The sequence below is a fragment of the Mus caroli genome, unplaced genomic scaffold (assembly GCF_978045245.1).
Source record: "Mus caroli unplaced genomic scaffold, Mus_caroli_1 scaffold_5, whole genome shotgun sequence".
Taxonomy (NCBI): domain Eukaryota; kingdom Metazoa; phylum Chordata; class Mammalia; order Rodentia; family Muridae; genus Mus; species Mus caroli.
In genome coordinates this window covers 29,668,177-29,812,355 of record NW_028227260.1, presented here as the reverse complement: position 1 = coordinate 29,812,355, position 144,179 = coordinate 29,668,177, and the positions used below count along the sequence as shown (strand labels likewise).

The 144,179-nt window shown below is 44.0% G+C and overlaps 1 protein-coding gene and 1 pseudogene across 4 annotated transcripts; one reads left to right on the top strand and one right to left on the bottom strand.

Moving 5' to 3' along the window:
• Positions 1-30,710: 30,710 nt before the first annotated feature.
• On the top strand, positions 30,711-123,440 carry Frmpd3 (FERM and PDZ domain containing 3). 4 transcript variants are annotated; one of them, XM_021154008.2, is made up of 15 exons: positions 30,711-30,981; positions 50,239-50,393; positions 53,766-53,868; positions 56,826-56,871; positions 72,210-72,314; positions 76,660-76,767; positions 79,481-79,612; positions 81,933-82,052; positions 86,967-87,103; positions 87,415-87,541; positions 89,994-90,083; positions 92,476-92,655; positions 107,147-107,291; positions 116,029-116,850; positions 119,546-123,440. In XM_021154008.2, exons 2-15 carry the CDS (start codon positions 50,246-50,248, stop codon positions 122,611-122,613), a joined length of 5,331 nt encoding a protein of 1,776 aa, XP_021009667.1. In that variant the 5' UTR covers positions 30,711-30,981; positions 50,239-50,245; the 3' UTR covers positions 122,614-123,440. The 4 variants fall into 4 exon arrangements, with proteins under 4 accessions (XP_021009667.1, XP_085694130.1, XP_085694128.1 ...); XM_085838002.1 differs by lacking the exon at positions 30,711-30,981 and adding an exon at positions 41,936-43,159; XM_085838003.1 differs by lacking the exons at positions 30,711-30,981; positions 50,239-50,393 and having other exon boundaries at positions 53,779-53,827.
• Positions 123,441-134,924: 11,484 nt separating this feature from the next.
• On the bottom strand, positions 134,925-135,881 carry LOC147004515 (large ribosomal subunit protein eL8 pseudogene; annotated as a pseudogene).
• Between the last annotated feature and the right edge of the window lie 8,298 nt (positions 135,882-144,179).

Below are 144,179 nucleotides of genomic sequence, written 5' to 3'. Positions count from 1 at the left end.
CAGGTTCTCCATTGACCCGGCCTTTGTATGCTCTGAAACCAAAGATGACAGGGTGTAAGCCAGTCATTCTTCAACAGCTCCGTCTCCTGAGCTCCAATATGGAGGAGGATAACAGTGATGTGCTGTAGTTTGAGCTATTCCACGCAAATGAAGAGGCCTTCACCAAGACTATGCTCTGCTCCCCAAATCATGTACCCCCACAGAGGGTCCAGATTGTTCTTAGTTCTTCTGGAGGCACATGGTTTGAAGAGCAGAGCACAAGACTGGATTTTCATTCCTGCTCACCATCTTGGCCAGATTGGACCGCCTCATCCTGCTGCTGTCCAGATTCCCCAGGATTCTCACTCAGCCTGGGATCTTCTACCCTTGGATCCTCCTCGCCGGTTTACCCCAGCCACACCCCATCTTAGAAGCTTCTTGTTATTCTGGTTAAAAAAAAATGTGCTAACCATTTGTCAGAATTCAGATTCTGACTGGCATGTCCACTGTTTGCTGTGCCCTGCCCTCCACACAGCTATCTACTGTATAAAAGAGAACACATCCTTAGACTCTGCTGGTAGGGCCCAAATATAGGACTCTCTGTGGAGCCCCCTCCTCTTGCTTCTTGCTTGCCTGTCTGAATAAAGGGTGGCACTGCTTTTCACTGCAAAAATATGTAGATATCAGGTGGCAGATGGCAAAGAGTGACAGTGGCTAGAGACGGTCACCTAGAGAGCTTAATTGTGCCCATTTAGCACTGTGCTAAGACTCCCCTGCACTGCAGGTGAAGAACTGGATCAAGCTGGTGAGTTATGAGTGGTATAAAGGTGGCTGAGGAAGCAGGTGGTTCCTTGAGATCAGTATATCCCCTTCTGGCTATACTCAAAGGCTCTGTCCACCCCACCTTCCAGACACAACAGCCTTCCAATGAGCTGCTTGTACTGTCCCCATGGGCTGAAGATTATGCTGCTAAATGGACCTGAAGCCACCTGCCCAGTAGAGTCAATCTAGAGGAGAAAGGAGCCTTGGGATAAGATCAGCACTGGCTCAGTCAGTGGGGAGATCACAAGGGGGAAGCCAGTCTTCCTAGAAATCTGCACTGGGAAAGGGAGGCCAACAATGGCTTCTCCTCTTCTTCCTCAGATTCCTCCTCCTGCTCTTCCACCACCTCCTCCACCTCTTCCTCATATTAACCAATTCAAAGGAGGGCTATCAAAAACCTTGAAGAAATAAGAATATGAATGGAACACAAAGAATTCTTTCAGATCCCAGAGCCAGAAAGAGGCAGACAATGGAAGAAGAGGTGCAGAAATCCAGCAGCACCCGCCATCAATCTTCAACCTTGACAAGTGGCATCAGTCCTAGGGTGGGGAAGAGGAGCTCTAGTGGGAGCAAATCTCCTGACCAGTAGGGAGCAAGGAAAAAAGAGACCAACAGGAAACAGACCAAGCACTATTCTGCAGTGTCCACAAGCAGTCAGAGAAATCAGGAAATGACATTCTTCAAGGAATGTCTAGACCAGGGCAATCCAACTCCAGATAGATCTAAGACAGGTGGGGATCTTTGGAAAGTCTAAGAACAGTATCTACTGCCACTCAGAATTAGGGTTTCCAGCAGCATCCTCTAACAGTGCAGATAACCTCCGAGATTGGGTATGAACTCCCAATGATCTAATAAGAAGACCAAGGATCTCTTCAGGAAAAGACAGAACTGTTAACTGGTAGGGTACACATTGACTCCCAATACTTAGAGACATAGGCAGATGACTCTCTCTGAGTTCCAGGCCAGCCTGGTCTACAGAGTGCTTTTCAGAGCTATGCAGATAAACCTTGTCTTGAAAAAAAAAAACTGAGAGGGAGAGAGACAGAGACAAAGAAAGGGACAGAGACAGAGAGAAATTCTGCTTCTTCGCCATTAGAAATGTCTACCTCTCAGTTCTTCTAAAGTCTATGGAAAGAACTACACACCTGACAAGAATATTAGTTGAGTCAGATTAACCAAGAAATTTGGTGAGCAGGAAGCAAAGGGATGGTGGTCAGGAGTGAAGGAGCCTCTGGTGCATAGAGTGAGCATGGGTTCCTCTGCTAGGAAGGACACTCCGCAGAAGCTTTGCTTGCTTAGGATTTGGGGGTCTCTTCAGAGGCCCCAACATAGTTGGGATTTCCTTCTGGGGAAGTGGAATGAAGATTGGGAGGTGACTCAGGCCAAAGAGAAATTTCCCAATGAAGCTTCTCTCAGCTACAAAGAGAAGGATCCCACATCAAATCAAATGTTTCAGGCCTGTTCAGATACAATAGTTAAGTTTGTTCAACCACATTAGAAAATATGCAGGTTTCTTCTCTGGTTTAATTGGTTTGCTAGGTTTTCAAACACAACTAGGGGACGGCAGAAAGGTTCGATGGGGGCAGGATGCAGGAGAGATGGCTCAGCTGCTAAGAGCACTGACTGCTGTTTCAGAGGACCAGGGTTTAGTTTCCAGCACCCACATAGCAACTCACAACTGACTGTAACTCTGGTTGGAGAAGATCTGACACCCTCACACAGACATTAATCCAGGCAAAACACCAATGCACATAAAATAAATAGTAAAATTAAAAAAAAATTTAAAAAAGAAAGGTTTGATGGGTAAAGATGCTGCAAAAGCCTGACTACCTTCAGTCCTCAGACCCAAAGAGGAAGGATTCTTGCCCAGCATATTCAAAGTTCTAGGTTCAATACCCAGCACCACCAAAATAAAGAAAATTAAGTAAAACTTTCAAGATAATCAAGGAAGATGAGACAAAAAGACATGGCAGGACTACTGCACACACGAACTCACAACAGCTGTGGTTGCATCCACAAGAAGAAGTCTGAAATCTACCATGGATGGAAGCAAGGCTCACCAAGGTGAAGAGCTATTGGTGGCTCGTGGATGCTGGAGGAGGAATAGACAGTTCATCTAGGATGTGACCTTTGGTAGGTTAACAATACTCTTGCAGATGGATGGTCCTTCATCCATACACATACAATTGGACTCAATGCATTAAAAATGGAGGGAAGAGAGGGAAGGATAGAAATGATGTAAATAAATTCTTAAAAAGGAAAACATCACAAAGGGCTCATGACTGAATGGGGAAATGGGAAATTGAGGGAGATGTGGATGGACAGGACAGGAAGAAAAGATGGGAGTGAAATGATGAACCACATATCAACATCCAATGTGGGGCAAGACACACTATGGCAACCTCTTCGCCTTTGCTGCCTCCTGTGACACACCATGGTAAAGCTGTGAGAACCCATTGAGAATTCTACTGAGGGAAACATGAAGACCAAGGAGCAAAATGGCCACCATCACCAGCCCGGTTCCTTTAAGAACATTCTTTCAAATTATGTTTTAAAGGAGTACATGAAATTGAGAGACATGTGGTGGGGTGGGTTCTGGTAGGAATTGGCAGTGAAGGAGTTGAGGTGAGTTGGATGAAAACACATTGTATACATGTATGAAGCTCTCAAAGAGTAAATAAAAATACATTTAAGATCCTTTAAATCTTTTTGTTTATTATAAAAAAGATTCTGGGAACCAGTGAGCTATCTAGTGGCCATCTCAATGGCTCAGTGGTTAAAGTGCTTGTTTCCTAGGCCTGGTGACCTGAGCTTGGTCCCTGTGTCCTACATTAAGGTAAAAGAGAGCATATACCACATAGTTGTCCCCTGACCCCTAAAAGAGCACCACAGCACATGTACAGACATACATTATGTACATAGATGTACAATGATAAGCAAATAAATAGTTTTTAAAAAGAAAGGTATCTGTGAAGTTCTAAAATGGGTCAACAAAATTAACAGGCTTCACTCTTCTATGGATTCCAGTCTACTTGACTCATACTTGTGGCCCTGAGCAAGTTATCCTGGGAAAGAGAGCTGTGGCAACCCTGTCCCTTCCGGTTGCCTTAAGCCAGACTTATTTTATCTTCCTTAAGCCAAGCAATTGCCCCAGTAGAGGGACAGGAGTGGAGGAAGGCATGGACACAGGGGCAAGACAATTGTTCCTCTTTGGTTCTAGCTCAGTGAATGGCTTCCCACAGCAGAGCACTCATTTGTCACATTTAGCTTCAGGAGGTGAGACAGGATGATCCATCCCTCAGGCCTGGGCCTATAAAAACTAGGGAATTGGCATCTGCAATCTGCCATTCTCTGCTTTTGCCTTCTCTGGTTGCAGCTAAACTGCTGCTAAAATGCTGACTCCTGCCTTGCTGGTGATGGAGTGAGCTTTTAACTGGTAGCTTGGCCTGTGAAGCTTACGTTACTCAGAGAAGCATAAAATGCTAGGGAAGGGGAGGGGGCAACAAGATGAACAGGATCTGTCCAAGTGATGGGGAAGGCACTATGAATGGGTGTAAAGAGGCCCAGGAAGCTAGACCTTTCCTGGATACCATTTCCAGTAATGTCATAAAAATGAGCTTAAGGTGTTCTAGTCATTTCTCAGACATTGAGTTTAGGCACTGTGAAGAGTGGGGAAGTCCAATTCCATCCAGGTAGACCGTGGACAAGCAGGTGTGTTTTGAAGAGTCCAGGGATAGTGTCTTTGTCACCTTTGAGGACTTGAAGTTGCTGGATTTCCCAGTACCCTCCTTAAGCTGTCTGCTTAGCCCAACAATAGTGGGAGGACTTCTTTGAGGACTGTCCCAGGTTCCTCTGATCACAAAGATATTTGAAAAACCATTGCCTTGTGCGATGGCTAATCTTGGTTGTCAACTTGATGATCCCTAGAATCACCTAACACCCAAGCTGCTGGGCAGTACTGTAAGGACTTTAGTTAAACAGATTATTTGAAGCAGGAAGACTCACTCAAATCTGGGCCACACCTTCTGGTGGTAGCCTACATCAAAGGCCGTGGAATAAGGAAACTTTTCTACCTGCTTACCCTCATTCTTGCTGGCAAATTGTTCTGTCATGTTGCTTAAATCCAACGTCTTCAGGGTCTCAAACATACACTCATACATATATAGACATATACACGTGCCACACAGAGGGATGAAGAGAGAAAGGCAGAGGGAGAAAGGGAGAGGGAATCTCCAGCACAAATAATAGGAAACGGGAAAGAGTGATGTCCATCATGGGGTGAATCATACTAAACTGAGCCAAGGGTTGGCATCGCTCAGGCAGGGAGGAAAAACTGGACAGCTAAGGGGGAAGTCCTAGATGGAAGACACCAGTTAGCCCTCCCTGAAGCTAGGCATTAAGATTTATTCAAGACCTCTGTCCTGAGTGTTCCCAGGGAGGATTTCTATTCTCCTTATCCGTAATGATAACTGCTGGCTGCAAGAGCCTGCTTCCAGCATGGTACTATACCTTGACTATCAGTCAGAAGCATCCCTAGAGTTTTTAAGACTGTCAATACCCTCTTAAAAGCGCAGGCAACACCCCAGATCAGTCATATCTGAGTCTCTGAGGAGAGGCCCTAGGGGACATTGCTAGGTTGTAAACACTTCCCCGGGCTAATGCTAATGTCCAGCCAGAGTTTAAGAGATGTGACTTTGAATGATTTACCTGTTACATGTTTTCCATGCCCACCAATATGTGGAGGTTTACTGTCTTCCTTAACTCCACCCAAATAACCATTTCCCCTAGGACTGGATATAGAAAGAAGGCCTTGGGAAGACAGAATGGTTTGTTTTACAGCAGGGCAAACAACCGCATTAAAGTTTAGAATCTTGGGCCTAAGAAATCCCTTGGCCATTTATTTAGTTGGGTTCTAGCTACCCATTTTGTTCCTCAGTTCTCCTTCCCCTCCTCTCTCCTTCTTTCCCCTCTCTCTTTCTTTTTCTCTTTCTCCTCCTCCATCCTCTCCTCTTCCTCTTCTTCCACCACTACCTTCTCTTTCTTCTCCCCCAGCCTCAAGTCTCCCCTCCACACCCAGTGTTCCTTCACAGGATCTTTAAGCTCTCTCTCTCTGCCTGTCCCTGTCTCATGCCTATCCAATCAGCTTTCCCTAAAGACAGTCCCAGTACCCTCCCTCAAAAGGATCCCCATCTGGCAGGATGATTGAAAGTTCACTCCAGATAACACGTCGTTTTGATATACAAGGACCGCCCCAAATGGTCTCCATTGTCTCTGGAAATCATCAGAGAGGCATGCTCATCATTCTCAGACAGAGAATCAGGGCCCAAGTCTTGCAAGGGAGTCCTCAAAACCAGAAAAGCATTTGCAGACTGACATGACTTCTCCAAGCACAGAGGAAAAGCATCCTTATTTCATGACCTAAGAGATGGGAAAGGGCGAGAATGAACAAGGGAAGTGGGGAAGAATGAGAAGACTGTGACCAAAAAATACTTTGTGATGAAAATGTGACATTTTATATAGTAGACATTCATTGTGCACTGCCATGTTCTAGCCTCTGGGCTGTGAATTTGGGCCCCTATTTCACAAATGTCATTTCATTTCATCTTCACAATGGTAGGACTGTGTTTCACAGCTGGGAAAACTGATACCTCCTATTAGGTTCCAGCATGAGAAATCAAACCCAGTACCCTAGTATCTTTCAAACCATACCGCTTCCTGAGGTCAAGTACCAAAGGGGTCATTGTCATCTTGTCATCATGTTAGCTGTCAAAGCCTGCCTTTGTGCTAAAACTCCCTTAATAACAATAAATAGTGATGGTAATAGCACTTGATAGTTATTTTAACCTTGTTATCTGCCAGGCACTACCCTAAACCTTCATATGGCTCGGGGACAGATACTATTCTTAACTGTGTCTTATTTAATTTTACTGTTTCAGATTTTTTTTTAGACAGATTCTGTCTGTGTATTACAGGTTACACTTGAACTCACTAAATAGCCCAGGCTGGTCTCAAACTTAGGATTTTCCTGCCTCAGTTGCCCAAGTGCTAAAATTAAAGGTATGTGTCACCACACTCTGACTCTTAGTCCACTTCAGAGAAGAGGAAATGGAGGTTTATATAGGCCAATTTATCCACGACCTCATAGCCAGGCAATACAAGAGCTATGACACGACCTTTGTCTGACTCTAGAACCTTATGTCGTATGCCAAACTGCATTTCTCCCTTTTTATGCTTTACTAGCAGTATCTGCCTACCATTGACTTCTGATCACTAGAAATGTCTCAAACCCATCTGCTAACTAGGGTAACGGCTAGGGAAGCAGACAACTGTAGATGTGAATAGATATGGCCTCCTGATGAACCAAGACTATTTCCATCTGGCAGCCATTGCCATAAGAATAGGGAGTATGCTCAGAGAGGGCCTCTGGGCCAATCAATTTGTATAAAAGCCCTTTGGAAAAAAATACAGTAGCTAGGACCTGTAGGTGTAAGCCTGGTAAACAAAATGACTCTGTATTTTCTTCCTGGGCATTTGATTTAGTTTGACTCTGTGAGTACAAACTATCTTCATGACAATGGCTAGATGCCCCACCCATTAGCATCTCTTAGTGGGGCCTCCTTCCTCCTCACCCGAATTCACCAGAATCCCTTACCTCCTGTCTAGTTTCAATGTTATTTGTTCAATGTCTCATTTTTCTCTTTTTGAAAATACCAGCTCCGTTCCACTGTAAATCTCATTATTTTCCCTCCTTTTTTTATTTCAGCTCAAGCCACATTAAGGCTGAAAAGTGCTTTGAAAAGTAGTGAGTATGGCGGGCTGGTAAATAGAGTTTGGGGCTATTTTTCTTTGATTGGGTTTTGTAAACCATGGGTAATTCACAGTCCTGGCATACCTTTGTTTTCACCTAGCTATTAGGTAACTACAGGTTGGGTTTGTGACCATGACCCCAAATGTACAGTTCGTGGGTGCGGTGGGGGGGGGAATGAAAAGTCACTCTAGGTGAAGTAGTATTAGCTTGATTAGCATTTCCCAAATTGACTTCTATGGTATTCCACCTGTGAGGGATTAATAGGGACAACAGGGAGAAAAGGGTTCCTGGGTACAAATGACTTTGATAAGTACTGAGTTAGATAAGCTAAGTTTTACTACAGGATTTTGCCAAGCTTTTAATATACTAATGAGCATCATGAATCTCCAAAAGGACATTTAGAGGTTTTCCAGCTGAAGTCTGGTCCGAGGACTGGCAGAATAGGCCTCACCTGGGAGCTTGTTAGACTTGCAGGATCTTAAGCCTTCGTTCCATACTTTCCCAGCCAGAACTGGCATTGTGACAAGATCATCAGGGGAGTTGTCTGTGTATTAAATTCTGAGTGGCGCCAATTTAGAGTGCATAGAATTTCTCAAACCTTCATTGTCCATAGGACCCCTTTATACTCCCTCTTCTGGAACATTCTTCAGAGAAATACCAAGACTAGAAAGTACTTCATAGGTATTTTTTTTTCCTAAAGGAACAGGAGCTAACACCACGTTTATAAATTGGGGCACTGGTTGGTTGTACAGCACCCAAAGATTCGCTTTAGAGTACCTTCACTGCCTCTGAATCTTGTGTCACCAGAAAGTCTTTCCATACCCCCTTGTTCCCAATTAACTCATTTCCCGGGGCATTTTTAAGCAGTGCCATGGCTGTACTTCTTGGTCTGTTCTCTGGCCCAGATCACCTTGTTCGTTTCTTAAACCCAGCAGCTTCTCCTGGGTACCCAAGCTCGGAATCAGAGCATCTAAAGAATGTTCCATGATCCCCTGCTGTAAATCATTACAAAGACAATTTTCTCCGAAGCTAGGCAACTTTTTAGTCTGGTGTGTTCTGTTCAGTTAAGCTGTCGTTGTTTTTCTTTTAGGCCTTTAAGCTATTGTGCCAAACATCAAAATAACACTAGCTACTTTGTATTCAGATCTTGCAACTCATTTGGGGGCATTGTTAATATTTTATAAGAAAGTGCTCCTTTTTTCCATTCATATTTGTGATTTTTCAAGTGTGTTGCTCTGTTGCATTCATAAACACGATTTTTATTAAATCTTGGGGCCCCGTTTTTTGTTTTGTTTTGTTTTGTTTTTCTTTCCTCCCTCAGAGGAGAAAAAAAAATCTCGTTATATGTTAAAAGTTAAAAGAAAAATAAGCTTTGGTTTGTGAAAATTGGTTTTGCAAGAAAGATGTCCAGGATGCAAGTCTTCTGTATCATGAGGATCATTTATGCCTGGACTTTCGTTCAGATACAGGCAAAGCTCTCAGAAATGTTTCTTTGAAGGATGTCACAAGTGTCTTCGCTTCAGCCACTTTCTGCTGCTGGCCAGGATTGTGTGTTTAGAGACTGGGTGGACTAGGTAAAATGACGAGAAGGATGGCACTTAGAGATATTTGAACTTGAGGAACACTGGCAACCCCTAGGGGTGCCCAATGTAGGGTGAAGAGTATTTCTGGCCTTTTCCATACTCCCACTGACTGACCTGTCTCATATTCCCATTCAAGCAGAAACAAGAGTGTAAAAGAGACTAGACAATGGAAACGCCTCATCGTGCAGGAGGTCTGAGGCTTCATTTAAGTCTCTCACTCAGTCAATGATACATTAAGTGCCATGATCCAGGATCTCATTCTTTAAAAGGGAGATGCAAACTCACCTGAAAGAGGTAATCATGCATGGCAATAGTTCCTAGCCCTCCTATGTATTAACATCAGGACACATACCATAAGAGTGGATTGTTCTACTGGGATTGTTTTCTGTCTACTGATAATCCACAGTTGGTATTGTATCTTAGTTAGGGTTTTACTGCTGTGAACAGACACCATGACCAAAGCAACTCTAATAAGGACAGCATTTACTTGGGACTGGCTTACAGGTTCAGAGGATCAGCCCATTATCATTAAGGCAGAAGCATGAGAGCATCCAGGTAGGCATGGTACAGGAAGAGCTGAGAGTTCTACATCTTCATCTGAAGGCTGCTATCTTAAGACTGGCTTCCAAGCATCTAGGACTAGGGTATTAAACCCATGCCCACAGTAACACACCTATTCCAACAAGGTCACACACTCCCTTAGCTGAGCATATACAAACCATCACATTCCACTCCCTGGCCCCCATAGACTTGTTCAAACATATGAGTCTATAGGGGGGATACCTAAACATAGCATAATGCAAAATACATTTAGTCTGACTTCAAAAGTCCTCATAGTCTATATTAATCTCAACAATGTTAAAATTCCAAAGTTCAAAGTCTCTTCTGAGATTCATCCAATCACTTAACTGTAATCCCCAAAGCAAGACAGAAAACTAGCTGGGCAAACTCCAAACTCTGTATCTCCATGTCTGATGTCAAAGTGATCTTCAGATCTTCCACTCCTTTTTCATCTTTGTTGTTTGCAACAAAAACTTCTTTCTCCTGAACTGGTTCCACTCCCTGTTAGCAGCTTTCCTCATCAGATAGCCCACAGCTCTGGCATCTTGAATATCTTGGGGTCTCCAAGACTTCAATGTAACAGCTTTTTGTTTCAATCTGGGATCCAAACATGAACTTCTGGGCTCTCTCAAAGTCACTTCTCCAGCTCTATCCTCTATAGCACTCTAAGCTCAAGTTGATCCACTCCATTGACATTGCTGTTCTTGGAGATCATCCCATGATACTGGTATCTCCAATATGCTGGAGTCTTCCATTGCAACTAGGCTTCACCAATAGCCTCTCATAGACTCTCTTCATGGTTTTAAGTCTCTAATCCTTTTCATGACCCCTTCAGTTCTGGGCCATCAACTGCAACTGAGGCTGCCACTTCACCAATGGCTTTCCCTGGCCTCCCACAGTCCCAAGCCTCAGCTGCTATTCAGGAACCCTTCATGCTTTCAAAATCAATATCACTAGGGTGACTCTGACACATTATCAAGTACAGCCGCAGCATGAGGTACAACCTTGTCTATCTCAGGAACACAGCTTCTTTGTGCTCTCAAAAGCACTTCCCAGAAGATTTCACCTCATTGTTGTTGGTCATTTCTTTTTTTTTTTTCTTTTTTTTTTTTTTTTTTCAGAGACAGGGTTTCTCTGTATAGCCCTGGAACTCACTTTGTAGACCAGGCTGGCCTCGAACTCAGAAATCCGCCTGCCTCTGCCTCCCGAGTTCTGGGATTAAAGGCATGCGCCACCACACCTGGCTGTTGGTCATTCTTAATCACCACTAATTTCTTAGCTCCAGCTAACCAGCATCAATTGTCCCAGTAGTCCCTTCTATTCTGGACTCTCAAGCCAGAGCTACGTGACCAAAACTGCCAACTTCTGAGGCTTGCTGGGGCTGGAACACGGCCCCCTTGTTCTATTACGTTATCATCAGCTTTCTGTTTTCCAACTCCTTCACTGCCTAAGCTTGGCTGACCTGAAACTTGCTCTGTAGACTGACTTTGAACTCAGAGATCTGCATGCCTATCTCCTAAACACTAGGATTAGAGGTGTGGTCCACCAAGCCTGGCTTTAAGTTTTTCTTCACCTAGAACTTGCTCTAGGCTGGCCTTAAACTCAGAGATCTGCTTGTCTTTGCCTCCTGAGATTAAAGGCTTGTACTACTATGCCTAGACCTAAACTTAGCTGGGTAGGATCTTGTCCCTTAATTCAATTTAATATCCTTGAACACAGGATTCAGCTCCATTTCACTTCCTGGTGCCCCTTTAATGCTCAAACCATACATTTTATATTTTTCCTTTCTCAGCTTGCTACACTTGTTTAAAATGCTCTTCAGGAGACTTAACCAGAAAACAAAGTCTATGATGGGCATCACCAAGGCTTCCTTTGTCAATGCAATTAATCTGAGTATCTTCAACTTAGCCTCAGGCAGACTCTTCAGACAAGGGCAAAAAGTAGCCGCATTCTTCACCAAAATACCACAAAACAGTCTCTAGGCCACATATTGACATTCTCCACTGAAACCTCTTAGGCCAGGTCCACTCAATTCAAACCTCTCAGTAACAAAGTTTTCCATATTCCTACTAGGACAGACCATTAAGCCCCATTTAAAGCATTCCACTGCCTTCCAAATCCAAAGTCCCCAAATCCACATTCTTCTAAACAAAAATATGGTCAGGCCTATAACAGCAATACCCCAGTCCCTGGTACCCACTTCTGTCTTAGGGTTTTCATTGCTGTGCACAGACACTATGATCAAGAACTCTTATCATACTCTTCTTATCTCAACATTTACTTGGGGCTGGCTTACAGGTTCAGAGGTTCAGTCCATTATCATCAAGGTGGGAGCATGGCAGCATCCAGGCAGGCATGGTATAGGAGGAACTGAGCAATCTACATCTGCATCTGAAGGCTGCTAGCAGAATACTGACTTCCAGGCAGATAGAATGAGGGTCTTAAAGCCCACACCCAGAGTGCCATGCCATCTCCAACAAGGCCACACCTACTCCAACAGGGCCACACCTCCTAATAGTGCCACACCCTGGGTCAAGCATATACAAACCATCACATATGGATTAAGACTTTTCCCCTGCTAGAAATCCAAAACTTGCAAGTAACCAAGGTCACACTGATTGAAATCTGTCATTCGTTGCTCGGTATGAGTAAATACTAGTGGTTGCTTGCTCTCTTGGGTCCTTTCTGTATGCTGTACACTGTCCTCGGCACTGTCTTTCTCCATTATCCCTTTCTACGTTATCATCCAATCCTCAGAATGTCTTATCATCTCTACGTACAGATAAGAAAACCAAGGCTCAGAAAAGAAGAGACCTGTACAGGCTAATAAGAGGCAGTACCTGGGAGCAAGCCCCAATCTGTAGAACTCTCAAGTTGTATACTCTTTACTCCTTGGGCTGGAGGATCACAAAAATCACTAGGTCTAAAAGGAGGAACCAGAGCCTTAGAGATGACTGGGCACTTAGGTTTGCCTTATCATTTAACCTAGGGCTAGCCCTGAAAGTAATTGAGACTACAGTAACTTGGGTAGCCCACCTAAAGAATTACCAACAGAGCTAATTCCTTAAATCTATCTCTATTCCCTGCCATCCAGCCATGCCCGTCTTCACGATGCTTGCTTCCACTAGACATGCTCTACCCAGACCTTCGCACATGTGGCTCCGTATGCTTATAGCACTGCCCCATCTCTTCCTGCAGCACTTTGCTCAGTTGTTGCCTTCTCAGTGGTATCTTTTCTGACCATCTTATTTAAATAGCAACTACCTATCCCCAAACCTGTACTCTTTCTCTTGCTTTGTACCCCCTCTCCCACAAAGACTGATTTTCAAAGCTAGCATAGAATTTTACCTACACATGTGTTTATTGTCTGTGTCTTCTCACTAGAATGCAAGCTATACAAGGGCAGGGCTTTTAAAAAAAAAAAAAAAACTCTTTTATTCAGTGTAGTATCCTGAGGGTCTAGCACTACCTCTGGTATGTTGTAGAATCTCGATAAATATTTGTATGATGAATGATTGAATATGAAGTGAGCTTTCGACACGGTTCTGTGCCTATGCCATATCTACAGAGTCAGTCATGGCCTGGGAGATAAAATGCAGGTGATCAGATAAGAGATGTGCAACTTCACAGGTGAGAAGACACAGTGGAAGAGGATTTTACATATAAATTAACGAAAGCCAAGGATCTATATTCTACTTCCTTTTCACAGCAATTTTACTCTTACTATCTATTGATTGAGAAATGCATAGTGATGATGAATTTAATCTAAATTTGTGGCTGTATTTATTTTTAAACAGTCTAATTGTGTAGTACAGTCTGACTTCAAATTGGCAGTCCTTCTGCCTCAGCCGCCTGAGAGCTGAGATTACAGGTATGTGCTACCACACTGAGATATGTCTTAAAATAAATATAGATTTTGTTCATCATTCTGGCACTGACCTAACGCTTGGAAAACACTGATATGTAATTTGGTACGATGTTTCAGGATAAATGCTTAAGTGTCTGGCATCTCTTGGCCAGGGTTTGACTTCTAGCATTGTCTCTTATTGTCTGTGTGATCTTGAGGAAGTTAATTAAACCTTTGCCTCAATATATGTCCTTATCTTTAGAAGGACGATAGGAAGAGACTCAAGTTCATAGATTTGTTATGAAATTTTAATGAGACACTGCATGTGTAACCCCTATAAAGTGACTGGCATGTAGTAAATGCTTCCCAATTGAAAATTGTCTTTGTCATCATCGACATCATCATTATCATTGGTCGTTATTTGGGACTCCATATACAAAAATTTGCATCCCTCTTGTAGCACCTCCAAGTTCTGAACCTGCAGTTCTAGGAACCAATATAGATGGCACAAAGTATCCCTAACAGTCAAAGAAAATAGGTTGGAGGCTGGGTGTGGTGTCACACACGTGTAACCCTAGCACCTGAAAGGATGAATTAGGAAGATTGCTAGTTCTAGGCCAGTGAGTTCTGGGTCAGCCAGGACTATACAGTTTCTATCAACACCACATTACAAAACATATTTAAGAGTGGGTTAAGCCCTGGCCAGCTAGAGGACCTAAGCATAGTGTGAATAAGGAGGGATATCAGAGCAAGGGATGCTAGCTAGATGTACACATTTAGAAAGGAAGCCAAAGCTACAAGGAGGCCTTCAAGTGCTTTTCTTTTCTTCTTTTTTTGTATTGAATATTTTCTTTATTTACATTTCAAATGTTATCTCCTTTCGCAGTTTCCCTCCCTCCTGGAAACACCCTATCATAGCCTCCCTCCCCCTGCTTCTATGAGGGTGCTCCTCCACACACACACCCACTCCCACCTCCCCACCATCGATTCCCCTACACAGGGGCATCTATCGAGCCTTTATAGGACCAAGGCCCTCTCCTTCCATTGATGCCTGACAAGGCCATCCTCTGCTACACATCCAGCTGGAGCCATGTTTACTCCTTTTTGTTGATGACTTAGAGTCTGGGAGTTCTGGAAGGTCTGGTTGGTTGATATTGTTGCTCTTTCTATGGGGTTGCGAACCCCTTCAACTCCTTCAATCCATTTTCTAACTCATCTATTGGGGACCCCATGCTTAGTCAAATAGTTGGCTACTAACATTGTCCTCTGTATCTGTAAGGCTCTGGCAGGGCCTCTCAGGAAACAGACATATCAGGCTCCTTTCAACACGCACTTGCTGGCATCCACAAAGGTATCTGGATTTGGTGATTGTATATGGGATGGATCCCCAGGTGGGGCAGTCTCTGGATGATCTTTCCTTCAGTCTCTGCTCCACACTTTGTCTCTGTAACTCCTTCCATGAGTATTTTGTTCCCCCTTGTAAGAAAGATCAAAGTATCCACACTTCGGTCTTCCTTCTTGATTTTCATGTGGCTTGTGGGTATTCCAAGCTTCTGGGCTAATATCCACTTATCAGTGAGTGCATAGCATGTGTGTTCTTTTGTGACTGGGTTACCTCACTCAGGATGATATTTTCTAGTTCCACCCATTTGCCTAAGGATTTCCCAAATTCATTGTCTTTAATAGCTGAGTAGTACTCCATTGTGTAAATGTACCACATTTTCTGTATCCATTCCTCTGTTGAGGACATCTGCATTCTTTCCAGCTTCTGGCTATTATAAATAAGGCTGCTATGAACATAGTGGAGCATGTATCCTTATTACATGTTGGAGCATCTTCTGGATATATGTCCAGGAGTGGTATTGCTATGTCCTCAGGTAGTACTATGTCCAGTTTTCTGAGGAACCGCCAAACTGATTTCCAGAGTGGTTGTACCAGCTTTCAATCCCACCAGCAATGGAGTCGTGTTCCTCTCTCTCCACATCCTCACCAGCTTCTGTTGTCACCTGAGTTTTTTTATCTTTGCCATTCTGACTGGTGTGAGGTGGAATCTCAGGGTTGTTTTGATTTGCATGTCCCTGATGACTAAGGATGTTGAACATTTCTTTAGGTGCTTCTCGGCCTTTCGATATTCCTCAGTTGAGAATTCTTTGTTTAGCTCTGTACCCCATTTTAATAGGGTTATTTGGTTCTCTGCAGTCTAACTTCTTGAGTTCTTTTTATATATTTATAACCCTCTATTGAATATAGGATGGCAAAGATATTTTCCCAATCTGTTGGTGGCCTTTTTGTCTTATTGACAGTGTCCTTTGCTTTACAGAAGCTTTGCAATTTTATGAGGTCCCATTTCTCAATTCTTGATTTTACAGCACAAGCCATAGCTGTTCAGGAATTTTCCCCCTGTGCCCATGTGTTCAAGGCTCTTCCACACTTTCTCCTCTATAAGTTTCAATGTATCTGGTTTTATGTGGAGGTCCTTGATCCACTTAGACTTGACCTTTGTACTAGGAGATAAGAATGCGTTGATTTGCGTTCTTCTACATGTTGACCGCCAGTTGAACCAGCATCATTTGTTGAAAATGCTGTCTTCTTTCCACTGGATGTTTTTAGCTCCTTTGTCAAAGATCAAGTGACCATAGGTGTGTGGGCTCATTTCTGGGTCTTCAATTCTATTCCATTGATCTACCCTGTCTGTCACTATACCAATAGCATGCAGTTTTTTATCACAATTGCTCTGTAGTACATCTTGAGGTCAAGGATGGTGATTCCCCCAGAGGTTCTTTTATTGTTGAGAATAGTTTTCCATATCCTGGGTTTTTTTTTGTTATTCCAAATAAATTTGCAAATTGCTCTTTCTAACTCTATGAAGAATTGATTTGGAATGTTGATGGGGATTGCATTGAATCTGTAGATTGCTATCGGCAAGATAGTCATTTTTATATTAATCCTGCCAATCAATCCATGAGCATAGGAGATCTTTCCATCTGAGATCTTCTTTAATTTCTTTCTTCTGAGACTTGAAGTTCTTATCATATAGATCTTTCACTTCCTTAGTTAGAGTCACACCAAGGTATTTTATATTATTTGTGACTACTAGGAAGGGTGTCATTTCCCTAATTTCTTTCTCAGCCTGTTTATCCTTTGTACAGAGGAAGGCTACTGATTCATTTGAGTTAATTTTATATCCAGCCACTTTGCTGAAGTTGTTTATCAGTTTTAGGAGTTCTCTGGTAGAATTTTTGGGGTCACTTAAGTATACAATCATATCATCTGAAAATAATGATATTTTGTCTTCTTCTTTTCTAATTTGTATCCCCTTGATCTCCTTTTGTTGTTGAATTTCCACGGTTTCTGTTGTTATGTCTCCCTTTTCAGTTCTGATTTTATTGATTTGGACTGTCTCTATGCACTCTGGTTAGTCTGGCTAAGTGATTATCTATCTTGTTGATTTTCTCAAAGAACCAGCTCCGGTTTGGTTGATTCTTTGTATAGTTCTTTTTGTTTCCACTTGGTTGATTTCAGCCCTAAGTTTTATTATTTCTTGCTGTCTACTCCTCTTGGGTGAATTTGCTTCTTTTTATTCTAGAGCTTTCAGGTGTGCTGTCAAGCTGCTAGTGTGTGCTCTCTTCCAGTTTCTTTTTAGAGGCATCAGAGCTGAGTTTTCATTGTGTCCCATAAGTTCAGGCAGGATGTGCCTTCATTGTCATTAAATTCTAAAAAGGCTTTAATTTCTTTCTTTATTTCTTCCTTGACCAAGTTATCATTGAATAGAGCATTGTTCAATTTCCACATGTATGTGGGCTTTCCATTGTTTTTGTTGTTATTGAAGTCTGTGGTGATCTGGTAGGGTGCATGGGATTATTTCAATCTTCTTGTATCTGTTGAAGCTTGTTTTGTGGTCAGTAATAAGGTCAGTTGTGGAGTAGGTACCATGAGGTGCTGAGAAGAAAGTATATTCTTTTGCTTTAAGATGAAATGTTCTATAAAGAGCTGTTAGATCCATTTGGTTCATAACTTCTGTTAGTTTCACTGTGTCTCTGTTTAGTTTCTGTTTCCACGATCTGTCCATTGCTGAGAGTGATGTGTTAAAGTCTCCCACTATTATTGTGTGGGGTGTGATGTGTACTTTGAGCCTCAGTAAAGTTTCTTTTATTAATGTGGGTACCCTTGCATTTGGAGCATAGATGTTCAGAATTGAGAAATCTTGGTAGATTTTACCTTTGATGAGTATGAAGTGTCCTTCCTTATCCTTTTTAATAACTTTTGGTTGAAAGTCGATTTTATTCGATATTAGAATGGCTACTCCAGCTTGTTTCTTGGGACCATTTGCTTGGAAAATTGTATTCCAACCTTTCTTTGGTGGTGTCTGTCTTTGTCATGGAAATACACTTCCTGTATACAGCAAAATGTTGGGTCCTGTTTATATATCCAGTCTGTTAGTTTATGTTTTTTTATTGGGGAATTGAGTCCATTGTTGTTAAGCGATATTAACGAAAAGTGATTGTTACTCCCTGTTATTTTTGTTGTTAGAGGTAGAATTATGTTTGTGTGCCTATCTTCTTTTGGGTTTGTTGAAAGATTACTTTCTTGCTTTTTCTAGGGTGTAGTTTCTCTCCTTGTGTTGGTATTTTCCATTTATTATCCTTTGTAGGTCTGTATTTGTGGAAAGATATTGTGTAAATTTGATTTTGTTGTGGAATATCCTGTTTTCTCTATCTATGGTAACTGAGAGTTTTGCTGGGTATAGTAGTCTGAACTAGCATTTGTGTTCTCTTAGAGTCTGTATGACATCTGCCCAGGATCTTCTGGCTTTCATAGTCTCTGGTGAGAAGTCTGATGTAATTCCCATAGGTATGCTTTTATATGTTACTTGACCTTTTTCCCTTACTGCGTTTAATACTCTTTCTTTATTTAATGCATTTGGTGTTTTGATTATTATGTGACAGGAGGAATTTCTTTTCTGGTCCAGTCTATTTGGAGTTCTGTAGGCTTCTTGTATGTTCATGGGCATCTCTTTCTTTAGGTTGAAGATATTTACTGGCCCTTTAACCTATTATGCTTAGGTTTGGTCTTCTCATTGTGTTCTGGATTTCCTGGATGTTTGGGGTTAGGAGCATTTTGCATTTTCTTTGACTGTTGTGTCAATGTTTTCTAAAGTATCTTCTGCCCCTGAGATTATCTCTTCTATCTCTTGTATTCTGTTGGTGATTCCTGATCTCTTTCCTAGGTTTTCTAACTCCAGGGTTGTCTCCCTTTGTGATTTCTTTATTATTTCTATTTCCATTTTTAGATCTTGGATAGTTTTGTTCATTTCTTTTGCCTGTCTGATTGTGTTTTCCTCTTTAAGGGCTTCTACATGTTTACCTGTGTTCTCCTGTACTTCTTTAAGGAAGTTATTTATGTCCTTTTTAAAGTCCTCCATCATCATCATGAGAAGTGACTTTAGATCTGAGTCTTGCTTTTCTGGTATGATGGTGTATCCAGGACTTGCTAAGGTGGGAGAATTGGGTTCTGATGATGCCAAGTAACCTTGGTTTCTGTTGCTTATGTTCTTAAGATTGCCTCTCACCATCTGATTATCTCTAGTACTCCCTGCCCTCGATATATCTGACTGGAGTCTGTCCTTTCCATAATCCTGATTGATTCAGAACTCCTCCGAGTTCAGCTGTCTCTGTAATCCTGAGATTCTGGGTTTGTCAGAGTTCCTGGGAGTCAAGCTGCCTCTGAGACCCTGAGATCCTGTTTTGACCAAGTTCCTGGGATCCCTGGATCCAGTGATCCTGTGATCCTTGATGTGCTAGAGCACCTGGGAGTGGATCCTCCTCTGGAGGCTGTGGGACTGGCTGCCGAGTTTGTACCCAAGGTAAACCAGCGCAGGCAGGAAGGAACCTGAGCCATTGGTCGGGTGGAGTTCCTGTGTCCCTGGATCCTGCTGGTCCCAGTTACTCCTGGTGGTGTTAGAACAGGTATTGTGTCCTCCTTACCCCTGATCCTAAGATCCTGGGCATGCTAGAGTGTCTGGAAGTGGAGCCTCCTCTGGGTGCTGGGGGCCATTCCAGTGCTTTTCAAATATAGACCTAGCTAATGGTTGCTGAGGAAGACAGTTACAGATAGTTATCACTGAAGGGCTTTGCTGTAAGTTGCAAGTATCTTATAGCTCTGGAGTGTTAGCTCTTCAACTTTAGTAAGGTTGCTTTGATCTTCACCTTATCTGGCTTTGCACTATAGAAAGAAGTCTTAGTGACAGGCACCCATTACTAGAAGGTTGTTTATGAGTGACCTGGACAGTTTCTCTTCAACATATCTCTGCTCACCTCCTACCCCAAATGAAAACTCAAGAAAGCTTTTGGGAAAAGTCCTGGACTGCTAAGCTGCACAGCTGCAGTTAGTAGTCAATAGGCAGTGATGCTTTCTCCTCTGTCTGTCATTGCTCTGCCCTGAAGAGCTCAAATCATAGGATAGATTAATCAAGGAACCCAGTGAGTCTTGAAGGTTCAAGAGATCCAACAAGAAGGCGGTCCAAGGATGGAGACCCGTAGGGGTATGGAGAAGTGGCCACCCCCTGAAGCTACACATTATTGGATAGGAGCTAGTTCACCCACAGAGATAGCACACAAGCTGTGCTGTAGGCTGATTAATTTGATGAGGGAGTTGAACATATTCTGTGGTTTTTTTTTTCCCTAAGAATGGGCAACAGAGCCAATTAAACCTCACCTTCCTAGGGAAGAAAATGGGAATCCCAGCTTCTGGGTTTATTTTAGGAAACTGATCTTTCTGGGGGAAAAAAAAAAAAAAACACCTTCAGTAGCGCATGGCAGTATGCCACAAAAAGGCTGCTGCTTCTTGACCTTCAGTCCAAACTCCTGCATACATCATGAATTTGTGTCCCTAACCAAGGATCTTAAAGATATCCCTGTCAGTCTTGTGTGGATTCACTGGGGCCCCATCATCATCTCTCCCAAAGCATCAATTCCATTCTCCCTGTCATGCAGTAGACCATTTGTAATTGTCTGGTCCTTTCCTTGGTCTGATAGGGAGTTCTGCTCTGTGGCCTCATTTGCATCCACAAATGCTGACTGGCATCTGTCAGCTTAACACCTCAAGCCAAGGATCTGGAGCAGCAACCGTCAACCTTCTGAGCCAATACTTTGGATACTGAAGAAATGACAGTGTCAAATTGGGGCTAATTTGCATAGGCTTATCAGGTTAATTACTACAATGTCTCCAGGAACTTAAAAATCCTTGAATTCTTATGCAACAAGAATGTTCAAAGTCTGTTGCTATGAAACTTGGAGCGTAAATTACCATGAATACCATTAATCTGTTCACTAGGAGGTTAATTTGCAATTTGTTGGCAAATCACATGTGGGTCTTATAGCAAGAGTGTGGGTGGTGTTTTCCTGCCAACTTGTGGCCCTGCCTGCGTTTTGGTGTGTGAACATGCACCCTGTCACTTTTGTGTGTGCATGCAACCATGTATACACACAGTACTAGGAGCGGTACCTTACGAAACTTATTTCCTGAGACTTCCTACTGTCTCCCAATCTTACTTGGCTCTTCTAACACACCCTGGGTCCTAGAATGCATGCTTTCCAACTTGTAGGGCTTCTGCAGAGAGCATTTCTTGGCCCAGTGCCAGCCATCTTATAGGACATTAGTTCCTCCTGAGACAGAAGCACCAAGGTGTCTGCTGATGCCTCTAAATTATCTGGCTTTTGGGGGAAAATGTACTTTTGATTTAATGGCTCTCAAGTTGTTTTTGTGTGCCCAGAGTGTGCATCTAGGGGAAAAAGGATAGGAAAATTGCATTGTGATTGGTGATGGAGACCAGACTACACTGGAAGATGGGGTAACTGTTGAGCATGGTATCCAACATTATGACTGGTGAGCCAAACTGTGTAAACCTATTCCCCACAAGAGACTGGTGCCTATAACCATTTAAAGAAAATTCTCTCCTGATTTTGAGGTCAAACTGTGGGGTGTGACTGAAGGCGTGTTAGAACTACACTCAGAAGTAGGTGGCATGGAGATTCAAATATGTTTCTGAGAAGAAAGACCTAGAAGGAGACCCTAAAGAGGATGGGAATATGAAATGCCTATTCTTTGATGCTTGAGTGGGAGTGGGAGTGGAATCTTCAGCAAATTCCTAATACTTCAGAGGACACTTTAAAAGGTAGGTGGGAGAAGCATGCATTGTCATCACCATGATGGCTACTCAAAGGGAAAAGGACACGCTAAACATCTGGAAAGGCTCCAAATGGTTTTCTTTACTGACCCTACAAGGAAATCGTAGAACAGAGATTTATGTTAGATGGAAGAACGTGGAATGCTCATAGAGACAGTTAAGAGGACTACTAAGACCCAGAAAAGTGTGACTGCTAAGGTGTCTTCAGCAGTTTTCTTCACCACAATCTCCCCTGCCCATTCAATCAAAAGCCATTTACTGGAGCTAGAGAGATGAGTTAGTAGTTAAGAGAACTGGCTACTCTTCCAAAGGACCTGGGTTCAATTCTCATCCCCCATATGGTGACTCACAACTAGCTTTAACTCCATACCAAGGAACCCAACACCCTCTTTTGGCTTCCAAGAGCATGGGGGTAAAGTGTGCTGTACAAACATGCATGCAGGGAAAACATTCATACACATAAGATAAAATAAGTAAGTTTAAATTTAAAAAAATAAAGTATGGACTGAGCAGAGGTAGTGGTTCATGCCTGCAGTCCCAGCAATAGTGAGGGTGAGGAAGGAGAATGGAGAGTTACAGGCCAGCCTTGGGTACATGTTGAGTTACAGGTCAGTCTGGTCTATATAGTGAAACCCTGTCTTAAAACCTCTCTCTCTCTCTCTCTCTCTCTCTCTCTCTCTCTCTCTCTCTCTCTCTCTCTCTCTCTCCCTGTCCCCCCTCCAAACACACACACACTTCCTGTGTCTGATTCTAGGGATATGATGAGCAAAACAAAGGTCTTGCCCTGCCCTGCCCTCCATGAACACACAATCTAACAGAGACTAGACTTTTAAATTAACTCTGTCTAAGGGAAGATGGGGTTCAGAGACTTTCGCAGGCAAGGTAACTTCCATTAAGTCCAAGAGGTGAAGTTGGAGGTTGCTGGGCAGTGAGCATTCTGAGGGAAGAAATAACAAAAGGAGTGTGAGTATGGGAGGAGTTAAAAACTTAGTGTGATCCCCACTAGAATGGTACCTTCCTCCTAAAGCAGGAAATGTCATTTTGCTCATAAACACCACCCCACATTTCCACAAGTGGTCCTGAAAGAAGATTGTCCCAGAAAAAAGCATCTGTAATACTGTCCTGCTTCTATAACATTGACCCAACACAGAGTCATTGAATACTCAACACCATTATTACATCAAGATGATGGTTGTTTTTTTTGTTTTTGTTTTTGTTTGTTTTTTTTTAACAAAACCATGTGTTAAAGGCTGGAGTGTAGGCTGGGTATGTATGCATCTTAGTGGTGGAACACTTGTGTTGTATGCATGTGTCCCTGAGATCTGTCATATATATATATATATATATATATATATATATATATATATATATATACACTCTTCATAATAACCCCATGGAGTATATACATTAGTAACAGAATTTAATAACAAAATAATAGGTAATGTTATTCCCACTCTACCCATTTCACAGATGATGAACAGGAAGCTGAACTAGTCAGTCAGTCTTAGAAGGTAGAACTCAGCTAGATATCTTCCATTGCTGAGGTTCTGTAGACTCGTCTTTTCTGTCTGGTTCCAGGAAAGCTTCCACGGGCCAAAGGTTGTCTGTAACACCAAGTGCCTACATGAGTGCTACCTCCACCACGGAAACTCTGGACCAGTATGTGACAGGGACACTCAGCTTGTCCTCTCACTGTGTTAAAGAAATAGCAGAGGAGAGAGATGGGATTATAAGCTCAGATGCCCACAGGGCCAAGTCTGAAAGAGTCCCCTCATTAGGGGAAGATCTAATGCAATGGCCAAGAAACTTTTGCTTTCCTTTTTTTTTTTTCTTTTTATTGTTCTTTTAATAAAACTAGCCAGGATTTTAGGTGAAATACTAAATAGAAACTGACATTTCGCCCTATAATGAGGCTACAGAACGCATGTTGGGTACTGGGGTGACCCAGAGAGCGTCTCATGCAACGGGACACCACGACTTAGTTCTATCAAACTGTTATTTGCTGGATGCTGAAAGCACTGGGTCACCAGTTGGATTTTTTCAATTAAAATATTTTTTCTTATTCACTTTCCATCCCACTCACTGTCCCCCTCCTACTTCCCCCACAATCCTTTCCCCTCCCCCTCCCCTTCTCCTCTGAGTGGGTGTAGGCCCCCTGGGTATCCCCCTAACTCTGGTATTTCAAGTCTCTGCTTCCTCTCCCACTGAGGCCAGACAAGGCAGCCCAGGTAGAAGAACATATCCCATGTGTAGGCAACAGCTTTTTGAGACAGCCCCTGCTCCAGTTGTTTGGAACCCACATGAAGGCCAAGCTGCACATCTGCTACGTCTGCTACATATGTTTAAAAGAAGCCAAAATTCTGGATCCTCATGTGTGATCTGATGATTTTTACATTTTAAAATGTTTATTTATTTTGTTGGGGAGAATGATTCTCTCTCTCTCTCTCTCTCTCTCTCTCTCTCTCTCTCTCTCTCTGTGTGTGTGTGTGTGTGTGTGTGTGTGTGCGTGTAGACAGTTTGTAGGAGTTAGTCCTCTCCTTCCATTGTTTAGGTTCCAGGGATCAAACTCAGGTTATCAGGCTTGAGGGAAAGTGATGTTACCTGCTGAGCCATTGCCAGCCCAGTTTTTATATAATAACAATAAAAAGAATATCAAGGGGATGGAGAGGTGGAACAGAAATTACAAGCACATGCTGCTCTTGCATAGGACCCTGGTTCAGTTCCCAGCACTAGCAGTGGCTGCTCACAACTATCTGTAACTCCAGTTCCAGGGAATCCAACACCTTCCTTTGGTCTCTGTGAGCAATGCACACGTATTTTATACAAGCAGACAAGTACACACATGTTGTTTGTTCTGACCTTTCTTGTCATGGGGAGAGAGTGGCGAGAAAGGGAAAAGGAACGTGAAGTTAGATGGTTAGGGAGGTAAGGAGGACCTGGCCCCAGGGGAGGGGGAACTGGGGGAGGGGACAATATGATCAAAATATATTATATGTACATTTTAAATAAATAATTTAAAAGTCATTGAAGATGTGGAGTAAGCCTAACAAAGTGCCCCTGCTTGCCTAGCTGAGTGACCTTGGAACAAAGTAACTGGAGTCTCATTTTCCCAATATGTAAAATAGGTATAAAAGTAATACCTGCTTCAGAAGATAATTATGAGAACAAGCTGAGGTCATGTCACTGGGATACCTGTCACATAGAAGTGATTAATGCATAGTAACTATTTAGATGATTATCATTCCTCAGACTTTCAATCTATAATATGAAGATCAGCTGTTTCTAATTGACTAACAGGGACGACTTTACCCTTCAGCTCCTGATACCCATAGGTTGTAACCCAGGCAATTTAGCTCCTGCTTGCAGACACAACACACTTAGACACCTGGATAGCTCATGCATGGAGAGGGGTGCCTTTACTCTCTGTGCCATGATTTACAAAGTCAGCCCAAGGCTGATGAGGGACTGAAAAGGCCTCAAGAATGGTTTTAGGCAAAATGCATGGGGAGAGTGTGGCCATAATTTATACCCCCTCTACTTTCAGTTCTTACCTGAGATGCCCAAGGTTTTCCAGAAAGCTGTTGGCTGCTAAACCAAATGTCTTCTCTTTCTTTTCTTCTGTTCACTCTTTTCCCCTTCCCGCTGCCCCCTGCCCCTGTCCCCCCACCACACACACACACACACACACACACACTTCATCTCTCCTTTCCTTTCTCTCCTCTCTCTCTTCTTCTCCCAACTTCCTTATTTCAGGCCTTGGCTCTCACCCTGGTTGCACATAGGAATTGCCTGAAGGAGGTTTTCAAAACTACTCACGTAGGGGCCTATTCCACAGAGATTATGTGATCCCACCCCACACAATCATAGTCCAAATTTATAGCTGAATACGTACTTTTCTGAAAACTCTACCTGGCCCTCAGAGAGTAATGCATGGGGTTCTGTTGAAAAGAGCTGGGTTTCTAGGCCCACTTGGTCATTGTACATCATGTTTTCTTGGACACACACACACACACACACACACACACAGAGGCTTTCTTACCTCTCTGAGCTTTGGTCCCCTCAACCTTCCCATAGAAATGGTTTCCTCCGGTGTTTGTGAGGATGCAGTGAATCACTCTCTGCATCATGTATAAGAGCTTGTTTTGCAGAAGCCCAGCCCCCCTCGCCCCGAGAGAGGGCCTGTTATTACAAGGTTAAGAAGGGTGTGGGTGGGGAGGCAACAGAGGCAGCAGGGAGCGGCATTACACATGGAGAAAAGGCCATGCACGTTAACAATGCAGCTCACAAATGAGAGCAAATTAATACTGGGCCCAGGGAGAACAGAACATTCACGCAACAGGGGCAAAGCACCTATTGGGGCTGCTAGGCCTTGACAAGAAGGAAATGGGATCTCAGAGGGAGGAAGGAGAGGAGCCCAGTGAGGGGGATTTCCAGGGCTGGGGAGCTTATCTGGCTGGAAGCAGAAGATAAGGTGTCAGTCTCCAAGGAGGGAAAGATGGAAGGAGGAAAAAGACAGGAGGAGGAATAGCTACCTACCTAGACCTGGGGAGCAAATGGGATAATAACAGACAACTTCACTCATACTTGGTGCTCTGGGGACTCACTAAGGGAATCACCGTTCTAGATTTTGAAAAGAGATGGATAGACACAGACATAGATTACTCTGTTCTACTTACAATTCCTTGTCCATAAGAGCTAATTGTTCTAGCCTAAGTACCAAAGGTACCAAAATAAAGAATTTGAAAAGAAAAAAGAAAAAAAAAAACTTTATGGCTGGGGTCACCACAACACGAGGAACGGTATTAAAGGGTCACAGCATTAGGAAAGTTAAGAACCACTCACTGGTCTAGGGGACACTCAAGCAGGCAGCTACCTCTGGGAACCATAGGAGCCCTGTTGCCTCACTTTGCTTCTAGAGCAAAGGGTACACTAGCTACTGTTCAGTCGCAGTATCAGGTCAGCGTCCAGAGTGTCGACTCTTTGTCTAACTCCTCTGCACACATAATGCTAATATACCTGCTGGCCTGTAACCTTAGAAGAACAACAGGTCCAGTGTCAGAGAGACCTTAAAGTCTATTTATTTAAACAGGAAGGAACCATGGAATCAGCGAATACAGCATTCTCATTTGATGTGTGGGGATATTGAGGCTTAGAAAGGAAAGGTGTAAGGCCACATAGGTTTAATTACTGCCAGGGCTGAGGTGAACAGCAAACTGTCCCTGCTCTCAGCCCAAGGTGTTTTCTCTTTCCTTATTTGCTGTTATCCCAAGTCTTCATTATATTTGAGAGAAAATGCCAGAATATCTTGAGGGCCAGTCTTACACATAGGTAAACATCATGTGATCAAATGTGTCTCTTCAATTGCCTGTCACTGTGTCTGAAATTTTACTATTATGATTCATTCCTTTGGAACTTGAGGCTTTCTGCTCTTTAGGGGTGGGTATAAACAAGGGAGTGGGGAGGGTTATTGACAATCGCTAAGAGACCAACCAACCTGCATTGTAAATTAGAGCCAAGCTATCGGTTTGGATTTGAAGAGAGCAGCAGCAACTGGTCTAGGGAACAAGATACAGGCCAGACAGAGAAGGAGAAGAACCCAGGGCAAGGATCTGAATCAGGGGCTTAGACCACCCACACCCACACCCACGTGAGGCAAAGAGAGAGAATATGATTATAAATGCACCCAAAGCTACCATCAAGTCACAAGCTCAGACACTCAAGAAGCTTTTTAACCAGGACACTATACTGTGCCCCAGGAAGCCGGAATCTCTGCTGGGTGGCCCAGGCTAGGGAGGATGTGAGAGTGAAGGATAACATCAGGCTGTCTGGAGCAGCGGCAGGGGCACTTTATTAAGAGAAGCAGCCTGGGAGAGATGGATGTGACAAGGGAATCTATGAAGACATCGAGAAGAGCCCCAGTCACAAGAGAAATGGGCTCTATGGCTGCCAAGGAAAGCTGGGTGTGGGCCGTGTGGTTCTGTGTCTTCTCTAGGGACCTACTTGCTGCAGGTGCCCTGGCTCAAGGCCAATGTGCTTCTCTTCCTTCTTTCCCTTGGGCTTTCTTTCTAGTTCTTCTAGGGCTGTTCGGGGCAGCTCTGAGTTTAGCTGTGCTTCCTAGGTCCCTGAGACTTTGCTTAGTCCTCTATCAGCTCTAACATTCTTATAGCCGTTCTTGACAATGATGATCTGACTGGAAATGAACCCAGAAGGGAGGAATCTATCAGATTTGTCTAGAAACTGCCCATCAGAAGCCCGTGTTTCCTTAGTGTGTTTCCCTCGGGTAGCAGAGGGTAAAGGGAAGTACTCTGGAAATTTGGGAAATTATCTTGAAGATACAGTTACATAGCAGGCATACGACAGTCAGTCTCTTGTACCCTTGGGTTCTATGTTCTCAGATTTAACCAGCTGTAAATCAAAATATTCTGGAGAATAAAATTATCTTGCTTTTCCAAAAAAAGAAATTCTGAAGAGAATTGTGTTTGTGTTGAATTTTATTCCTTGTCATTAGTCACTAACCAATATGGTATGACAAGTACTTACATAACTTTTACATTGTATTAGATTTTTAAATAATCTAGAGGTAATTTGAAGTATACAAGAGGATGTACATAGATTATCTGCACACGCTGTGCTGTTTTAAATGAGGGGGGGAGCACCCTTATATTTCCGTATCTGTTTGGGATCCTGAAACCTACTCTGTAGATACCAAGAGACAACTGTGTTGTAATGTAGCTTGTAAAGATAGTCAAGGTGGCCCATGGGATGAGCTAAACAAGCAAAAGACTCTCCCAATGTTTCTACTAGTTCCTCTGCAGATCTCCGATGCTTGGGCAGAACCCAGAACCCAGAACCCCAGCTATCAGCAAAAGTAAGTCTTTCCACTCTTGACCACACTTTGCTGTCTAACATGAGCTCCGTGTTTTCTGAACGGAGGTGTCTTGGGGATCTGAAGAGGTTTTGACCCAGACACCTGCAATGCTGGAGTCTCATAATCTCATGAGAGGAGGAGGCTGCTTTAGAGACCCAAAGCCCAGACTGTTCTGCTGGTTCCACTCAATTCCTTAAAACAATCTCCTCAGTTTAATGCCAAGCCATCACTAACCAGTGTGTCATAGGCACCACTGAGGGAAAACACTATTTCACAGAACAGGGGCTGCTTAGATGCTGGCTCACTAGTTCTGGAAAGATGAAATTAAGTACAATCAATCTGGAAGAGTCAGCCAGGATTTCTTTTCAATTTTACCTCCCTGTAGCCCCCTCCCACCTTAGAGACAGACTAATCCCCGACATTTGTCTAATGACTTTATACCTGTCAAAGCTCCTTCATATCTATTACTTCCCTCCAGCATCACAAACACCCCCAGAAAGTAGGACCGGAAGGCATTATTATCCCTGTTTGACCAACAAGAAAACTGAGGTACCAAAGGATACATGACTCATTCAGGGTCACACAGCCGTTTAGTCAAAGAACTGGGACTTTAAATGTTTTCTAACTTCCAGTCTTGTGATCTTTCTGCCTTACAAGGTAGACTCTCCTACAGGACTATGGACGTGTGCTGCTCCTAACACAGTACCCAACACACATAGATGCTAATAAGTATTTGCTGCAAGGAAGGAAGAAACAAGTTCTACAAAGGTTCTTCTTGTTGTTGTTTTGAAAAAATGGTCACACCATGTCGCCCAGGTTGCTCTTGAGTTCCTGGGCACAAGTGATCCTCTATACTCACCTTCCCAGATGTCTGAGACTATAGATAAGGCCAACCACACACAGCTCTACTGATCTTAAGTAATTAAAATAGGATATGAATGCGATGCTATTTGATCACTTTTGACCATGAAAGAAGGAGTTTGAGGTCTTTCCCAATTCACAGATGGCAATGCCAAAGAAAGGCTAGTGTGGCAGCCACAGAGAAGTCAATGGGACTTGATTTCCTAACAAAGCTGCCTTCCACTCATCCTTCACAGAGGAATTGATCCAATGGGCCCTTAACCCAGTAGCAGAGAAGAGTCAGCATCAGTCCCACTACAAGAAGATCCTCCCCAAGATGTCTCTACAAGCTTTTCTTCGGTCCCCCATCAGTGACTCTGAAGTTCTGCTGTGGAGTTACTTGAGAACACTGGCTGCTCTCTCCTTTAGGACCTGAGCACTCTCCCCTTCTTGAGGAACTCCAAGCATAACAACCCAGACTTCAGAGACTCTGAGCTTGTCTCAGAAAAGACCACCTGGATCCAAACCCCCTCCTCCTCCCTTTTCTATCTCCCATGGAGTCGGGAACATACCAGGGATCTATCAAATATTAAGAAATGAGCTGTCTCTGCTAAAGAAGAGTGCCCGGAGTTGCCACTTGTTTTAGTCCAGTTAGAAAAATGGGGGGCCGGGCTGGGGGAGAGAGAGAGAGAGAGAGAGAGATAGAGAGAGAGAGAGGGAGAGGGAGAGGGGGAGGGGGAGAGGGAGGGAGGGAGAGAGGGAGAGGGAGAGGGAGAGGGAGAGGGAGAGGGAGAGGGAGAGGGAGAGGGAGAGGGAGAGGGAGAGGGAGAGGGAGAGGGAGAGGGAGAGGGAGAGGGAGAGGGAGAGGGAGAGGGAGAGGGAGAGGGAGAGGGAGAGACTGGTCTCTAGATGCCACTTTACAGTAATACAAAGCAGCGTTTGTTCCGGGTACCCCCCTAATTTAAGATCCCTGCGGTTTTCTTTCTTGAGCCCACCAGTTCTCCCCCTGATCTCCAGGGGTATTTGTTTTGCTTCCCCAGAGCCTCGGTTTTGTTTTCTGTACAGTGAAAAGGGCGCTGGGATGAGAAAATGCATGCAAAGCACAGTGTCCAGATCTTAATAAGTGCTCAGCCAAGCGGCAGCTGGATTATCCATACACCTCTGTTCCCAGAGGGAGGGGTCCTCCAGGGACACCAGACTGCTCACGAGGTCCAGAATCCAGGTGCAAAAGAGGGGCTGTTTCTCAGCTCCCTGCTTAGTTCATCACCTCAGACTCAGCTCTGGGGCTGAGCCAGTCGCCTCGTTCTTTAAGATTCTGGTCACAGCAGGGGCTGGGTTTCTAAGGCAGGCGTGATCTTTCTCTTCCTACAGACGCCGCTGCTGCCAGTGTCTGCGCTGGGCACAGGCAGGGGCAGTGCGCGGGAGAGACAGAGGGAGGGTTCCTGGCTCCGCAGCCACGCAGACCGGGCCTGGAGAGGGTCCCCGACAGTAAGTACTGTGCCCCAGCAGCCAGGCTAGGGCTTGCTTGGGAAAGGGTCATATAGCTGGGCGTGTGTGGGGTTGTGAGGTCCGCAGAAATTGCTAGGGTCCTCACTGGCACCTCAGAGTGACTTGGGGGGCAGTCTACCACATGCCCCTTCTGGGTGAGTGGCCCTTCCTCGCTCCTTCCCGGGACAGAGGGAGGATGGGGGGGGGGAAGGCAGAGGATTACAGAGTTCGCGCTTCCGGAGGTGTCATTTCTCTCCATCCCCCACCTCGAGCCCCCCAAGAATTCCTTCTAGTTGCCAAGCGGTCCTCGGGTCGGTTCGCGGCGCCACGGACGAGGAAATGGCAAGGCAAGATGCACGCAGGGCAGAGGTTTGGATATTGATGGCAAAGTGGCTGCAGGAGCGGGAAGTTTTCCTGCTGAGGGTGGGGGGCGGGGAGTGAAGACGGTGTAGAGAGGGGAGGAGAGCAGAAAGCTGGAGGAGAGGGAGGGCAGTGCTTCTAGGGGTTGGAACCAAAGCCCCCTGCCAGCAGCCAGATCCTCCAGGATCCCTTCCAGGTGAGAGCTTTTGGGCTCCTGCAGGCAACTGAGTCCAGTGGGAAAAGGTCTGGGCTTCTAGCCTCCCTCCTCAGTTCCCCAGGCATAGTGGCTAGGTTGTGCTCTTTGGCGGTGGGGGAGGTGCACAGGGGATACTGATGCACTGTTGCTTTGTAGGGAGGGGGCAGCTGAGACCTCAGTTTTCTCCAAACACAGCCAGACTGAGAAACATGACCACTGTACCCACCTGGTGGTACATTACTTACAGAAATATCATCCATTAGCAAGTGAGACTGGCAGGAACATTCCTGTCACTATTTTCTCTAGGCTGTGTAAAATTCAGACGGTGTTAGGGCAGACATAACAAGACCAGTATCTCCCCTCTGTTTTTCGACCCTCCACTACAATTGGTCAGGCTTACCTCCCAGTAATAACAAGTCATATGCAATAATAACAATTCTAGCTGTCATTTGCTTGGAGATTGCTATATGCCAGGCACAGCACTAAGCACTTTACATGCAGTATTTTATTCACTCTTCACAAATATCATGGAGGGTAAATACTAATATTATTCATTTTTACAAATGAAGAAATCAAGGCATAGACAGGTGGGTCAAGACTGTGGTCCAACAACTAGTGAGGGGCAGGTCTAAGATGTCAACCCACTCTTTCTTCATACATATCCCCATTGATAACTATTGGAAATATTGGTAACAAGCTGGCTTTAATGGGCTAATAAAAACCAGGTTGATCTCCCTGTGGCAAAACTCATTTTAATTCTGTATTTCTGAAGTCAGGGCCCAGTCCCAAAGAATGTTGAATCAATTTTTCAAATTACCCCCCCCCCACTACAAACTGTGGAGAAAGACAAACAGCGGGTTAGGACACAGCAGATCCTATTGCTGGCTGCCCAATGATAATATTAATTGCTAGTAGATCCTATAAATGAGCAGTTACTTTGCCAGCTCATTTCATGTATTAAATCTTTTCATGGGTACTTTGAAGTGAGTCCTATAATGAGTCTCTCTTTATAGGTAAAGGAATGGGGCTTAAAAGTTCCAACCCACATCCAATAACCCCCAAACCATACCTGTTTTGGACAAATCTAATCATGAAAAGAGCGGTTTGTACTTACCACAGTCCCCAGCCATTTGCCCAGAAATCTCCACTCTCTTTTTCTTTGCTCGCTGCTCCCTTTACACTAAAGATGGAATTGCATAGATTGGTGGAGAGCAGGCTTCCAGGAGAAGACAGTGTTTCAGATGGATTTAGGTTTTGTTGTTGTACTAAGCGCCATGCCTGTAACATCAATAAGTTGTTATGCTTTATAAGTTTTATTAATTAAACAAGTGTCTGGCTTGCTGGCTTGGAGTTGTTAATCCGATGTTATGGCTCTATCTGAGTACCTCTGTTAGGAGTTAATTTAAATATATATATATATATATATATATATATATATATATATTTGCAATGATGGGCAAAACTGACTTTGTACTCCCTACGGAGGGAAGGGGACTTATTTTGAAGCTACAACTTGGGTGGCAGAAGCTGCAGTCCATACATGCATAATAGTATTCTTGTGCCTCCATCCCAGAATGATCCCTGGGAGCTGAAACCTATGTGTAACTAAACCCCTTAGTTAGTTAGTTATAGCTAACCCTTCAATGGGGTCCTTTCATTTCCTATTTTCCCAGCCCATTTGGAGGGATAGCATTTAATAGACCTTCTTCAAAATGTGGACAAAATGGGGTATGTGAGCTCCATGCCTTTAGTGTCTGGACTATGGCTGGATCTTACTAAACCTGCTGGAAGCCAACCTTCCCTGCTGCTCCTATAATAGGGGGCATCCAAGTATAGTTCCAGGGTGGTGCATGAGAAATGCTCTGGTAAACCTGGTGCTTGCAGGGCTCTGGTGCTCATCTCTGTGGTCTCGTGAGAGTACATTGCATCATTTCATAAGGCCACATGAAAGGAGTCAGTGGGGGGATGGTGCTCAAATGAAACTTTTGCTTGAATTTATTCTGTAATTTCATCTAATTGCCGTGGCTTAAATACCCAGAGGTGTCCTTCTTTGCTGACTCTTCCTTACTATTCATTTGCTGTCAAAATTGACATTCCTTTCCTGGAATGTCCTTCTCACCTTCACTACTCTGCAAGGAGAAGGGAGATCTGCTGGGAGATACGTTCTTCTGTGCTCCCACAGCATCTTCTGCTGCCCTCTGTGCAGCCAGGTGACCTGTGGCTTTGTGATTGTTTACATGCCTGCCTCCACATTTGACTGCAATCTCCCTGGAGGAAGAGGCTGGGTACCTAGTAGGTGTACAGTAGATTATTTTGAAGGAATTAGTTAATGCTATTGAAAAGCTGCAGAGGAGAGCCACTGCTTTACAGCAAGGGACTTCGCCATCCTTCCTTTGATAAGAGGGTGGAGCAGAAAGAGAACTTGCATTATTCTTCAAGAAAGCCCCGTCTCTGTGGGGTTTAATCTATCAAAATAAAAGTATACTATAATGCCAAAAAACTGAAGGCTTAGAGAGGGGCCTTTTTGGTTAATAGGTAATTGGGGTACAGTAACCAAAAGTCCTCAGAAATGAGCACTTTTCTTGATCTTTTTTTTTAAGTTGAAAATTCATACACAGTGTTCTGATCAGGGTTTACCCCACCACCACCATCTTTTCCTACATCCTTTCCACCACCCCACATATCCAACTCCACCCTTCTTTCTCTCTTTAGAAAACAAACAGGCAGATAAAAAAAACATAAAATTAACATGTGAAAAAGCACAACACACACACAGACACACACACAAAACCAGAACCCATAATATATATGCAAAAGACCACTGAGATGAAAAAGTTCCCCAACAAAGCAATATAAGACAAAAACAATCTATAAAACCACCATAGAATTTATAATGAGGTTTACCCTTAAGTGTAGTTAATATGTACAATGAGACTCCATTAAAAAATCTTGGTTTTCCTCCTGCTGTCAGTTAGATACCTTCTTGGTTAGGGATGGGGCATGTGTCCATTTCCCCTCTCAGTGCTGAGACCCCATCTGACTTGAACCTGTGCAGGCCCTGTGAGTGCTGCCATAGTCTCTGTGAGTTCATATGCGTATCAGTCCCGCTGTGTCTAGAAGACCTTGTTTTATTGGAGTTCTCCATCCCTCCTGGCTCTTAGAATCTTTCTGCCCCTTTTGCAGGGTTCCCTGAGCCCTGAGGATAGAGATTTGGTGTCCACATTCAATTTAGGACTTACTGTTACAAGGTCTCTTGCTCTCTGAACATTGTCCAGTTGTGTTGTGAATCTCTGTATTTATTTCCACCTATCTCAGGGAGAAGCTTCGCAGATGATGGCTGAGCATGACATTTATCTATGGCTATAGCAGAATGTTATTAGGGGTCACTTTATTGCTGTGTTACCTCAGCAGAACGGTAGTATTTAGTTTTCCCCCAGGTCTATGACCTATCTGATCTCAGGTTCTTGGCCACCGATGCAGTGTGAGGAATGGCTTCCATTTCATGGAGTAGGCCTTAAATCCAATCAGATAGTTAATCCCACCATCTTTGTGCCACTTTTGCAGGCAGGTCACCATTATAGGTCACAGGTTTTATGGCTAGATTTGTGGATACCCTCTCCTCTAGTAGCGCGCAGAGTACCTTCCAATACCATGAACGCTAGTCAGTAAAGGTAAAGGCTCTAGGTGGGCACCAGTTTCAACATCGCTGTGTTCAGTGACTTGTGTAAGTGTTGTCTTCAGCTGGACAGTGGTGGCGCACACCTTTAATCCCAGCACTTGGGAGGCAGAGGCAGGCGGATTTCTGAGGTCAAGGCTAGCCTGGTCTACAGAGTGAGTTCCAGGACAGCCAGGACTACACAGAGAAACCCTGTCTCGAAAAACCAAAAAAAAAAAAAAAAAAAGTGTTGTCTTCAGCAATAGAGCCTTACTGTCTTACCGTCAGTTTGTAGAGAGTAACCAATAGCGTTGGCAATAGCCTAGGTTGTTTGGGGGTTCCCACAGGACCCTCTTTGGCCAATCACTCAAGTAGACGTAATCCATTCCTGGTACTGGAGGTTTCCCTTGATGAAAGATATCTAATTGGGGTACTGCCTCCCCCTTATTTGATAACTCCTTTTATATTTCTCCCCTAGATGCACATATTTTAAGAAACTTCTACTATAGTAGGTTTCTATATGGTCCTCAGATGATCCTTAGCGTTATTTATCCCTCCTTGTATTTGCCCCTACCCTCCTCTTCCTTCCCTTTCCCTATTTTATCTTCCTGTTCCAGTCTGTCTTCTGTCTCTCCATAATTATATAGTCTCTGTTTCCTTTCTAAGGAGATACCTCACTTCCTTCTCTTCCCTTACTCTACGGCTAACCTCTGTATGCATCCTGGCCTCAAGCCTGTTATTTTCTGCCTGTGGCTTTAATTCTTTGGTGGAGAATTCATCAACTTCACTCTTCTTTTCTAACCCCAGTTTGGGAAAGACCTAAAAATTCCTTCTTCTGTCTCAGCAGGAAGATGCAATTAGGCAGAATAAAAGGTGTCTCATTGTCCTGAAACTGTGGTTAACATCTCTGGACACCTCCTGGCAGGCTATAATGAGTTAACCAGGCCCCTGTTCACACGTTTTCCTTTGTCTAGTGGCTTCTTGACCTAATTTCTGCCTTGCATCTGGGGTGAACTGATTGAATAGGCCCAAGATGACACACCAGAAGGAAATAGGGGCTTCTCTCTCACCAAGGTCAGCCTGGTACTTGTTGGTCATGAGTCCTATGATGAAGATACCAAACTCAGACATTTAAGGCAAGGAACTGGATTAGATGTACTTTCTTATCTTCTCAGGAGGTCTCCAAGAGAAGACTGAAGAAGGATCCTGTGCCCCATGCAAAGCCATACATGACAGATGGAATGGAGGAAAATCCTATTCACAGTCGGATTTATCTATACCCTTTTTCTTTCCTGTTAGCCTGTACTTGGGTTCACCTTCATGCCTTCGGCTAAGTAGTTCCTGAATGCTTTGGTCTCTGGACCTGTTCTTCATCCCCTCCCTCTCAACTGGTCCAGGTCTGGCACTTCATCCAGGACACAGCTGCAGTCCTAGCCTTCCCCTCCTGTTTCTGGAAATCAACAGGGGTGCAACAAGAACAAGTCAATGACTTGCACGGTCTTTGCCAACTCTGAGATTGTCCTGGAGTTGACCAAAATCAGAGGCTGGGGGCATTCAAGGCTGGTGGCTCAGGCCATGATGCTTAGCAGTCTCATAAAGAGGAAAGTCTTGGCACAGCCCAACAGCTGAATAAGCCCTCTTTTGGCTTTGCCGAGAGCCCTGTGCAGTCAGTGCCTGCCAACCAGCCACTAGGGAAGTGCTATATGAGTCCTGGGTCTTTGGCTGCTGGAAACAGCTACTTGGGAAGTTCCCAGACCCAGAAACTCCTGGCCACACCTGATCCTCCTGTCTGTCCTCCAAGCTTTGTTTACAGTTCAGCCTTTGACAGACTAAAGGCTAATAGCCAAGAGAAGAGGAAAAACTGGGAGACAAGAGACCCTCTTCTGGCTTAGAATTTTGTGCCAGAGCCCTGTGGTCCAGCCTGGCCCTAGAAAGAGTGTATATTGAGGGGAAGAGTCCAGGCCTGCTGGTCCTTTCCCTGCCACCTCTACCTTTCCTATCATGGCTATGCTCTTCTACTTGCTGAGATTTTCTCTCAGTCCTGTTTGGCTTCCTTGATCTCTTTCACAACAAAAATCCAGCCTCTAGTGACTGGAAAATTGGCCTAAATCAGGAAAGTGTCCGGGCCTTTCCCTCATAATGTTTCCCATTTGTCCCTTACCCATTGCATCTCCATCTGTGAACCAGGTAGGAGCATCATGCTGTCAGTATGGCATAATAGCAATCCTCCTCCCAAAAGAGTTCCATTCTCAGAAGTACTCAATCTGAAGGCTCACATTACCATATGGTTTCTGAGCAAAAGTGGACAGCGTAAGGGTAACAATGAGGGCAGCTGGCACGAATTTAGAGGACAAGGGATTAGAATTGATACCTAGTGGTTGCCTTCTCCAAACCTGTCTTTTTCCCTTCAAGGTCTCCAAGGCCTTTTTGTTCTATTTCTCCTCTGTCTTGTCATCGCCTCTCTCTCTTTCTTGGCTCTGGCAGTCCCCCTTTCCTGTCCAGGGGGACTTTCCTTCCCTTTTTGCTTATCTTTCCCTTCACTCCTTATGTCTTTCTCTCTGGTTCAGTCAATCTGTCTTGGCCTCCTTCAGAGAAATACTTGGTGTCATGGATGAAAGGTGGGGGCTGGAGTGTCCAGGGCACTTTACAATGACATGACAACTTCTTCAAGCCCCCAGGAATATTCTCAGGCGAGTGAGAGCAAAACTGCAAGGCTCTCCCCACTAACTCTGCCACAGCTCAATGGCAGCAGCTTCAGACCTTGTGACCCAGAATGCCATATGGCATCAGCCTCACATCTGGAACAACCCTAACATCTGTCACCAGACTGGCAGGCCCAGCAAGGAGGGTTTAGGAGTGTGTCTGGACCTATTAGACAGCATGTCGGAATCTACTGAATGTGTAGCCCTTGAGGAAAATAGAAGTGGGGGAAGCTGCAGAAAAGGTTCTCTACAGTTTCCTTTCAGAGACACTTTAGGCTTGGTATTGGACAAAATCACTCCAAGCTCCCAAATACTTGTAGAAGAACAGATGACTTTGGTCTCCATGCTTGCCTTTCTGACAGGGGGCAGCATCTGCATCCCACTCCACTGGGGGAGAGCTAGTTTAGACAATCAAAGAACTCAGATACCATCAAGTTTTCCCAAAGATGCTTCTTTACGCTCAACTGAAAAGGGAATTTTGGGGCCATTAAAAACCTAGAAGAAAGGGGGAGCTAACACAAGGAAAGTAACCAACGCAGCCACCCAGAGATACTCAGAAGGGAGAAGGATCATTGACTTTCCTTCCCAACCCACTGCTTCTGGCCATTCTGAAAAGATGATTGCATATCCTTTAAAGAAAATTCCAGCCGGGCGTTGGTGGCGCACGCCTTTAATCCCAGCACTCGGGAGGCAGAGGCAGGCGGATTTCGGAGTTCGAGGCCAGCCTGGTCTACAAAGTGAGTTCCAGGACAGCCAGGGCTATACAGAGAAACCCTGTCTCGAAAAACCAAAAAAGAAAAAAAGAAAAAAAAGAAAATTCCTTCTCTATAAAAGAAAGGACTTGGAGCTCTACTGTCTTGTGTTCTTTCCTGTACTGTAGTCTTAGACCTATTCTTGGACTACATTCTCTACCTACATTGGTCTTTGGCCAGATACATTGAAGAGTGTCTCCTTTGGGTCAGATCCACTGCCATGGCTTAGATATAACACATGTCCCTATCATAGTTAAGGTTTTACTGCTGTAAACAGTAAAACCATAACCATAACCAAGTTACCATAACCAAGGTAACTTTTATAAAGACAATGTTTAATTGGGGCTGGCTTAGAGGTTCAAAGGTTCAGTCCACTATCATTAAGGCAGAAGCATGGTAGCTGAAGGTCAATAGAAGACTGTCTTCCCGGCAGTTAGGACAAGGGTCTTAAAGCCCACTCCCACAGTGACACACTTCTACCAAACAAGGCCAACCTATTCCAACAAGGCCACACTTCCAAATAGTGCTACTCCCTGGGCCAAGAATATTCAAACCACCACATCCCCCAATCATGCATGTGCTGAAGATTTAGTTCCCAACTAGTAGATCTGATTGGATCATAAGGTATCTCATCTAATCAATGCATTAATACCTGATGGATTCATAAATCAATGGTTTAGGAAGAGGTGACAAATAGAAAGGCCTAGTTGGAAGAAGTACATCAGTGGGTGTATGTGCTGCAAAGATGTGTCCTGGTGTCTGTCCCTTCCTCTTTCTCCTTCTTACTTGCCATGAGGAGAGCTGCTTTGTTCTGCTATGTATTATCTACCACAACTCAAGACAGACCTAAAAGCAGCAGGGCTGAGTTTCTAGGAAAGGCCTTTGTAAGGAGGTAATATTTAAGTAAAGACTTAAATGAAGACAATGAAGACAGAGATTCCCATGAAATAATGGAATACCAAATGAACATACAATGAAACCTGCAAAACGATGAGCCAAAAATATGTCTCCCTCTTTAAGTTGATTTTCTCAGGTATCTGTTATAGGTACAAGAGTCTGACCAATACAATTACCAACTATAAATCTGATTTACCCAGGGTGAACTACAGCCAGTAGCCATTTGACAATGAATTCCGTAGAATGGCCAGAGACCTCTAATCTCTGTGCCTCAAAATTACGCCTCCTCATTTATGCATTGGTTCACTTAGAAAACACTAAGCACCAACTCTGTGCCAAACACCATAATAGGTATACTGTTAAACGAAAGAGACCTAGTTCCAACTCATAGGGTATATAGCAAAATAGCAACAGAATGCATAATTACAAATTGTGATGAGTCTCATAAAGGAAATAACGGGTCACAATAATAGAACAGTTTCCAGGAAAGGCCTTTGTTGGAGAGTGATATTTAAGAACAGACATAAAGGATGAAAGATCAGCCATGTGGAAAATAAGGAAAGAGGTTTCCAGGAAAATAGAATACCAAGTATGCTGGCCTTGAGAGGGCAAAAAACTTGGTATGGTGAGAAATTCTAGCTACTGGGGCCAGATTGTAATGGTCAGTAATAAGAATAGCATTGCAGGATCACAAAGGATATAAGAGCTATGGAAAATGAGTTTCAATACTGTTTACCATCAATGGAGAGTGTCTGAAGGGTTTTAAGCAAGGGAAGGACTGGCTCTAGTCTTAACTATTGCAACACCCATAGATGCCAAATTTAGAAGTGATACAGGAAGGCCAATAAGGAGGCAGCTGCAGCAATCCACAGGAGAAGTGATGGTGGCTTGCATCAGTGACAGCCATGGAGATGGAGAGAATTGGACTGATTCTGGATGTGTTTTGAAGTGACAGCTGACAATACTTATTGAGAAATTGGATGTCAAGGATGAAAGAAGAAAGACAGGCTTCAAGAAGGACTCGGTTTTTTCAGCTTGACTCAGTGCCATGTACTAAGATGAAGAATGCTGAATGAGTTTTAGACAGGGAAAAAAAATCAAGAGTTCAGTTTCAGCCATGTTAAGTTTGAGATTCCTGAGAGATATAAAAATAGAAATGTCACTGTCTAAGAGTTTGGGAACTCCTGAAGAAGGGAAAGGAAAATGTAAGTTTGGAGACAATATCTACATGTTGGTTGTACTTAAAGCCAGGGTGCTGAATAGCACCACCTCAGGAAAAAGAAGAGGGAGATGTGAGAAATGCAGGCAGAGAGCCACAGAACCCCGATATATAGTGCTGATGAAAGAAAGAAACCCATAAAAGAGACTGTGGAAAGCAACCAAAAAACTAGAAGGACAAACAGGAGATATTCACAGAAAAAAGCAGGAGAGTATTTCCAGAGGAAGAGAGTTTCCATCTTTATCTATATTTGGAAAGTGGTAAATGTAGACATGATATAAGAGCAGGACTGGGTGATATATATTCACAAAAGACAGAAGAGTCCCTTAAATGAGCAAATGTAGAATGATAGATGTGAAAGCCATAGGATAATTGATCAAAGAGGGGAAATGAGATGAGAAAGTATGTGTAGAAGTTTGTTGCTGGTGGGGTTTTGGACATATTTTTCCTGTGAAAGGGAGCAGGAAAATAGATCAGTAACTTCCAAGAGATTGTGTACTGCGGCGGGGGGGGGGGTAGGTTTGTTTTGTTTTCATAAGGATAGACAGCTTCCATCAGTATGGCAATATGGTTTGGGAAGAAGATATTTTAAGGAAAAGAGTGGATTCCCAAAGGAGTGAAATGCTTGATAAGGTAAGGCAGGTTGGTACCAGAACATAAGTGACAAGGTTTTTGCATTGATGAAGGAAAATACTTATCCTCTACTTTAGCAAGGTAAAGCTGTATACATGTGATGCTCTACACAGTTAGTGGTAGTGAAATGAAAGTAATCTTATCTGGTAACGTCTGCCATTTGAGTCTCATCCATTGAGACATCTTGAAGTCTCAAACTGAACTGATGGGAAGACTGAGAAAAGAAGAGGAGCTATGACATAAGCATATTATAGGGCAAGAACGTAGAGGCCACACATCTGTGAAAATATGTGCCACATTTGAGATCATTGGGTTAACACTGAAAGCCAACTACCCAGCTGTCTAGTTTGTTTGAAGATTCTTCCATCTACTGGAAGAGTATATATGGTTGAGTTCATCAAGGGTGGGGTATTTATCTGGCAATTCTAGGAGAGACAGACAGACAGAGAGAGAGAGAGAGAGAGAGAGAGAGAGAATAGTATACAGTAGAGTGTTAGCACTGAAGTTAGTACAGTAATTGATGTGTAGGTAAGACAATGAAGTAAGTTCAGTGGAGGAAGTTATTTTCAGTGACATCCTCACTACCTTGTAGGCGTTGGATTCACCAACAGGGACATCAAAAGTAGGAGTGGGATAGCTATTATGAAAACAAAACAATGAACAGAAAATAAAGTATTATCTAGAGGGAAGTAGTATATTCATTGTAGGAAACATTATGGCCAATCCTCAAAAAAAAATCAATCACAGAGTTCTCATATCTAGCAATCCTACTTCTCAGTTGAAATTTTCATTGCTATAGCAAATATTTCAGAGAAATAATTTTAAAAGAGGATGGAATTGTTTTGGACCATTGTTTCATAGATTTTAGTGCACAACTGACTGATTCCACTCACCTTCAGCCCATGGCGTAGCAGAGAACCCACAGAGGAAGGTCACAACAAAGGAAAGCTGCCCACACCGTGGCAGCCAGGAAACAAAGACAGAAAAGAGACAAGATGAAATTTCTCCATGGCATTCTACTGACATCTTCATTCATCCAAACCAGGCCCTTCCTTCCATTTTCTACCATCTCCCAGTAAAACCATCACATTATATATCTATCACAAGATCAATACATTGACTGACTCTGATTCCTGGAATCCAATCAGTTTCCAAATAGCAACCAAGCCCTGGAGCCATGAGCTTTTAGGAGAAACTAAAGCATGTGTATAATCCTCCCCAAAAGTGAAATCAAGGCTCCAGCAGATATTTATACATCTGTATTCAGAACAACATCATTTGAAGTAGCCAAATGTTAGGAACAATCTAACTGTCCATCAACAGACAAATAAAATGTGGCACATACATAGAATATTATTGAGTCTTAAAAGGAAGGAGGTGCTGACACAGGCTACAATATGGATGAATCCTGAAGACATTATACTCCCTAAAATATGCCAAACACATACATTTCTGTTTGTGAAGAGGAAAGCATTCTGGAGATGGATGGTTGTGAGGGATGCGAAACAATGTGAGTGATTTTAATGTCACAGAACTAACCATACAAGTCAAAATGGCTAAACTTGCAAATTTCATGTTATGCATATTGTACCAAGATTTCTTTTTTGAAAGACTGGAGGAGGAGATCACATATGATTAGGAACTAAAGTCCTCAGTAACCTTGAGACCTACATAGAAAGTCTGCAGGTGACACTGAAAAGGCTGGAAGGCTCAGAAGATGGGGACATTTGACAAGAAAGAACTAATGGCCTAGACACAACATAGGTAAGTAAAGACAGCCTACCTCCTCTGTAGGCCCAGAAGGATGTGAGATTCAGAGAAAAAAACAAAAAGGAATTTAAAATATAAGCAGCTTCCACTTAAAAAATGAGGAACTAGGAGCTCAGTCAGATCTCTGATGACAAGCAGATACATAAGAAAACATAGCAAACCTCTGTGTTCTTCCTCAGCCTCCTGATTGGAGATAAAGAAGGCCTGGTGGACTCTTCCTTCTATCAGCAGATCCTCCTCACCCCATCCCCATCCCCATCCCCATCCCCATCCCCATCCCCATCCCCATCCCCATCCCCATCCCCATCCCCATCCCCATCCCCACCAGCTGACCAGTCCTAGACATGTTTACCTGAAGTTCACCTTCCTTTGTCAAAGCTAACCAATCCAAAAGGAGGGAAGGGGAGCCATCCAAAGCAGCCAAAATCACTTAAAACTTTCAAGCACCGGGGCAGGGGGGCAGATTTTAGCTTCTCCATCCCCTGCCCACTTCCATGGTACCTGAAGGATGGGTGGGAAAGTGCTAGCCTCAAGGAAGAACAAGGTCTCAGTTTGGAAAGAAGATGGCAGGCAGTTTCCAACGTTTAATGGAGAATACAGGAGACTTTGCTGTTGACTAAGAGCTCCAGAGGTCACAGAGGAAGGGAGAAAGACAGATGGTATTCAACCATGGAGAGGTCAGGCCAGAAAACCCCTCTCAGCCAATGGTTTCACTTTCTGCAGTTTTAGTTCCCTTCATTCAACCCAAGCCCAACACCACTAAATGAAAAATTCCAAAAGTAAACCATTCAAACCTCCAAAATAATTTTTATGATAGTACCACTTTAGCTTCTGTTCTATTGCTATGAAGAGACACTATGAATACGGCAAAGATAATATAAATGATGTAACTGGGGACTTCTTACAGTTTCAGAGGGTGAGTCCATAGCCATCATGGTGGGTAGAATAGCAGCAGGCAGGCAAGCAGGGTGCAGGAGAAACATCTGAGAGTTCTACATCTGTTCTGCAAGTTGGAGGCAGGTGGGGTGGGGGAAGCTGGCAAGTGACACACCTCCTTCAACAAGGTCACACCTCCTATTACAGTCCTGAAAAGAGTTTCACCAACTGGGCAACAAGTATTCAAATATATGAGCCTGTGAGGAGCCATTCTCACTCAAACCACCACAAATATGTTGTTATAGATAGCCTGGTTGTTTTATTTTTTTTCTTGAGTCAGGATTCTCACTGTATACCCAAGGCTGGCCTGAAACTTATGTTTCCACATAAGTGACCACAACTCCTGATCCTATAACCTTAACTGGGATTACAGATGTACATCAATAAAACCATCTTCTCTTTTATTGTTCTTTTTTTTTTAATATTTATTTATTTGTTATATGTAAGTACACTGTAGCTATCTTCAGAAACACCAGAAGAGGGAGTCAGATCTCATTACGGATGGTTGTGAGCCACCATGTGGTTGCTGGGATTTGAACTCAGGACCTTTGGAAGAGAAGTCGAGTGCTCTTACCTGCTGAGCCATCTCACCAGCCCCTCTTTTATTGTTCTTAATCAATTACTGTGCCTCATTTATTCAATTAAACTTTATCATAGGGATGTAGATACAGGAAAATAACCACAATGTTTAGTTTGATATTATCTTTGATTTAAGGTAACACTGGGTGAGAGGGTTGCCTTAGAATATATCCTCTATGAGTAAGAGGAAGTCAGTTCTGTGCCTAGTGTCCCTGATGTCATTTACGGGTATGGTGGCTTCAAAGATGTCTGCTCTTAAAGACAGCACTGAAACAGTTTTTCATTCAACCTGGAAGGAACAGTCCATTGAGTTGACCTCACTACATTTTGAGAATCTGATAGGTCCATAGGTTCTTGCCAAATAATAATAATAATAATAATCATAGAATAACTGGCAGACCTGTTGCAGTTCCACAGGTTCTATGGATCTCTCCTGTCTGTTTTCTTATCTGTAAAATCATCATACTACTGCCTATCTCAAGGGGTTACCTTAAAGATGGAGAGGGATAACATGTGGCTAGACCCTGGAGCAAGGCAAGTCCTCAGTAAACAACTAATACTTTACAGTATCCTTCCTTTTAACATCTAACTTACATGACTCCTGGGCATCTCTAGGATTTGAGCTAATCCTTGGCTGGCCAAATTCTCCAGTAGGGCCAAATATATTTATCCCTATTTTTCTTCTCCTTACCCTTGCCTGTCTCATTTCACGAATGTTTAGAGCTCTCCATATTCATTCCTCAGATAAATCTGATTCAGCCATCTAGAGCTTTGTTTACATAAATTAATGTGTTCCTGATAGATGATAATGGATTTTTTTTTTGCTGATACGATTTTTAGTATTTTTGAAACAAGGTCTCATGTCAACTTGACTGCCTTCTGTAGCAGAGAATGACTTGAACTCTTATTCCTACTTCTTTGTCCCAGATCCTTGGATTATACAAATGGGCCATCACCCCTGGCAACAGTTGTGTTGTAACTGGGACCTTCAATGGTGCCACAAAACAAAGTAAAAACGCCTCAGCTCTCCCACCTGACCGATCCTCATGTTGTCTAAGGATAATGTCCTTGCATCCCAAATTATAGTCAATAGTGGTATCACCCTGGAGGGAGTCAGAATGTCAGATCTAACTACAGAGCTGCTGCCTCAGAATAATTTGGTAATACCCACACATGACCCATGTGCACATTAATATTTGAAGAGCAATACATAGAAGCAGACAGCTGAAATGAGAGACGAGGGCACCTTTGCAAGGGGAAAGACTTCTTCTACACCCAGAGGAGCTATTTCAGAGCTCCAGGGATAGGACTCCCGTTACTGCTACCTGGAGTCCATGGCATCTCATAGGGACCCAGCTGCTTGCCTGCTGTGCTGGATCTTTGGAGCTTCCAGAAGAGTCAGGCTCCAGTTACTGGAATCAGAGGGCTAATTGGCGCCACATGGCTCCAAATCCTGCCAGTTTCAAGGAGAATGACAAGACTCCCCAAGGAGCCAACCAAATGTAAAGAAAAAGGAGCCAAAGGCAAGGAAGGATGGAGAAGTAAAAGTCAATGCCTGGAAATGTAACTGTAACATTTTAGTCCTTGTGCCCCAAAGCATAAAAAGATAGAGCATTCGCTCAGAATCATTTCATTGCCCTGTCAGTTCATCTGTCTTCAGCCTCACCCAGGCTAGCAACAGTTGTTAGCTTGAACTCCAGCTCCTGGTTTCTCTTTGGCCAGTGATGGAGATCAGGTTAGTTCACAGAGGAATCAAGGCATTCAATTGCAGTAAGACTGTCTAATAATTGGACCAGGAAATGGGCTACCTGGCTAATGAAGAAGCAGAGTGCATTATGAGGCTGTCTCTTGAAAAGAAGGGGTGTGACATTGGGTGAAGGTTCATTTTTGGCTCCCTTCCTCTGTTCTTCTGGTCACCCTGAATAATGCTACCCATAATATTGTCACCTCTACATTCATGTCATATACTTAACCTTCTAAGTGCTTCTTGTCTGTGACCATGATCTCATTTCATTCTCCCCAACAACACAGAGTGAACAGGATCAGAGACAGGTTAATTATAATGTATGCTGAACACCCAGGCCTAGCCAAGACGTGACGTGCTACTATTCACAGGGTCTGGGCTGTCTTGCAATGGAAATCCTGGGTGGTCAGGGGTCCCAGAGTCTGACAGCATTAGCTGGTAGTGCTGGGATTTCGGGACCTGCCAAGGAGATTTGGCTCCAGCTGGATCTCGGATGTGCTCAGCTTCTGACAATGTCTGTTCCTTCTACCTTGAGGGCTGGGGGAGGAACAGCCACCTCACCTCTTTGGCAGGACAGATAGCAGCTGTGAGGAGATAATGGATGTGAAAGTACTTTTTCTCAAATGAGGTAATAGGTGTCAATATGCAAAGAAGCACGTGGATCTAAAAGGTTGTTACTATGAGACAGAAGGAAAGCTAGAACTTGTTCTTGGATCACTGAATGGAGAAAGCCGCCTGCCTGATTGTAAGATGAGCAGGTACTTTAGAGACGTTGAGTAGAAAACAGGACAGAATGAAGGTGTTGTGTGTTTGGGAGCAAAGGACGGAAGTAAATAGCAGATGCCAGAAATAAAGCAATGAAGGGCTCATGAGCTCTGGCTGCTTCATAATTTTCTCAAGAGTTACCGTGTTTGGAGAGACCAGAAGCCAAGTTAAATTGCCTAGTTTCCCCAGGAAGGCAGTCATATGGCCTTTAGACAGCCGAGCTCCTCTCATCCATCATTGCTTTCCTTCGGTGACACTCCCAAGTCTCCAGACACTTAGCAAATTTCAGAGGGACTGGGCTGCAGACACTGAAAAATGCAGGCCTCGGGAGGAAAGGAAGACCTTCCATTTGGATTCTAAAATGGCCTCCTGGGTCTGTTAATAGAGGTTTCTGAAGTGACCCAAGAAATGTGGGAAGGCCTAGGCACTGGGAGGCATCAGATACTTGTAGAATTGAGAAGGATCCAGCTAGGGATAGTGAGTTAAGCTCTGGAACAACCCTAACGAGGAATGAAATGTGATTTAAGTTTCACCTGGAGCCGTGACTTTGGTGATGGAGAATAGCTTTGCCCCCTGTGAGAGAAAGAGAGAGCTTGGGTTCCCATCTCTCTCCACACCCTGTCTTTTCCTGGCCAGCCAGGCAGCCAGAAACATCCCCACACCCTCCATGGCACCTTCTCCACCTTTTCCAACTTTTCTCTGATGTATAAGGCTGAGTTAGTTGTCCAGTTCATCATCTGGTCTCAATGACAGGCAAATCTTTGTACACATCAGACCCTTGTCCTTTCTCTTCCAGTTAGACTGGTGAGACTAGTAGCTCTTTAGAACCAGAAACCCTAAGCTCCTCAGTGCCCTCAGGGATGGACTGTCTGAGGAGCTACTCAATAACTACTCATTGACTGACAATTGTAGGTAAGAAGAATAAAGCAAAACATATCACTAAAGGCTTTCAACTCATTGGTTGTTCTGGCTCCAAGAGTGACTGTACTCCATCAGTACTGGTGGTGTGGTACCTCAAGGACCACTGAAAGCTGAAGGGTCCCCAGCTTCAGGAAAAGAAAAGGGGAGAGGAGCTGGATGATTAGCGGTTGGGGTGGGAGGGTGAGTTCAGAACACTACAAAATACTTCCTTGTCATACTTGCAGCCTCTTGGATGCCCACACCAGGGTCTATGCAGCCCTACAGACCACTCTGCCCCCACTTGGTACCCACATTGACAACCGGTTTATGTCATCCCCAGGAAGAGGCTACTTATTGACTTGGAGACTAGATGGCAAGAGACAAAGGCTCATTTGAGCAGCAACCTGAAGGCTGAGGCAAGATGGTAGCCCAAGACAATGTTCTCTGGCTCACTTTAAGTCCAAACGTGTGCCTACCAGCAGAAACAGAAGTCATAAAAGCACCTCCGGTCACACTCTCAAAGAACCCCTGTCCCCCAAAAATACTTATCCAGGACAATAGCCAAACCACCTTCCAGCTGCGTTGTGCCTTTCAGTTAGAAAGCATTCATTTGTCTAACTATGGTAGGAAGAAGTGAGGGAACCAGCTTCTAGATTTACCTTTTAGAGGCTTGCACTATCCTAACATCACTTTCTACCTCCCCAAGGGATAATGGATAGGTCTCCAGGCCATATCAGGTATGGCTAGAGTACATGTGGCTGCATTCCTATCAGCCCCGGTGATAGAGAGAGCTAGCTGCAAGGTCTCTGCTGGACCATCATTTATCTTTTATATGATTGTTCTAAGTCTCACCTCCCCCACAACTAGCAAACACTTACTCTAATTAGTTGATTCCTGACAAACAACCTAGCTGCTTGAACCCACCTGCCACTGAAGTATTTGGAATTCTGAGTCAACAATTGCATCACTCTTATAGTGTCAAAGCCTCCCACATCTTTTACAGACCTTGTACTAGTTTGATTAATTAACTCCTACTCCCCTGTTTTGAAGGACCCTGGATAGACCTTTAATTTTAGAGAATAGATATATTGAGGTAAGGAACCTAGGCTCATCTGCTATGCCTGAAATCCTGAGGATACAGGGAAACCAAATCAAGTTGCTAAGATACTGAGCCTCTTATCTCTGGCCCTCTATCTTCCATCTCTGCCTGATTTGTCCTTCCCCTAGACCATCATTCCCTGTCTTACTAACTCCCTTGTCCCTGGGACCCAGTGTCCCACAAACTCCACTGTCCTTGAACTCACACTCCTTGGGGCTCTTCATCCAAATGCCACACCCAGGCCTATCAGCCTGAAGTATGCTTCATCCTGGCCCGTGGTGTAGGAGCTTTATACAGCTTTCTGTGCAGTGCTAACCTTCAGGAGTTTGAGCTTTAAGCATCAAGAGAACAACCTGGACTCTTCCCCAGGTGTGAGGGAAGTGTTTCCTCTTCCCCAGACTTGGCTGAGTTTCAGAGCTGTCAGCAGCCTCAAGAAGCTCCCCTTCTGGCCCACAGGAGCCATTTTCCAGCTGTCCCATTAAGTGAAATAAGTTGGCATTATATACAATTGTGTAAAGTAATGGTCCTGAACATTAGCACGCTTGTTTATCTATGCCACCTCAATAGCTCCTTTTTATATATTACCTAATAGACATTAAAGTTTAAAATTGCACAAGGACTTCATGAAGATGTTCCTCGTTCTCGAATGACTTCACATTTTCTTTCCCACTTATTCGCCTGCTTCTGTGGCCTGTTCCCTGGGGGGTTAGATTTCTTTAGGGAGTTAATAGCCAATTAAGGTAGGTGATACCACTTAACTTCAGAACAACACATGTGCCAGTCCCAACACCATAGAGAATAAGTGTGACTTGCAATTCCCATGGCACCAGTTTCTCCTGAAGGCAAGTAGCTTCTCCTCCCTAGCTCCCTCTTACTCCAAAAGGATCTACGATGGTAGTCATCGCTTCGGCTTGTCCCAAAGCATGTAGGAAATTAAGCTGTGATTTCCCAGGTATCATAGCCAGAACCATAATTGATGTCCCTCCAAGCTGGTTTTAAAGGCTTAGTTCCCTTTGCATCTTTTTTGCTCCTATCTTCCCCTTCCCCCAGTCATGTGATGCAGGAAGAGAGCGCAAATGATATGGAATGTGTACAGCTGCCAGCAGAGACACTGCGACAAGTGACCATTCACCGAGACCCTATATATGGCTTTGGCTTCGTGGCTGGCAGTGAGAGGCCTGTGGTGGTTCGATCTGTGAGGCCAGGTAGGTGTCCCTCAGAGGGTACTTCCAGCCCCTGGCTTTTATCTCCAATACCTACCTATCTTCCAAGAACGCAGGGCAATCCAAGTTTGTGGGCTTACTGAGTAATTTACCAAGAATAGGTAAAGATTTGCCAGCTAATGACAAACCATTGAGTGACTTGTGGCCTGTGACAAAGACTGCAGTTAAGAGAATTTGGGGAAAACAAAAACAAAAACAAACCGTCCCTTTGCACAGCATATGCATAGGAGAGCTGTCATACTCTGGATGAGAAAGTACCATTCAATTTAATTCAACGAGTATTTATAGAATGCAGACTCTACGTCCAGTAGTGTTGCAGGGAAGCATGACACACAAGAATCCGGGAGCCAGAGAGATGTCTTAGTGCATAAAAGCAGTTGCTGTGCAGGCCTGACGACTTAAGTTTGATCCCTGGAACGCACATAAATGCGGAAGGAAAGAATCAACTCCAAGAAGCTGTTCTCTGATGTGTACACACAGAGAGAGAGGGGGGGGGGATTCTGATCTCCAGGCTGAGATTATCCATGAGAAAGATAAGCCAGTGAAGACAAGAAATAGGATCAAGACCCTGGTGAGCTGGGGAAAGGAGACCAGAACCGACCGTCTCAAGGCCAGGCTGGCAGCAGCAATAGTCCCCACTGATGAAGCATCTCCCATGTTCTTTATTCCCTTTTGTTGAGTTCTCACAGCAAAGTCAGCAAGGTAACACATACTCACTCCCATTTTACAAAGGAGGAAACTGAGGCATAGCAGGATGAGTCACCTCAGAAGCAGCTGGACAAGTGTTTTGCTCAGAGCCTGCCTGAGTAGGTGAGGGCCAGGTTGGGCTCAAAAGGGACCCCAGGGGATAGGGAAAAGGAATGATCACCCTGCCCCCAAGCACAAAGCCCTGCCATCTTGAATGAACTAGAGCCGGAGCGGAGCGTGACTGCGGTTGCATCTCCTGTGCACTGACAGAAGGCAGCTTTATTTTGCCCTTGCTAGGCCTGGGGCTTGAGATGTTTACAATGGTTTCTTACTCAGTCAAAAGGAGCAGCCAGAGTACGAACCGGTCTTACAGAAATTTGATGAATTTCACCATCCTCAAAGGAAAAGGAAAAAAATATTTTTCTGTAAACTCTCTTCAACTGGAGGGCACAAGCCAACAAAATCCAATACAGGAGTTTGTGGATAACCTAAGGCTCCTGAATCAGTCAGGCAGTTTGGCAAGAGAGTTTTTGTCTTCTGATCAGAAATCAAATTTGTCTTGGAAAGAAGGCCCAGGTAAAACTCTACTAGCAATGGACCACCAGGAGCCCCTACTTTAACTTCAAAGTAATCAGAACTGGAAGACTGGAAAAAAGCCCTCCTAGATCCAATCTCTGAAGAAGGGAGAGAAATAAAGTAGACTTCACTTAAGAGCCTGTGATTTTCATTTGGTTGGTTTTGTATTTGTTTTGGAGACAGGGTCTAGCACAGCCCTGCATGGCTTGATATAAGCTACGTAGCTCAGGCTGCCTTTGGACTTTAATTGTCTTACCTCAGTCTCTCTCCAGTGTTAGGATTATAGGTGGATCTGCAGAGTAAGCCCATGATCTAGTGTGTGCTAACCAAGCACGCCACCCTAGCAAAACATAGTTGGTTTTGACAGAAGCAGATAGAAGGAATAAAGCAAATGGAAGATCCAGTCACCATCATTTATTCACTTCTCGCCAACAGTGATCATCTATTTTGTATCCTTTGTTTTGTCCTATTGGTGAGAAAAGCTTTTATGCAGCCCAAGGTGGCCTTTAACTTGACAACATGTGATTCAGAGTGGACTTGAACTCCTGATCTGCCTGCCTCCACTTCCCAAGTACTAGGATTCCAGCTGTGAGCTGCTTTACCTGGCTTAGTCGGCTATTTTAAGTACTATGCATTCATCATCTCATTTATCTTCCCACGATTCTTATGATGTATGGGTGCTGTCATTTCCTCAGTTAACAGATAAGCGACTAGGAGACATTCTAAGTCTCACTCAAGGTCACACAGTTAGTGAATTGCAACTGCAGGATTAGAGTCCAATTCAGTGGCTGCAAAGAGTGTGATTGCCAACCCCATGCCTACAACTCCTGAAGTCACTGAGCTGGCAGGAGGCATGCCCTACTAAATTCCCTCGCTGTTCCATTGGTGACTTCTTCTTGCTGTGCCAGCACATGAGTCCCTGGCTCCAGAACCACTAATATATGCTCAGGTGGCTCTTTTTATTTTTGTACTTGTATTTTGAACCCCATGAATGCTGGGATAAAACAAATCCTTCATTCTCAACTGTCTTCACACAGGGTCTTGTCACAGGGTCTTGCTGATTTTCCCGGACTGGCCTTGAATTTACTTAGTAGCCCTGGCACTCTTGAACTTCAGATCTTCCTGTCTCAGCCTCCCTAGCAGTTGGGATTATAGGCCTGTGCCATAACACCTGGTCTATTTGCTATGTATATGTTTGGGTTTTTTTTTTTTTGAGGGAAAATAAGCAGCGCCATTTCTTTGTACAGAGAAAACTTGGAATGTGGCCTATTAAAACGGCCATAAATAACAATCAAGATCATGCTGAATCTGACTCCTTATTCTCTCCTAGTCTCTGAGAAGATTTTCTCAAGAAAGAAGGAGAGAGAGAGAGAGAGAGAGAGAGAGAGAGAGAGAGAACGAAAGAACATTTTCCTAGATAGCAGAGGCAGCACAGCCCGTGATACCTCCTCGTCCCACCCTTTACAGTAACCAAGGCATATAGCTTCCCCACAAATCTGTTCTTAACCTCACCATTGGAGATGGGAAAGGGAAATGTAAAAAGCAGCAGCAGATTTCCTGCTGCCTCTAGGGACACATTTGTAAGGGACACATTCCCTCAGTGTTGGAAAAAATTAAACCCTATGTCTCAAGATCCATTCCCCCTCTCCAAGCATATGAGTAAATATGAATGATATTCAAGTGAGACTACTCTTCCTTCTGATCTTGTCATTGTCCCCACCTCCAGCAGTCTGGAAACCATTCATTGAACCTATGTAAACCTCTCAAATGAGACACAAGTCTCTGTTCCTCTTTAGAGCCAGTCAGGCACTTGCCAACCTTGTCTGAGCTTGGGGGACTTGTGTCCTATCCCATGCTCTACTAAAGGAGCTACCCTCCATTCTCTCTCTTCATCTCTCTGTCCTCTATGGACAGAAGCCAGAACTAGAACACCTTTGCCACCATACCTCAGGATCCATCATCTGCAGGCCTCCACTGGAGTTCTCTCTCTCTTTATTGGCTTGACTCCCTCAGGCACCATGGCTTTTGCCCAGAAGTGCACTTTCCTGGCAGTAGCTCTGAGCCCTCATGCCTCTCTCCTCTCCTCTGCAGGAGGCCCCTCTGAGGACAAGCTCCTGGCTGGTGACCAGATTGTGGCTATTAATGAGGAGGACGTGAGTGAAGCCCCCAGGGAGAGGTTCATAGAACTCATCAGGTAACAGGGTCCTCTGGGGCCTTGACAGGAACTGAGCAGTGTCCCCACCCCAGCCCCACCAGGAGCAAAGGTCTACCATTATTCTTTAAGGCCCTAGGAAAAAACCCTCTGAGGAAGAACAGCTCTAGCCAGAGCTCCTGGCCAACTACAACTGTGGGTATCAGCCAGTAAGGGTCACCACAGGCCTCATATACCCTGCCAGTGACATGAATAGACAAAAAGATGTGCCTTGCTGTTCTGTCCTCCCCAACATGTCTCTGCACCCAAGCTCTTTTGTTTTGGAGTTTTGAAATTTTACAGTTACTATACAGTGGGACGTGCCAAGTGATTGATGAGAATCCAGTATGCACACGTACACACACCACACATGAGAGAGAGAGAGAGAGAGAGAGAGAGAGAGAGAGAGAGAGAGATTGGTTGGTTGGTTGATTGATTGATTGATTGATTCTGTCCTCAGTATTCATGCCACCTTAATGTCTTCCACAGATGGGAGCCAGTGAAAAGTCTCAGTCATTCATGAATTCAGAGTATTCACTCTACTTTGTCCATCCCATACATTCACACATGTGCATACAGATACACACACACACACACACACACACAACTTGTTCCATACCATATGCTCACATGCTCACACTTTTGCATAGTTTTCTTCATAAGAAACAGGATAGAAGTGAGGACTAAATTCAGTGAACTAACCTCAGTTTGTAGAACTTAGGTCTCTCTCTCTCTCTCTCTCTCTCTCTCTCTCTCTCTCTCCTCTATCCTGTATGTAATCTTCCTTCATCTTTGCATCTGTCTTCTCCTGTACTTGGTTCAGAGTGTTTTACTTCTCTTCTATCTTTTTGGAACTCCTCACAGCCCGCCTCTTCCCAGAGACACTCCCTGGCTTTCAGAGGCTGACTTTGCACTCTGTGTACAGTACAACAGGCTCCTATCTGTTTGATGGGTATTGGAATGCTCTGTCCTGAGTAGATCTTCTTTACCATACACACCCTGTAGCTGGTTCCTAATGACCTTTGTTTGTCTCTTCAACTCTCTTTTATATTGCCCTATTCCTCACACTATCCCCTTCACCCTCCACTACCACACCAGTATAGAGAGAACCCCCTTTTATCCCATTGTTACCTGCTGGAGTTCTTTCAGCTAGGCCCATCAGAAGTCCTTCTTTGCCTCTAGTGGATATCTTCAAACCCTAGAGCAAAGTAGTCCAATTTTGTGAGGGATTCTAGAGCTCCTTCTGTATAAAAACAAACTACTCTTTTGATAACTCATGTGCTAATGGCTCATCCATCCATCCATCCATTCATTCACTCAATGAATATGCATTATTGTCTACTATGTAGCAGATACTACTTTAGGCACTGAAGACACAGCAGTGAATAAGAGACAAAACCTCTTGACTTATTAGCATTTGCAATCTAGTGAAAAGAAACTCCACAGTGAACAGGGTAAGTAATTGTATGTGCAATATATAAGAAGTAAATAAAGATTTTGAAGGTCAGATTTCTGGGCACAACAGTGAAGAAATATAACCTTAAATGGTGTCTACTACTGGCTTCATTGAGAAGGTGACACGTGAAGAAAGACGTGGAGGTGGCAAAGCCATTGGCTAAAGAAGAGTTAGTGTAAAGGTCTTTAAGACAATACTGTGTCTTCCCTGAAGGAGGAACAGGGGAGATGCCCCAGGAGTCTGGTAAGATAAGGAATGGAACACTGTGGAAGAAAAGTCCAGATTATAGAAAGCCCTATAAATCACTGTAAAAACACGCTTTCTTCATAACGGAATGGGGACACCTGGCAAGAACTGGAGCAGGTGACCAAATGTGCCTTCCCTACTCAAGATGAACTGCTTCATGGAGATTCTCCCTATAATCCAGCTCTTTGCTCTGGTAACTTTCTAGATCTCGGATTGATTGATTGATTGATTGATTGATTGATTAATGGACTTTGCCTCAACAAATGTGGGGAAATGTTCACTGGAAGTCCTTAGGCAGGAGTCTCAGACAAAACATGAATGACCAAAAATCAAGGTAGATTCATACTGTTGCTGGTGGTGTTGTTTGAGATAGGGTCTTACTGTGTAGTCCATGCTGGCCTCAAACTCATGATCTTCCTGCCTCTGCCACCTAAGTACTGGAATTATAGGTGTATGGTGTCAGACCCGGCATGACTCTCCTTGAATGCCTTTGAATAAACATTTGAAAAAGGCCAACAAGGAGATATAAAACTCCTTCAGGGAAAAACTATTCCCATTTTGCTCAGTTATTTTAAAAGATTATGTATTCCTGGGAAAGAATTTTCATACCCCACAGCCTCTTTGATCGTTGGCATAATTCTTGTTGGAAGAGTTTTGGATTCTTCATCCTTTTGAATATTTGCTATCTGGAGAGTCTGGGCTTCCATCTGTTGCTCCCTGGCTCTCATTTCTTTGTCCCCTAATTAAAACAAATCTTCTGAGTATGAGTCACAATGACCAAATGACCTCCTTTGGGTTTTTTCTTTGAGTTTCTCTTCTTGCTTAAATACCAAATTGCCAATAATCACCGTGCATGGTTCCCAGGACTCTCTGGCTGGGTGCCCTTTGAGTTCTATAATTCAGGCCTGTCGTTTTTCCTTGAGAATTTTCTAGTCTACAGATAAAATTGTACCTAAGGTTTAGTTATTTCTACAGAGCATGTGAGAAGGAATATGAAAAGAAAACCTGAGAAATGACAAGCCCAGAGGTAATGCTAATGCCATAGCCGAGCACCCGTATGAACCAATACGGATGATTTTTTTGTGTCAGCTTCCACAAATGATGAGAAGCGAGGCATCCATGCAGATCCTCAGATTATCCTCTGTCCTAATCCATATACCTGAATGCAACCCAAGGGAACATTCTGGTGTTGCTTCTTGTACTAGATGAATACCTAGTGCATGATCCACTGCTCTCCTGTTCCCTCTTTTCTCCATAGGAGTGCTAAGGAATCCATCGTTCTTACAGTTCTGCACACTCATCAGGTGAGTGAGCCTCTGTGCCATCTGCCCTTCATCCTGCCTTCTGCCTAAGAAGAGATGACTCCATCATGGAAAACAGTACCCTAGGATGGAAGGGGGATCAGAGACCTAGGAAGGAAGGGGGAATCAGAAAGTATGCCAGACATGAGAGGCACAGATTTAGGAGTGAACTTAAACATGCTATCTACTCCAATATATTCAGGGCTGAAGATTTTGAAGAGCCCTGTAGAGCTCTGTAAGATGTCCTCTGCTTTACCAAGTTAAATTGCTCACTGCCCTCGTTTAGAATCTGTTTTCCACCACTTTCCTCTGACTTCCAAATGCTGGGATTAACGGTGTGAACCAGGCCACCTGGGAGAACTTCCATTTTTTTATGAAACGCTTGTGTGGTGCTGGGTGTCTAACCCAGGACACTGAGCCTGCTAGACAAGGACTCCATCATTATTACCTCCAGGAACTCCAGCCATTTATGAAATGCTTCAAATGTAGCACCAGGTCTCACACATCACAGGCCAGTCACTTAGTGTTCATGAGGATGAATAACAGTAGCACCCACGAAGATTTTATGGGCGATGGACACATTCAAGTGGAGCATAGCAAGACCAGCCAGTGTACTTAGCCAGTTTTAGGCCAGCCAAAGTTCTATAGTGAGACAGAGTTGAACCAGAGTTTCCTTTTTCTCCTGGTACATTCAGTAGCTGGCCGTGTGACCTTGGGTGAGTCCCCTTTTCTAATCTGTAAATTGAGGTTTGGAGTTGTCGAATCTTTCTTAAGCATACATTATCATAATAATTAACACTACTGCTATCAGAAGGCAAAAGCTCCAATTTCCCTCTCCCAGATATTGGATTACATCAGTGTCCATTACTAGCGTGTAGCATTACAGCAACCTTGACTTAAATCACAAACCAGATGCAAAACTTCTAACCCCCACTCTTCCTCCAGCCTGTATGCCCTTTCCTAGTGTCACAAAACTTTCTTGTACTCCAGCACTGATGGTGCACCCCAATGAAGGAGAGAGAACCAAAGCTGGACCTTGTGAGAGAAGGGCAGGATTTGCCAGGCACCAGATACAGATGGAGGGAAAGAGTTTTCAATGAGAGACATGTTTATCTGTAAAGCCAGAAATGCAGCACTGGGGCAAGCCTGGGCTCACAGGTCAAGAAGCATGGTCCAAATTGAACCTGGAACTTGCTACCTTGCTCAGAGGTGTGCAGCTCTTTTCAAGCTTACACACACATGTGAACACACACAGACACACTTGCATATGCACACGTGCTCAGCACATACACATGGCATTCTCATACTACAACAATGTGCACAATATCCTAGGCAAACAGGCTCTACTTACTTGCATCTCTACCTCTAAGAAAACAAGCCCTGGCCCTCTGTAGTATTAAGAATAGTCCTCTCCCCCACTTTACCACACACTGTGCAGTTGCCTAGTGAGCAGTGGGCAGTCAATCCCTGCCAATCCTGTCTTGAAATTAACAACTAGTTCTACCCTCAAAGCAGGCATTTTGCAAGGTTAGACTTTACTATGGTGAGCCAGGCATAGTAGGCCACACCTGTAATTCCAACACTCAGAAGGCAGAGGCAAGACGATCAGATGAAGGGCAGTCCCTGCTACATAGTGTATTCAAGGCCAGCCTGGGTTACACAAGACCTTGGGTCCACTTGCTCTGTCCATGATTAGAGATGCAGGGTTGCTCTGTTAATGTCACCTTTTTGAAGATGCTTTTCTTGACTACCTCCAACCCTTTTTGGTATTTTGAGACTGGGTTTCTCTATGTAGTCCTGGCTGTCCTGGAACTCACTCTGTGTGACACTGAGTGTGACATTCTGTTGTCAAACTCAGAGATCCCCCCTGCATCTGCCTCCCAAGTGCTGGGATTAAAAGTGTGCACCACCGTGCCTGGCTTGACTCCCATTTCTAAATCAGTATCTATCCATCATTATCTCTGGCTGCTGGTTAATGTTTCCTCCAAGCTGTTTTGCTCAAACAACTGTATTTTTTAAGGCTTTGCTTTTGAACTAATTGTAGCCACAAAAAGTTGCAAAATTAGTATAGAGAAATCATGGGTATTCTATAGCCTGTTGTTAGTAATGGTTACATCTTCTGTAAGTATAGAACATAATATCAAAATTAGGAAATCTGAGCAATGGCTCGTGCCTGCAGCCTCAGCACTTCAAAAGTCAAGTCAAGAAATCTTGAGTAACAGGTAGGCAACATGATGTATTAGTCAGGGTTCTCTAGAGGAACAGACTTATAGAATGAATACATATGCATAGATAACATATGTGCATATACATATTCAGTTCAACCCTTGAGGCTGGATGTCTCGGCAGGTCATCAGTATACACTGGAATCTCAAAGAAGTAGACTTTACTGCCAGTGAAGGGATGGACTTGCCAGTGAGAACAAGCAGGGAAAGAGAGCACACTTCCTCTTCCATGTCCTTTGTATAGGCTGCCAGCAGAAGAGGTAGCTTCCCACCTCAAAAGACTTCATTAAGAAAAGAAACCTCACAGGTGTGTAATCAGCCACCTGTGTTTTAGTTCATTCTAGATGAAGTCAAGTTATCAGCCAATGGTAGTCATCACACATAGCAAGACCGTGTGTCAAAAAGAATAAACACATAACTTTTTTTTTTCAGGAAATCAAAATTGATCTTATATGGATACACAATTTCATGTGAATTTATCAGCAGTACACTTACAAATCAAAACATTGGAACAGTCTACCACCAAAAAAGAGAGAGAGAGAGAGATTCCTTATGATGCCCTTAAACAGATACAACCACCTTTCCCACTCCATCCGAAATCCCTATTAATCACTAATATGTTCTCTGTCTTATTTCAACCAAACTACGAAATGGAACAATATGGCATAAAATGCCATGGAACCTTTGGGAGTTAGTTTTGTTTCACTCGGCATATTGCCCTTGAGATGTATTCAGATTGTGTGTAGCAATGTTTTGTTGCCTTTATTGTAGACTAGTATCCCATGGTGTGAATGCACCAGTTTAGTTAATCAGCCACCATTGAAGGGCATCTGGGTTGCGTCTAATTTGAGGCTATTATGAATAAAGCTGCTATAAACATTTGTGTTTCTTGTGAGCATAAGTCCTAATTCCTCTGGGAGAAATGCTCAAGAGCGTGATTGCTGGGTCATATAGTAAGTGTGTGTTTTGTTTAAATAACTGCCAGATTGTTTTTCCAGAATGGCTTTATCATCTCAAATTCCCTTGAAACATTATGTTAATATGTTTGTTATCTATGTCCCTCATTAGAATATCACCTCAAAAAGCGTGGCAACTGTTTTTTTTTTTTTAACCACTGTATCCAGAGTAGCTGGAACAACACCCAATACAGAAAAGTTATTAAAAGAAAAATACTGGTTGAATGAGGGAAGCCCAGGTTCCAGCTATCTAGACAGCCTAAACTCAAAAGTACCAGACTGATTTGCAGAACAAAGAAACTAACGTTTTCACCATATCCATCCTAACCTTCCTCCCTCCCATTCCTCCCACGTCTGATAACACAACTTCTCCACTTTGTGGCCCTTTTGTGATGGCCATGCTGCGTTCTCCTCCTTGTGTATTTCTTAGTTCTTATTGCCCTCTGACTATTCTTTATGTTACTTGACATGTCTTCTAATAATGTCCATTTCCTCTAAAACCTAGCTGATTATGCCTATCTTTCAAACAGAATTACCTGCCCTGATGAGAGCTTCTAACTCGTTTACTGATTCGTGAAGCATTTATCAAATTCCTGCTCTTCTGGCCCCTTGTATAGGATAGGAATATCGCAGTTCATAAAACAGGCACAGCACCACAGCTCCTGCCCTCAGGTAGCTCACATCCTAGTTCTTGGCTTTGTTCTCTCCAGATCCTTGGAACACAGAAGTAGGTGGGCACATACACAGGAGGTATAGTAATGAAAACCTTTAGGAACCAACAAATCTTGGAAGCCTCCTAGTTGGGCTAGTTGTTAACTCTTTATCTGGTTTACATTTGTAAAATGTTCTCAAAGGAGACATCAAGCGGCACCTAGGAAACTTAGTGAAGCTATTACTTTCTAATCTGTGTAAAAGAATACCTAAATATCTGACATCAGTATGGCCAAATTAGTACATCCCAACTGAATGGCAGCCTTGCATACATATGTGTACATTTCATCCTTCCTAAAGATTTCGTGTACATAAAATTGTCCAGTCCTTGGATTTTGTTTGTAACCTCCCAAATATCCATGGTGCTTTCCTGGTTACTTGTGACCACGCACAGGACATGAAAAGTTTGAATTGGCTGACACATGGTTCCCAAGTGAGGTAAAGCAAGGTAATGAACATTCTTCCTTATGTCAGCTCTCATGCAGAGGTACTCAGCAGAACTGGGCATGTTGGTCCACGCAGCTCAAGTCCTGAAAAGCTGGGGCAGAATGATCACTGTGAGTCTGAGGTCAGCCCTCACTACAAAGTTCTAGGTCCATAGGAGCTACAAAGTGAGACTCTGGGGTCGGAAGAAAGAGAGGTTGAAAGAGAGTGAGAGTGAAAGAGTTTCTGAAAGGCTGAAGACACAGTGCAGAGTGGGAAATGCTTCTGCTATGGGGCCACTTATTGCAGTTTGAATCCTAAAAGTCTGGAACCTGGAAGTGAGGTGGCCTTGAGTAAGATATTTAACAGTCATGATTCTCAGTTTCTCCTTCTGAAATAGAGAAAATAGACTCTACCAAGATGAGTTACTTTAAGAATTTAAGATTATAATCTCGGGAGCCGGGCGTGGTGGCACACACCTTTAATCCCAGCACTCAGGAGGCAGAGGCAGGCTGATTTCTGAGTTCGAGGCCAGCCTGGTCTACCAAGTGAGTTCCAAGACCGCCAGGGCTATACAGAGAAACCCTGTCTCGAAAACAAAACAAAACAAACAAACAAACAAAATTATAATCTCTGCGAAACATTGGAGCAACTGTTTGGCATGCACTAATTCAGGGTTTACAGCTGTATAGAACTGTATATGTCTAACAATATTTAACTAAGAGAATTTTCTCTCTCAAACTATTGAGAAAACTTCTTGGAGACCCCAATACATGTTCAATATTTTGTCCCCATATCAAGCAAGCATTAGAAGATTACTGCTTTTAAATAGAATCTTGCCATGTTAAAGTTTGATTACCGAATCTTCCAGGAGACAGATCCCCGACAGGTCTAGGATATGGCAGACAATTCAATATTTGTACTAATCCCATAGGTGATTCTGATGATCAATGGGACTTAGGAAACACTGGACCAGATAATCTCTAAGGATCCTCTCTGCTCCAGATGATAACGGTCTAATGCTTGCTTCTTCATTTGGTACCTGGTAATGGTTCCTGGCCCTCACTATTCATTAGAACTACAAAAGAAGCTCTTAAACCATTTACATTCAAGTTTTAGCCCTGACTAATTGAATTACAAGCTCTGGGGATGGAGCCTTGATATTGGACTTTTGAAAGGGCTCCCCAAATGATTCTAGTTTCTTTTTTGACCTTTTCCTCTTAACAGAATAACAGAATGAGTTGTACAGCAGGCCATTGTGAGAAGTAGTTTCAGCCATCCCGACACCCCCTCCTAGCCTGCATGTATAGCCATGTATGAAGGCTTTCTTTAACCTTTTGATAACCAACTATCTATCTCCACATGACTGTTTATTAATCGTGTAGTATCTGTCAAATTTATCACATGGTGGGTCTTCAACAAATGTTAAGTTTTAAATAAAGTACTTTATATAAAGTGCCACAAGGAAAGATAGTTCCCTCCAAGGTAAGGCTAAATGGGAGCAACCCAAAGAGTGACAATCACTTCTGCTTGGAGTCATCTTTACCCAAAAAGCTCAGAAGAATGAAAATTACTATAGAAATGGTTTTCCACAGAGCTACTTAGCAATTCCAGTCCCCCATTTTTAAGGTATGGAGCTTATGAAGATGGTGAGCACCCAAATCATACTTTTTAGTTTCATGAACTAATTCATTATTAATTATAAGCAATCAAGCTAGTATCTTTCTGCCGAGTCTACCTGCACTTGGTGCTAAGAAGAGATATGGTGATATTAAATACTACCTCTTATAACCTGATTGAACAGATAAACCATGGCAGTGTGGATTAACCAAAACACTGAAGGAAATGTAGAAAAGTAAACAGATGAACCGAGAAAGAATCCAGAACAAAGAACTGGAATGATTTTTATCGCTTTTGTTTTGTTTTGTCTTATCTTGTTTTCCGCTTTTGTTTGGTTGCTGAGATTAGGCTCTCACTATATAGCACAGGCTAGCCTCAAACTTAACTACCCTCCTTCCTGCTTTAGCCTCTTAAGTGCAAGGGTTACAGGTATGTGTTACCACACTCTGCTGGAACTAGGTTTTAATGAAGGGATAGCATTTAGCTGGTCAAAAGGAATATTGGGATGCCCTAAAGGTAGGGTAAGAATGGTGTGAAGTGAGCCTAGAAGTAGAGCTAAGCCCACTCTGTGCAGGACGCTGAGCAGAATTCCCAACTACCACCAGTGGTGATATTGGAGGTAGGTGAGGAATGAGGCTAGATAAAACGCAGCTTGGGGGAAGCTTGCAGATCAGGAGAGGGTATATTCATCACTAAGTTATCCTGGGTCCTGAAAGGCAGGCATCCTGGTTCCCATCTGGTGTAAGCTGGATGGCCTGCCTTTATCCTAGGAGCACACAGTGGTTGCTATGGGAATTGATTGTAAGCAGGCTCAGGTGTCAAAGACAATGAGGCAACAAAAAGGCCAATCAGGAAGCCAGTAAAGCTTCAGCAAAGAACCTGAAGCAAGTATCAAAAAGTAGCCTTTAACTCACTATTCCCAGCTCCCATCACCCTCTGAGCCTATGGGAGCCACTGGTTTCTTCTCTACTCCCATGACAGCAACCTTTTTTTGTTTTGTTTTGTTTTTTCCATTCTATAGTTATACAGAAGTAATGAGTTCTGGCATTCAATTGCACAGAGTAACTATGGTTAATAATAATGTATATTGCAACACAGTACAATATGTGATAGGTTTACCACAAAGAAATGACAATAGTTTGAGGTGCTAGCTGCTATGGTCTGATCACTATACAATATATACATGCATCAAATATCACGTGTCTGCTTTTAGCAAAACATCCTTTCACCTGTGTGCCCCAGCAAACCACCATTTCACATAAATGACTTTTCAAAAGAAACTAGAATTTGCCTCTTTAGGTGTCTATGGTGTGAACGAGTTTGGAATGGATTTCTGTGTGTATCAAGGAAATTTGTTATGGTATATTATGATTTAACTCAGTCCTTTTGATATCATCAAATATTACTATTTCCACAAATGTGTATGACTACTATGCATCAAATAAAATAAAATTTTACAAGACTGGGGCCCTATCTTGCCATGAAATATTAATATTTGGCCCTGTATACTCGACTTTGACCAAAATATGAGTGATCACAGCCCTAAAATCTGTGCTAATAGAGCCACCAAATTAAAAACTGCTCAGAGAATCAGCAGCTGCTGAATTCAGCCCTGAGGGAAAGGCAAGTTCTCTCCTCAATTCCTTATTTCACCTAGCTTCTGCCTTCATATTTGCTTAAAGGGGCTTGCAGTGGCCCCAGAGGTACTTAGCAATTCTAGTCCCGTGTTTCAAGCCAAAATTCATCTTAGCCAGAAAGGGTGCTTGTTGCAAAATTACACTCCCAGATGCTAGGAGGAGAAATAGGGTCAGTGAAGAGCTCAGCTGTCTCAGCTTTAAGGTACTCAATTAATCTATGTTTAATGGGTTAGGATATCTTGACCAGTATAGATTCTTGGGCCCCACTCTTTTATGGATTCTGATTTATAATTGGTGTGGGCATAGGCCTAGGCTTTTGTATTTCAATAACCATTCTCCAGTGGTTCTTATTTAGGGGTAAATTTTTAGAAGTAGTGAGTTAGTACATGCTAATGTTACTAAAAAGCATGAACATGTTTGTAAAGGACTGTATAGTAAATATTTTAGTATTTGTAAAATAAACACAGTAACCCCCAAGCAGCCCCAGGAAGGACATAAATAAAGACCATGACTTTGTACATCAAAATTTATTTACAAAAAAACATGTAGTAGACAAGATTTGGCCCAGGCAGGCCTGTTAATTCACTGGGCTCTAAAGCATTGGTTTGCATGTTTCAGTGTTTTAAGTCAAAGGGATCACCCTACTATTATAGACTTCAAGCCCCACAGCTAAGCTTTAAAAATGACATGAGACAGGGAGACCCTTTTCTTTTTTCTATATTGAAGATTCACAGATTTTTATTAATTGAATATAACAGCATAACAATTTATATTGCATTTCCATTGCATTAGTTATCATAAGTGAGTTAAAAAGTATTTCAAGAATGCAGAAAGGTGTGCAGAAGTTGTAATCAGTTACTATGAGATTTCACTTAAGGGAATTCAGCATCTGAGATTTTGGTGTTTGTAGACATACATTTTTGTAGCCAATTTTAATAAACATTCAACCTCTCTCCTAGCCCACCAAACCCGGCAGAGGTAGTGGAAGAGGAAAGTTATTAGGGTATGGAGGAAGTGGACCTATTTATCAATTGTCCTTTGGGGGTGAGCTCAATCTTCTTGGGCAGCAGTTCAGTCCCCTAGCAAACACCAAAGATGAATTAGAAGCTGCAGACCAGTCCTCTAGGCAGGCAGACACATGCCTGAACCAGCAGCTATAGTTCAATCCTGAAGAAGCCACAAGGCTGGCCAATTGGCCCAAGGTCACTGAAGCAGCAAGAAGTTGCAGGAACCTCGGGAACTGTTCTTTGGTGAGCTCCTTTCAATGGAGTTACCACAAGCAGAGCCAATACATTTCTATAGTTAGCAAAGAATAGCAAGGTTGAACAAATCAAACCAGTGTGTCTGCTCCCACTGTCTGTGGGGTCAGATTTGTACTCTTTCATCACTAATCCTTTCACGTGTCTGCTATAGCAAAACATCCCCTCACCTGTGTCTGCTTCAGGAAAACAGTCTTTCACGTGCTTGCTTTAGCAAGACAGCCTTTCACCTGTTTGCCCCAGCAAAACCATCATTTAACATAAATGACTTTCCAAAGAAACTAGAAGTTTCCACTCCAGGTGTCTATGGTGTGATCAAGTTTGGAATGGATTTCTGTGTGTATCAAGGAAATTTGTTATGGTATATTATGATTTAACTCAGTCCTTTTGACAATCATCAAATATTACTATTTCCACAGACTGCCAATGTAAATTCAAATTCCCTTTCTATTTCTTTTCTTTATTAATTATTTTATTTATTTTCATTTCAAATATTGTCCGCCTTCCAGGTCTCCCCTCTACAAACACCCCATCCCATATCTCCTTCCCTTTGCCTCTAAGAGGGTGCTCTGCTCCTCCACCCACCCACCTACTCTGGGCTCACCCCTCCAGCATCCCCTTACAATGAGGCATTGAGCCTTCACAGTACCAAGGGCCTCTCCTCCCATTGATGTCCGACAAGACATCAATCTGCTACATATGCAGCTGGAGCCATGGGTCCTTCCATGTGTACTCTTTGATTGGTGGTTTAGTTCCTGGGAGCTCTGGGGGATCTGGTTGGTTGATATTGTTTCTCTTCCTATGGGGGTGCTATCCCCTTCAGCTCCTTCAGCCATTCCCCTACTCTTCCATTGGAGTCAGGGAGACCTTATAGAGCCACTTTGTGTCAGTCTAGAAATCAGACCTCACCTGTATCTAAGCATCAGGCTAGACATGACTCTGTGACATCTAGCAGAGAGCAGCTGGCAATGAGTGAGTCACCATCAGCAGCAGAGACTGAAGACTGAGAATAGGACGGAGGCTTCGAGACTGAGAAGACAAAGGTCGATGAGGAATGAGGCATAAACAAGCTGAAAATAGCTCTGAAACAGACACAGCAAAATGATGGTAATCCCTGAAAGCCCTGGCCATTCTACTTCCTTTGTGGGTTTGTGGCTGCAAATACCTGAATATTTTCCTTGTGGTGATATAAATGTTTCGAGGACTGGATGCGATTTAGATTCTCGTAGGAACAGCAAAACTGTTGGCATCTCCACAGTGTATATATACACATAAAGCAATATGTCCCTTCTTCAAATCTGTCACCTAGGACTAAGGTAGAACCAGAACCTGTGAATGAAAGGTCAGGAGTAGACTTCCAACTTCAGCCTGCTGTAGGGAGGATGGTCAGTAAATCAGAACTCAGGACATTGGAGTGCTGGTTCTTTGGATACACTAAGGCATCCCTATCCTCCTTTTCTGGGCCACTGTTTTGAATGTAAAACCGAATGGTGGACAGCATGGTCCACTCTAATCCTCCTCACTGTACCATGGAGAAAACTGACAGCATGTGATTGCAGAGAAGGCAGGTGGGCGGAAGACTATCAGGTTGAACAGAGAGTCCACCAGCTTTATGTTTATGGCGCATTAGTGAAAAATGCCTGACTGGAAACTGAGTCAAGCAGAATTGCCCAAACAGAGAGAGAACTAGCTCTACCTAGTCCATTCCGCTTGCCTGAATCTCCCACCCAGGATTTGCACATCCAGCTGTGCAACATACAAAGGCATTGACCTCCTGAACAATCACCACAATCACTACCATAATTGCTTTTGGCAAAGATCTGAAAGCTCTGGATTTTATATAGTCTGCTGCCAACACATTGGCCCCCACCCCTGTGCCTCACAATGAGAAGTCTATGATTCATTTAGCTTGATGGTTTTCAGTCTTGGCTATAGTTTAAGACCATCATAAGGTTTTTTAAAAAATACTGGACATGAGACCCTCTTTCAAAACACAACCACACACACTGATGCTCTACCCTGACTTATGTAATTGGCCTGGGGCCTGGTCCTGGGAGGCTTTTAAAAGCTCTTGAAAGCATTTCCTCTGTGCAGCCAGAACCAAGACCCACTGCTGGAGTTCCTACTGGACTCAGGTAGAATAAGTGAATTTTCATAATCTGTACTCTGTAGGAGATGTGATTGCTGACCACATCAGACATAGCTAGGCCCAAGGCTGACATGATGAGGACAATTTGTTTCTGATGTGTCTTTATCTTAGGGCCCAGCCCTCCCGCAGCTGATCCAGTAAAAGACTCCTAGCCACAGTGTAAATGGCAAATAATGGTATAATGTACTGCTTTCCCAGCTAGTATGGACCTTTGGGGGCTTAATACAAAGGAATTCCTGACTGAAGAACTCATAGGCTTTATAGCAAGGCAAGGACCATAGAAGAGGTCATTTAAAATGGCCCCAAGCCTAATATATCCCTCAGAGCTCATTTTCAGTAACTAACAGCCCTGCTTTTCCTATGGACTTCTCTTTTTCTCACTTCCCATATCTAATCCATAAATTTATGATCTTGATTCAGTCTTCAAGATATGTCCAGAATGTACTCACTCTGATCATCTTCATTATCGTCATCCTAGCCCATGCCAGCATTATATTTTAAGTGTCTCACGGCAATCACAAATACTTCATTTAGACATGCCTAACTGGTCTGACCATTAACCTCCTACACTCCACTTTCCTCACAGCAGCCAGAGGCGTACACACACACATCAAACCCTGTCTGCTTAAAACTCATCAGTGGAGTGAATTCCAGAGTTCTCACTGGCACTACATGACTCAGCTCTCAGCTGCCTCTTAGAGCACACCCCCTCTGGTCCCCATTCCATCACTGTATTCCAGATACAGGGATCTCCTCAATTCTATGGGGCCTTTACCATTATTTTTTTCCAGAAGCTTCTCTTTCCAGATAGCCTCATAGCATCTCTGCTTTATTTACTTTTGGGTGTGTGATAGGTATTCCCTAACTATAACATTTAAACTACTTCCTTCTCCCCTAGAATGTGTGTGTGTGTGTGTACATAAATGGTTGTACCTATACATATGTCCCCAAAGGTATTGAAACCAGTGTCTTGAGGAGATACCCACACCCATGTCCCCTATAGAATTGTTGACAATACTCAAGATATGGAATCAATCTAAGTGTCTATAGACAGGGGAATATGCAAAGGAAATATGGTACCTAGATACAACAGAATATTATTGTGATTCTAAAAGGAAGAAACTGTCAGAAGGCCCAAGCTTGAGTCTCCAGCACTGCAAGGAGAATCAAAATCAAATTAGAATCAAAATCAAATTCTGTCATTTGTTACATGGATGAACCTGCAGGACATTGTGTTACATGAAGTAAGCAAGGCACAGAAAGGCAAAGACCTCATGATCTCATGGATAAAGGAAATCCAAAACCAGCAGACTTACAAAAGCAAAGTCAAAGTATGGTTACCAAAAGTTGGGGGCAAGAGGACTGAATGGGGAGATGCTGTTCAGAGAACAAAGTGATGTGTTTTTTTTTTAAGATTTATTTTATATACATGAGTACACTGTCACTATCTTCACACATGCCAGAAGAGGAGAGCAGATCCCATTACAGATGGTTGTGAGCCACCAGGTGGTTGCTGGGAATTGAATTCAGGACATCTGGAAGAGCCGTCAGTGCTCTTAACCACTGAGCCATCCCTCCAGCCTCAAAGTATTGTTTAAACAGGTGGAATACATTACTTTTTAGATCTGTTGCAAAGATGTTTTACTAGTTATTAATAATGCAATTGGAGTTTTCAAAACTGCTAAAATATAATCCCACTTGGCCCATCCTTGTTATTCTCTTGTGTAGCCCTTTACCCTGCTTCTGTTTTCTTACAGTAGTCCTCCCTTATCTGCAAGTATATTCCAAAACCTCATGCACAGTACTGAAACACACACACACACATATGTGTGTGTATGTGTGTATATTTTTCATGTGTGTATGAAAATATACATAGCAAAAAAAGAAAATATATATATTAATGTTTGATTTATAAATTAGGCATAGTAAGAGAGCAACAACAATAACGTTATGAAATAAACCAATTAAATAGCTAGATATGTCCCACCCCATTAATCCTAGCATTGGGGAGGCAGAGGTGGACTGATGTCTTTGGTTAAGGCCAGCCTGCTCTAAGGAGCTAGTTCCAGAACAGCAAAACCATCTCAAAAAACAGGGGAAGAGCCGGGCAGTGGTGGCGCATGCCTGTAATCCCAACACTTGGGAGGCAGAGGCAGGCAGATTTCTGAGTTCAAGGCCAGCCTGGTCTAGAGAGTGTGTTCCAGGACAGCCAGGGCAACACCGAGAAACCCTGTCTCAAAAAAAAAAAAAATAGGGGAAGAAAGAAAGAAAGATGAAGTATAACAATGTGCTAAAATAAAATTTATTTTAAATGTATTTATTTGTTTCTAGAATTGTTCATGTATTATTTTGAACTAAAGTTAATAATCAGTGACTGAAATCACAGGTGAAAATGCAAGTTAGGCATGATGGCACATGCCTATAATCCCAGAAATTGGATAGTGGAGTTAGGAGGACCCAAAGTTCAAGGTTATCATTGGCTACATAGTGAGTTCAAGGCCTGTCTGGGCTCTATGAGGCCCTATATCCAAAAAAAAAAAAAAAAAAAAGTAAAATTACAGAAGGGAGTACTACTGTAGTTATGTGCTACATAAAAGATATTTATTGGGCTGGAGAGATAGCTCAGTGGTTAAGAGCACTGACTGCTCTTCCAGAGGTCCTGAGTTCAATTCCCAGCAACCACATGGTAGCTCACAACCATCTGTAATGGGGTCTAGTCCCCTCTTCTGGTGTATCTGAAAAGAGCTACAGGGCGCTCATATAAACATAAGTTAATCTTTTTTTTTAAAAAAAGGTATTTATTAGCCTGACACAGTGCTGCACATTTGTAACTCTAGCACTTGGGAAGCTAAGACGAGAGTGCCAGTACCACAAGTTTAAGGCCAGCCTGGAATATGTAGCAACACTCTGTCTCAAAAAAAAATTTTTTTTTAATAATTCCCTCTTTGTCCTTGACAGAATAGACAGACATACCACAAGGTCAGTTTTGCTCCTGTAACCCTCTTCACCTAGTACATTGCCAGACATTCAATAAGCCACTGTTAATTCATCAAATGCACAAATAAGTCCTCCTAAAGACAGGAGACTTCGGCATGATTCTTGCATTTCCTATTGCTAGGCTGTCTGCAGCTCAGCATAAGACTAGACTCAGAAGAGCACTTCCCTTCTTTTCCGTAGGGGAATTGGGCTCAGGGTGCCCCCATAGATACCTAAATGGATACTCAAGCTCTTTATATATGTATATACTGGCATAGTATTTACACAGAACCTTCCCACATCATTCCCAAATACTTCAAATCATCTCTAGATGACTTAAGATTCTGAATACACGGTAAATGCTACATACATAGTTGTTACACTGTGTTGTTTAGAAAATGGAGGCAAGAAAAATGTACATGTTCAGCAGAGACAGAGGGTTTGGTATTGTTGTTATTATTTCATGTGTTTTTAATCTATGCTTGGTTGAACGCACGGATGCAAAGCTGTGGGTACCAAGGGCTAACTGTAGTTTACAATGTTTGCTAATCATGCTTCCTGCTGAATTTTGGGAAAGGTTTCAAGAATAAGAGAGCCTGACTGATTCTTTGGGCATTTCATGCAGAATTGAATACACAAAGTGATGCAGCATTTGGAAGTAGAAAGCCAGGGGCACTGAGCTAAATCGCTCATCTCTCTCTCTCTCTCTCTCTCTCTCTCTCTCTCTCTCTCTCTCTCTCTCTCTCGTACAGTTCAGAAAGTATGGATGAGTCATTTTGGAGGGCTGTGTTTCCTCTCCCTCAGATCTCAAAAATATTTGTTATAAGTCTTCTTTCTAGGGGCATACCTGTGAGACAATAAGATTATTTCTGGAGATCCTCTGGGAAGTTTGTATTCACACACAATGAAGTCTACTATTTAAGTCAATCTCATATTAGAAAAAACTGAATATGTAAAAATTTAATGTATATGATTACTGAAGATTTTTATTTTTTGCAAACCTCCTTAGGCTTAGAGAATTTATAATGGGATTCAGTTTATCCAAATTCAATTCATGCCCAGATTTTACACAACACACCAACCATACAGGGAGACAATTAGCACACTGCCTTGTAACACTTGTCTGTGCTTAAAAGGTAATCAATACTTGTCTATTGACTCATCGACCAATAAGCCAAAATATCTCTGTATTGGTATTTTCTTTTTGGAGATAGTGTCTCACTGTGGTAGTCCAGGCTGGTCTCAAACTCACGATCTGTTGGCTTAGCCTCCTGAGTTATCGGTATTACAGGTGTGAACCCCCAGATCCAGTTGTATTGAGAGAGACATCGTAACTAATATTACAAAGGAATGGAGAACTCACCAGCCCTTTGTTCTTTTTCCAGTCCCCTAAATCTGCCTTCATCAGTGCTGCAAAGAAGGCCAAGCTGAGGTCCAATCCGGTGAAGGTCCGATTCTCTGAGCAGGTGACAATTGGAGAAACAGATGCAGTAAGTGCCGTCTTGGCTTGCCTCCTCTCTCTTTGGCCAGAATCAAGCTGGCTATTGAGTCTCAATCAGGGGCTTCTGGTAGTGGATGCTTTTATGAAGGGTTGCAGCACAAGGATCCTGGTGCTCTGAGTGAGTGGGTATTGAGGAGAGAGGAGTGTGTGACATCCAGAGTGGGTTGGGAGGGAGAGAAAAAAATATTGAGTCCTTCTGGATCTTCATGGTACTTAGAGAAATTTCTGTCCCTAGCACAATAGTGTACACTCAGGGCAAGTATTCCACAAACATCTTTTGGCTACTTGATAAAAGCAGGGATGAAGTAATGGTTTTGTGAAGACCCAGAGAACAAGTGGCTGGTGAAATTGAACTCTCTTCACATTTAAGTGGCCCTGCAATTCCACATCTTGACTGAAGAAGACTGTGCTGATGGGTAGCTGCCTAGCAGCAATGATACAGACTGCTTTAAGTCACTAGCTTTTTCCCAGGCACCAGAAGGGATCCAAAAGAAATACCTGCTCCTTGCCATTGGCAACCTTTCTATGGGGTGGGGGTTAGGGGGACAAGTGGTATAGCAAATCTCCTGCTGTGTGATATCATCTTTAAAAGCAGCTACATTTACCAGCCCATGCCATGCAGCTGCCAATCTAGGGATTCCTGGCTAGCCCACAGGTTTCTTGCTGTTCATCAGGGATGCATGCAGTAAGCCATCTACCCGAGATGTGCAGATGAGAAGAGGTAGGTGGAGAGCAGAAGTCAGTGTGTACAGCCGTCATGAAGTCTGGCCCAGAACGCCCCAGAAATCTGTAGAATTTGGTGATGTACTAGTGGGAGTAGAGATAAGTGGGCACTGGTGTGTTTTTGTAGGATGAGATGGGCTGTCAGGAAGCCTGATCATTTATGTACTAAGACACAGCTGCAGTTGTTGAGAGACATAGCAGCAGTCTCAGACTGAGCTGAGAAGTCAGCAGGATGCCAGGCATTTTTGTATTTCTCTGAGGTAGAGCCACCTGGAAAAAAGGGAAAAGAACACGGGTGTCTTCCATCTATTCCCTGCCTCTCTTCCCCAAACCCAGCTCATGCCTTCATGCATCCCTCTATGAGGAAGACTAGGGAGCTCAAAGGACACCTAGATCCTGCCTAAATAATTAACACTCGGGATCCCATGGCAATCCCAAGAGAAACAGTTCAAGAGCCCGTTAAATGGTTAAAGGACTGATGCTCAGAGAGGAGAGGGAATAAGACTGAGCCCATGTGGCTCAGAGTGAAACAGATCACAAGGTCCAAGTCACCAATGAGACATTGGGGCCCTGAACTGTTGAAAATTCTGAGGACATAAGCATTGAATTGCAAAATATGGACAGATATATCCAATCTCACCTCAAAAATCACAGTCAAAGCCAGGACACGAAATGAAGAGCTCCTATCCTGCCCTCCTTTGCCTCTTTCTCTTCTCCTTCTCTTCCTTCTTCTTCCTCCCAGCCTTCAAGTTCCATACCTCACAGGCCACAGGCAGATCGAAGAGCCATCTCCAGTTCAACCGAAATAGCAACTGACTGCCCCAGGGCAGCTAGAACCTACCCAGAGTTCACTTGTCCCTCACACAGGCCCCAAGCTTGGCTTGAGACTCTTTGTCTAGGAGAGAAAACATATCCATCTTCATATCCTCTCAGTTACTAACTGTGTGAACCATAGCAGTCTGTTCAGACCTGCAGAGTCCAAGTCCAGGTGACTCCAGCCTGCCCCATCGTCCCCTTCCCCTTGTGTTCCAAGGCTTTATTAAGCAGCCAGAACAAAAATAAATCCTGTGGGCGTTCCTTGCTAACTCTATTTTTAAGCAAAATCAATTAAGTGATTATCTGAGTCCAACCCAGTGTGCTAAATAAAACTTGCCCCCGCCGAGCATCATCAGCCTGGGGAGCCTGGGCCTCTGGGCCTGGCAGGAGTGGGGCATCTTAGGATCAGCAAGGTCTGAACATCATCATCACACCTTTCCAAACTGATATCCATGGCTTTCCTCCTTGGTTTAATCCCATCCAACTTGCCTCCTGGCCCCCATCACTGTCAGCCACGCCCAAGCTCGAGACTTGCATCTTTGATGCTTTATCCACAACAGCTGCTAGATCTGCACTGTTCTACTCAGGCTTCCCTGACAATCTATCTCATTCAAAACTCAGAACCCAATTGGCCTTCCACAGAAGCCTTACCCTCCTTATACCAGGTACTTTGTTTGAGATTCATAATGTTCATACATGACAGGGAATGGCAGCAAGAATTCAAGTTGGACTCTATCTATCTATCTACCTATCTACCTATCTATCTACCTGAAGCAGAATCTCATTGTGTAGCCCTGGCTGTCCTAGAATTCCCTATGTAGACCAGGCTGACCTCCAACTAACAGAGATCTAGCAGCCTATACTTTTCCAATGTTGAGACTAAAAATATGTGCACCCATCAGGGCCATCTTAGGACCTATACCTTTGCTGTAGCTCTCTGGATGCTGAGCATTAGCTAAGTATGCAATAGATGATCTGTGGCTGCCACTGAGTTAAAGCATCTGGCCACCTATACACTGCAATTAACCATAGACTAGATGATGCTGGCCCAGTAATGTGTGCATACTTCTTGTGAATCTAATCATTCAAGCAAGCATATAGTAAGCACCTAGTAGTGTTCATTCATTTAGCAGTCACTTATTTAACACCAACTATGTACCAGCCATGCTATTATTCATTGCTGGCACCATAACAATGACTATGTTTGTGCTCTGAGCTTACTGTTTGATTGTAAATGACAGATGTTCTTCAAAATATTGCTGGAAGCTAGGCATGGTGATACATGTTTGTAGTCCTAGTACACAGAGGGGGGAAAAAGAAACCAGCCTAGGTAGCACATACTTATAGCTTAGCAGCCAGGAGTTGGAAAAAGAGAGCTGTGAGTTTGTGGCTAGCTTGGGAAACATTGGAAGACCTTGTCACACTCACAAAAAAAAAAAAATGTGTGTGTTGCTGGGCAGTGATAGCACACACCTTTAATCCCAGCACTCAGGAGGCAGAGGCAAGCAGATCTCTGTAAGTTTGAGGCCAGCCTGATCTACAGGGTGAGTTCCAGCACAGTCAGGGCTACGCAGAGAAAACAGTCTCAAAAAAACAAACAAAAAAGTGTATGAGAGAGAGAGAGAGAGAGATGAGAGAGAGAGAGAGAGACTAAGAAGGGAGTATATAGGTTGCTATAGAAAAACATGGGAAGACTAGATTTATGGCTTTATAAAATACTTGTTTAAGCTTGATTTTGAAGGTTGCATAGGAGCTTGCCAGGGAGAGAAAGAGGAAGACGGAAAAATGGCCATTATTTAATTGACTTTTGTTAATTGAGAAATCCACATTCACTATTTATAAATGAACCCCCGTTCCAGGAAAGCTACCGCTAAGGAATTATCAGTTATTCAGAAATGGGCTTTGCCCGTGAGTGCTTTTGAACCAGGATCAATGCAGGCCACTTTCAAAGAGCTTTTGGAAATAGTTGAGAGTATTTTTGGTTATCACAATGATTTTGTGTGTGTGTGTGTGTGTGTACTATGAGCACTTAGTGAGAGCCCTAAAGCTAGTAAGGCAGTCCCTGAATGATGAATTGTCAGAGATGAGGAGGCATGAAAAAAGTGAGGTTTCTAACAATGGTCAGACTTGAATCCAGAGAAGCAGGCAGGATCCAGATCTAAAGAGGTCTAAAGAACCAGGCATGGTGGTACACAGCTTTAGTCTCAGCACTTGGGAAGCAGAGCCAGGTAGATCTCTGAGAGTTCTGGCTAGCCTGCTCCACTCAGTGAGTTCCAGACTGAGGCTACATAATAGAAACCTGACTCCAAAAAACAAAGAAAAAGAAAAGGACCCTAAGGAGCTAGCAAAGTGGTTCAATGGTAGGGTATTTGCCTAGCATAGAGGCTTTGAACACCATCCCAAGCATCAGAGAGTGACTGAAGAAAAGCAAAGGATGGACTTGTGAAGGGCCTGGTAGGAAAAGAAGTCTGGAGATAGACTGGGGTGTATGAAGTGGTCTCCAAATAAAACCTTCCACGTGTAATTCTTACTGTATATAATGGTCTCTACTGATCCAGAGCTTCAAACTGCAGTAGAATGTAAATATACCATGATAGAATAAAGAGGAGTGGATTTGGATATGGCTCTGCATCTTGGGGATTTTGTTCTTATCTGCATATAGCATTATTATTGATCTGGTCCTTCCTCTGTCTCTTCTTGCACTGTTTTGGCCCCCTGCCTCCATCATCATCATCTTTCCTTTCCTTTCTAAACCCCCACCTCTGTCTTCCTCCCCCTCTCCTGTGTATCCATAGAAAATGATGAAGAAGGAAGCTCTCCTCCTCATCCCCAACGTCCTGAAGGTTTTCCTAGAAAATGGGCAGATCAAGTCATTCACATTTGATGGCCGGACCACTGTTAAGGTACATGAGGAATGCCCTCCCCTAGGGTACCTGTTTGTTTGTGTTCCTCTGCAATCGCCCACGATAGCTTCACTGCTGGAACAAGATTGCTTTGATCTCTCTATGCTCTGGAGTGCATGGCTGCACAAACATAATCCTCAGATGAGGCTGGTAGTAGGAAATTGCATGCCCAGCTGTGCACTAATTATTGTAAAAATGTGTGTGTCCACGCATGCGCAAGTGCGTGCACATGAATGCACATCTGCTTGTCAACTATTTTATGTTCATATACGGGGTCCTTCAGGACTCTTAGGAGCTAAGCAATGGGAAGATCATTAAGCCATTTATAAAACCAAAGTGATGTATATTGATACAATAACACCTACACAAGTTTACACAGAGAAATAAACAAATGTGATCTCTTGGGAGATTAGCTTACCCGTGTCTTGCTTTTTAAATAACAACCAAATCTTAAGCACTGAAGCAAGATTTGAGAAGCCCAGCCACAGCCCTTTGGCTATTCTTTTCACAGGAAGAGCAATTACTGAACTGTGATTCTTAACAGCTCAGCCAGGCGTCAAAAAGTCCTAGTGATTCTCTTAGTCCTGAAGAGTAGAAGTGGTGATATGATTTTCCCGAGGTTAACTCTTCACTGGGACAGAAATATCTATCCCCGAGTCTTCTGAACTCTTGCCAGAAGGAGAACACCATCCCAAGAATGAATGTTCTTATGCAATCAAGGCTGTTCAGATTGCTGGGCAGTCTTGACACCTGCCCAGGAAACTTGCTTTCCCCAAAGTTTTCCTGTGGTTCCCATGCAAGGACCAAGATGATCCTATAAATAAATAATCCCATCAGGAATGCTCACACAGGCCTGTAAACCTAGTACTCCGGAGGCTGCATCTGGAGAATTACAGGCTTGACGTCAGCCTGTGCTACAAGGGGAGAGAGCCTTTTGGAAGGAAATAAGGGAGAGAGGAACGAACATACTTAGCCAGAAAACTCTTGCTCAGAGGAATGAGCAGGGGCTCAGAATGGCCCTACCAGTGTTTTCTACCAGAGTTTATTGATCATTCCTATATTGGTTTAAGGAAGATCTGAGTGTGTTTTGGAGCCATCCCATGATATATCATGCTACTGGTACTTAGTGTCTCAAGGTCGGAGATGCTAAGTGTCCTTCAGAGGACGGAACAGTCCCTGAATGATTAATTGTCCTGCCCAAAGTTTCTTTGGAAGAGTTAGGCCTAGGTAGGTATCTCTAAGGAGCTTAAGTAAGACCCAAATGTACTCCTTAGGAAGCTGTGGCAGGGTCTCTTAGCTATAGAACATCTTAAGTTATGAAAGGAAACATTGAAATATAACTAGGCCACCCAGTTTGCCACAATCTCCCTTGGTGTTTCTTCAAGGTTAATATGCCCACTGTCAACTTGTCAATACCCTAAGTGCACTGACCAACCTTTCTTAGTCACAGAGTTCAGAGCACTCCTTACCTCACAATGCCACTACCACTGTGGCATCTAGGCAGTGCCAATCTTTGGCACTCAGTCTTACTTTGCACTTCAGCAAAGCTGCATGGCTATTCATTAGACCTCTGACAGTCTTCTAAGCCACTTGTTCCAAAGAACAACCTGGATGAAATGACAGTCTGGTATGGTGAGTGTTAAACATTTTAACACCAGTTAAAAATCCCTGGCTTGGCTGTCCACAATCTCAATGCAATTTAACTGCAAAAAAAAAAAAAAAAAATGCATCTGACTATGCTAGGGTTCTAGTAACACTTGAGCCTCTGTATCTACATGAATAGCACAAAGAAATCCTCTCAAGTGCCCAGCACTTTGCAGCCCTCTGTTCAAATGACTGAGTATCTCACACAGAAGGGGTGCTTTGGCAGCTCTGGCCATCAGAGAGCTCTGAACTCCCAAGCCTGCTTCCCTCCAGCCTTTGGGGATGGAAACATGCTGACTGTGTAAACGTACACACTGCAATGTGTATGCTGAAGCCACAGCAAATAGATGGCCAAAGCCTCAAAACTGACATTTGAGCAGCCCCCACGAATATGTTCTCAGGCGCCCTAGTATTAAAAGTAGGGCAGCAGAGCAGACGGAGCCCAAAAGTAGTCAGATCTATGACTGTACTCCAGACACGTGACATCTTTCCTCTTTATGGACACATTTTTTCAAGTTGCTAAATTGATCATCTATAAAAACTAGCGATGGCCCAAAATGAACATTTTGCCAGTAGCTCAAGTCATTTGATTTAGATTATGAATCTGGAAATAAGTATACTTTTTAATCTCAGAAATGTAGCTTTGGCTTTTACTCATTCCTAACCATTCAAACCCAAATGGGCAGTCTGACTTAAGAGAGATAAGTGGAGAGCCAACACAATGCCTGGCCATCCATAAGCATTCCAGAAATGATTTATCTAATAGACGATGGAGAGATGAAGGTACAGAGGTAGGAAGGAACCAACCTTCAATTACCATATGTCAGGGTGGGGAAATTCAGGGATACATACTTGCCCTTCTCAGGCAACTTTCGGTGTTTCTCAGGGCCCAGGCCACTGGGTAACACTCATGAGGCCCTTTACTGGTCCCATAACTCAGTAGCTGGGCCTCCACAAAGGCTTCTACCAGATTATTGTGCTTCATTTCAATCATTTCCTCCTGTGTTGTTACCTTTGTGTGAGTTAGAATCAGGAACGATCCCCTCTCAAGCCTCTTTTCCTTCTACAGGATGTGATGGCGACTCTACAGGACCGTCTCTCCCTGAGGTACATTGAGCACTTTGCTCTTGTGCTTGAGTATACTGGGCCAGAACAGAATCACAAGTTCCTGATTCTCCAGGACAAGCAGCCCCTGGCTTATGTAAGTTGTCCCTTGATTCTGGCATCCATGACACTGCTTATCTAGAAAACTTATCATGGTGGGGTTAGCCAGCTCCCAGAAGTCATAGTTCCAATCTGAGTAGGAGTGTGGTATGTATTCGTATATGTGGATATGTGTGTATGCATATGTATGTATGTGTGTAAGTATGTGCATATGTGTGTATGTATATATGTGTATGCATGCGTATATGTATGTGCCTATATGTGTTTATATGTATATATGGGTGTGTATGTACGTGTACTTCTGTGAATGGAACCAAAGGACTTGTATATCACTGTCCCTCTGAACTACAGACTAGCCTTACCTGAGGAAGTTACTATCCATCTCCAAAGAGCCTCTGATTCCCTTTGTGACCCAACAAAGGCATTTGTCTTGGTCTCTATTGGCAACTCTCCTTTTTCCTGGTAATACGGCCTACTAGACCCTTCTGATTCCTAACAAGAAACTTGGCCTTTTAGATGAGGACTGTGATACAGAAAGGTTAGAAGTAGAATCAAATGGTAGTTAGAAATGGACCACATGGGATCAAGAATAGGTGGCATCCATCATCTTCCAAAGTAGAAGAGAACAAATTATCTCATCCCTCTTGCCACACTATATGGGAAAAGACTGTTGAAATCTAGGATTGCTATATGGGTTTTCATCCATAGCAAACCACTAGGAAATATCACAGAACTGAGCAGGGCAATCAGTATTCCATGGTAGGGTGGGAAAAAGCAAAAGGGGGAAAGTTAGGAATATATAGCATTTAGAAAGTGTGTGGAGCCAGGCATGGGTGGTGCATGCCTTTAATCCCAGCACTTGGGAGGCAGAGGCAGGCAGATTTCTGAGTTCAAGGCCAACCTGGTCTACAAAGTGAGTCCCAGGACAGCCAGGGCTACACAGAGAAACCCTGTCTCAAAAAAAAAAAAAAAAAACAAAAAAACAAAAAAACAAAAAACGAACAAAAAAGAAAGTGTGTGGAAGCCAAACAAAACTCATAAATCCAACCAGCAACATAGCACACATGAGAAACTAGGCAGGAAGATCTACCTAAAGTACCCTGAGATACAAAGGAAAGAAACAAGGCTTGGGATGCAGCTCATTGGTAGACTATTTGGCCAGCATGCACCAGGCCCTATTGCTCCTTCTTGCTGTTGGGTATGGTGGCACACACCTTAATCTCAACCCTTGAAGGTAGAAGGCAGGAGGATGAGAAATTCAAGGTCATCCTTGACTAGTCTTTGACTTTGAGTGAAAGGCATGCCTGGGATATATGAGAACCCGTCTCAAAACAAAGAAGACAGATACACACAAAAAAAGAATGTATTTTTCAAAAGAAAGATTCAAGTTTCAGCTTAAATACAATCCAAGGTAGTGTCTGCTTAGAAAACGTAAGCACCTCCTATCCTACCCAATAAATAATCCTCTGAGTCAAATTGACTTCTTGTTCCAAGTGGAATTTCAAACTTCTTTACTATAAAAATCTTCACATAAACAATATATATGAAATATATATGCATCTCCAGACTCAACATTTTACCAGTATATTGCCAGCATGTTTCATCTGTATCTCTAAATGTGGTTTACACTCTTTGATTTGAACTCTTTAGGCATCTAATAGTCTGTTAGACACTAAGCATGCCTGCAAGAAGAAGCTGATAAATTCTCGGGAACCTTCTCGTCCTAACTCCTATCTTGGCACTTAGACTCAGTTCTTTTTTAGGTGCAGTGAGACAACAGGGTCTTGCCCAAACTGCCCTCAAACTTGTGATGATCTTCACCAGTGCTGGAACTGTAGGCATGAGCTACCACATAGACCCCATTCTTGATAAAGACCATGTCCTAAATAAGTGATTAAAAAAAAAAATACTAGGCACAGCCAGGCATGGTAAAACACACCTTTAATCCTAGGACCCAGAAAACAAAGGAAAGGGGATCTTTATGAGTTCAAGGCCAGCCAATTTATATAGAAAATGCCAGGCTAACAAGGTCTACAAAGTAAGTTCCTTTAAAAAAAAAAAAAACCTTCATTAGTAAGTTAACAATAAAATATAGAGTAATTATAAAGCTATATATAATAAAAGTTAGGAATTTCCTATTTTAGGCTGAGGTTGTCCATGGATAACTCAAACTAGGGAAAATAAAGCCCAGGATGAGAGAATGCTTGATATCAATTTGCCATGTTTGAGACAAGAGTAGGAAACAACAACCTAGCTCATCCATAAACCCTACTTTAAGCAGCTGCCTAGCTGCCTGCCACCCCCACCCCGTCATTGACTCTATGGGTTTTTCCCATTCTCTCCCCACTGGGTCTCAGGTTGTGCAGCGGACACACTACCATGGAATGAAATGCCTCTTCCGAATAAGCTTCTTTCCCAAGGACCCAGTGGAGCTGCTACGTCGGGATCCTGCTGCTTTCGAGTACTTATACATCCAGGTAGGGTCTGGCTTGGGAACACAAAGATAGATGGACAAGCAAACAGGCAGGGTGTTCTGCCATCACAATGAAGTTACTACGTAAGTTTGACCTTTAGCTTGCTCTGAAAGCCTTTTCCTTTCTGAAGGTCAAGTTGGCTGGTCTGATGACTTGAATTTGATGGTCAAAATACTATCTATCTACTTGTCTACCCAGAGCCCATCAGTTTTCAGAAACAAGCAACCCCAGTAATTCTGGTTCTTCCACAGAATTCCAAGGTTTGACAAGTTCTTTTGAGGTCTGAAACTCTCAACCCTCAAATACCTAGGTTGAGTAAGGAGATGATTTTGACCTTACTCCATCCAGAAACATTTATTAAAACCACACTCTGGGTCAAGTCCTGACAACCAGAGGTGGAGAAAGAATAGACTTCTTTCACTAGAGTTCATATATCTATAAATATAACCTCAGCACGGTTCAGTGTCAATGACATCCAAGAAGCAGTCTTCCAGACCTACATGAGAGAAAGACAATGAAGGTGTCACAGAAACAAAGATATGTGTATACCCTTAGCTGTGAAGTAAATGTTTGCTATGTAGTAAGATGGAAAAGAGGGTCCGTATTCCAAGCAGGAGCCCTTGCACTTTCAAAGGCATGCTGACAAGAAAAAAAAAAAAGAAAAAAGAAAAAATGCAAGTGATTTATTGCAGCTTCAGTACAGGATGTAAGAAGCAATAGAAAATGAAATTGGAGAGCTAGGGAACAGAGAGTGAATGGTTGGGAGGCCAAGGAGAGAATTGAGTTTATTCTGGAAGCTGAGCAGTGCTTCTCAGAATACGGGCCCTGAACCAACAGCATCATCAACTGGATACTAGTTAGAGATGCAAATTATTGGTCCTTATCCCTGTGGTTTGTTTTAACAAGCTCAGTGAAATTAAAAATACAAAACAAAACACAAAAACAGTGTCTCGGGTATCTCAGGCTGACCCCAAATACACTGTGTATCTTCAGGAGAACCTTGAACCTCAGCTCCAGGTGCTGGGTCTACAGGCAGACATCATCACATTCAGTACTCCATGAGAGTTTAGTACTCTCCTTACCAAAGCCTTTGAGACAGTGGACCTACTTCAGAATAGTGGTTCCTTAACCATACCCGCACATTAGAATTACCTGGAAGGGGGCTGGACTGATGGCTCAGTGGTAACATTGAGTGCTCTTCCAGAAGTCCTGGGTTCAATACCCAGTACCTGCCATGGTAGTTCACGACTATCTGTAACTCCAATTTCAGGGGAGCCAAGGCTTAGGGAGGCTTTTAAAACGTATCCAGGATATGTACAGTCAAGGTAAAGAAATCATGCTGAGGAGAATACCAAAAGGAGAGTCACCTGGTCATCATCCAAAGGAAAGCTGGTGTCCAAAGTCATGGCCGTATGGATTGGGATCACAGGGAAATTTAAAGGTTTTGATTTGCTGAGTATCAGTAGAGATGGTATCAGTCATCATCTAAGTGAATAGAGTCCCATGAATTTGGAGATAAAATAAGTTCATTTTAGGGCCTGTTGGGTTTTAGGTGCCCACAGAACATATGCAGCACTTGATGAGAGAAAAAAACTTAAACTTCCTCTGTCTCTGAGGGTGGCACCTGGGACTGTACAATGAGGGACCTGGTGGCTGTCCTCTCTGCCCTTTCTGGCAACCTAAAATGTTAGGAACATTTCTCAGCCTCAAGTTCATTTGCCAAACCTCTAAGGGCACAATGGGTTGTATAGTTTAGTTCTCATTTAGTTTGCCTTGAATTTCTTCATTCAAACTTCTGGGGATTGCCTTGGTTCAAGTATTTTGGAATTTGATGACAAAATCGTGCCCAGAGTATTTCTCCACTTTGTGATAATGTGGACTTCATCTGGATTTTTCCTTTAAAAAAAATCAGTTGTTTTTACTGAGGTCTAATTAGCATATAACACACTACACATGTTTGAAGTGATAAACTTTCACCCACAGTCATCACCACAATCCAATATTCACTGACGTTTCCTCGGGCTCCTATGTAATTCACCCCCCAGGCAACCTCTGACTGGCTTTCTGTCACTATACATTTGTTTTAATTTCCAAGAGTTTATGTAAATTAAACCATACAATATTTTGATCTGACTGATTTTCCTCAGTGTAACGATTTTGAGATCCATCCTTATTGTTGAATGTGTCCATTCTTCTTATTGGGTAGTATTCATGGTATCAGAATTTGTTACCCATGTTGATGGGCATTGGTCTATTTCCAGCTTTGTGCTATTACAAATGCGACATGTATGAGTATCCATGTCCTAGTCTTTACATAGATGTGCACTTTCTTTCCTCTTGGGTAAATAGCTAATAACAGAATGTGATCAGTTTTCTGGAAAAAAAAATGGTAATAATATTTTTCCAAGTGGCTGCACCATCTAACATTCCTATCCATCATGTATGGTATAGAAGTAGTTCTAGCTTCTCCATGCTTGCTCTGACCCAAAGATCTATTTACTATTATACATAAGTACACTGTAGCTGTCCTCAGACTCGACAGAAGAGGGAGTCAGGTCTCATTATGGGTGGTTGTGAGCCACCATGTGGTTGCTGGGATTTGAACTCAGGACCTTCGGAAGAGCATTCAGTGCTCTTACCCGCTGAGCCATCTTGACAGCCCTACTTTAGTAGTTCTAATAGTGTATATATAGTAGTACCTCTCTAAGTTTTCCATTTGCACTATCCTAGTACCTAATAGTATTGGATAATTTTCCATGTGTTCACTTTTTGTGTATTTTCTGTGATGAAATGTCTGTCCAAATCATTTGCCTGCCTTTTTATTGGCTTATTTGTTTTCTGATTATCAAGTTTTCAGAGTTCTTTATGTATTCTGGAAACAAGTCATTTGTTGGATATGTTATTTGCAATTATTTCCTCCTAGTCTGTGTCTGGCCTTTTTGCTCTCTAAACAGTGTCTTTCACAAAGCAGATGTTTGAATTTTGATGAAGTCAAGTTTGTTAATCTTATCTTTTATGAATAGCATTTCTAGTGTCATATCTTAGGAAATATGTGGCCATCCAGTATATCTGTGTCTATTCATGAGTGTCTGTGTGTGTTTATGTGTATGTGTGTGTGTATTGAGGCTCCACTCATTGAAAACCCTAACCTTTCCTCACTGAATTGCCTTCATACCTTTATTCAAAAGTAGTCTATAAGTAATAAAACACCAAACCAAGTGGGAAAGCAGTTATCTGTGTATCTGTAGATCTATTTCCCAACCGCTATTTCATTCCATTGATCTACCTGTCTATCCCTATGCCAACAATGCATTCTGTTGATAACTAGAACTTTACAAGTCTTCAAGTCAAGTAGTGCTTGTCCCCAACTTTGTTATTCTTTTGAAAACTGTTTTTATTCTAGGTCCTCTGCAGTTTTTCATGGGAATTATAGAATTGGCTTGTCGATTTCTACTAAAAATCTTAATATGATTTGAATTGGAATTGTGCAGAAGCTGTAGATTGATTAAGATAGAATTGATAGCTTAACAATGCCGAGTCTTCCAGCCCATGAGCAAAGTATTTCTAAATTGATTGGTGTCTTTAATTTTCCTCAGTAATGTTCTCTAAGTTTTTAGTATATAATTTTTTCACATATTTTGTCAGGTTTATTCCTAATTATTATTCATTTTTATATCATTATAAATTATTTTTATTTTGTTGCTACTGCTGCTGTTGTTTTTGAAACAGTTTAATTCTGTAACTCTGGCTGGTCTGGGTCTGTTTAGACCATGCTACTATTGAACTTGAGATCCGTGTTCCTACCCTAGCCTTCCAAGTACTGGGATTATAGGTGTGAACCACCATACCCAGCAATGATTTAGATTATTAGTAACTTGTAGAAATATACTTTTATTGTAATTTTATGCCTTGTAACTTTGCTGTACTCGGTGAATTGTTTTAGTAGGTTTTTGTAGACTCTCCTGGATTTTCTGTATAGATAAACATTGTCAGTTTTCTTCTCACTCACTTCCCTTTTTGGATACAGTCCTGATCTTGACCAGGCCAGCCTAGAACTCACTGTGTAGCTCAGTCTAGCCTTCTGATTCTTGTGCCTCAGCCTCCAAATTACTGGATTTACAGCCATGAGCCACCACTCTCAGCTAAGGTATCTTGTGTGTGTATGTGTGGTGTGTGTGTATGTTTGTGTGTGTGTGTGTGTGTGTGTGTGTGTGTGTGTCTTTTCCTTTGCTGTGGTGATAGCACTATGGCTCCCTAGTCCCATGGCCCACTGTGTTACAACCTCAACCAAAGGAGAACCATGAAGGTGGAGTTATTGTTAGCTAGGGTACTAACCCTTAGAATTTAGAACATTGTCATACACTTGACTATTGACTACCAGGTATTCCTTCTAAGCCCGTATAAGGAATATTGACTCATCAATATTTTTGTCCTCTGGACCTCAAGGAACAGAATGATTGCTCCATCTCTGCAATCAACCTCTCACCCTGGGCTTCTGGATCAGAGTCCCACAGAGAGACTCTCTCAGTGCCTTTCTTTCCTTGTTCTCATCTGAACTAGTAGAAGAGCCTGGTATGGCTCATGATTGAGTACAGAACCCCCAAAAAGGTGAGGTGTCTCTTATAACAGAAGAGTGAAAGGGACTGATCCAGGTCCCACTTGCACGGTAACCTGGATTTTTCTGCCCACTGTGTCTTGTTATGCGACTAAGAAGGGTCTAATATTTGCTGAACCAAGCAAATAGTGTCCCTGTAACTCAAGGCTCCTCTGTTGTCTCTTTCCCGAGGGCAGTAGTCCCCTCTTTCATTTATCTATCATATCTTCCTGGTAGCATGATTCTTATCTGAGATCTAAGGGGAGCTGTAAGGGAAGGGATGTTTCCTTTAACTGATGGATTTGGTCTGCCCTCTCTCACAGAGTCGTAATGATGTTATCCGAGAACGCTTTGGAATGGAACCTAAGCCAGAGATGCTTTTGGGCCTTGCTGCCCTTCACATCTATATCACTGTCTCAGCCACTCGGCCTAGTCAGAAGATCACACTCAAGAATGTGGAGTGAGTTGCGAAAGGGCCCTTCTGGAGGGAACAAATAGCTTGGTGTAAGAAGATGGATTTGTTGAGCTGTGCTCTGTTTTTCAAAGTCATAAGCATTCTATGGCGGCAGGAATTTGAGTTCCTGAGGTCTACCCCACTCAAGTCCCATACTTCAGAGCCATGGTTTGCCTGTCTTTATCCTTCTTTCTCTTCTTCCTAGTCTCTGTTCCTCCATCTCTGCCTCTCAGAATTACTCAGATTCTTTCTGACCATCTCCTCCCCGATCACACTTTGTCTCTCTCACTAATCTCCTGATTTTCTTCTGTTTCTAGGAAGGAGTGGGGCTTGGAACCCTTTCTTCCCCCCTCACTCCTGCAGGGCATCAAAGAGAAGAACCTTCGGAAGTCGCTCTCTCAACAGCTGAAGGCCCACCAAATGCATCCTTCTAGCAGCACCAAGGTACCCAGAGGAAGCCTCAGAGGGGTGATACTCTGGGGATCCCCACTACTCCTGACTCAGGTGTACACTCTCTTGCTCTTTCTTACTTTGGGTGCATATTCCATTATTATTTCTGACTCAGGTACATATCTAGCTTGGCCAAGGATGGGGCAGTTATAGAAAGGAGTTTGTTCCAAATCCACACTTAGCCCAAATAGGCTAAGCAACACATCACTGCAAGCCACTATGTCCTTGAAGCAAAGGAGCAATGAGAAAGGTTGTTCTTGGGAATCTTTCCCCAATTAGTACCAATTGAGCACCTGTCCTGTGGAAGGCATTGGCCCCTAAGGGATGCACATGTTTTCCATGACAGTGACTGCACCATCCCTTCCTAACTTTCTAGTCCACCAGTCCTAGAGGAGGAAGTCTGAGTAGATAAAAGCCCAGCACAGAACTGGGGCAACTACTGCACTATCCTCTGCATCCTGTGACATGGACACGAGAGTCTTTGTCTCTTGAGGGGTTTCTTTCCCCACCTACCCCAGCCCTGCTGAGCCTTCTTAGGCTGCTAACACTCCATCTGCTTGTGCTTCCTGCCCAAGACGCTGGAGGATGGTGACAAATACTAGAATCAGCATGCAGATGTAGACAGGAGACACAATCACCCCCATATCTGCCACCCATTCCAGATTTCTTGAATTACCAACTAGCTTTCCTTTTAAGATGCAAATTTCCCCAGAGAGCTAAGCCATTCCCACCTTACTGTGCATGTTTAATCAGATTGGTTTCCACCCCCCTTGGCTGAGAGCACCAGTGCTCACCACCATCTCCATAGCAAAGATTTTTTTTCTATGCATCCCCAGTGCTCTACTGAAGAAAGCCTGGCTTCAGCCCTTGAGTCAGGCATAGTCAAGTAGGGAAATAAAACTATCATCCGCAACACAAAGCAGCAGGCACTGGCACTCTGGACGTGTTCAGAAGAGACAGGTGCCAAATCCAGGCTAGGAGAGGGAAAAACCGGTATATTTAGTGCCAGCGCTGAGATTTGAAAGATGGACAGATAGGAGCTTGTCTGGATGAATTGCTAGAAGCAGTACTAAAAGAAAGACTTCCCTGAGCTGGGAGATTCATCTCTACAAAAGCCCCGAAATGAGAGTCACAGTAGCAGGGAAAAGAACGATCGTTTAGCCTATGCGAAGCTACAGAATATTAGAGGCATGGAGATGGTGGAGGTAGAGACAGAAGGGAGATTAGGGAGGTTCATAGGAGCCAGTTCTTGAAGGGCTTTCTGTGCCATAGAAAGGGGTTACGTGTAATCCTCATAGGCAGCAGTGACTCATAGAGGAGTTGAAAGCAGGAAGCTGATGTGACTAAATTTACTATGTTTTAGGATGCTCCCACTAGCACTAGGTGGAGGTAACCGAGGGGAAGAAACAGAGTACCCAAAGCCCTGACATAGGAAGGAATGTCAAAGCAATGGTATAAGGACAAATGATGTGGCTAGATCATTCCAGAGAAAATAAGGAGGTAAAATAAACATGATTTGGTGACTGATGGCCCTCAGATGAGAGGACAAAGGAAGAGTCCTCTGTCAAAAGTTTCTGGCTCAGTTGCCCCCATACAAGCTCAGTTGCTTCCAGAGACCTAGAATCCCAGCTGAAGAACAGACTTGAGCATTGCATGTAGCAATGTCGATGGGACTCTAAGTATCTTTATATATATATATATATATATATATATATATATATATATATATATATATATATATATATATAATAGAGTTTATTTGGGGCATGGTAGAGGAGTTAAGAGGGTAGTAGAGGCAGAGAAAGGCAGAGAGAGAGTAGAGAAGTAGAGGAGTAGAGGCCGGCCATGAGCATGTGGAGAGAGGAGGAAGGGAATGGGGAAGGGGTGAGGGGACAGAGCCGGAGCAAGAAGTGAAGAGCAGCCGGGCATGGTGGCTCACGCCTTTAATCCCAGCACTCAGGAGGCAGAGGCAGGCGGATTTCTGAGTTCGAGGCCAGCCTGGTCTACAAAGTGAGTTCCAGGACAGCCATGGCTACACAGAGAAACCCTGTCTCGAACTCCCCCCACCCCCCCAAAAAAGAAGAAGAAGTAAAGAGCAAGAGGGCAAGAGTGACTCTAAGGATCTTAAGAGAGCTGCATGGATTAGATGGATGTCAGAGTTTGGAAGAAATGCTAGAATTAATGCAAGAACAGATAGCGTCAATTGATGCTTTAGGCACGAGGATCAAGATGTCTGAGATTGGCTTAGAAAGGCAGGTGGAATACTGGAGGTGAAAGCCATCCAAAGTGAAACTTCCTTCCAGGTTTACCCAGGCCCTTGCTCATTTCTATGGAGTAGGCTGATGACTGATACCTGCCATCAGAAGCTGAGACTCTACTTGGAGGATGTGGGCTTTCTTTTCTGGGCTCCCCTGGATTCTCATCACAGGGTGGGTTGTTTCCACAGGGCTCCGCCATTCAAGCAAAGCTCCAGTACCTTCGCATTTTGAATGAACTTCCGACCTTCACTGGTGTTTTATTCAACACTGTAGGCCTGGTTAGTGAGATGCTGGGATGTGGGAAGGGGCAAAGCATGTGTGTTATGTGGGGCGGTGGAGGGGGGACCAGCTCTTGGTTGGAGGGACAATGTCAATCAGCTCTCACATTCAAATCATCCAGTACCTCTATGGCTTCAACCAACTGCAAATCAAAAATAGTCTAAGAAAAAAAATGTGTTGCTACTGAGCATGTATAGACATTTTTCTTGTCATTATTCTCTAGGCATAACAGTCTAACAACTATTTGCACAATATTTGCACTGTGTTAGGCTCTGTAAGTAATCTTGAGGTGGTTTTAAAGCATACATTAGAGTCGGATGCTACAGGCTTGGAATTCCAGCATCCTAGAGGCTGAAGAACAAGGATTATGAGTTCAAGGTTGAGGCCATTCTGGGATATGTAGGACCTTGTCTCAAAAGTACACAAGAATATAGGTGCAGATGTTATGCAAATGCCATGTCATCTTATATAAGGAACTAAACAACCATGGATTTTAGTATCTGCAACAGAGTCCTGAAACCAATCCCCTATAGCTAATGAGGACCAACTATATTTGCTTTCAATGACCCCTATCCATCCTTTTCTGCCCCTCTTCCTATATCCCAGACTTTGACAACCCTTGTCTGTAAAGGGTCAGATAGCAATTTTTTTTTTTTTTTTTTTTGCCTTTGGTTGATAGAGCAAATGTATCTCTGTAGCAGCCAGTCAGCCTTGCTGTCTTAGCATGAAAACAGCTACAATGCATTAATAAATGGGTGTTGCAATGTGCTAGTAACTAATTAAAGACACACAAAAAATTGAATTTCACAGAATTTTTATGTGTCAAAAATATGGTTCTTTTGACTTCTTTCCAACCTCTTAAAAATGTTTTGAAATCTTATTTTTAGCCATTGGGACATATGAAACAGGTGATGGGCCATATTTGGCCCATGGGCCATAGTGTGCCAACCTTTGGTCTGTCTCTTTGCCTCTACATATACATACTTCCACAGTCCCCTAGCCCCTACTGCCCCCTACCTACCCAGCACCTGCACTGCACAGCAACACTCTGGGGCAGGGCTCAGCTGGCACCACACGTAAGACTGTTCCAGTCTAGTTGACCCTGATAAAAAGAAATTCAAATCATCTTACTGATTGGCTCCAGGTACTTGTCATGCTCTGTGGAACACACTGTCGAGCTAGCATGGCATACTGGAGAAAATCTGCTTATCGAAGTGCTTGTAGGCAGACATAAGAGGCTCCTGGAGTGATGTTAATAGCAGGGAGTGGGGCAGCAGAAGGCTCTGGCTTGATGGCTTCAAGGAGTTTGTCAGCTCCATTTAAGGGAATCCAGTGTGTCAGACCTAGAAGTAGCCATTTGTACATAGGAGATTTGCAGAACATTGAAAGCCCCCTGGCTCCTCCCTTCACATATACCCTCAAATCTCTCTTTCCCCATCCTGCCATTGATCAGATGCCTTTTGGTCAAGGTTGCTAGCCCACCTATTAAAATATAAATCTGGGGAGACCTTCTTTAAGCACCTAAACAACCATGAATGCCTTAGGACGGTTAGTGGAGAGTCTTAGTCAGGGTCTCTATTCCTGCACAAACATCAGGACCAAGAAGCAAGTTGGGGAGGAAAGGGTTTATTCAGCTTACACTTCCATACTGATGTTCATCACCAAGGAAGTCAGGACTGGAACTCAAGCAGGTCAGAAAGCAGGAGCTGATGCAGAGGCCATGGAGGGATGTTACTTACTGGCTTGCTTCCCCTGGCTTACTCAGCCTGCTCTCTTGTTAGAACCCAAGACTACCAGCCCAGAGATGGCAGCAACCACAAGGGGCTTTCCCCCTTGATCACTAATTGAGAAAATGCCTTACAGCTGGATCTCATGGAGGCATTTCCTCAACTGAAGCTCCTTTCTCTGTGATAACTCCAGCCTGTGTCAAGTTGTCACCCAAAACCAGCCAGTACAGTGAAGGGTGGGGAAAAGGCAGGCATAATGCTGCCTAGTCAGGCAAAAGCACTGGTTAGAAGCTTTGGATGGCTTGCAGCAACTGTGGGAAGTACCTCCAGGCTTGACAACAGAAAGTTCTCCAAAGGCACCGGAATAAAGCATACTTCACCTACCTCACAATTTTGTTCGAGCCAGCCCTGATGCAACTCTTTTAACTTACTGCTGTAGCTAAGATGTGATTTAGACTGAGGATCAAGAATCCTGTACTAGGGAGGTTCCAGACCATTTTCCCCTCAAGATTACCTTTTAAACCCTGGCACTGAGCCCCAGATATTTCTCCTCCCTTACTCCCACTCCTCATACACCCCATAAGAACCAACATAATACATATTTTCTCTTTCTCATGGCCTCTTCTGCTACTGGACTTTCTGCCTTGCACACTTGGACAAGTAGGACGAGAAGCACTCAGCCACCACTCTGCTGGTGGGACCCCGTCACGGCATCAGCCATGTCATTGACCTCAAAACCAACCTCACCACTGTGCTGTCCGAGTTCAGCAAGATCAGCAAGATCCAGCTGTTCCGGGAGAACCAAGGAGTGGCCCGAGTGGAGACCAGCATCATGGATGCCAAGGTGAGCCCTGCCTTGATGTGCTGCTTCTCTTCAGAAACAGCCCCCAAGGGACAGGGAAAGAGAATTGGAGTATGTGAAGTGAGGCTCAGAGAGTCTGAAGGGTTTCTCCCTAGGACTCTCTGTCTTCATCTCTCCCTTCTCCATCTTCTCGGACTTAGCCCACCTAAGATGGATAATCAGCATACCATAGTTACTGTTCTATTGTTTTATTGGTGTGATTAAGATACCAGAATGCCACGACCACCAAGACAACTCATGAAATAAGTCATTTACTTGGGATTTACAGTTTCAGACGGCTAGAGTCCATGAGCATCAGGGCGTGGAACATGGCAGCAGGCAGGCCGGCATGACACTGGCGCAGTAGCTGAGACACAAGTACAAGGAAGAGAGAGCTAACTGGGAATGGTGTGGGCTTTTGAAACTTCAAAATCCACCCCCTGGTGACACATCTTCTCCAAGAAGGCCATACCTTCTAATCCTTCCCAAACAGCTCTGACAATTGGAAATGACCAAGTATTCTAACCTACGAGCCTATCAGGATCGTTCTAATTCAAGATACCACCCAGTACTCTGGAGGACTAGAAAGTATCAGGTCAACCCAAGTCAGTACTCCACAGAGAACTGGAGCACAGGGTGCAAGCCAAGCCATGGTTTTGCAATTATTCCTATCACAGCACACAGAGAAACTTGAATTTATGGCTATCAAGTCCAGTCTAAGCTATGTAGCTAGCTCATGTCTCAAATGAAAAAAAAAAAAAGGAAGAAAATAAAATCCCTATAGCCAGGTATGGTGTGGCATATCTATCTATATTCATAGCCACTTGGTAGGCCATGAGGAAGATTAAATTTCACAGCATGCTTTGGCTACATAGTGAGTGAATCCATGTCTCAAAGTGATCATGGGCGTTCAACCTGTACATGTGTATGTGTGCATGCAAGTGGAGTCCAATGGCATCTTCCGTAATTGCTCTCTGCCTTACTTTTTTGAGATAGGGTCTCTTACTGAACCAAGAGCTTGCCCAGCAAGGCCCAGAGATCCTCCTGTCTTTATCTTCCCAGTGCTTGGATTTCAGGCGCACTGCTGCTGAGCCCTGTTTGTTTACATGGCTGGAACTTGGGTCCTCATGCTTACACTTTGCTAACTGAGCCATCTTCCCAGCTCTTGGAGCTGGCGAGGAAGCTCAGTAAATGGAGCACTTAATTAGCTTGGGTGGATCCCTAGGTTCCATCCCCAGCATGGCCAAAGGTAAAAGAGAAAATCACTTTCACATGAACTTCAAGATAAATGGAGCAGCCTTAGAGATTCTGACCACCCTACTAGACCCTGCCTGTCTGCCTCAGAAACTAAAGAAATGAATGCCTTAACCCACCCCCGTCCGTCCCACATATGTACTGATTGGGGAGTACCCACTTTGAACTATGGAAGAGTGTCTGAGCATGGACTCAGGGGGGGGGGGGGGGGTCTGGGGAGTAGAAAAACAATCAGAGCCAACTTCCTGTTTCATTTTCCAGAGCCCTGCTCAATTCGAACCTCAGCATTTTCCCCATAGAGCGAGACTTTCAGCCTGGCAAGCAGCTGTCGCTGCCTCTGCAAGTCTGGCAGCAATGGTCAGCCACCCCCTCCACAGCTCTCCTGTTTGAATACAGTGACCTGTTGTGGGGGGGTGGGGGGTGCAGGCCTGCCTGCCAGCTGGCAGGGACACACAGGAGGAGGGACAGCTTTTCCTTCTTAAAGGATTGCCCAGGAGGACGTGTTGTTAACAGATTAAGAGGTGGAGTGTTTGCTATTTCTAAAAAGAACCAATCATTTATTTTTGTGTTTGTAAAACCCAGGAAGCTTTAACATGTTAATTTTCCCACCTGTGATTCCCAGGATTCACAGTGGCTTGGGAACCTGCCTGGTGCTAATGTTTAACTGGTTTGTGGCCACTTTCCCAACCATTTGGTTGCTACTCTCCTCAGACTTTGTTGGGTAAAAGGCCAGGTGAACTGGTAAGGAAGAGAGAGGAAAGGCAGGGCATGAAGGGGAGTGTGGCTCAGAGAGATGTAGGCAGGGCATGCAGGGGGTGTGGCTCAGAGAGATGTAGGCAGGGCATGCAGGGGGTGTGGCTCAGAGAGATGTAGCAGGGGGATAAAACAGAGGTTGGTTTGGGTTTCATGTTTTCAGCTTTCAATACTCCATGAGTGGATTTTCCACATCAGTAGCACAATAGAAATTCCACAAGAGGTTTTGAAAAACAGACACCTGGGCCCTACTCTGAAAATTACCAAAAAAAAAAAAAAAAAAAAAAAAAGAAAAGAAAAAAATTTTAAGACAGGTTTCTCTGTATGGCCCTGGCTGTACTGGATCTCATTCTGTAGACCAGGGCTGCCTCAAACTCACCGAGGTCTGTGTCTGCCTCCGGAGTTCTGGAATTAAAGGCGTACGTGTGTCACCACTGCTCAGCGAACACTGATTTCATTGGAGTTCAGGATTTATTTATTATTTTCATTTTCTCTAAATGATTTTGTAATATAACTAATTTGAGTGGGCATGCCAATATGCCCAGAGGCCTGAGAGGAAAGTGGCTGAATCAGGGTCAGTATGCATCTCCTGAATAAAGGGTGATCTGCTTCTATGGGGTGATCCACCCATAGCAGTGAGCATGAATGAACATTTCAGAGAAATTACATTCTTATTGGGGCGACTAGAATCACAAGGACACATGACCCAACTTGACACAGCATCAAACCTACAAAACTCTGGAATCACATAAGGTTTACCCTCTCAGGGAAGACACACACACACACACACACAAATAAAAATAACTAAAATAAATATCTTTCTAAAAAAGCAATATGAAGTAAATGTCATAGATAAATGTGGTATGGAATTAAAAGAACAAGAAGGAGTTAACCAGAACTAGCTTCCTCGAGAGGGTGCTTTAAGCTGGATCTTGAAGTGATAGGCATGAATTAGCAAAGAGAAGTGGGATGTGTTCAAAGGCAAGGAGCAAGCACGGAAATAAGCAAGCCATATGTGCAGGTCGATAAGCATAGTTGCTTGGCTGGAGAGGAAAATAAGGAGAGAAGAGATTGGAGAGATTAGGGGCGGGCAAGCAAGTCAGTTAAAAGCCTCCCAGGCAAGTTTGAGGACTTTAGATTCAATGTGGTTGATTAGTGGGAATACACTGTAGGTCCTTGAGCAGAGGGCTAACAGAATAAAGGCTGATTTGGACCAGCATGTAAGATAGGCGGAAGCAAGGCAACTGTAAAGCAAAGGAACAGATGTGAAACCCGTGCTAGGCATGGGTGGCCCCTCCTTTCTTGTTCACAATGAGTGTGTTTTATTCCCAGCCCTATTGCCTACTGTACATATCCAATGTGCAGAAAGAACAATGTCCCCGGGTAAAGAACTCGAACACATCATGCATGACTAGGTGGTGAGATAACACTACCTTTTGGGATAAATCGAAGATTGTGCTGAATAGATGGGGCTAAAAGGTTGCAGTTTAGGAGTGAGTGGTGAGCAATGGTCAGGTAGATGATATGAGTGCTCAAAGGTATAAATCCAAGTGATAAATGCTTCAGCCAGCCCCTCTTAGGAAAACTAACATAATGCAAGAGAAAACTTGGGGGAAATTATCCACTAGGTGTCATCATTGTTATAAGTTGTAATAGGATTTACCACATACAATAGGTAGAATAATCCCCTCCTAAATATGTCTATTCCATAATCCTCCAAACCTGTGAATATGCTATGACAGAATGGAATAAGAAGTGCAGATGCAATTAAGATTGCTAATCGGCTGACCTTAAAATAGGGAGATTAGCATGAATTAGTCAAGTGGGACTAATGTAGTCAATAGAGTTGGTCTATGTGAGAGAATCTGGAGAGAAAGTTGGAGCAATGTAATGAGGCACCCTTGATGGCCTTGATTAGGGAAGAAGCCAAGGACCAAGGAGTGTGGGTGACATCCAGGACCAGGGAAGGTAAGGAAATAGATCCAACTCTAGACCACCAAAAGTGACACAGACAGCCTTGCACTTGACTTTTAACCCAGTAGCACTTGCATTGGACCTCTGACCTCAAAGACTTTAAAGGAATAGATGTATATTATATAAGCTACTAAATTTGGAGTCATGTGTTATAGCAACGATAAGAAATTAATGCCAACAAAGTTTTAAAATAGCAAGTACTCATTACATTTTTTCCTTCCTTTCCTTCCTTTATTTTACTTTTGGGACAGGGTTTCGTGTATCTCACTCAGACTGGCCTCAAACTTGCTCTAGAGCTGAGATAACAAGAAGCCCATGAAGTGATTATTTTCCTACCTCTACCTCCCAAGTGCTATGATTACAGTGTGTGCCACCATGCACAGTTTATGTGCCACCACACCCAGGGTTTTATATATGGTAGGCAAGCTGTGTGTGTACTCTACAAACTGAGCTACATTCCCAGCTTTCATATGGTAGCATAAAAATATTGTTTAATTGATAAGCATGCCATTCGATGCCAGCTTTGTTACCAAAAAGCATCAGTGATGTCTGCTGTGTGGCTTACCAATCCATTCTCTAGAAAATGGATGCAACATTCAATCTTTTTCCACAGGAAAATAAACGATGAATAACAACATTATACTAATAGCTTGGTTGGAATATAGATAACTCAGCAATTAACAAATGCACTGGGGCTGGAGAGATGGCTCAGAGGTTAAGAGCACTGACTGCTCTTCCGAAGGTCCTGAGTTCAAATCCCAGGAACCACATGGTGGCTCACAACCATCTGTAATGAGATCTGATGCCCTCTCCTGGGCATGTATGACATGACATCTACATCCATGACATCCATAACAACTACAGTGTACTTACATATAATAAGAAGTCTCTGGGCCAGAGCGGACAGGGCCAGAGTGAGCAGAGGTCCTGAGTTCAATTCCCAACAACCACAGTCATCTATACAGCTACAGTGTACTCATATACATAAAATAAACCTTTTTATAAAAATGCACTGATTAGAGGTTTTAAAGAATGGATTGCATTTGTGCATGAGGATGGATGCCTAGAATCCAACCGAGCACTTAGGAGGCTATAATGCCAGTGGATCAAGAGTTTAAGGCCAGGCTGGGTTATATAGGGAGATCCTCACTCAAAAAGAAAGAAGGAGGACAAGTGAGATGGTTCAGCAGGTAATGTAGCTTCCTGCCCAGTCCTGGGGACCTGAATTTAATCCCCAGGTCTCATAAAATTTGAAAAGAGAACAAACTTCTATAAGATGTCCTCTGACCTCCACACTCATGCCCTAGCACACACAGAGAGTCATATACACACAGAATCAATAAATGTAAAATAAATAAACAGGAGAGTATCTGGTTGTAAGATCGGTACACTGCTACCCATGAAGCATCAATTACACATCTATTTCAGCTGCCTGAATTTCCGTAGCAGAGGAGATGGAAGTTAGAAATCAAACTTGGTCCAGTTCCTCCTAGACATCCCACTCTGGCCTGAGAATATTCTATTCCAGAAGGGTCTGCTAGAACAGATTATTCACTTGAAGCAGTACTTGCCATCCATGACTAACCGGAAGAGTCATGCCCAATGATTTTGGATTTGGCTTTGTTTTGAAACAGTGTCTCATATAATCTACACTGGCCTCAAAGAATGACCTTGAACTTCTGATCCTACTTCCTCTACCCTCCAGAATGATGGGATCACAGGCATGCCTTCTCCTCAACACCTGGCTCATGTGTAAACATATAGGAATCTCTGATTACTCCTGCTGTTCCTCCCAGACCATTTAAGTCGGCATTCCTGGAGGTGGATGCAGGGATAGCTAAGTCTTTCTAGGCTCCTGGGTGACTCTGCTGTACAGCTAGCTTGAGAACCATTGCTTTAAAGTGATATTCTGCCTCACCCCAAAATTGTCTGGCTATGCCCAATTAGCCTTCCCTGGTGTTATGGAGGAAAGAACTCAAATGGACTGGTCCCCTGTGGGACCAGTCAAGGACCCCCATCTGGTACCCTTGCCCCTCCAGGCCTTGGCTTCTCACCCTTTTTCTCTTGTCAGAGTTGCTGGAGTGAGCTAATTCTATACCAGGGCACCCCAGGAAGGAGATACAGCTGAAGCATGCCCAATTAATCCCTGCTGTAGCTTCTCCTGGCTGCCTAAATGCCTTAAACGCCGCTCTCCTTATCTCATTTTCCACTTGAAGATGGCCTGGGCATATTTAGTTACAGCTTTCACTCAGCTGCCTTGTTCATAGTAGAGAAAACATGAGGTAGTGTTCACATATTGTTCTCCCAGAGACAACAAACTGAAACAGACACCTCTGGGCCATTACCATACTCCATTACTATAGAAACACATGAGGGCAAAAAGGAAACAATCCAAGGGACGTCCCATGGGATCTCTTGTGGCCCAGCACGTCTCCAGTTCTCCTGCTCAAGCTTTATTGCTTTACTGCTTTCTGTATGGACAAGTGTTACATGGGGCATCATGATCATTGAAATCCTATTTAAGGTAAATGGTTGTTTTCGAACTTTTCTGAAACCTATCTAACCTCTGCTGACCTTCCCTTAATTCTTTTTTTTTTTTTTTAACAAACATCTGTCTTGGGGGGGGGGGAGTTCTTTATTATGAATACAGCATCCTGTATGTATGACTGTAGGCAAGAAGAGGGCACCAGATCTCATTACAGACGGTTGTGAGCCACCATGTGGTTGTTGGAAATTGAACTCAGGACCTCTGAAAGAGCAACTACTGCTCTTAACCTCTGAACCATCTCTCCAGTACCCCTTAATTCAAATTTTTACCCCTGTTGGCAAAAGCTCATCTGTATTCTTTTACGGGTCACGCTTAGCCCATGGTGGGGCCCAATTGGATATCTGGAAGAAAAGCTACTGATGGGATGGGCATGGTTTCTTGAGCCACTTATTGATGTGCTTGGCCTTCTTAAAGTGCAGGATGTTGCCCTCTTGCTGTTTTATTGATGATACTGGACTGCCTGGGGGTAAGGAGAAACTGAAGAGAAATCAGTTAATCCAGTTAGTCAGACTCCATAGTCAGCCAACCCACCAGCCAAGAAACTAAGAAAGGAAGAAGAGAGGGAGAGAGAGAGAGAGAAGACAAAAATAAGGCTGTGAGGCTGTCTGGCATTCTTGCAGCCCAGCCAGGGTCAGCAAACCCATTCATTTGTCGCTCCATCAATCAACCACTCATCCTGGGCAAAATAGTCCTATATTCTAGTTGTCAGTCAATGTCATTTCCTCAAAGAAGCTTCTTCCAGCCTCTGAAACCAAATGTCACATATGCACAAATTCATGCCCAGCCTACAGTGCTCTAGGATAATCTATGTTCTTTCTGGTAGCTTTGTAATTTCCCTTCACGGTTCTTATCACACCTTGTGGTCATATTTGGTTTTGAGATTATTTGGTATATGATTTATTGCCAGTTACATCATAAGCTCCACAAAGGCAGGGGCCTGGTTGTTCTATTCTGGAATGAGTGGCTATAGCTGGCAGCTGATCTTGCTCTTCAGGAGGTGGCTCGGCAACGTGTCACGGCTTGCCGGGTGGACAGGACAAAATGCAGGTACCTTTTAGCTAGAGGCAGCAGCACAGGTTAAGGGATAAGAGGGATAAAGTAGCCGGGCGTGGTGGTGCGCGCCTTTAATCCCAGCACTCGGGAGGCAGAGGCAGGAGGATTTCTGAGTTCAAGGCCAGCCTGGTCTACAAAGTGAGTTCCAGGACAGCTAGGGCTACACAGAGAAACCCTGTCTCGAAAAAGCAAGCAAACAAACAAAACAAAACAAAACAGGGGATAAAGTAGCTTGGCAAGTTAAATTATATACCATCGTTTGAGTGTAAGGCAAGCAGTGGTGATATGGGAAGAGGGCATATAAGCCAAGCTAAGACACATGTGGTTGAAGAGGTAGGGTTCATGTAGTAGGAAGATGTAGGTCCAGATCGTGTTGTAAGGTAGTTGGATTTCATCAGTATTGACCGTGTTAAGTTACAATAAGAGTTGTGCATTAGAAAAAATCCTTAGGTAGTAATAAGGAAGTGAAATAGGAAGACAATAGAGGCAGAGAAAGCCAATTAGAAGGCTACTGGAGATCCTTAAGTTATCATACCCCAAACTCTTCCAGAGTGTGAGATGACAAAACGCACCTACAGATGAGGCATAAATGCACACAGATGAAGAACTTGAGACTGGAGACACAAGGCAAGGCTAAGAACCTGCCTCCCCCTCCTCTTCTCAGCATCATCACATACCTTGAGCAGTATGGAGAAGTCAGTAGGGTCCTAAAATAAAGCCATAGCAGTGGGAATTGCCATGATGCTCACAAATGCCCTGAAGCAAACCTGGTGACTCTTGTGTCCTCCCAGTAATGATGGCAGCAGCTGTCAGCATACAAACCTCTACAAGTCTTTCTGGCTCCCCTGCCCCAGTCTACCTTTTTTCTCTGTCTTATATAAGGCTGACCATTCTGTTGTGACTCAGAAGTTTCCATTGACTGAAGGAACAAACATCATCAGAGTCCCTTGATAATAATGACTGGAAAACATACACTTATTTATTTATTTATATCCAAAATGCTGCCCCTCTCCTGGTCCCCCCTCACAAAGTCCCTCCCCAATCTCCTCCCATTCACCTACGAGAGGGTGCCCCCCCGGGGTATCCCAGTATCCCCCCAACCACAATGCATCAAGTCTCTGCAGGATTAAGCACATCTGCTCTCAATGAGGCAGGACAAGGCAGCCCTCTGCTTGCTACATATGTGCCTGGGGGGGGGGGCCTCTGTCCAGCCAGTGTATGCTCTTTGGTTGGTGATTCAGTTTCTACCCAGGTTAATTGACTCTGTTGGTCTTCCTGAGAGGTTTCTATCCCCTTCAGGGCTTTCAATCCTTCTCCCCACTCTTCCATAAATGGGTCACCTATGTCCCATCCGATGTGTGGCTGCGGATATCTGCATCTCATTCAGTCAGCTGCTAGATAGAGCCTTTCAGAGGACAGTTAAACTAGGCTCCTGTCTGTAAGCATAACAAAGTATCATTAATAGTGTCAGGGATTGGAGACATACATGCATGAGTCTCAAGTTGGGCCAGTTATTGGTTAGCCATTCCTTCAGTCTCTGCTCCATATTTGTCCCTGCATTTCTTGTAGACAGGACAAATTTTAGGTAGAAAATTTGTGGATGGGTTGGTGTCCTTATTCCTTCACTGGGGGGTCCTGCCTGGCTAAAGGAGGTGGCCCCTTCAGGTTCCATGTCCCCACTGTTAGGCATCTCTGCACTGACTCCTAGGAGCCTCCCCCTCTCAGGTGTCAGGGAGTACCTAGAGACCCCCCACATCCCCACACCCAGGCAGCTGCAGATTTCCATTCGTTTTCCTGGCCTTCTGGGTCTCTCTCCTGTCTCTTCCCACACCTGATCCTGCTCCCCAATTCCTCTCCCCTCTTCACCCATGTCCCTCCCTCCCTTCCTCTACCTCCCATGACTATTTTGTCCCTTGTCCCTTGTCTAAGTGGGATTCAAGCATCCTCACTTGGGTCTTCCTTCTTGTTTACCTTCTTTGGCTCTGTGGGGTGTATCATGGCTATTCTGAACTTTTTTGGCTAATATCCACTTATCAGTGAGTACATACCATGCATGTCCTTTTGAGTCTGGGTTACCTTACTCAGGATGATATTTTCTAGTTGACTAGATAGCATTTAAATCTATGTTTCCCCTCATGAGAAAAGAGCCATTTCTCCTCAATATATATAGACTGTTCATTTTCCCTTTCCATGGTATTTCATGAATTTAATAGAAGCATCATTAGTCATTAACTTGTTCCTTCAGTGACAATACAAATGCCTTACTGTGACAAGCGTTGGAACTGGATATTCAAAAACTATTTAATGAATGAAGCTGGATGTGATAGCACTCTAGAGGCTGGGGCCAGAGGATTGCTGCAGTATAGGATTAGTATGGGATAGATACATAATACAGGTCAAGCTAGACTACACAAGATGAGACCTTGTCTCAAAAAAAAAAAAAAAAAAAAGGTGTTTGACTCATGGCATTGTGTGTTTTGGGAAAAGAATAAGAGCTTGGGGGAGGCATTAAATGAAACACTGATTCAGGAACCCCACCAGAGAGATAATGCTGATCCATCATGAGGAGAATCAGGGATTGTAGATGAAGCCTGCAGCCTACAAAAGGTAGAAAGCTACACAAGACAAGCCAGCTACCGAGGCTGGTGAGATGGCTCAACAGTTAAGAGCGCCGCCGACTGCTCTTCCAAAGGTCCTGAGTTCAAATCCCAGCAACCACATGGTGGCTCACAACCATCGGTAATGAAATCTGATGCCCTCTTCTGGAGTGTCTAAAGACAGCTACAGTGTACTTACAAACAATAAATAAATAAATATTAAAAAAGAAAAAAGAAAAGACAAGCCAGCTAGCGAGCCAGACTGGGATGGAAAGATGCTTCTGTGAATAAGTGCACTTGCTGCCCTGCCAGAGGACCTGAGTTCATTTCCCAGCAACCACATCATCAAGCAGCCCATGACCACCTGTAATTTTAGCTCCATCTTCTTGTGGCTTCCTAGGACACCTGCACAAATGAGTGAATGCTATCATGCAGACATATAGATATAAATTTTAAAAATAAAGAGACCAATGCAAAGATGGCTAGGGGAAATCACAGAACCAGAGCACAGTGTCACTTCACAGAAACAGAGAAGACTGTCAAAAGCAGAGAGTGATCACAGCTGACAAAAGGTTCCTGAGAAGCTGAAGGGGAAAGATCATGAATCCCAGGCTAGCCTGGGCTACATAGTGAAATCTTCTCTCAAAACTCAACCCAACCAAAAAATATACCATGTTCGCGAATAGTTGTGCATGCCTGTAATGCCAGCACTTGGGAATCTTAGGTATGAGAATTACCAATATTTTGAGGCTAGCCCAGGCTACATAGCAAGACACTGTCTCAAACAAACAAAAGGTAGCAAATTAAAAGAAGTGTTGACTAAATCAGACTATGCCCTGTAAGCTGACTTTAACCCACCACCTGCCTCTATAAATATTTATATTAACACAATCATAGCCATTTGTTTAGTTTGCAGATTATCTATGGATGGCTATTTTCATAGCCTGTCATTTCAGCTCCACCACACTATGGTGGCAGTGCTGTTTCAACAAAACCTGAGTGACCTGTAAGATCTAAAATATTTTTCCTCTAACCCTGAAGTAGGGCATGGTGGTGGAAGCCTGTAATCCTAATATTTAGGAGGCTGAGGTAGGAGGGTCTCAATTCAGGAACAAGCTTGAATTGTGACCCTGTATCAGCAATACATACAAACTGGCTAGAGACATGACTCAGAAATTAAGAGCTCTGGCAGCTCTTCCGGAAGACACAAGTTTCATTCTCAGTAGCCTCTGACAGCTTAAAATCAATTCATAACTCCAGTTCTCAGGGATCCAATGCCTTCTTCTGGTCTCCAAGGACACCAGACAAGCATGTTGTGCACTGACATGCATGCAGGCAAAACAATTATACATATAAAATAAAGGAGAACATTTAAATAGATCAATAAATAAAGCATACAAACAAGCACTGAGCACCGGTCTGAATGAACTAGTGTATGTTCAACTCAACCCTGAGAATTAGCAAAGAAAACTGATCAGTCTTCAGCCACCAGCTGGACTAGTTTGAATTCAAAACTGTTCCAAAGGTAGTTGATTTAGTTGTTGATTGGGTTTTATTAAATGCTCATGAAGTAAGGTCCTAATGATTTCTCTCCTGGACTGCTTCGGTCACCTCCTAAACAAAAAGGGATGCTCCTTCTTCATTTTGGGGGGCTTTTATTTGGTGGTGCTGGAAATAAAACCTAGGGCCTCGCTCATGTTAGGCAAAGATACTACTACTGAGTCATATTCCCTGTTTGAAACAGACTTTTATTGCACACCAGGCTATCCTCCAATTCACTAGGTATCCAAGGTAACCTTGAACTTTTGGTCTTCCTGCCTTCACCTCCAAACACTAGCATTATGGGCACGCGCTACACCTTAACCTAGCTTTCTAAGTAAAGTCCTCTAGTAACCCCAAGGTCACGGCTCCTCATAGTCCATGGCTCCCTTCTCAACCAGTCTGCACAAGTTATTATATCACTTCAATGTGTTCCAACTTACCCAAGTGACACTTTAAAAATGATAGGTAAAGGGCTGGTGAGATGGCTCAGTGGGTAAGAGCACCCGACTGCTCTTCCGAAGGTCCAGAGTTCAAATCCCAGCAACCACATGGTGGCTCACAACCATCCATAACGAGATCTGGCGCCCTCTTCTGGAGTGTCTGAAGACAGCTACAGTGTCTTCATATAACAAATAAATAAATCTTAAAAAAAATGATAGGTAAAATCTCAAGAAGGTTGCTGTTTTGTGTATCATTGTAGGAATCTCTGAAAGAGTTAAGCAGGTAACGCAAGGCTCAGTCAACTGAGTGTGATAATATTTCCCAACGTGGACTTAAAAACAGAAAAACAGCAACAGAGGCTGGAGAGATGGCTCAGTGGTTAAGAGCACTGACTGTTCTTCCCGAGGTCCTGAGTTCAATTCCCAGCAACCACATGGTGGCTCATAACAACCTTTAAAAAATTAATTAATTAATTAATTAAAAATAAACAGCTGGGCGTGGTGGCACATGCCTTTAATCCCAGCACTCGAGAGACAGAGGCAGGCGGATTTCTGAGTTTGAGGCCAGCCTGGTCTACAAAGTGAGTTCCAGGACAGCCAGGGTTATACAGAGAAACCCTGTCTTGAACCCCTCCCCCCAAAAATAAAAATAAATAAAATAAAATAAAATAAAAACAGCAACAATTGGGACCAGAGAAGTAGTTTGATAGTAGAGTGCTTGCCCAGAGTGCACAAAGTCGTACACTCCATTTCTAGCACTGAAAAAAAAATAACAAGAACCTTGATATGAGATTTTCTGTAAAAAGTGGATCATTGAGGTCAAATGAATATGGAATACTAAAATCTTCTTTAACATTGCATGGAGTATAATAGTTAATATATCATAAGATCTGTAATTCCCATAACAAAACTATCTGCATAGCTTGTTTAACCTACCACCTTTAATAAACAGCTGGACAGTGGTGGTTCACACATTTAATCACAGCAGTTGGTGGGTAGAGGCAGGTAGATCTGTAAGTTCAAGGCCATCCTGGTCTACTCAGTAAGTTCCAGGACAGCCAGTGTTCAGTGGTACACAGAGAAAACTTGTGTTGAGAGATAGAGAGGGGAGGGAGAGAGAACAATAAGAAAGAAAGAAACAGAAAAAGAAACACCAATAAGGGACTGGAGGGACAGTTGAGAGCACTGGCTGCTCTTTTAGTGATCCTGAATTCAATTCCCAGAGCTCATGTATTGACTCACAAATGCCTATAATAGGATCTGGTGCCCTCTTCTGGTGTGCAGGCAACAATGCAGAGGAATGCCTGTGTGTGTGTGTGTGTGTGTGTGTGTGTGTGTGTGTGTGTGTGTACATACATACATACATACATACATGTTGTTTTGTAAAGAAAGATTGCTAAGCATCTGCGCCAGCCTAGGTTATAAAGTCTCTGACTCAGACTCTGTTGTCTGCCTTTGGATCTCTTCGCCCTAGCTGGGCTGCCTTGTCTGGCCTCAGTGGGAGAGGATGTGCTTAGTCCTGCAGAGACTTGAGGTACCAGGGTGGGTTGGTACTCAGCAGGGACTTCCCCTTCTTCATGGAATGGAGTGGGAGGGTAGAACTGGAAGAAAAGGAAGGAGGGGTGCAATCATCATGTAAAGTGAATACATTAATTGATGAATGAAAAAAGAGACCAAAAAAAAGGGTAAAGTAAATTCCAGAGGTACAGAGTGAGAATTCTATGTCAAAAGAAAAAAAAGTCAGCAGCCATTTCTACTTTGGAACATACAGAAAATAGAAAGGAGATCAGGAAAGTCCAAGCAGGGCTTAGACCAGAAAAGTTTTGTCCCTAAAGTCACAAGACTCCATTCTATGGAGTATTGTATCCAGGGAACTCATTTGGGTGTTGTCAGGACATATGGAGAGCAGCAAAGGCTACTTCATGCAGCCAAGGTGCTTACATTCAAGGATATTCCAGGCCATCCCTCAGCCTAGCCTAGATTCGCAGCTTCACCCCCACTCTCCCAGCTGGTCCACACATCTGCTGAGCTCTGACAAATGCAAATACAGCCACTGAGCAGTCACATGATGTTACATAAGTTTAGTCATTTTCAGTAAAGGTGGTTCATGAAATGCGTGAGTAAAGGTTTCTTTACTGCTGATACCTAAGGAAGCATTTACTACAGAGGAATACCACGTCAGAGGAAACTGCCTGGCCATGGACCTCAAATAGGGGTTTGGAATGTATGGTTCGGGTAACTACTCAACATGGTTTTTCTTTGTTACTCTCTTCCCAGAAATGTCTCCCTCCCGCCTTCTCATGTCTTTATGTTTTGAACCATCTTTTCCGTAGCCTCTGGTGCTGTTGATGGAGTGGCCTGAAGCCACCAACTTTGCCTGCCTGATTGCGGGGTACTGCCGACTTCTGCTGGATTCCAGGAAAATGGTCTTCTCCAGGCCTGCTAGCCAGCCTCTTCCACCTCCAATGATAAAGGCAGGTAGGGCTCAGCCTCGGTTTTTGGTGTGTCTAAGGCCTTCTGGACTCTGAAGTCATAGAGGACGGGGCTCCACTGTCCTAGTGCTTAGTTTGTGCCAGCAGCACCAGCCTGTTTGGCAGGAGCCAGAACTGTAACACACACCCTGTAGACACACCTCACTGGCAAGCACGTAGGGCCTTCACATGTCCCTGTTCCACAAAGGATGCCTGTGACAACACACTATGACTCAGTCCGTGGATATGTAAGATTAAAGTAACAATTACATGAAAGAGCCAATTAGAGAATTGCATTGGCCAGGTATGATAGCACATACTCATAATGGCACGTGGTTGCAATGCCAGCTACCGAGGAGATAGAGGCAGAAAGAGTTCAAGGCCGGCCAAGGATCATATTGCTTTTAAGACAGAGCTTTAGTGAACTAGGAGAGATTTCTACATGTTCTAGCTTTGCTGAAATAAGGTTGAAAATTAAAAATAAGGCTTCCTCTATGTTTGTCACATTCAGGATTGAAAGAATGTCTGAAATGTGACTGTCACTGAAGGCTGGGGTGGGGGAGACTGGGAATGCCCAAAAGAAGGCCTGAAAACAGACGGGAGAGGCCAGTAAAGATCAAATGCAGCCTCCAAGCAAATGGCTTCCCAGTTAGGCTCCTTAGTATATGGCTACTTCTCAGAGACATTCCAGTGATGGTACAAACAGAACCCTTGCGCGGGTGAGGGCTGTCCAGCCTGGGTGCTCCTGCCTAGAGGGTACAGAGGGTGACAGAGAACTGGGTCCTTCATGTGGTAGTTCTCAGGCTCATCTATGCACAGGAAGTCTTCCTAACCCCCAGCATCACAGACAGAATGAGAGCAAACCCCGGGATTCACCCTTGTCATAAACCGAACAATTAACTCCCTTGACGATATTATTAAACCTGCAAGACTTTCTTGGCTTCGGGTCACTGCACTTGATGGAGACTAGGGTATCTCTGAGCAGAAACACATGATGGCAGATGACCCAGCACTGAGAAAGCTGAGGCTTACCCATCTTAAACATTGTTCTTTATCACAAACAAGTCAATCACCTGCACAGCAAGCCCAACTTTCGACTTCATATCACTGTTCACAGCAATTGAAGGGCAGTTCATCCCATGCAGATTTCCCAAAGGAAGAGTTGCCCACATAGTAAATTAAAAGAACTGAATTGCAACAGGAAAACACTTGGGGAGGGGGGAGTGAGAGTTTGCATGGCTCCAGATGACTACCTCAAAGAGGCAGCTGTGCTTTGCAAACTTACAGATGGTCAAATGTTGGGAAAACCATTGTTAGCATTCTCAGTGTCAGCCGTGGTCCTCTTCTGGCTAATCACATCCAAGTAAATTGTACCTCTTACTGAGCTCAGAGTGGGGTCGTGGAGGGGGTGGGTGGAAAAGGAGAAGGCAAAAGGACGAACCTGGAGCCAGTCAAGGAAGGAGCAGGAGGAACAGTGAGAGCTATTTGGGAGTCCATTTTAAGAGAGCAGTAGGCATGCTTATGTAGTCCTGCTCTGTGCCATGCCATCAGCACCCTAGCCAATGCTGACCACAAGTATCCCCCTTACTATGAAGAATGTAGCATGGAGCCCAAGACACAGGTTGCATGTGTTCCTGAGGCCTCACTGTACACCTCCTATGTGGCTTCCCTGTTGCTTTTTCAAAGTTAGGTCTGTTTTATTCGATTCTCTTGGAGCTAGGCATGACTTTCACATCCCGTTTCCAAGGCTCCAGTCCCTAAGACGCTCTTTACACACCTGCAGAGTGGCAGAAGCTCAGGGTTCCCTTAGCAAACGGGGCTCTGTCTCCATTTAGGAGACAAATGGACTACTGTAGTGTCACTGCCGTTTACATTGCTTCTCCTTAAGACGGAAACAATCAGCTCAGAGGCAGAGCAACAAGAAAAAAAAAAATCTGTTTCTCTTTCCTCTTCTGACCAGAAACATATGAACTTGAGTTTGATAGTGCCTCCATGGAGGCTGGTTAGGTGTTTGGGGATCGTTTCTTGGCCTTCTGAACTGCTGGGTACCAGGTTGATAGCAGCCAGTGACAGAATGCTCTTACTGTGTACGGTAACCCTCCTGGCTTGGCCCAAATTCAACAAAGTGCTGGGCTAATAAACACATCTTTTCTTGTGCCCTCTAAAAGTAGAGGAGTGCTGCTGAAGAGGCTTCAGTCCAAGCTGCAGTAGATTACCAGTGCCTTCCTGCTCTTGATGACTTTTAGGATCACCACCCAAAGCTAAGATGACTTTCCCCCTTCAGCTCTCACTTTCATTCTAGAACAGAAGTTCCAGTCCTTTAGCGAAAGCCATAGTAGACAGGCATCTAGCCATCCTGGTGGTGCAGGCATATTAATCCCGCCCTTTTGGAAGGTTGAGACACAAAGATTGCAAGTTCAAGGTCTGCCTTGACACCAGGGCTATAGAGAAAAGAGGTGTTGTTCACACCTTCAAGCTGGGTTTTTCCCAGGGACCAATGCCATAATCCACTCCAGCCATGGTCTCCACGGAAAGGAAGAAGAAGTCTGCCCAGGGCTATATATATATATATATATATATATATATATATATATATATATATATATATATATTGCCTCATGGAAGCTGTTGTCTACCAACTAGCCCATCCCAGTGCTCAGCCTACCAGGCCAAAATGATGCTGTTAACCCAGCAACAATGGAAAGAGCATCATATCTTGCAAACCTGGAAAACCAGGAGAATGAGAAGGTGGTAGGGAAGGAAGCCTTTTCCTCGCAGTACTTTACCAAAGCAAGTATTTCACTTCATTCACTAAACAGATGTTTCTCAAGGACCCATCATGACAGACATTGGCAATACAGCTGGGCATAACAGCTATGATTCTTTTGGTGGTTGCCTTCACACAGCCTACAGTCTAGTCCTAAAATATGGACAGATAATTTCAGGATGGTGCCAGTTATAGTAAAGTAGACTGTCATTAACACAGAGAAAGTGCAGCAGTCATAATAGCACCTACACAGACACACACACACACACACACACACACACAAAGTAGTGGAAAGAAATAACAGAAAAGGAAGACAGGAAGAAGGACCCAGAAGCAGCCATGAGCTCCCTGTATCTGCTGAGTAACCCAAGAAAATAAGGCTTTGGAGATCCCACTTAGGACCTCAGGTAGAGAAACTGCACGTATTCTAACATGTTTAGGAACAGTTTACTGTGCTGAACAGAATATTCTTATCTTCTATACATATAAATGTATATGCAGAGTTTACCAGTCTTCGTGTGTATATAAGCCAGCAAGCTGAGTGCAGCGATTCACGTCTATAATCACAGCATCTAGGAGGCTGATGGAGGAGGATTACACACTCAAGACTAGCCTAGGCTACAAAATGAGACCCTGCCCCACCCCATCCCCCCAAAAAACACCCAGCAACAAGCTAGACTGAGCATAGTACCCTTTTTTATGATTCAGAAAGACCATGAGGTTATTACAGGGCTTCTATATCATGATTATGACCAATTAATACAACACTATACAAATATACCAGGGTTATTCATGTTATATCATATAGAAATGTATTGCTCCTTTTAATTATTATATAATATGCTACTGTATAGAATACACATATTATTTATCAGTTCATAAGCTGACAGACATTTGGGTTGTTTTTACCTTTTAGCTTATTATGAATAATGATGTTAACCATTCATGTCCAATTTTGTGGTATTTTTGCAGCTTTTTATTTCTTTTCATTATAACCCTAGGTGTAGAGCAGTCAGTCGAATGATATCTATGTTGAATCTATGTAGGGGAATGGCCTATTTTCTAAAATGACTCCACCACTTGATATTCCTACCATCAATAGGGGAGAAGTGTAACGTCAGTGTTTGTTATTGCCTGTCCTATTACATTCATCGTAGTGGACAGAAGAAGCAACTCCTGATGTTTAGTCACAGTTCACGAACGGCCACTGATATTGAACATCTTTCATGCGCTCATTGACCTTTCGTATATCTTCTTTCATTCAAATCCATTTTTAAGTTAGACCATTTATGCATAAATATGAAAGCTTATTACTGCACATTTAATTCTACTGCATTGATCTATACATGTATCTTTATACCAATACTACATTATCTTTATTATTACTGCTTTGTAGCAAACTTTGAAATCATAAATTATCTTCATTTTTTTCTTCCTATTCAGGATTTTTAGTTATTCTGGGTACTTTGAGATTCTATGTGAATTTTATAATGGACTTACCAATTTTCCACAAAGTCAGCTGGGATTCGGATTCGGATTATGTTGAGCCAGTAGCTCAGTTCGAGGAATATTGTCATCATACATTGTGTGCAGTAGGAAGCCTGCTAGCCCACGAACATAGAATCTTTCCACTTATTTAAGTCTTTAATATACTTCTCAAATGTTTTACAGAATTCAGTATACATGTCTTGCTCTTCTTTTTTAAGATTGTACTTAGTGTTTGGTACTCTTTTTGTATCTATTTAGTCATTTAATTATCCTCTGAACTTTTGAGCCCAGTTTCACAGAACCATGAGTTCAAAAAGTATTTTCTTATATTGATATGGATGTATAAATAGTATAGTTTAGGGTCCACATGGTGGGATACAACTTTAATGCCTTCGCCCAGAAGGCAGAGGCAGTCAGATCTGCATGAATTCAAGGCCTATGTGGTCTGTCCAGTAAGTTTCAGGCCAGCCAGTGCTGGATAATGATACCCTGTATCAAAAGAAAGTAGAGTGGATAAGAAACTGGCAACAATAATATCATCATCAATAATTCTGGGGTGATAGAGGGGCACAGTAAACACACAGGGGTATAGGAGTCAGAGAGAAGTGAAATACTCAACCAAGCAAAAGGAGGCATGTATGCCAATGAGCTCAACACTTAAGGTAGAAACCGAAGAACCAGGAGTCCAAGGCCATCCTCTGCTACATAGTAAGTTCATAGCTGGCCTAAGCTACACAAAACCCTGTCCCAAAACAAACACAAAAGAAGTGAAATATTCCTCCACTGAAGTTACCTCCTGACCTAGGCCAAGTGTCCTAACTTGAGCTTTTTGCTCCCCTCTCCACTGGCCTGGTGATATCTGTACTTATAGTGGTCATGTGTAATATTTAAGAATTTAGCGGGCTGGTGAGTTGGCTCAGTGGGTAAGAGCACCCGACTGCTCTTCCGAAGGTCCAGAGTTCAAATCCCAGCAACCACATGGTGACTCACAACCATCCGTAACAAGATCTGGCTCCCTCTCCTGGAGTGTCTGAAGACAGCTACAGTGTACTTACATATAATAAATAAATAAATAAATAAATAAATAAGTCTTTTTAAAAAAAAGAATTTAGCAAACACTTTCACATGTTTCACTTTCAAAGATTGTTTTTAGTGCCAGCATTTAAAAGGCAGAGGTAGGAGGATCTATGAGTTTGAGGCCAGCCTGGCCTATTTAGTGAGGTCCAGGACAGCCAGGGCCATGTAGAAAGACCCCCATCTCAAACACACACACACACACAGAATGTAATTGAATTTACCCAGTTTGAGAACAGACTCTTATATACTGGAAGATAACCTTGAACTTGCTCTAGATTGCTAATGATAACAGGATGACCTTGAACTCCTGATCCTCCTGCCTTTTATCTCCCAACTGCTGGGATTTCAGGCATGTGTCACCAAAACCATTTTCTTTCTTACTTTCTTTCTTCTTTGCTTTTTTTGTTAAAGATTTATTTTATGTGAGTACACTGTAGCTGTCTTCAGATACACCAGTAGAGGGCATCAGATCCCATTACAGATGGTTGTGAGCCACCATGTGGTTGCTGGGGATTGAACTCAGGACCTCTGGAAGAGCAGTCAGTGCTCTTAACCTCTGAGCCATCCTTCCAGTCCCTCTCTCTCTTTCTCTTTTTTAATTTGGTGCCAGCAATCAAACCCAGGGTTTCATGCATGCAAAGCAGTTGCCTACCATCTACATCCTAAGTCCAGCTGTGGGGGCTTTTTCAATAAGTAACATTTATTATGTTGAAGCAGTTCCTTTTGATTTTAATTGGTTGAGTTTTTTTTAATTTTTTTAAAGATTTGTTTGTTTTATGTATATGAGTACACTGTAGCTGTCTTCAGACACACCAGAAGAGGGCATCAGGTCCCATTACAGATGGTTGTGAGCCACCTTGTGGTTGCTGGGATTTGAACTCAGGACCTCTGGAAGAGCAGTCGGTGCTCTTAACCACTGAGCCATCTCTCCAGCCATTTATTAGGATTTTGTGCCTGTATTTATAGACCTTGTAGTCATAAGATAATGGTCTGTAATTTTATTGTGATGTCTGTCGTTCTTTCCTTTTTGAAAATACTGGCCTCAGAATGAGATGAAATGTATTCTTGTCTCTTCTTTCTTTTTTCTTTTTTCTTTTTGTTTTGTTTTGTTTTTAAAACAGTGCCGCCCGCCGGGCGGTGGTGGCACACGCCTTTAATCCCAGCACTTGGGAGACAGAGGCAGGCAGATTTCTGAGTTCCAGGCTAGCCTGGTCTACAGAGGTTCCAGGACAGCCAGGGCTCTACAGAGCAACCCTGTCTCAAAAAAAAAAAAAAAAAAAAAAACCCACAGTGCCTTGTTGTAGTCAAGACTGGTCTGTCCTCTGGTTCATGGTGATCTTCCTGCCTCAGTCAAATTCTGGGATGTAAAAGCAAGAGGGTCAGGAGTTCACAGCCAGTTTCAGAAACATATTAGAGGCTAGCCTAAGCTATAAGACACCTTGTCTCAAATAGAAAGGTACAGTACTGGAGTCAGGCATAGTGTTATATACTTGCAACCCCAGCACTTAAAAACCAGGCGGGAGGATCACCACAAGTTTATGACCAGCTTGGCCTACCTTATGAATTCCAAACTAGCCAGGGAAATATGATAAGATTATGTCTCCCAGGAAGGGGTATACTCGAGGCTGTAACTACGGTTGAATTGCATATACTTCTTTCAATTCCGACTGGTTTTTACATCACGTGTCTGGAACTCAGTTGCTGGGTGCCAGTACTATGGTTTTGTCCTAGCTGTAAGTTCTAGGGAAAAGCAACACGGACACATTGATCTGGCCTTGTCAAACTGGAGTTTCAAAGCATTTAAAGTCTTGTTTTCCAACATCTTGGCCATCGTGATGATTCACTGTAAGAATTCTGTAGTTTCGCCGGGCGGTTGGTGGCACACACCTTTAATCCCAGCACTTGGGAGGCAGAGGCAGGAGGATCTCTGAGTTTGAGGCCAGCCTGGTCTACAAAGTGAGTTCCAGGACAGCCAGGGCTACACAGAATAACCCTGTCTCGAAAAGAACAAAAAAAAAAAAAAAAAAAAAAAAAAAAGAATTCTGTAGTTTCTCCAACCTAGACTTAATCCCAGGTACAGCCCATATGACCTTAAGGAAATCATATAACCATTTATGTCTGTTTCTTCCTTTGTTACATGGGTATACTGATACCTGCCCACATACTGATAGTAGTTTGCAAAAACTGGTTTGTGAAAATAGAATGGGATTATATGGAATTTATCATGGCTGGTTTTGTTGGTATTTTGTTTATTGTGTTTGTTTGAGACAGGGTCACTTGAATCCCAGGCTGGCTTCAAACTCACTTTATAGCTGAGAACTACCTTGATCATTCTGTCTACACTTCACCAGAACTGGGATTACAGGCATGGGCCCCTATGCTCAGCTTTCTGCTGGCTTTTTTGTCTGTCTGCTAATAGATTAAACTGGCAATGTCTGAGTATAGTCTCAGAGATAATGTGAGATGAGCTCCCAAAACAGCCAGAGAAGCCACTTGGAGATAAATTGCTGTGGACAGGGCTTAGAAGTGCATATCTACTCTCAAGAGCTGTTGATAAGAGCATTTTCTCACCTGTAGTAGCTGTGCATGGATACAGGACAGTAGCGAGCTTTGGAGAATTGTAACAATCATGTCCCATGCTCATTCCATAGAGCATATCCACCATCTGTCTTGTCCGCACTACAAATTCAGATGCCTAAAGTGTGACCAGCAGACAACTATCCTTTTAGGATGCTGGGCTCCTGGCAATAAGCATTTTTGAAATGCAAACTCTCAGGAATTGTGCTAGCCAGGGGCCTTGTCTGTTTAATTTTGATTTTCATTTGTTTGTTTGTTTGTTTGTTTGTTTGTTTGTTTTTGAGACACAGACTCAAACATAGCCCAGGCTGGAGTGTACAGTGTAGTTTAGGCTAGCTTCAAACACATTGCAGTCCTTCTCCATGAGTCTTCTAAGTGTGAGCCACCATTCTCTGCGTTACTAGCCTTCTCAGGAAACTACTAACACCTTCTCAGGAAACACAGTAACTTCTCATATCAATTTCTTGGACTAGAAGAGATCCAAGATACCATTGGAGCTCCAGAGAACTGGCAGTACGAATAGCACAAAGGGGTGGGTGGGGTCAATGACTCTTAAACCAGACATATCTGTGGGGAAACCCTGTGGTGCTTTTTTTCCCCTTTTCAGAGGTGATGAGGCTTTTGCATCCCTGGCCATCACATTCTATTCACTCTGCTTTCAGTTTCAGCAGTGGAATGATCCATCAGCTCCCCTCCCCCTAATCTCTAGCATGCAGGCAAAGCTCTGTCTTGGTAGCTGTCGCAGTCACAGTGCCTATGGGCCAGAGATGCCAAAGGGGGCTTTGCTATAGTCCTCCACAGCAGGCTCATCTGTGCGTTCTCTTTTTGGGTTTAGATCACATGCACAGTGCCCACCGCCCTGTCACTGGGGGCCACCTGGGGAAAAAGGAGGGTAGTTATGTGGGCAGCGTGGGCACCAGCCCTAGGAAGTCGAGCCGATGCACGACCCCGCCTGCCGACTCTGAGCTTGTCAGCTTCTGCTACCTCCACATGCGGGAACAAAGGAAGGAGCAAGAAAGCAGGACGGATGTCAACGAGAACCTAATCTTCTTCGAAGAAACCAGACCCCGGACCAAATCTGACCCCACATCCAAAAGCTCTGGCCAAGGTTACGAGGTGATCCCTGATGACTTTGACGCAGCCAGCCTAGACCATGAGCCTTGTGCCAGCAGGGCCAGGTCCTATACTTTGGACAATACCCTTGGGGCTGAAGCCCTGAATTTCTACTGTGACTCTTGCAAAGTCAAACTCCAGGAGCAGATGGGGCCTCGAAAAGGTGGGAGGCCTGGTTCCTCTCGGGACAATATGGTAGACTTAATGTCCCTCCCACCACCAGGAAGTGAGGAAGAGGAGGAAGAGGAAGATGAGACAACTTCTCTGTTGCCTGCCATTGCCGCCCCACCCCCTGGTTTCCGAGACAACAGCTCTGATGAAGATGATCCCAAGCGCAGAGCTGTCCAAAGTCAGGAGCAAGGACGTCACCTGCGTGGGCTCCTGTATGATGAGATTCCGGTAACACTCATTGACAGTGTACAGACTCGGACAGTACGAGATCACGCCCAGGAGCTGGATGATGCTCTCGTGTCTACTCTGCAGGCTCTGGAAGCGCTGGCTGCTTCAGAGGATGGACCCCACCCACCACCCCCACAGACTGCAGGTAACAGCCCATTCCTCCTTCCTCTTGCCCTCTTCTTCTGATCCAGGAATGTCCACTAGGTGGCATTGCTTCTTTTCAAGCAGTTGTTTAACTGACTGGTATATCAAAGGCAATAAATGGGCAGCAATAGTTCACAGTAGGTCTTGGGGGAGGGGGAGCTATGGAGCAAAGATGTGATTCAGTTCTAGTTAGAGCTCTATTCCTCATGATTCTATTCTATTCTATTCCTATATCTCTGAACAGTTCTTGCAGATGGAATCCAAGGATTGGAGCCATAACAGCTATAAATCAAGGCCGGGTTTAAGAAATAGGAATATAGAAGAGACACAGAAAATAGGCAAAGAGGGGCTAGAGAGATGGCTCAGCAGTTAAGAGCACTGACTGCTCTTCCAAAGGTCTTGAGTTCAAATCCCAGCAACCACATGGTGGCTCACAACAATCCGTAATGAGATCAGACGCCCTCTTCTGGTGTGTCTGAAGACAGCTACAATGTACTTATTTATAATAATAAGTAAATTCTTGGGCCGGAACAAGCAGGGACTGAGCCAGCAGGGCCCACCAGAGCAAGCAGAGGAACTAAATTCAATTCCCAGCAACCACATGAAGGCTCACAACCATCTGTACAGCTACATAAATACTCATATACATAAAAATAAATAAATAAATAAATCGTTTAAAATAATAAATAAATAAATAAATAAACAAACAAAAAGAAAGAAAATAGGCAAAGAATATCAGTATGCTACAAAAGGCCAACTAACTTCCAAAGTGACCTTTGATGAGGACAGCCAAGAGCCATACTCAGGGCTGGGGTCTTTATGTGATCTGAGAACATAAACTCTTTTTAATATATTTTTTTAAATTTATGTATGTGTGAGTGCTGTCTGGATATACACCTGCATGCCAGAAGAGGGCAACAAATCCCTTTAGAGGTGTCATGAGCCACCATGTGGTTGCTGGGAATTGAACTCAGGAACTCTGGAAGAGCAGTCAGTGTTTTGGATTTTTTGTTTGTTTGTTTGGTTGGTTGGTTTTTTGGGGGGTTTTTTTGGGGTTTTTTTTTTTGGACAGGGTTTCTCTGTATAGCCCTGGCTGTCCTGGAACTCACTCTGTAGACCAGACTGGCCTCAAAATCAGAAATTCGCCTGCCTCTGCCTCCCAAGTGCTAGGATTAAAGGCGTGCGCCACCACTGCCCGACGCAGTCAGTATTCTTTTTTTGGGGGGGATTAATTTTTGTCCATTTTATTTTAATTTTTTATTTTTATTTTTTTAATAATTTTTATTACGTATTTTCCTCAATTACATTTCCAATGCTATCCCAAAAGTTCCCATACCCTCCCCCCAACTCCCCTACCCACCCATTCCCACTTTTTGGCCCTGGCATTCCCCTATATTGGGGCATATAAAGTTTGCAAGTCCAATGGGCCTCTCTTTCCATTGATGGCCGACTAGGCCATCTTTCGATACATATGCAGCTAGAGACAAGAGCTCCAGGGTTCTGGTTAGTACATCATGTTGTTCCAACAATAGGGTTGCAGATCCCTTTAGCTCCTTAGGTACTTTCTCTAGCTCCTCCATTGGGAGCCCTGTGATCCATCCAATAGCTGACTGTGAGCATCCACTTCTGTGTTTGCTAGGCCCCGGCCTAGTCTCACAAGAGACAGCTATCTTAACCACTGAGCCATCTCACCAGCCCCAAACATAAACTCTTAGGCAGAGGCACCAGAGTCCTTCACTCACAGGCACAGTGCAACTCAGCAAGACACTCTCTTCTGTGGGTAACTATTGTCATCCAAAACTGGTCTTGTAACAGTCATCGCATCACACAGCATGAAGATTAAATGACATCACTCAAACAAAATACTTAAGCATTACCTCACACACAGTGAGAACTCAGTAATCAGTAACTTTCTGTTATCTATTAATTATTAGAACCATGAAATGCACACACAAACACAGAGAGAGAGAGAGAAAGAGAGAGAGAGAGAGCAACAATAATGACAAAAATCAATAATAAAGCACAAAGAGTATTTGCAAGCATGTGAGTCAGGGTCAAGTATAGACAGAGCAGGAAAAGGGTCTGGGATCAAAGGAAGGCTGTTTTCGCTGTACATAAGGGATGCCTTATCACTGGGCAACCGCTGCATGTTTGTCCCCAACCCAGGCTGGCATCTGTCCTCTCTCATCATCCGGTGCTCCAAAACTGATTGTTTTCAGGTCCAAGGCCCGGGTGGCTGCCAGAGGAGAGGCACAGCTGAAGAGCCTCAGCTGCAAGGACTGTAGACAGGCCTGGCCAGATGAAGAGGAGCTAAACAGCACCTCTTTTTTTTTGCCAGCTCTCTTCAGGACAATTAACAGAAATTTCCTAGCCGTGGAATCTAAAAATGGGGTTGATTGGCATGTTGTTTTACATGTTAACTTCCCACCAAACCGCCCAGATCTTCTTTCTTGGCATTCCTTTTTTGGACTCCAACCTTTCACACCCCCTTCTCACATCTTGTTCCTCTTTGTGTGCTCTTCTTGGCTTCTCCTCCTCCTCAGACATTGAGTCTTCTCAGGCTTTTCTTCTCAGGCTTGACTGGTTTCGTCCAGCTTGAAATACTGCTGCTATACCTAAACATTTCTCCAGGAACACTCTAGATCCGTTTGGAAAAGACTTCGAGGTCATAACAAGCCCCATCCTTGTTCTTCCAGGTCTGATTGTGCTGGCCACAATCACTCCTGAGTCATCGCTGGACTCGGGCCATGAAACCAACTCTTCAGAGCTCACAGATATGTCAGAGATGATGTCGGCCATGAAGCAGCACCAAAATACCACCTACTTCCTGGCCCAGCACCTCAACAAGGACAGCCTCCTGGCCCGAAAGGACCTGCCTTTCAGGATCCAGAGCTGTGCCGCTCAGGCTGTCCTCACCGCCCCTTATGCGCTCGGGCCCCCAGATCCCAACCCATCCCCCCAGTCAGCTGTCACTGGCCAGAGTCCTGCCCCGACTGGCGCTCGGAGAAAGATACCTCAGTCAGAAGTCCAGGTACAGGGAGAGAGGCCATACTCCTTGGCAGTACACCCAGCGCTGTCCCCACAGCTTAGCGAGCAGAAGAATCTAAGCCTGCTTCCTCCAGTTCCTGAGGACAGAGGGCCAGGCCACAGTAGGGCCGGCCTAGAGATGTCACTGAGGTCAACCACACCATCCCTCAGTGAAGAGCAGGTCTCAGAGCTTAGGGAAAACCTGCCCAAGGAAGTCAGGCTGAGCCCTAAGCTTATCCTGGACCCAAAAGGCAACGTGACCCCAGCCATAATCTCAGCTGCCCTACAGCAGGTGGTACACAGTAAGAGTCTAGCCACTCCTGGCACAGCCTTGGCAACACCGTCCAACAGGGGGGAGAGAAGGCTAGAGGCTAGCATGGGGAGGCCTGAGGTCACCATGAGCAGGCCAGAAGTGAGCGTGATGAGCAGCAGTGCCAGCAAGAATCTGAAGTTTAAAATGAGCCCGGGTGCTCCAGAGACCACACGGAATTCTCAGCAGCAGCTGGGCCCTGAGGTCTCTGCCAGCCCCAGAGCATCCACGGGCAGCAGGGCTGACAACCTCCACCTTTCCCCACCAGAGGACAGGTTTCCTGTTCAAAGCTTCCCTCCTAAGAGCTATCTATCCAGAGTGAGTCGAGACTCCATGGGAAAGCAAGCTACTGGGGAGGTGGCAGGCAAGGGTGGGCCAGAGGGTGCTAAACCTCCCCCAAACAAGCAGAGTATAGTTTCTGGCCAGGGGGACAAAGGGCAGCTGGAGAGCTTATCCAAAAGCAGCAAGCTTGAAGAGACCAGCTTGGTTCCCCGAGCTGGCTATCCCATGGCTCTGCAGAGCCCAAGCTGCCAGCCCCGAAGCCACAGCCCTAGCTGCCAGCCCCGTGGGCCAAGCCCCAGCAGCCAATCCAGAGGCCAGAGCCCCAGCTGCCAACCTAGAAGCCAGAGCCCCCTGAGGCCTCTGGCCACCAGCCGGCAGGTTAGCACCATGCCCTCTAGAAAGCTTGAAACAACCCTGGATGGAGCCCACTCAGCCTCTGAAGGCCCCACAAAGCCCAAGTCATCCCGAGGGCCTTTCAGACTACGCAACTTATTTTCTGCCACCTTCCCTACCCGCCAGAAGAAAGAGACAGATGAGCGACAAGCTCAGCTGCAGAAGGTAAAGCAGTATGAACTGGAGTTCCTTGAGGAACTTCTAAAGCCACCAAGCCAGGGGGAACTTCCAGGCACAGAGTACCTGCAACCTCCAGCACCTGGCCGCTGCAGCTGCCAGCTACGCAGTAGCCCTGTGCAGCAGGGACCTGGCATGTCTCGCGAACAGAGACGCAGCTGTGACTGCAAGCGTATCTGCCGAGGGGGACGGCCACAGGCTGCCCAGACCCCAGCGCCTGGCCTCCGGGAGAGGGAGAGGGTCCCCCCTACCCAGAGGCAGCCGGAGGCTGGCGCAGGCTTGAGCCTTAATAGTCCCATCAATGTCCAGCGCATCCGCTCCACCAGTCTGGAGTCCCGTGAGTGCCGGTCAGACCCTGAAAGTGGGGTTTCGTGCCTGACCACGTGTGCCTCAGGGGGTGAGTGTTTGGGAGATCCCAACTACAGGAAACTGATGCGCCGCTACAGTATCAGTGAGCTGGACCAGGGTGACACGGTCTCGCTGACCTCAGATGTCTACCCACACCCGCCCCTGGGAATGTTGCCTAGAGAGGTCAAGGAGATAGAGTCAGGCTTCCCACTAGGCTTGGGTCCAAAAGGCAAGTGTGCAGAGTCACCAACTCTAGGAGAGCCCTCCTACGTCCAAGTGGCCCCTGAGAGCAAAGGCCCCAGGCAAATGGCTGTGTTTTCACTGCCAGAGGAGGTATACAGGAGGCCAGCTGATCTGGATGAAGACAGCGAAAGTAGCAAGTGCTGTTCCATCCGCTACTGCTTCTACTACCGCAAGTGCGACATGGCAGATGATGCCAGCGATGGGAAAGATGAGCTCTCCTATTCAATCCCCATGAAGATTCTGCCTGGCATGAAGTTGGATGAGCAGGTGGTGCCTGTGGTAAGCAGAACCCTGCAGGTACTGGATGCTGCCACTTGCAGCAGCAGCCCCGAGGTCCCCCACACCCAGGAGATCGACCTTCGGGTATCCACCTTTGAGGGGAGCCTGGCTAAGATCAACGCCCTGCGGGCCCATGCCTATGGCCTCCCTGATGGCTTCCTGGCTGCCCGTCTGGACACCAATGAGCTGCTAACAGTCTTGCGGCAGTGTGTGGCCAGCCCTGAGGCTCGTGCTCCCAAGCCCTACGTCTCTCAGATTTCTGAGTACAAGCTTGAGCTAGCTCTCAAGTTCAAGGAGCTTCGAGCCTCCTGCCGCCGGGTAGCCAATGTGGACAAGAGTCCAACTCATATGCTGGCAGCCATCACAGGCAGCTTCCAGGTGCTGAGCAGCCTCATTGAGACCTTCGTGCGGCTGGTGTTCATCGTGCGCTCTGAGGCCCAGCGCCAGGAGCTGCTGGCCAAAGTGGAAGAGGTAGTGAGGAATTACACCTTCCTGCTGCGCGCCGCTGAGGAGTCCACAGCCCGGAACCTTAACCAGCAGCAGCAGCTGCAACAGCAGCAACAGCAACAACAGCAGCAGCAGCAGCAGCAGCCGCCGCTGCCACCGCCACCGCTGCCAGCAGCCACAGGGCACCACCCACCAGGCTCCCCGTCATCGACTGTTATGAGCACATTCACACGCTCCTTAAAAACCCTTATTAAGTAGGGCACTTGCCCAGGCTTGTCCCCTCCCCATCCACGGCCCCAAGTTTGAGCTTTGTGGTCTTTGCATCTCGTGGTTGAGTGTGTGTTTCTGCTGGGCCAGTCAGGGTCCAAGAGCCTATCAGTCTCCAAGGCTAACTCCCTAGACTGGGCTCTTTATTAAGGGCTGCAGGCTTAGCTGCCGCCCTGGGTGTCCTCACCCCTTCCTGGCCTCTGGGCGTCACTGTGAGGGCAAAGGTCCCTTGCCATTACGCCCACCACAGAGCTGTATTTTATCTATCTCTTCTCTGGGGCTGATAGGTGACATCAAGTTCACCTCCTGCTCTGAGTTGGGCACCGGGGGAGCTAGGACCTCGAGCTCCTCCTAGCATCTGCTGCCCCAAAAGAGGGCAGTGGCAGTAGCGGTAGGCCACAGCGCCAAGCCAAGGAGAGAGGGCGCTCATTCCAGATGCGCCCACCCACCATGGGCTCCCTTGTACCTGGCAGGAGCCACCTCAAGGGCCAGTGCCCAGGTTGGATATGCGCAGAATACAGCCATGTCTGGCTGTCAGTGGCTGGCTTAACCGGGTGGCAGCCTTGGGAGCCCTTGCCCCCAGGCTCAGTAGCTCCACACCAGCCATCCCCAAAGTGCCCTGTCCATCAGTGAAGGGGCAGGGCAGCTCAGTCCACTAGGGAGCAAGCCTCTGAGATCACCTCACTTGTTTTGGGTAAGGTACCTGGTGAAAATGTCTGCTCTGGGAAGACCCAGCGCAGTTATCAGAGCCTGCCTGGCTCAGTCCAGCCCTGTGCAGGAGCTGTTGCCAGAGGCATGGGCTCCTCTCTCAACATCTCTAGCAGACAGACTGTCCTTAGGAGTTTGATGTAGCTATGGATTGGGATGGGGGGGGCGGGGGGCGGGGGGAGGGGTGGGGGTGTTGATGACTATATCTTAAACTTCTGGAAGCTAGCGTGATATGTTAATCCCGAGTATATGCTTTTGGCTGTGTATTGACCCTGTGGATTTGTCTCTCTAAGAAAAGAAGCTGAGCGCCTTACCCGGTGCAGTCCCGCACCTCTCTCCCTCTCTGGAACCATCTGGAAGGGAATTCACACTGTTTAGCATCCTCCTTGACACTCATGTATTGCCGCTGCTACCACCACCACCACCACTGTCACCGCTGCTGCCACCGCTGCTGCCACTGCTGCCATCACCACCCCCTCGTCCCCAGCCCTTCTGGGAGTGAAGACACGGAGTCCCTACAGTTATCCCACCGTAGGGAACAAAGAAAGCCAATGTTTCTTCTGTATAGATTGCTTCTCGTCCACTTCTCCATAGCTGCTTGTTTCCCACACCCTCCCAGCCAGCGTTGGTCTCTCTTTCATCACTGTGTGAGAGGCCTGTGTGAAACCTCTCGTTCTTATGTGAGTTTTATAAGATGTACACTGTGCAGAGCCCCTGCCTATCCTTGGTGATCCTAGCGCAATAAAGCCTCCTGAGTGGCAAGGTCTCCCAGCAAGGGGGAGGGGTGTCCTTCTACAGAAGCCAGCCCCCCTTCCTTGCCTCTCCTCCCACAGGACCAAGATGCTTAATGGGCCAGAGATGCAGCCAGTGGGGAACCCTTTCCCCCACGACCACTGCCCTCAGAGTGTTGGCATGGTCTTCCTCTTCTCCCAACTTCTTGATCCTACACCTTCGCCACTCAGACCCTGCCTGTTGTCATTTCATCGCTGTCATTCACCTCTCCCTCAGCCTCATGGAGAGGATACATTTTCTAATGTCTGTATATAGTATATATATTACATAAATATATAAATTATATATTACACTAATTTATGTCTTGTTTTTCAAACAAGAATGAATAAATCTATTCATCTTACTCTCCCAATAAGTCTTTGAAGTGCCTTTCTGTGGATGTCTTTGTGTCTTTGAATTGTTGGTTAGTAGCAGTCCTTTGTTCCACCTGCGCCTTCGTCCCCTGGTACATGGGCTCATATGGGTGATGAAAGCTAAGGACCCCACTTCTCCCACAACCCTCCAACACACAGAGGAGCCTCCTTGCTCCTCTTGAAAAACACCTAACTGCCACATAGGGTAAGATGTTTACCACTTTCTATTGGCTATGGGACCTCTGGGTTACCTGGCCACCACGGCTGTGACCTCAAAAATGAAAGGTTGCGGCTAGACAAAAAGCACAAGGTGCTTCATTCTGAGTGCACCAGAGAGTCTGGGAATTAGGGCGCCAGTTCTAAAACAGCTGTTAGTGTAGTCTTCTGATGTTTTAGGATGGGGAATCCCCTGCAACAGTCTCTGGCAGATTGTGCAGTGGTGGTGGGGTTGATTTAGAAGATAGAAGCATCAGGATCCCAAACATGGTCAACCTCTCTAGCTTTTCAGAGCTATTTACATTAAGAATTCTTTACTTCCTCCCGTTCTCTTCATTTCTTCCATTTAAACACAGGTTCCCAGCAGTCTCTGAGGTGCCTTTGTGCAAATGCAGGCAAGTTATCTCTCTGCACACTCACTCATGATGACATGCAAGAAAATCCTTCTGAGTGATGAGAACCCTAAAAGGGCACATAACTTGGAATTCCAGCTCCATCCAGCTCCACTGCCTCATTGGCATCATATACAGTGACCCTGAGAAGTCACTTTTTCACAAAGATTTACTTTCATTATGTCTGCAAAGGTCCTGGCTAAAAGGCTTGGAAGCAAAGCTTAGAGAAAAAGAGCCAGAGGCTACAAAGTCATCTTGGGCCACTATGCAGGTTCCCCAGTGGGTGAAATTATGGACCCTGAAAGCAGAATTCTTTTAGATGCTGCCTCTTAGAGATACTACCCCATAACCAAGGTTTGAGGTTACTGGAATGCTCATATAAAGTGAAGCTAGTTGACACTCAAAATGGCCCAATGGACAATTCATAGTTTGAAACCCCTCCCCACAACACACACACACAGCTCTGTACCAATTACACTGCTAGGATCTGATGGCTCTTTATTTGGGTATTTGCACACATAGTCTGACACAAAGTAAGTCTTCACAAGATCTGTTGTATGAATGGTCAAATTAGATGAGTATCATGAAAGAACCCCTTCAGTCTTCTTTTTTTTTTTTTTTAAGAGTTATTATTATATCTAAGTACACTGTAGCTGTCTTCAGATGCACCAGAAGAGGGCATCAGATCTCATTACGGATGGTTGTGAGCCACCATGTGGTTGCTGGGATTTGAACTCAGGACCTTTGCAAGAGCAGTCGGTGCCTCTTAACCACTGAGCCATCTCTCCAGCTCCCCTTCAGTCTTCTATACAATGTAAGAAGAGCACACTCTGCTGTGAATCAGTAATCCAGGGTAGTGCAGTGAGGCATGGCATCCTATTAAAAGAGGGGAAGGCTGGAGTTGTGGCTCAGTTTGTAGAGTACTTGTTAGTATGCACAAAGGCCCAAGTTTGATGAATCACCAGCACTGCGTAAAAACTGGGTATAAGGAGTTGGAGAGATGGCTCAGCAGTTAAGAGCACAATACTGCCTTTCCAAAGGACCTGAGTTCAGTTGCAAGCACTCATGTCAGGTGGTTCACGACCACCTGCAACTACAGATCCAAGGAATCTGACACCCACTTCTTGCCTCTGTGGACACTACTGCATGTGCATGCGTAGGCACAGAGAGCAGGGAGTATGGGGGCACAGGGGGCATGGGAGCGCTTTGGTGTGGAGGTGTGGATTCATGGAGGTGGGTGTGGGGGCATGGGGGTGGGAGCATGCATGTGAACACACACACACACGGTGTGGGGGGTGGGGAGACATGCAGAGAAATAAAAAACTTTTTAGAAAACTGGATGTGGTGGTTGCCTGCCTGTAATCTCAACTCAGTACTTGAGAGATGGAGATAGAAGAATCAGTTCAGGGTCCTCCTGACAAAGTAGGTGTGTACTAGGCTTGGAACACATAAGGCCTTGTCTCACAAAAAGAGAAAGAAGGGAAGGGGAGGGGAGGGGAAGGGAAGGGAGGGGAGGAGAGGGGAAGGGAGGGGAGGGGAAGGGAAGGGAGGGGAGGGGAGGAGAAAGGAGGAGAGGAGCTGGAAACCAGGCCTGGTGGCCCATGCTTGGAATCCCAGCACTCTGGAAGCTGGAACCCCAAACTTGAGGCTAGCCTAGTTTAAATGTTGAATTGGGAATGTATAGCCAATCCTGTCTGAAAATCCAACACTGGTTGGAGCCCTGTGTCCCATCAATTCAGCTCAGTTTCACCCAGTAGTTCCCTAAGCTTCTGAAACTCTCCTGAGATGACTATTGGTCTCACTTTTCTGTGGACCCAAGGACCCTGCAGGAACATGGTGCCCTATTCCCACTTGCATCTTCCATCTTCCTAGCTATCTCTGGCTGGAACCTAGAGTTGATATTTTCCAATCACCCAAGGCAACTCCTCCAGAGCCTGACCCTTGCCTTTCTGACTTCAGCCAATTAAGTGAAAATGGTTTCAGACTGTTGGCATAAGCCCAGAGTGCTGGTGGGGCTGGCACAGTCACATTTTTTTCAAGCTGTTGTCAAGACATTGTGGATAATAGGCAATTTCATCAGCTATGGATTGAAAAGACCTGCCTCAGCCAGAATTTTTGCTGCCAAAGGGATAAGAGAGAATCAATTGCCAGCATTGGGAAGGGACATACTTTTGAAACTTAGGATCAAATATCTCCCAGCGGCCAAGAAGATGGGAAAATAACTATCCCCTTCCTCAGCCTGCAGCCTGAAAGCCAGACTGTGGGTGAGCATGTGGAACAAGAAGGAAGGACATCCTCCCTTGAAGCAGGAGGAAGTGAGTTTTGAGGGCTCTGCTCTGGGTCTATAAGGATCTCTCGGGTGGAAAGCCCCATCCTGCTGCAAGACACAATTAGGTGGGAATGGTGAGGGTATGCCTTCTCACAGGGACAGACTGCTTGTTTCACTGACATTGGTACTGCCAGTGACTACCACAGGCACCCACATACCCATGTACCAAGACCCTTGTGAAGACATGCCCCACATGTACACACACACACACACACACATGCACGTAACAAAAATTATCCCTCCCCTTAAATTGAAAAAAAACAAAAACAATGTGTATGAACATTTGTCATATGCTAGCTAGGCACACACCTAAGTGTTTTTTGGGGTTTGGTTTTTGTTTCTTTTTGTTTTGGGGGGGGGGTTTGTTTATTTGTTTGGTTGGTTGGTTGGTTTGGTTTTGGTTTTTCGAGACAGGGTTTCTCTGTGTAGCCCTGGCTGTCCTGGAACTCACTCCGTAGACCAGGCTGGCCTCGAACTCAGAGATCCACCTGCCTCTGCCTCCCAAGTGCTGGGACTAAAGGCGTGCGCCACCACCTCCCAGCTGCATGATTTCTTTTAATCTTCACAACATTCTGATGAGGAAGGTGATAATCATCTATCGCCATGTTTCAGCAAAGAAAGTTGAATCCTAGAAAGGTTTAGTCATGCTCTTGCTCCCTTGCTCCCCCTTCCTCCCCATTCCCTCCCCCCAACACGTGGTCATAGCCAGCCTCCACTTCTTTACTCTCTCCCTCACTCTGCCTTTCTCTCCCTCTACTACTCTCTTAACTCCCTTCCCCATGCCCTAAATAAACTGCATTCTATACTGAGAGAAAGAGAGAGAGAGAGAGAGAGAGAGAGAGAGAGAGAGGTTTAATCACTATCTCAAGGTCCTGCATATGGCACCAAGTTAGTCTATTTTTCTAACCAATCCATGCTTTCAACTGCTATGCCACAGTACTCAGCCTGGCCCCACATTTTGAAGCATTTCCCATGGATAAGGAGTCACGACTGCAGTCACACTCTTCAGAAAATGGCATGTAATTAATGCTCTGGGTCCAGGCAGACAGCAACTGGTTTGGATAACCAGAGTGTGAAGTGCAGAATGCTGAGAACCAATGTGCCCCTGACCTCTCTCTACCAGCCTGTGCTTGGGCCAGTTGCCTTTCACAGAGCCAGGGGTGTTGTAAGCTTATGTTCATGCTCTTTCATGAATTCAGTAGTGCTGTCCTCCAAAGCCACATTCAAAAGATGCATGTGAGTTTCCATCTGCCCATTACTATAAGGGTATAGTCCCTTACCCTGCCCCATCTACCCATTATAGGGACACTTATGATCCTCAACCTAGGTTCTGAGTCTCCAAGGGTATGTATGTGACAGTATGCTGGTTGATATATCCAAGCACTATAGTGTGGCTCATATTCCTAACACATGAGATTGTCTCAAAAGGTTTGGAAGGAAAATATCATTTGTATGACATATTAACTATTTTTTAAATAAAGATATGATGCCAAAAGAAACCTGATATAAAAAAAGCTGGAGGACTATACAGAGAAACCCTGTCTCGAAAAACCAAAAAAATAAAAAAAAAAAAGAAAAAAAAAAAAGCTGGGTGTGGCTCATATCTATAATCCTAGTCTCAGAATGTGGAGGCAGGAGCTCACCAGCTTAGGCTATGGGAAACTCTGCCACCACTAAAAACTCACTCCTCAAATACTAAAAATGACAACAGTAAAATCATGGAGAAAAACATAAAAGTTAACAGATTTTGTTCTTTTTTTCCTTCCTTTTGTTTCATTTCAGTTACTTTGCATACTTTGAAAGAATACTGAGCATTTCAAATACACCCCAAATGTGTCACATAACTCCAGTCACATTTTCTTACCTAACTACTTGACATCCACCTTCTTTCCTCTCCACTTCTAGACATGCTTTGACAGGAATGATGTATCTGCTCTGTTTCTAACTGATGAACAAGGTGAGCCAGTGGCAAAGACCCCAAAATGAGGCAGTCTAGTACTGACCTGTTTCTGAAAACCTAGACCCAAGTAGAGATCAAGAACCTCACAGGTACAGGGGCTAGAGGGATGAGCCAGGAAGAGATGCTAAGACAAAGCAAGCCTCTCTCTCCACTCTAGACCAGTGGTTTTCAACCTTCCTAATGTGGCAACTCTTTAATACAGTTCCTCGTGTTGTGTTGACCTCTGTACCATAAAGTTATTTTCATTGCTAATTCTTAATCTTAATATAATTTTGCTGCTGTTATGAATAGTAATGTAAATAGCTGTGTTGTCCGATGGTCTCAGGAGAGCCTTGTGAAAGGGTGATTCAATACCCAAAGGGGTGGTGACCCACAGGTTGAGAATCATTGCTCTATACCCCAGTATTGCCTATTATGAAACAAGATCTCCCTCTCTCTACATAGCCCAGGATAGCCTGAAATTCTTGACCTTCCTGCCTTAGTCTCCTTAATGCTGGGAATATATATATATATATATATATATATATATATTCTTTAGCCTCTTTAATGCTGGCATATATATATATATATATATATATATATATATATATATATATATATATATATACCATCATGCTTCTCTACAATGTCCTTAAGCAGAGAGTCAGCCTAAAGAGTAAAGTGATACTGGTCCCTTGCAAGAGGGAGCTTGCTACAAAGCAGGGATGACTTGTAGACTAACTTGGGCAGTTCACCCCAGAATCACAGCTTGGCTCTATTTTCAGCATAGTGGCTAACTTGCTCCGTGATGGGGTTCAAGTCATTTCACCTCTTTGGGACTCTTCTTTAAAACGAAGATGACTGTGTCTTCAGCCTCCCTCTGCACTGGGAGGATTAATGAGGTGGTGCTGAAAAAGAAGCTATAAAACTCCTCATTCCTAGCTGTACAAGTTGACCATGTGCAAAGCAAGCTGCCCCATTTGCGGTTGGTCCACTGAAACTAATTAAGCTTCCACTAAGCGCCTGGCCCAAACGTGAAACTTGGCCCAAACAAGACTGGGGGCCTTTTTCCTTCAAATATCCATTCCTGTCAGACAAAATTGGCTTCTGTCAGTTCCCCTCAAATGGAATATGCACACCCTGCACCCTCCCGGCCTCTCTTCTGAAACCATGAAGCTCTGGGGCTGCCCGGTGGAGTATCACCACCTTTTAGGAACAGGCAGGCCGACCAGAGGCTCGTCCTGGCCTCTGGCCAACACCCTGACTTGTTCCCTTGACACCCATACCCCTGCTCTTTCTTTATCCTCTTGCTCTTTGCTAGAAGCATATTTAATTAAAGGAGACTTGAATTTCTTATCCTACTTCAACATAGCTAGGCTTAAAGGAACGGGTGGGTTGGAAAGGGTAGCCCATAGGAGGAACAACAATATGAACTAACCAGATCTCCCAGAGCTTTCAGGGACTAAACCACCAACCAGAAAATACACACAGAGGGACCCATGGTTCCAGCTGCATATATAGCAGAGGATGGCCTTGTTGGACATCAGTGGGAAAAGAGACCCTTTGGTCCCACAAAGGCTCCATGCCCCAGTGTAGAGGAATGCAGGGGCGAGGAGGTAGGAGTGGGTGGGTGGATAGGGGACCACTCTCATAGAAGCAGGGGAGGGAGGATGGGAGAGGGGGTTTCCTGAGGGGAAACAGAGAAGGGGATAACATTTGAACTGTAAACAAATAAAATAAGCAATAAAACGAAAAGAAAAAGGTAGCTCAGTTAGCAAAGCACTTGCTGAGCACAAAGAAGGCTTTAGGTTCTACTCTGAGCACTGCAAAGAAAAGCAAAGTATGGAAGGGTGTTAATTTACTTAAAAAGAGAACAATCATTTAAAAAATTGATTTGTGCCGGGCATGGTGGCACATGCCTTTAATCCCAGCACTCGGGAGGCAGAGGCAGGCGGATTTCTGAGTTCAAGGCCAGCCTGGTCTACACAGAGAAACCCTGTCTCGAAAAACCAAAAAAAAAAAAAAATGATTTGTGTGTGTGTGTGTGTGTCCATCTGAGGTGTCCAGAAGAATGTGTCAGATCTTTTGGTATGTGTTTGTGAGCTGCCCAGTGTGGGTGTTGGGATTCAAATTTAGGCCAAAACAATAAATAAGGAAGCAAGCAAGTGCTCTGAACTGCCAAGCCATTTCTCCAGTCCCAAGTACTCACTTTTTAAAACATTGTGTGTGTGTGTGTGTGTGTGTGTGTGTCTGATAAATGTACTTCTCTGATTAATCTACCTCTCTGATATAGCATGTTTTGTTACAGTTTTAAAAATTTTATGTGCATGCATGCTCATGACATAGCATATCTGTAGAGATCAGAGGACAATTTGTGCATCCTGACTGATGTGTTTATAAAAAGATAAAGAGAGATAAGGGTAGATATGTTCTATGGGGGTATAGTCAGGTATGAGGGAAGGGGATGTCTCAGCAGGCCCATGCCAAGGCATCCCTTCCCCCTGAGGGGCCAGCCACTTGATGGTATAGTATAGAACAGAGTTTTTTCAGGACATGGGGAGGGGAGTTAAGAGGGTAGTAGAAGGAGAGAGAGAGAGAGAGAACAGATGTAGAGAGGCCAGCCATGGCCATGAGTACGTGAAGAAAGGGGGAAAGGAAGGGAATGAGGAAAGAAAGAGCAAGAGAAAGAGAGAAGAGATTAAGAGAGGAAGGAGAGGGCAAGTAGCCCCTTTTATAGTGGATCAGGCTTAAATGACAGTTGCCAGGTAACTGTGGGGAGGAGCTTAGACAGAATGCTAACACTGAGGACTGAACTTGGGTCTTCATGTTGACAGCAAGCACCTTTATCTACTGACTCATCTTATTGGCCCCAGTATACTTTTACTAACTACATGGTCTTCATGCTGTGTATTAGATCTCTAAACTTGTTTATCCTACATATTACCTATATGTAACCTCTAACAAACATCTCTCCAGTTCTGCTCTGCTTCCCACTCCTGGCAATCACTGTTTTAGGTTTTAATCTTTTGGTAGTAAAGTGTTTTGTTTTAGCTTCCACATATGAGTATGATTGTGTGACATGTGTCTTTCCGAGTCTTGCTTATTTCACTTAGCGTGATGATCTCTGTGTCTATTAATTTTCCTATAAATCACATAATTTCTGTCTTAGAGTTTCTACTCCTGCACAAAACACCATGGCCAAGAAGTAAGTTGGGGAGGAAAGGGTTTATTCAGCTTACACTTCCATACTGCTGTTCATCACCAAAGGAAGTCAGGACTGGAACTCAAGCAGGTCAGGAAGCAGAAGCTGATGCAGAAGCCATGGAGGGATGTTTCTTACTGGCTTGCTTCCCCTGTCTTGCTCAACTTGCTTTCTTATAGAACCCAGGACTACCAGCGCCCCCCCACCCCATCACTAATTGAGAAAATGCCTTCCAGCTGGATCTCATGGAGGCATTTCCTCAGGGGAGGCTCCTTTCTCTGTGATAACTCCAACTTGTGTCAAGTTGACACACAAAACCAGCCAGTAGTGTTTCCTTATTCTTTATTATTGAATAAGACTCCATTGTGCCTGTGCAATGCATTTTTATTCATCTGTCTATTGGTAGACATCTAGGTTGGTTCCATATTTTGGATATTGTGCACAGAGCTGCAAGGAAAACAGAAATGTAGGTATTCTTACAGTATGGTCACTTGACTCCTTCAGCTATAAACCCAGAAGAGGAAATGTTGAATCACATTTTAAAAAATAATCTCAAAATCCATTTTTTAACTCCCTTCTTTCTTTTCTTTCAACAGAGCCTCACTTTGTAGCTCAGGCTAGCCTAAAAACTTGTGATCCTCCTCCCTTGGCCTCACCAATTATATGTATGCACCACCCTACCCAATTAAGCTCCAAATAAGTATCAGCTTCCCGGGGGGCAACTTCTTGAGCTTACCCACTCTGCCAGGGTTTGTCTCAAATCTTTTCCACTTTCTTTCTTTTTTTTTTTTTTAAAGATTTATTTATTTATTATATGTAAGTACACTGTAGCTGTCTTCAGACACTCCAGAAGAGGGCGCCAGATCTCGTTGCGGATGGTTGTGAGCCACCATGTGGTTGCTGGGATTTGAACTCTGGACCTTCGGAAGAGCAGTCGGGTGCTCTTACCCACTGAGCCATCTCACCAGCCCTCTTTTCCACTTTCATGTAGGCAGTTTACCAAAATGTTAGCAAGATAACAATTTTCATGGAATTGTGGGAGAAAGGGGGAAAATTCTGTTCCTAAGATCATTGTCAAGTTTCCTAGAAAGCGAATTCAGCTTCAGTTCGGGGCCACCGATTGCTCTCTCCACTCCTACTGCAGTAGGACAGCCCCAGCCTTCTGACATTCCTCTGACTTCTCAAAAACATTCTGGTGGCAACCTTCTGTGACTATCTTCCCTCTAAGCCGATTTATATCTCCATTTTCTTTTTCTGAGCAAAGAAACAATCAGAGACTTTCATTAGGTTGTGAGCCACAAGCTTAGCTAAATAAGACATTTGGGAACTGGGACAAAGCTTCCTGCAAATGCAATTTTTTTTTTTTTTGAGATGAGGTTTTTCACTACACAGCACTGGTCTGGAACTCACTGTGTACAACACTTGGCACTCACTGTGCAGACCACACTGACCTCTCATTCACAGAGATACAAGTGCTTCTGCCTCTCTGGTGCTGGGATTATAAACCTGCCCCAACACACCCAGCTTCGAATCTGATCTTTTAACTAATATGCATGCCCTGTGACCTTTGTAATAGAGCTATCAGAATCTTTTATTGGAAAGGGAGTAGACATGAGGAGGAAATACTTAACATACAATAACTACAGGCATACATGCAGGGGGAAAAAACATCTATACACATAACATAAAATAAAAAAAAAAAACAAGATAACATAAAAATTTTAATTCCTAAAACTAAAAGTGATTTCAAGTTCTTGTCTGCCTCACCCTTTACTGTACACTTGACAACCATTTTTCAGTATGGACAAGCTGTTTGCAGTACTCAGAAGCCAATGCAATTTCTACTTCCAGATATGACTTACAAGCCTCAAATGCTAGATGGCCTTGTCCACCAAGAGGACAGGCCTGCCCTCCCTTTAGCTTAGCACAGTGGATATGTGCAAGACCTCCACCCAAAGAACAAAGTAAAAAATGACAGATTTCATTTGTTGAGCAGTGGAAAAGACAGGTTGTTGTTGTTGTTGTTGTTTTGAGGCAGGATTTAAGGTATGAGTAACCACACCTGGTTGGAAGAGACTGATTTGATTCACAGCTATTGTAGTGCTGGTCCACGGCTAGCTTAGCTCAGAAACAGAACTGGAAGAGCCCTAGACCAGAAACAGACTTTGATTCTTGTATTTGGTTGTATACGTTTTGAATATTAAAGATATGTGTTTGTGTGAGCATGAGAGCAAGTGCTCACAGAGGTGGTTGTGAGCTGGCAGTTGTGGATACTGGGAGTCAAATTCAAGTCCTCTCCAAGATCAGAACTCACTTTAAAAAAATTGTAATTATATTTATGTACAGAAACCAGCAGTACCTTTAACTCAGTTTAGTGGCGAGTCCTTTGCTGTTCCTTCTTGGCAATGTGAGCCACAGACTTAGGACACAGGACAATGCCTCCCCAGGGGCGGAGGTTCTCATCACATCCGTCATTATACTTGGTCCTAATAGTTTCCAGCAGCTTAGCCAGAGCACCCTTGTCTTTCAAGTTAACCTGTGGGACAGCAACAGTGGTGCATGTCTTCCTATGGACCAGGCGCCCCAGCCTGGCCTTTCACTTTGATGATGCAGTAGAGCACCTCCATCTTTCGATGGAAGCAGGAAAACCACCAGCTCAGTGGGGTCTACATCATGGGCAATCACCACCAGCTGAGCCTTCCTGTTCTTCACCAAGGTAGAGACTGTATTGACTCCTGCTCGGAGGACAGATAATCTCTTAGTTGGGACACACACCCCACCCCACCCCTGCTTTGGCAGCAGCTTTCTTCTCAGCCCTGGCCAGTAGCCTTTGCTTCTTCTCTTGCTTTGTCTCTGGCCTGTACTTGTGGGCAAGCTTAAGCAGCTGAGTAGCCATTTGCCTGCCAGGGCCTGGGTGAACTGGTTAATGGCAGGGAGTGCTTTGTGCCGCTTCTAGAGGATGGCTCTTTGCTGCTGTAGCCTGTAGCAGGCGCTGTAACAGGCCCTATAGCAGGCTCTGTTGCAGGCCCTGGAGCAGGGCTACCTGAGTGCGTATGAGATCTCTTTTGGAATGGATGTCCTGGCCAATGCCGAAGTTCTCGGGCATTTTCTCAAACAAAGAATTGACCACATTTTTGGCCTCCTGTTTTTTCACGATAGCAGAGGGCCGAGGCCACCTTCTTCCCCTTGGCCTTCTTTCCTTTGGGTATCTTGCTCGGCTGGGAGAAAAAGAAGAGAGAATTGTGGGTACTAAGTAAGGGGCCTGCAGAGATCACAAGAACCCAGAACTTACTCTTAACCACTGTATTAACTCTCCAAGCCCAGACATCTATCCTTGCAAGGACGAGTTGTGCGGCTTTGGGGATGAACTTCTTTTCTGTGGCTATCAACGTCTTTGCATTTGCTTGGTTGAGTGCTTAGTTTTGTTTTTAATACTTATTTGATTTTTATGTATATGTTAGGGTACCTGACTATATATGCATGGATATATCATATTCACTTATGTGCCAGGTCAGAAGAGGAGTCGGAGGCCCTGGAACAGCTGCCCTGTGAGTGCTGAGAACTCAGGTCCTCTTCAAGTCTCTTAACTGCTGAACCATCTCTCCAGTCTCAGTTGATTATTATTTTTTGAGACACGGAAAGGCCTTCTGTATCCCAAGCTTGCCTTAAATTCATTTAATCCCAGCACTTGGGAGGCAGAGGCAGGCGGATTTCTGAGTTCCAGGCCAGCCTGGTCTACAGAGTGAGTTCCAGGACAGCCAGGGCTACACAGAGAAACCCTGTCTCGAAAAACCAAACAAAACAAAAAAACAAACAAACAAAAAAAAGAATGACATTAAGCACCTGATCCTGATTCTCCTGCCTTCACACTCTTAGGGCTGAGATTACAGGATTCTGCCACTGCACGTGGTTTCTATGGTACTAAGGATGAATCTCTGAGCCTCCTACATGATAAGCAAGCATTCTATCAATTATGCTACAAACCAGGTCCATCAATAGCCTGTTACCATAAAATAAGTGGTCTAGGTGTATTGAGGTATTATAGGCTTTTTAAAAAAATTTTTTTCAGGCTGGAGAGATGGCTCAGTGGTTCATAGCACTGACTGCTCTTCCAAAGGTCCTGAGTTCAAATCCCAGCAGCCACATGGTGTCTCACAACCACCCATAATGAGATATGATGCCTTCTTCTGGGGTGTCTGAAGATAGCCACAGTTATCAGGGTTGGAGTGAGCAGGGCTGGGGCAAGAGCTGGAGAGATGGCTCAGTGGTTAATAGCACTGACTGCTCTTCTGAAGGTCCTGAGTTCAAATCCCAGCAACCACATGGTGGCTCACAACCATCTGTAATGAGATATGATGCCCTCTTCAGGGGTGTCTGAAGATAGCTACAGTTAGAAACAATAAATAAGTCTTTAATTTTTTTTTCGGGGCTGGAGAGATGGCTCAGTGATTAAGAGCACTGACTGCTCTTCCAGACGTCGTGAGTTCAAATCCTAGCAATCACATGGTTGCTCACAACCATCTGTAATGAGATCTGATGCCCTCTTCTGGTGTGTCTGAATACAGCTCCAGTGTACTTACATATAAATAAAATCTTTTAAAAAAAAACTTTTTTTTTAAAGACAGGGTTTCTCTGTTTAGCCCTGGCTGTCCTGAAACTCACTCTGTTGACCAGACTGGCTTCGAACTCACAAAGACTCTGCTCACCACCCCTGGGTCTAGCATTATAGGCTTTCAATTTAAGCACTCAAGAGACAAGAGCTGGGAGTAGGGCCACAGGCCTCATCCGGCCGGATCAGCACCGGGGTAGCTAGAGCCCAGGGTCAGCTGACACCCGCCAGCTACCCACGACCCCCGCCACAGGATTTTGAGACTGCTGGTGAGTGGAACACAGCTTCTGCTCCAGTCCAATCACGTGGGACCTGAGACTGCTCTGGTTGGGGAGAGAGAAATCCGGCCTACATAGGGCCACAAGCCTCTTCCGGTCAGAAAAGCACCTGGATAGCGAGGACGCAGGGTCGGCTGACACTCGCCAGCTACCCACAACACCCGCCACAGGATCTTAAGACTTCTGGTGAGTGGAACACAGCTTCTGCTCCAATCCAATTGCGCGCGGGACCTGAGACTGCATTAGTTAGGGAAGCAGAAACCGGCCTGAGTAGGGCCACAGGCCTCATCTGGCCGGATAGCTAGAGCACAGGGTCGGCTGACACCTGCCAGCTACCCACGACCCCAGCCACAGGATTTTGAGACTGCTGGTGAGTGGAACACAGCTTCTGCTCCAGTCCAATCACGCGGGACCTGAGACTGCTCTGGTTGGGGAGAGAGAAATCCGGCCTACATAGGGCCACAAGCCTCTTCTGGTCAGAAAAGCACCAGGGTAGCTAGGGCGCAGGGTCGGCTGACACTCGCCAGCTACCCACAACACCCGCCACAGGATCTTAAGACTTCTGGAGAGTGGAACACAGCTTCTGCTCCAATCCAATTGCGCGCGGGACCTGAGACTGCATTAGTTAGGGAAGCAGAAAACCAGCCTGAGTAGGACCACAGGCCTCTTCCGGCTGGACCAGCACCGGGGTACTGCCAGCTACCCACGACCCCCGCCACAGGATTTTGAGACTGCTGGTGAGTGGAACACAGCTTCTGCTCCAATCTTTAAACAGTGACAACGACAACAACTAACCCCAGAGATTACCAGATGGCGAAAGGTAAACGTAATAATCTTACTAACAGAAACCAAGACCACTCACCATCATCAGAACCCAGCACTCCCACTTCGCCCAGTCCAGGGCACCCCAACACACCGGAAAAGCTAGACACGGATCTAAAAGCATATCTCCTGATGATGGTAGAGGACTTCAAGAAGGACTTTAATAACACACTTAAATACAAAGGAACACTGGTAAACAGGTAGAAGACATTAAAGAGGAAGCACAAAAATTCCTTAAAGAATTGCAGGAGAACACAGCTAAAGAGTTTCAAATCCTTAAAGAAAAACAGGATAACCTAATCAAACAGGTAGAAGTCCTTAATGAAAAACAGGAAAACACATCCAAACAGATGATGGAAATGAACAAAACCATACTAGACCTAAAAAGGGAAGTAGACACAATAAAGAAAACCCAAAATGAGGCAACACTGGAGATAGAAACCCTAGGAAAGAAATCTGGAACCATAGATACCAGCATCAGCAACAGAATACAAGAGATGGAAGAGAGAATCTCAGGTGCAGAAGATTCCATAGAGAACATTGGCACAACAATCAAGGAAAATGTAAAATGCAAAAAGATCCTAACTCAAAACATCCAAGAAATACAGGACACAATGAGAAGACCAAAACTACGGATAATAGGAGTGGATGAGAATGAAGATTTTCAACTCAAAGGACCATCAAACATCTTCAACAAAATTATAGAAGAAAACTTCCCAAATCTAAAGAAAGAGATGCCCATGAACATACAAGAAGCCTACAGAACTCCAAATAGACTGGACCAGAAAAGAAATACCTCCCGACACATAATAATCAGAACAACAAATGCTCTAAATAAAGATAGAATACTAAAAGCAGTAAGAGAAAAAGGCCAAGTAACATATAAAGGCAAGCCTATCAGAATTACACCAGATTTTTCACCAGAGACTATGAAAGCCAGAAGATCCTGGACGGATGTTATACAGACACTAAAAGAACACAAATTCCAGCCCAGGCTACTATACCCAGCCAAACTCTCAATTAACATAGATGGAGAAACCAAAGTATTCCACGACAAAACCAAATTCACACATTATCTCTCCACGAATCCAGCCCTTCAAAGGATAATAACAGAAAAAAACCAATACAAGGACAGGAACCACGCCCTAGAAACAACAAGAAGGTAATCCCTCAACAAACCTAAAAGAAGACAGCCACAAGAACAAAATGCCAACTTTAACAACAAAAATAACAGGAAACAACAATTACTTTTCCTTAATATCTCTTAATATCAATGGACTCAACTCCCCGATAAAAAGACATAGACTAACAAACTGGCTACACAAACAAGACCCAACATTTTGCTGCTTACAGGAAACTCATCTCAGAGAAAAGGATAGACACTACCTCAGAATGAAAGGCTGGAAAACAATTTTCCAAGCAAATGGCATGAAGAAACAAGCTGGAGTAGCCATTCTAATATCTGATAAGATTGACTTCCAACCCAAAGTCATTAAAAAAGACAGGGATGGACACTTCATACTCATCAAAGGTAAAATCCTCCAAGAGGAACTATCAATCCTGAATATCTATGCTCCAAATACAAAGGCAGCCACATTCATTAAAGAAACTTTAGTAAATCTCAAAGCACACATTGCACCTCATACAATACTAGTGGGAGACTTCAACACACCACTTTCACCAATGGACAGATCATGGAAACAGAAACTAAACAGGGACACAGAGAAACTAAGAGAAATTATGAATCAAATGGATCTGGCAGATATCTACAGAACATTCTATCCTAAAACAAAAGGATATACCTTCTTCTCAGCACCTCATGGTACCTTCTCCAAAATTGACCACATAATTGGTCACAAAACAGGCCTCAACAGATACAAAAATATTGAAATTGTCCCATGCATCCTATCAGATCACCATGGACTAAGGCTGATCTTCAATAACAAAATAAATAATAGAAAGCCAACCTTCACGTGGAAACTGAACAACACTCTTCTCAATGATACCTTGGTCAAGGAAGGAATAAAGAAAGAAATTAAGGACTTTTTAGAGTTCAATGAAAATGAAGCCACAACATACCCAAACTTATGGGACGCAATGAAAGCATTTCTAGGAGGAAAACTCATAGCTCTGAGTGCCTCCAAAAGGAAACTAGAGAGAGCACACATTAGCAGCTTGACAACACACCTAAAAGCACTGGAACAAAAGGAAGCAAATTCACCCAAGAGGAGTAGACGGCAGGAAATAATCAAACTCAGGGGTGAAATCAACCAAGTGGAAACAAGAAAAACTATTCAAAGAATCAACCAATCAAGGAGCTGGTTCTTTGAGAAAATCAACAAGATAGATAAACCCTTAGCCAGACTCACTAGAGGGCACAGGGAAAGCATCCTAATTAACAAAATCAGAAATGAAAAAGGAGACATAACAACAGATCCTGAAGACATCCAAAACACCATCAGATCCTTCTACCAAAGGCTATACTCAACAAAACTGGAGAACCTGGATGAAATGGAGAAGTTCCTAGACAGATACCAGGTACCAAAGTTGAATCAAGATCAGGTTAATGATCTAAACAGCCCTATATCCCCCAAAGAAATAGAAGCAGTCATTAATAGTCTCCCAACTAAAAAAAGCCCAGGACCAGATGGGTTTAGTGCAGAGTTCTATAAGACCTTCAAAGAAGATCTAATCCCAGTTCTTCACAAACTATTCCACAAAATAGAAACAGAAGGTACTCTACCCAACTCATTCTATGAAGCCACAATTACTCTGATACCTAAACCACAAAAAGACCCAACAAAGATAGAAAACTTCAGACCAATATCCCTTATGAATATTGATGCAAAAATCCTCAATAAAGTTCTTGCTAACCGAATCCAAGAACACATCAAAACAATCATCCATCCTGACCAAGTAGGTTTCATCCCAGGGATGCAGGGATGGTTCAATATACGGAAATCCATCAACGTAATCCAGTATATAAACAAACTCAAAGACAAAAAACACATGGTCATCTCGGTAGATGCGGAAAAAGCATTTGACAAGATCCAACACCCATTCATGATAAAAGTCTTGGAAAGATCAGGAATTCAAGGCCCATACCTAAACATGATAAAAGCAATCTACAGCAAACCAGTAGCCAACATCAAAGTAAATGGTGAGAAGCTTGAAGCAATCCCTCTAAAATCAGGGACTAGACAAGGCTGTCCACTTTCTCCATACCTATTCAACATTGTACTTGAAGTCCTAGCCAGAGCAATTCGACAACAAAAGGAGATCAAAGGGATACAAATTGGAAAAGATGAAGTCAAAATATCACTCTTTGCAGATGATATGATAGTATATATAAGTGACCCTAAAAATTCCACCAGAGAACTCCTAAGCCTGATAAACACCTTCGGTGAAGTAGCTGGATATAAAATTAACTCAAACAAATCAATGGCCTTTCTCTACACAAAGAATAAACAGGCTGAGAAAGAAATTAGGGAAACAACACCCTTCTCAATAGTCACAAATAATATTAAATATCTTGGCGTGACTCTAACTAAGGAAGTGAAAGATCTGTATAATAAAAACTTCAAGTCTCTGAAGAAAGAAATTCTAGAAGATCTCAGAAGATGGAAAGATCTCCCATGCTCATGGATTGGCAGGATCAACATTGTAAAAATGGCTATCTTGCCAAAAGCAATCTACAGATTCAATGCAATCCCCATCAAAATTCCAACTCAATTCTTCAACGAATTAGAAAGTGCAATCTGCAAATTCATCTGGAATAACAAAAAACCTAGGATAGCAAAAACTCTTCTCAAGGATAAAAGAACCTCTGGTGGAATCACCATGCTGGACCTAAAGCTTTACTACAGAGCAATTGTGATAAAAACTGCATGGTACTGGTATAGTGACAGACAAATAGACCAATGGAATAAAATTGAAGACCCAGAAATGAACCCACACACCTATGGTCACTTGATCTTCGACAAGGGAGCTAAAAACATCCAGTGGAAGAAAGACAGCATTTTCAACAAATGGTGCTGGCACAACTGGTTGTTAACATGTAGAAGAATGCGAATCGATCCATTCCTATCTCCTTGTACTAAGGTCAAGTCTAAGTGGATCAAGGAACTTCACATAAAACCAGAGACACTGAAACTTATAGAGGAGAAAGTGGGGAAAAGCCTTGAAGATATGGGCACAGGGGAAAAATTCTTGAATAGAACAGTAATGGCTTGTGCTGTAAGATCGAGAATTGACAAGTGGGACCTCATGAAACTACAAAGCTTCTGCAAGGCTAAAGACACCATCAATAAGACAAAAAAACCACCAACAGATTGGGAAAGGATCTTCACCTATCCTAAATCAGATAAGGGACTAATATCCAATATATATAAAGAACTCAAGAAGGTGGACTCCAGAAAGTCAAATAACCCCATTAAAAAATGGGGCTCAGAACTGAACAAAGAATTCTCACCTGAGGAATACCGAATGGCAGAGAAACACCTGAAAAAATGTTCAACATCCTTAATCATCAGGGAAATGCAAATCAAAACAACCCTGAGATTCCACCTCACACCAGTCAGAATGGCTAAGATCAAAAATTCAGGTGACAGCAGATGCTGGCGGGGATGTGGAGAAAGAGGAACACTCCTCCATTGTTGGTGGGATTGCAAGCTTGTACAACCACTCTGGAAATCAGTCTGGCGGTTCCTCAGAAAATTGGACATAGTACTACCGGAGGATCCAACAATACCTCTCCTGGGCATATATCCAGAAGATGTCCCAACCGGTAAAAAGGACACATGCTCCACTATGTTCATAGCAGCCCTATTTATAATAGCCAGAAGCTGGAAAGAACCCAGATGTCCCTCAACAGAGGAATGGATACAGAAATTATGGTACATTTACACAATGGAGTACTACTCAGCTATTAAAAAGAATGAATTTATGAAATTCCTAGCCAAATGGATGGACCTGGAGGGCATCATCTTGAGTGAAGTAACACAATCACAAAAGAACTCACACAATATGTATTCACTGATAAGTAGATATTAGCCCAAAACTTAGGAAACCCAAGATATAAGATACAATTTGCTAAACGCATGAAACTCAAGAAGAATGAAGACCAAAGTGTGGACACTGTGCACCTTCTTAGAATTGGGAACAAAACACCCAGGGAAGGAGTTACAGAGACAAAGTTCAGAGCTGTGATGAAAGGATGGACCATTTAGAGACTGCCGTATCCAGGGATCCATCCCATAATCAGCTTCTAAACGCTGACACCATTGCATACACTAGCAAGATTTTGCTGAAAGGACCCAAATATAGCTGTCTCTTGTGAGACGATGCCGGGGCCTAGCAAACACAGGAGTGGATGTTCACAGTCAGCTATTGGATGTATCACAGGGCTCCCAATGGAGAAGCTAGAGAAAGTACCCAAGGAGCTAAAGGGATCTGCAACCCTATTGTTGGAACAACATGATGTACTAACCAGAACCCCGGAGCTCTTGTCTCTAGCTGTATATGTATCGAAAGATGACCTAGTCGGCCATAACTGGAAAGAGAGGCCCATTGGAGTTGCAAACTTTATATGCCCCAATATAGGGGAATGCCAGGGCCAAAAGAATGGGAATGGGTGGGTAGGGAAGTGGGGGGGGCGCTATGGGGGACTTTTGGGATAGCATTGGAAATGTAATTGAGGAAAATATGTAATAAAAATATTAAAAATCAAAAAAAAAAAAAAACTCAAGAAGAATGAAGACCAAAAATGTGGACAATATGCCCCTTCTTAGAATTGGGAACAAAACACACATGGAAGGAGTTACAGAGACAAAGTTTGGAGCTGTGATGAAAGGATGGACCATCTAGAGACTGCCGTATCCAGGGATCCATCCCATAATCAGCTTCTAAACGCTGACAC

Coding starts and splice junctions, on each gene's coding strand:
- Frmpd3 (XM_021154008.2), top strand. CDS start 50,246: ATGCAGGAAGAGAGCGCAAATGATATGGAATGTGTACAGCTGCCAGCA. Junction 90,084..92,475: donor TATTCAACACTGTAGGCCTG/GTTAGTGAGATG, acceptor TTGGACAAGTAG/GACGAGAAGCACTCAGCCAC. Junction 92,656..107,146: donor CCAGCATCATGGATGCCAAG/GTGAGCCCTGCC, acceptor TCTTTTCCGTAG/CCTCTGGTGCTGTTGATGGA.